At 57.2% G+C, this 122,085-nt stretch overlaps 5 protein-coding genes across 5 annotated transcripts; 3 read left to right on the top strand and 2 right to left on the bottom strand.

Annotated features, from left to right (window-relative positions):
- Nucleotides 1–51,784: 51,784 nt before the first annotated feature.
- LOC311202526 (olfactory receptor 14C36-like) lies at nucleotides 51,785–52,711 on the top strand (the record flags this gene model as incomplete). The annotated part of the gene is made up of 1 exon (XM_084277107.1): nucleotides 51,785–52,711. The coding sequence occupies one exon, from the start codon at nucleotides 51,785–51,787 to the stop codon at nucleotides 52,709–52,711; it is 927 nt and encodes a 308-aa protein (XP_084133233.1).
- A 22,268-nt stretch (nucleotides 52,712–74,979) lies between these two features.
- THAP8 (THAP domain containing 8) lies at nucleotides 74,980–79,526 on the bottom strand. The gene is made up of 3 exons (XM_084277103.1): nucleotides 79,434–79,526; nucleotides 78,018–78,192; nucleotides 74,980–75,819 (listed from the first exon to the last, which is right to left on the bottom strand). The coding sequence occupies exons 1-3, from the start codon at nucleotides 79,514–79,516 to the stop codon at nucleotides 75,232–75,234; spliced, it is 846 nt and encodes a 281-aa protein (XP_084133229.1). The 5' UTR covers nucleotides 79,517–79,526; the 3' UTR covers nucleotides 74,980–75,231.
- A 649-nt stretch (nucleotides 79,527–80,175) lies between these two features.
- Nucleotides 80,176–106,593, top strand: WDR62 (WD repeat domain 62; the record flags this gene model as incomplete). The annotated part of the gene is made up of 29 exons (XM_084277104.1): nucleotides 80,176–80,319; nucleotides 80,455–80,546; nucleotides 80,639–80,701; nucleotides 85,423–85,480; nucleotides 85,669–85,839; nucleotides 86,006–86,140; nucleotides 87,389–87,571; nucleotides 87,665–87,825; nucleotides 88,633–88,807; nucleotides 88,906–89,034; nucleotides 89,513–89,688; nucleotides 89,883–89,974; nucleotides 91,600–91,725; nucleotides 94,326–94,393; nucleotides 94,497–94,618; nucleotides 95,478–95,553; nucleotides 95,842–95,953; nucleotides 96,069–96,132; nucleotides 97,329–97,448; nucleotides 97,562–97,686; nucleotides 97,789–97,841; nucleotides 99,489–99,695; nucleotides 99,832–99,877; nucleotides 104,058–104,192; nucleotides 104,282–104,408; nucleotides 104,499–104,610; nucleotides 104,762–104,828; nucleotides 104,945–105,030; nucleotides 106,342–106,593. 29 exons carry the CDS (start codon nucleotides 80,176–80,178, stop codon nucleotides 106,591–106,593), a joined length of 3,477 nt encoding a protein of 1,158 aa, XP_084133230.1.
- Nucleotides 106,594–109,619: 3,026 nt separating this feature from the next.
- Nucleotides 109,620–117,132, bottom strand: POLR2I (RNA polymerase II subunit I; the record flags this gene model as incomplete). Its single annotated transcript, XM_084277100.1, has 6 exons — nucleotides 109,620–109,694; nucleotides 109,812–109,863; nucleotides 114,980–115,054; nucleotides 115,498–115,571; nucleotides 115,682–115,736; nucleotides 117,059–117,132. The coding sequence occupies 6 exons, from the start codon at nucleotides 117,130–117,132 to the stop codon at nucleotides 109,632–109,634; spliced, it is 393 nt and encodes a 130-aa protein (XP_084133226.1). The 3' UTR covers nucleotides 109,620–109,631.
- Nucleotides 117,133–117,796: 664 nt separating this feature from the next.
- Nucleotides 117,797–121,562, top strand: TBCB (tubulin folding cofactor B; the record flags this gene model as incomplete). Its single annotated transcript, XM_084277105.1, has 4 exons — nucleotides 117,797–117,997; nucleotides 118,364–118,507; nucleotides 120,508–120,604; nucleotides 121,371–121,562. Coding segments are annotated over exons 1-4 (604 nt in total), but the record flags the coding sequence as incomplete, so codon positions are not given.
- Nucleotides 121,563–122,085: the final 523 nt, after the last annotated feature.

Genomic DNA, 122,085 nt, shown 5'->3' on the forward strand with positions numbered 1-122,085 from the left:
ATAGATCTCTGAGCCTCTGCCCCACAGGTGCCACGGGAGGTGCTGGAGCCCAGCCTGGCCGGGCTGCCCTCCTCGGGTGAGCTGTGGGGCAGCTCTGGGGCAGCTCTGGGGGGGTTATGGGTCACTTATGGGTCGCTGTGGGTCACTGTGGGGCAGTTATGGGTCACTTGTGGGTCGCTGTGGGTCCCTATGGGTCACTTGGGGATCATTTGTGGGTCGCTGTGGGTCCCTGTGGGTGACTTGGGGATCATTTGTGGGTCGCTGTGGGTCACTTGTGGGTCTCTATGAGTCACTGTGGGTCGCTGTGGGGCAGTTATGGGTCCCTATGGGTCACTTGGGGGCCACTTGTGGGTCTCTGTGGGGCAGTTATGGGTCCTTATGGGTCACTTGGGGGCCACTTGTGGGTCGCTGTGGGGCAGTTATGGGTCCTTATGGGTCACTTGGGGGCCACTTGTGGGTCACTGTGCGGCAGTTATGGGTCCCTATGGGTCGCTGTGGGTCACTTGTGGGTCACTTGTGGGTTACTTGTGGGTCGCTATGGGTCACTTGGGGGTTGCTGTGGAGCAGAGGTGTTCCTATGGGTCACTTGTGGGTCGCTATGGGTCACTGTGGGTCACTTGTGGGTCACTGTGGGGCAGCTATGGGGCAGTTATGGGTCGCTGTGGGTCACTGGGGGGTCACTTGTGGGTCGCCGTGGGGCAGAGGTGTCCCTGGAGCTGCTGGAGGAGGAGCCGCGGCCCCGGCTGCCGCCCCCCGAGGAGCGTCGGTCAGTGACCCCCCCCCCCAGCCCCCCAACTTATCGGGCAGAGACCCCCCACTTATGGGGTGGGCCTGACCCCCCCTGTGCCCCACAGGCCCCTCCCCCCCCCGCCCCCCTCCCCGCCGCTGCCCCAGCTCCCCGAGGGCCCCGAACCGGAGCTGCCCCCCAGCGCCGCCGCCCTGCACAGGTCAGGGATCCCCTGCCCCACACTTGGGGTCTGCCCCACAGATGGGGGGTGGGGGGGCACTTGGGGGGCTGAGGGCACTTGGGGGGCAGGGGGGGCACTTGGGGGGTGACCCACGCTTGGGGGTTGCGAGATATTTGGGGGGCTGCCCCACACTTGGGGGGTGGGGGGGGCACTTGGGGGACTGGAGGGCACTTACGGGTCTGCCCCACACTTGGGGGGCTGGGAGGTATTTGGGGGGCTGCCCCACACTTGGGGGTCACTTGTGGGGCAGCCCCATGACCCCCCGTCCGCAGGCTGGTGGCGGCGGCGGCGCGGGCGCCAGGAGGGGCGGAGCTGGGGGCGCTGCTGCCCCCCGGGACCCCCCGCGGCCTCGCGGGGCGACTCTTCTCCCTCTGCCTGGGTGAGGGGGGCTGCCCCACACTTGGGGGGCTGGGGGCACTTGGGGGCCTGCCCCACACTTGGGGAGTGACCCATAAGTTGGGGGGCTGGGGGCACTTGGGGGCTGGGGGGCACTTGTGGGGTGGGGGGCACTTGTGGGGCAGCTCCACACTTGGGGGGCTGGGGGCACTTGGGGGGCTGCCTGACACCAGATAGATCTATGGGGCTGCCCCCCAAGTGTGAGGCAGCCCCCCAAGTGCCCCAAGCCCCCCAAGTGTGGGTCCCACCCCCCCCAGCCCCCCATCTATGGGGCAGCCCCCCAAGTGTGGGTCCCGTGTGTCCCCAGCGCTCTGCGCCGCTGGTTGGCTGCGGCTGGAGCAGCCCCAGCCCTACGGACCAATCAGGATGCGGCCCGGACCCCGCGGGGCTCCCCCGGCCTCACCCCACGTGGGGTAGGGGATGGGGGGGAAGCCCTGGCCACGCCCCCCGACCCCGCCCCACGTGGGGCAGGAGGGGCGGCCCCGCCCCCCGAATAAACAGCCTCGTTCTCACCCCACCCCCGCTCCCGGTGTCGGTGTTGCTGATTGGCTGAGGGGGGATGAGGTCATCAGGGACTGCCCAGTGTCTCCCAGTCCCCTCCCAGTCCTTCCCAGTTACCTCTCAGTCCCTCCCAGTTGCCTCCCACTCCCCTCCCAGTCCCCTCCCAGTCCCCTTAATCCCCTCCCAGTCCATCCCAGTTACCTCCCAGTCCTTCCCAGTTACCTCTCAGTCCCTCCCAGTTGCCTCCCAGTCTCCTTAATCCCCTCCCAGTCCATCCCAGTTACCTCCCAGTCCCTCCCAGTTGCCTCCCAGTTACCTCCCAGTCCCCCTACTCCCCTCGCAGTCCCCTTAATCCCCTCCCAGTCCTTTCCCAGTCCCCCTAATCCCCTCCCAGTTCCCCCCAGTCCCTCCCAGTTGCCTCATCGCGGCCGTTGCGCCATCGCGGGGGGGGGGGGGGGGGGAAATTAGGTGGAGGGGAGGGGTCGGTGTGGGGCTGGGTGGGGGATGGGAACCGCCCCTCCCCCCCATGGCGGGTGCGTCAGCGGCGATGACCTCACGCGGCCCTGCCAAATAGTGATCCATCGCCCTGCCCTGCCCCGGGGCCGCGGCCCCGCCCTGCTCCACGCCCTGCTAAATAGTGAGCCGCCCTATGGCTCATCCCACGCGGGGTGTGGGGGGGGATGCGCCCCACAGCCCTGCCCCATAGAGACCCCCCTGCTAAATCGTGAGCCATTGACTGCCCCATAGAGACCTCCTGCTAAATAATGAGCCATTGACTGCCCCTTAGAGACCCACTGCTAAATAGTGAGCCTTTGTCCCATAGAGACCCACTGCTAAATCGTGAGCTATTGACTGCCCCATAGATCCCCCTGCCACATACTGAGCCTTTGCCTGCCCCATAGACACCCCTGCCCCATAGATCCCCTGCCAGATAGTGAGCTATTGCCTGCCCTATAGAACCCCCCCTGCCCCATAGTGACCCGTAGCCCACCCTACAGACTCCTCTGCCACATAGTGAGCCATCGCCTGCCCCATAGCCGCACCCCTGCCACATAGTGATCCTAGACGGGGCCGCGGGTGCGCTGGGTCCCCCCCCCCTTCCCTCCCCCAAGTGTGGGACAGTTGAGGGGCGTGGCCTCCCCTGGCCCCGCCCCTTCCTCCCCAGGCCCCGCCCCCACCCCCTTGATCTACCAGCCCCAGTGAGCACCGGGCACTGGGAGCTACTGGGAGGTACTGGGGGGGGGGGGGGTGGTGTGGGGTATGGGGTATGGGGGGTGTGAGGGGGTAACTGGTTATACTGGGAGGGTGGGAGAGGGGAACTGGGCTTACTGGGAGCGCTGGGAAGGGGTTTACTGGGTGAACTGGGAGGTGCTGGGAGGGTTAATGGGAAGACTGGGAGGACCCGGGGTGGGGGGAGTGGGGAGGGGAGATGTGGGGGGAACTGCGAAGACTTGGGAGGGGTCACTGGGAGGACTGGGAGGGTGTAAGTGGGGGATACTGGGAGGACACGGAGGGGGGTAACTGGGAGGAGGGAACTGGGAGAACTGGGGGAACTGGTCGGGCTGGGAGCGCTGGAGGACGCGGGAAGGGGGGGGCTCGGGCGGGGCACTGGGAGGAACTGGGAGGGGACTGGGGCTGACTGGGCGGGTGGGGAGGGGGATACTGAGCCACAGTGGGCTTGTGCTGGGCTTGTACTGGTCTATACTGGGCCATACTGGTCTTTGGTGAGCTGTACTGGGTCATACTGGGGAGGGAATGGGAGGTTTAATGGGCTAGGATTGGGAGGTTTCAGCTCTCACTGGTCTATACTGGACTTGTACTGGGCTTGTACTAGGCCATACTGGGGTTGTACTGGGCTGTACTGGTCTATACTGGGACATACTGGGAAGGGACTGGGGGGTTTAATGGGCCAGACTGGGAGGTTTTGGCTCTTACAGGTCTATACTGGGAAATACTGGGCTTGTACTGGGCTATACTGATCTTCACTGGGCCACACTGGTCCTTGATGAGCCATACTGGGCCATACTGGTCATACTGGGAAGGGACTGGGAGGTTTAATGGGCCAGGCTGGGAGGTCTCACCGCTTCCTGGAGGCTCTTACTGGTCTATACCACACATCCTGCCCCACACATCCTGCCCCATAGATCCTGCCCCACACATGCTGGCTCATAGAGGCGCTTTGAGGTGAAAATGCTGATTTTTGGCAATAAAAGGCCATTTTTTGAGCAAAAAATGACATAATTGGTAAAAAATGGGAAGATTTGTGAGGGAAAGGGGCAAAAGTGAGAAAAGAGTCAAAATATTTTGGTCAAAAATGGGTTTAAAGTAAAAATTCCCCAATTTTTGGTCAAATATCGATATTTTGGGCTGAAAATGACCATATTTGAGGCAAAAGAGAGAAAAAGGGCAACTTGGGGGCAAAAAGTTACAATTCTAGGCACACAAATTCCAAATTAGGGGGAAATGGGGCATAAATGGTGACAGAATGAGAAGATTCGGAGCAAAAAGGGTCAAAAGTTGGAGAAGAGTTGAAATATTTGGGTTAAAAATGAGTATAAAAATGGAAGTTCCCCAATTTTTAGTCAAAAATGGTTATTTTTGGTTGAAAATGGTAATTTTTTGTGAGAAAAGTCCTTTTTTGGGGTAGAAAATGACAGAAATTGTAAGAGAATATGAAGTTTTGGGCTGAATTTGTCAAAATTTGGTGAAGAGTTGGAATATTTGGGTGAAAAATGAGTATAAAAATGGAAAAATGGTTAAAAATGGTAATTTCTTGTGAGAACAGTCCATTTTCAGGGGTAGAAAATCACAGAAATGGTAAAAGAATATGAAGTTTTAGGCTGAATTTGTCAAAATTGGGAGAAGAGTTGAAATATTTGGGTGAAAAATGAGTATGAAAACAAAAATTCCCCAATTTCAGGTCAAAAATGGTAATTTTTGGTCCAAAATGGTAATTTTTGGTGAGAAAAGTCCATTTTTGGGGTAGAAAATCACAAATGCTAAGAGGATATGAAGTTTTGGGCTGAATTTGTCAAAATTGGGTGAAGAGTTGGAATATTTGGGTTAAAATGAGTATAAAAATAGAAAAAATGGTCAAAAATGGTAATTTTTGGTGAGAACAGTCAATTTTTGGGGTAGAAAATTACAGAAATGGTAAGAGAATATGAAGTTTTAGGCTGAATTTGTCAAAACTGGGAGAAGAGTTGGAATATTTGGGTGAGAAATGGGTCTAAAGTGGCAAAGTGGCTCCAGGAGCCTCCTGCAGTCTGCAGGTGACAACTGGCGGGTTCCAATAGTGGGCAGAGCGACCAGAGGTGACGCGTCGCTGGGCCTGGTGCTCCCCAGCCTGGGGGAGACCAGGAAAGGTGTTAAGGCTGGAGACAGCCTGGGCTGACCATGCCCTGGGGGAGTTTGTGGTCTCCAGGAATGTGGGGCTGGCACAGAGTGGGATCAGGACCCTGAACCTCAGGAGAGCAAACTTGAGGCTGTTTCTGGACTTGTTGGCCAAGATCTCCTGGGAGGTGGTCCTGAGAGACAAACGTTGAGGGAAGTTGGCTGCTCTTTCAGGAGCCTTTCTGAGAGCTCCAGAGCTCTCTGTCCCTCTGAATAAGACAGTGGGCAGGAGGGGCAGGAGACCAGCATGGCTGGGCAAGGACCTGCTGGCCAAACTGAGGGAAAAGAAAGGCAAGTCCAAGCTCTGGATACAAGGGTGTGTTGCCTGGAAAGAATCCAGGGATGCTGTTGGGAATTGCAGAGATGGGATGAGGAAAGCCAAGGCGCAGATGGACCTGAACTTGGTGAGGGATGTTAAAACCAACAAGAAGGGATTTGACAGGTCCAGTGGCCAGAAGAGACAGGCCTAAGAGAGCGTACCCCCTTTGGTAAAGGAGAATGGAGAATTGGCTGCAAGTGACGTGGAGAAGGCTGAGGGACTGAATGAGTTCTTTGCCTCGGTCTTGTCTGGCAGCCAGGATTCTCATCATTCTCAAGTCCCAGAACCTTGCATCCCTGCACCTCTAGGTGGGAATGGGGGAGTAAATCCCCCTCCCCCACTGTGAGGGCAGAGCAAGTCCGTGACCGCCTCATGAGACTGAATGCCTACAAGTCTCTGGGGCGGATGACATGCATCCCAGGCTCCTGAAGGAGCTGCTGATGTGGTTGCTGAGCTGCTCTCCATCATCTTTGAAAAGTCGTGGCTGTCGGGAGAGGTCCCTGGGGACTGGAGAAAGGGTCCTGTCACTCCCATTTATAAGAAAGGGAGCAAGGAAACCCAGGGAATTACAGGCCGGTGAGCCTCACCTCTGTGCCTGGGAAGATCATGGAACAGATCCTCCTGGATGACATGTTGGAGCACATGAGGGATGAGCGTGTGATCCGGGACAGCCAGCACGGCTTCACCAAGGGAAGGTCGTGCCTTACTAGTCTGGGGACCTTCTCGGATGGAGTGACAGCATCGGCAGATAAAGGGAAGGCAACCCATGCCATCCACCTGGACTTGTGCAAGGCCTCTGACACAGTCCCCCACCACATCCTTATCCCTAAATTGGAGAGATGTGGATTTGATGGGTGGAGCATCCAGTGGATAAGAAACTGGTTAACAGAGTGTAGCCAAAGGGTGGTGGTCAATGGGTCTGTGTCCAGGTGGAGGCTGGTGACAAGCGGTGTCCCCCAGGGGTCTGTCTTGGGACCGGTGCTCTTTAACATCTTTATCAGTGACACTGATGATGGAATTGAGTGCACGCCCAGCATGTTTGTGAATGACACCAAGCTGAGTGGTGTGGTTGACACAAGAGAAGGAAAGGAAGCCATCCAGAGGGATCTTGACAGGCTGGAAAGGTGGGCCCGGGTGAACCTAATGAGGTTCAACACTGCCAAGTGTCAGGTCTTGCACTTGGGCAGGAAGAATCCCAGACATAGATACAGGCTGGGAGAAGAGCTCCTTGAGAGTAGCCCTGCTGAGAAGGACTTTTCAGAAAAGTGGCATGTAAAGGACATTATCTTTAAAAAAGGAGTTAGAAGGTTTAGTAGCATTTGGAAAGGCAGAAGTTGGGGAGGAAAGGCGAGGCGGTAGTGAAACTCCTTTACGATACGCTCTCTAAGAGAGGGATTAAAAACAATTATGAAAAGTCTTTAAAACCCCTCCTTTTTGGGGAGTGAAGACAGAACACTGATAGCAAGCCTTGACAGTGCTTTTGATTTGCCTACTTGGGAAGCTATTGGAGCTCAAACCTAAGTCATTAATAACTCTCTGGAAATTAAGGAAAAGGACTTTAGCGGAACGTGTTGCTGCTACTTCAGCCTTTGCAGCTTTAGCACCAGTTCTGGGTTCTACAGAACCGATTTAAAAAGGGAAAAAATCTACTATGGAGAATGTGTTTTTGTTTCTGGGTGCTCTTTCACCTCCCCCAGTGACTATGCTCAGTAATAATGCCGTGTTATCAGAGCAAAGTGATAAATCTGTGGGAACTGACCGGGAAGGGGAGCGAGTGGTGAGCGTAAATCTGCCACCACGGCCTGCGCCCCTCCCCACTACTATATCTCTGGAAGGAAAAATGTGGAAACAAACGTACAACCAACTGCTGAACTTTGACTGAGCCAAAACCACCCCATGACGCAGTGGAGAATGTGAACTGGCATCAACAACTTCAGCCTGTCCTTGAAAAGCTGGAAAAAGCGAAGTGGGCGACGGCATGCCCTGCTGTGAAAGGGTGTGCGGAACTGCCCAGCCACCCACCCGAGACCTACTGAGAGAGAAACTACCTATATGAAGAATCACCAACTGAGGCACAGAGCAATGTTGCCCCCATGGACAAGGAACCTCAGCAGTGGGACAAGAATCCTACGGAGATGGACACGTATCGACGTCGACAGCCATCAGATCAGGGACACATTTCATATCAATACCCCCTGCTCCCACCCACACCTCCCAGCCGACTCATCAACACATCACTGTCTCCTGATGCCCGAGACACTCTGCAGAGACTGCTCATCCCAGCCTGGGCATGTCAGATGGTGTCAGAACGGGAAAAAGGGTTACATCAGGGTATTTTGATTCACTTGTGGGACTTACTGGGGAAAAGTTTGTGTGGGAATGAGTGGGTGGTGGAGAGAGTTAATAGTGGGCTGGTGGGAGGTGGAGGGAACACGGAGACTGTGCGGCGGGTCCTTGCGCTCCAGCAGGTCCAAGTGCTCACTCAGGGCTCGGCCCCGGTGACCGTCGGGGTCGCGCTGTGGTTCATGGCACGGGGAGAAGGGCGCTGCTTGGGGCAGCAGCCGACACCACTGACACCATGCTGCGCAGCCCAGTGCTTTGGCAGAATTGCCATAGAAGTGGGAGAACTGCCCCCCCAACCTCCCCCCATGCGGACTGGATGTGACAACTCATGTCTTGCAATGTCTTTTGTTTGATGACTTGCTTTGCAGCATTTGTTTGTATGTGCTGCGGGTTCAGAGATGCGTTTATCCACTGAGAGCACGGCTGCCTACTTAGCAAATGGATTTTTGATAGCAATCATTGAAACTGGACAGCTTACTTTAGAAATTGATCCTGGAAAACAGAAAATCCCCATTTGGGCTGATTGCTAGCTACTTACTTAGAAAAAAATTGCCCATTTGCAACGTTTAATACAGGAGGAGCTGACTAAGGGGCATATAAAGCCTCCGCAAGTTTGTGGACCATGCAAAAATTTTAAGAAATTGGGTTTGGTTTTTTCTTTCAAAACGTATTATTGGGTCTTGCTTCCACAAGGCATAAAAATTCACCAACTATGTGCCAGACTTATGTAGCCTGGACACTTGCTCCAGTATGAAAAATGCATCCTGATCTGATCTTTTATCATTACATGGATGAGAATTTGATTACAGAAAAAACTTGGACATTGAAAGTTTGATTCATGAGTTACCAGTGCAAGGGATTAGAGATTACTGTGTTTTCTGGCAGTGTGAGCTACTGCGCAAACGGGAGAATCCAGTAAGTGTGCTCTGCTATAGCAGCACTTGACTCCCCTGTGAAATCAAACTGGACAACAGCTCAGAATATATGGCACGAACATTGCCTGTGTTACAGGGACACCACATTTGCCTACAGGCAAAATCATGGTAAAACCTATGAATCAAACTCTCCCAAAGCTCTTTATGTTTTGAACTAGTTCTGTCTCTCACAGAACAGTTTGGTACCTCCAATGGTGAACCATGCAGGAGGTTTAAAAGAAGGTTTGAGAAGAAAAACAAACAAAGAGGGGGGAAAAGGGAGAGAAAAGTCGATGTCAAGTGTTATTAAGAATGAAGTTCCAGGTACTAACTTGGGCAGGAGATCTGCCTGTGTCATTACAGATACGGGAGCCAAGCGGATAAAGCCGTGGATCCAGAAGAAGTCAAGCTTGCCTGAACCAGGACGAGATCCTGATCCCAGGAACTGAAGTCAAGTGTTCCAAGTGCAGCCACAGTGGACTATGAACTTTGCTGCGGGATATTTTGAATGGTCTGACAGTCTTTGAAAAATGCCTGTGTTTGTGCTAAATGAAAATTGGGGAAATAGTGGTTTCTGCACAGCCGAAGGTCACAGATTGCAATCGGTGCCTGTAGGAAAACGTGAGGCTGGTGTTATCTGCACTCCTGACACTCCTGATTGGCCAAACAAACAAATGCAACAGCAAAGGTATCAAGGCACTTACAATTGGTTTCATGACTGGGGAATTTCAGGATGGATATTGTCGATGGTCAAATTTGGATTATTGGATTTGGTAATTATGGTACTTGTCTTACATTTACTGTCATGTTTCTTGAGCTTTCTGCAAAGGGCCCTTGCAGAGACCTCAAAAAGCAGTTTTTGTAACACAGATACTAAAAGGGGGAAATTGGCAAGGAGGACAGTGGGCCTGCCGGCGGCCTGGCTCTCCTCACAGAAGACAATATCCTTGAATTCCCATAAGACAGGAAAATTACTCATGCTGAGAGGTATTTGGTAATTCCATTCTCAAATCTAGTGACCTTGAAGACAGAGGTACACACTGCCTCAACCCAAGAAGGACTTGTAGGAAAGTATTGGGAAGTAAGTGAATATGTCGTTAAGCAGCCATAATAAGATGGCCAAACCACAGCAGGTGTGCAGATAACTTTTAGACATCAAAGGGAAACTAACAATGATTAGCTATAAGATATGCTTCTCAAAACTCGTTCTAAGTACTAATTAATCACTTTGGTGTGAGCAGTATGTGTAGCCAATTAGCAGTTTTTAGCTTGCCACTCTTTACAGTATGGTTTTCTGTTGATGGGATGGTTTTTAGATTTAGTTAAACAAGGGCTTATGTTTTTGTCAGTTATTTTTGCCTTAGTGTTATTTTTGCCGTGTATGTCACAGTATTTCCCTGGCAGGATGGATAATGCTCTTTGCAAAAATCTGGCTGGTCCCTAAACTAAAAGGGGGAATTGTAGTAATGCAGTTTGAGAGGAATGGTGGTTTTGGCCCGTCCAGATTTATTTCTCACCCGCATGTAATCAGACCTGGGGAAGCCAACAGAGACATGTCAACAGGAGAGCAGATGTCTGAGAACAGGAGTTTGTCAGAAACTCCATGAGATAACAAACTGCAAGAACGTTAGCAACTGCCTTAGAGGAACAAAGTGACTGTGTAGCCTCAACCAATCATTAGCAATACTGAGAGGCATGAACAGAGCATCTAACCAATAGCAATGGAATGTAACTCGTATACTGATAGAGAAACTTAGATAAGCTCGGTGTGTGTTTCAGTGAAGGAGCTCACTTGACCGTATTGAACAGAGTTGAGTCCACAAAACTTCGACTCTGGCAAATCAGCACTGGCCTCATGGGGTAGCAGCTGCTGCTGCCTTAAAGAAACTAACAAACTGAGGCTGTTGGCTGAGTGAACAAACCAATGCTACATCTCTTGCTCTTAGTGCCCTACTTGCTGATGTAGATAGTGTGAGACATGCCACTTTGCAAAACAGAGCTGCTGTTGATGGCTGCAAGTGCTGGTAGAGGCTCGTTCCAACGCAGGGTCACAGCATCTTCTCTGTGTGTGCACCTGCTCCATCCAGGGTGGAACCCTCCATGGGCTGCAGGTGGGGTCTCAGCCTTTTCCATGGGGACACCCGCTCCACCATGGCTTTCTGCAGGGGCTGCAGGGGCATCTTTCTCTCCAGCATGTGGGGTGCCTCCTCCCCCTCTTCCCTGCCCTTGGAGCCTGCACAGCTCATTACTTCTTCTCACTCCCTTCTCTGGTGGCGAAATGCAGCTGCTTGTGGGTTTTCTCTCCTATATGTGATTGTGGCTGGGGTGGCAGCAGGGACAGAGGGGATTGTCCCTCTCTGCTCTGCCCTCGTGAGGCCCCAGCTGGAGTCCTGTGTCCAGAGCTGGGGCCCCAATACAAGAAAGATGTGGAACTGTTGGAGAGGGGTCAGAGGAGCCACAGTAATGATCAGAGGGCTGGAGCAGCTCCCCTACGAAGAGAGGTTGAGGGAGCTGGGCAGGTTCAGCCTGGAGAAGAGAAGGCTGTGGGGGGACCTCATTGCAGCCTTCCAGTCCCTGAAGGGAGCAGAGGAACAGGAAGGGAATGAGCTTGTTAAAAATGTAGACAATGGCAGGACAAGGGGGATGGATTAAAACTAAAGGAAGGAAGGTTTAGATTAGATATTGGGGGGAGGTTCTGTACAGAGAGAGTGGTGAGGTGCTGGAACAGGCTGCCCAGAGAAGGGGTGGATGCCTTGTCCCTGGGGGTGTTCAAGGCCAGGTTGGATGGAGCCCTGGGCAACCTTGTGTAGCTCCAGGCCTGGAGGTTGGTGGCCCTGCCTGTGGTAGGGGGTTGGAGCTCTGTGACCCTTGGGGACCCTTCCAACCCATGCCATTCTATGATTCTGTGATTCTCAGAGGTGCTATGATTATCTCGAGCCATGACTTTGGCCTTGAATTGCCTGAAGTATACCCTGAGGCTGGCAGAAAACTGTCACAGCTGCTTACAAAACCCATCTCAGCAGCGCAGCCCCACAAAACTGCAACACAAGGTTTAACAGATGGGGCTCTGAAACAAGATTTTTAATGGAAATACAGAAAGGGGAGACGTGGGAAATGAAGAGTGGCCCTGGAAAGGAGCCGCAGTTGTGCTTGTTGGGGGGGGGAGGGAAGGAAGATCCCAGTCGCTGTCCTGGGGAGGGCTGCACCCCCGCCTGGCTTAGCAGCACCAGCAGCACAGAGCTCCCAGGGTGTGTCGGGATGCGCCCTGTGCCCTTGGGCAGCTCAGGATGAGGATGGTCTGAGCTGCCAGGGAGCCGGCGGGTTCACTGTCCGTTTCCAAGGACCGAAGGGCTACGACAGAGACAAACAGAACTGGGATGAAGCCCAGTGCCTGCAGAGAGCCCCAGGCATCCCCTCCCGACCATGGCAGCCACCTCTTTCCCAGGCCAGGACACAGCTGCTGCACAGCAAAGCCCCAGATGCCCCGGAGATGTTCCCCTGACCCCGAGGCGCTTCCCTGGAGCACCCAGGCCAGGCTCTGTGCCCTACCCCAGCAGCTCCAGCCAGCACAGCACTCCCCCTACTCACCGCTGATGACCTCAGACAGCTTCTCTTGGCTCAGTGGCCTCGCAGCAAGCCCTAGGCACAGAGAGCTTTGTCAGAGCCCTGCTCCCAGCACGCTCCCAGCAGCACGGCCCCCAGCCCCGCGCGCTCGGCTGCGCGGCCTCGTCGGGGCTGACCCCAGAGAGCACAAATAACCGAGGGGGGTGGGACAGAGCGCGGCAGCCACCAAGCCCCCTTGCCCGAGCAGGGGTAGGGGAGGGAGCCCACGCTCTGCCCAGGGCAGCTGGGGGTCTGGCAGCGACCAGGCTGCCCAAATTGGGACCCGGGGGGGGGCTGTGGCTCACCGATGAACCTCACGGCTGCCTCTTGCAAGGTGGCCTGAGCATCTTTCAGGTATGGAATGCTCTGATGACAGTATTCTTCAGCCCTGCTCCTGTCCTTCAGCAGCTGGAGAGAGCACAAGGGTAGGGAAGGACTTGTGGTTTGGGTTTGCTGTGCAAGGTTTTAGCAGTGGGGGTGCTTCCCAGGCGGCTCCTGTTTCCTGTGAGAAGCCGCTATAGAAACTTCCCAGCCAGGGTCAACCCACCACAACATGTCACAGTCCCCCCTCTGCTGGGCCAGACCAGTCCCTCCTCCCAGCACCCCCCAGTCCCCTTCCCCCACAGGCTATTCCACCTCCCCACCAGGAGCCCTGTGGGATTGATGCTGAGAGCCAGCCACCAGCCGAGGAGTGCCGGGGGTGCTGAGACTCCTCCACCCCACCGCATGGCCCAGGTGGGTCAGGGTCTCCAGGCCCTGGGGCTTGTCCTCACCAAGCACTCTCCGATCCTCCAGGTCTGCTGCGTCTGCACCAGGTACTGGAGCTTTTTCCACTTGAGGAGCTGAGCTAAAGCAAGGAGGGCTTCCCCGGCAGCCTGCAGAACAGCACAAGCTGGGAGATGGCACCGCAGCCTGGGGAAGGGGGCCTGGCATCCCCCTCCTCTTGCCTTTCTTCCTGGAGCGATCCCACCCCTAGGAAGCTGGGACATGCCCTGGCCCAAATGTCTGGGGCTCTCTTGGGAGCAGCCCTGGGGGAAGGGGATGGATGCTCAAAGCCCCAGCCTTTGAGCCCTGCAGGGGCAGCTGAGAAGCCTGCAGGGACGCCACTTTGCAGGCCTCGCTGGCCACGGGCTGCTGCTCGACCAGCTAGGGCAGGTGTTGGAAATGCCCATGCCAGCTTCTCTGCCCCTGCTCATGCTGCTTCTGCAGGGACCCTTCTTGCTATGGGCTGCGCTGGAGGCAGGCTGAATGGAGGGAGCGTGGCTGGGAGGGGACCCTGCCCGCCCTTCCACCTCTGCAGAAGAGCCACTGGGCAACGAGGAAGGCAGGGATGGCATCAGCACAAGGATGGAGGGGAGCTCTGCTCTGTCCTCAGTGACTCAGGCAGATGGAGCCCGGAGTCTTGAGTGCCAGCAGCTTTTGCCCCTGATGCCCAGGGCGTCAGCACGCCCTTGCCCGTGTCACTAACCAGCCTGGGAATCTCTACCTTGGCCACGCTGTCGGCCTGGTCGTGCATGCGGAAGAAGAGGGGGAGCAGGCCCCTCTGAAGCCTTTTCTGCACGCTCTTCTGGTCCTTCTCCAGCACAGTCTCCAGAGCGTCTCTGAAGAGGCTGATGGAGAGCTCTCTCATCTGACTGCACTCCTAGTAGGGAGAAGGTGAGCGGGACATCAGGCAGAGCCACTCCCCGTTCCCTGTGAGCATTAGTCCAGAAGTGTGGGCACGGCAGATGGGAGGGGAGATGCTGCAGGGTGGGGCTCTGCTCCACAAGAGCTGTGGGAACCTCTGGTCCTGCCTGGCAGTGCAGCTGGGGAACCCTGTGGGGCTCTGGGAGCAGCTCTGGGCCTGCGGGTGCTTTGCACAGGGGCAGAGCTGGGCCCCAGCACAGGGCAGGATCCTCAACCCGTGGCGGGCAGCAGGGCTGAGCTGCAAAGCCCAGAAGCCATCCCATGAGAGCCCCAGGCAGTGAGGAGGGCAGAAGGCCCTGCCCACAGGGCTGCCTGTCAGCTCTCATTGCCAGGTGCCCATCCTCAGGGCTCAGTCTCCCACGTCAGCCTTACAGCGTCAAAGAGGGGCAGGAGCTCCTCCGCCAGCTGCAGCAAGATGGGGCTGGCCTCCTCCCTCTTCAGGTGACCTGTCACATTCTTCAAGACCACCAGGACCATCGTCTTGCTATCCCCAGTCCTGCTGAGCCAGAGCACTTGCAGCATGTTTGGCAGGAGGACCTGCATTTTTCTGGCCTGTAGGAAAGATGGTTTCCTTGCTGTGAACTGGTCAAAGAGCGCTCCGGCAAAAAAGGCTCCAGCCTCCTATCCAGCTTCCTGGCAGATGGAGGCCCAGGAATCTCTGTGCCAGCATCCTGCTGGGTGCTGGCCATGGGCACACGGATGGGGATGTGAGAGAGCAGGGGTAGGGGTGTGGGGGGTGCAGGAAAGCCTGTCCCGTACTCAGCCACCCCCTTCTCCCTCAGGCTGGGAGGGGCAGATGGCTTGGCACCCCTCCATGCCTGGAAAGCTCCCCAGGCAGCCACCAGAACCCCACCATGGAACGTTCAGAGCAGGCACCCCACCTCCTGACCCTCAGCCAAGGCCAAGCCACCGCCTTAGCCACGGCCTGGGCCCCCTGGCTGCCAACAGGGGGGTCACTGCTCACCGTGTCAGCTCGCTCTGACAGCACAACGAGGCCTCTGAGCAACAGGGAGAGCTTCAGCAGGCTGGCATGTAGTAAAGCGCTCTCGTCCTGGAACTCGGCACCCAACTCCTGCCACTTCATCAGCTGAAGCAAACACAGCAGTGAGACAGTGGCAGAGCCTGCAGAGCTCCTGGAGCTGAGCAAGGGCTTTTGCTGGCAACTCACAGGCTCCCAAAGCTGGCGGTCTTCCTCCCTAGCCAAGATGGCCCGCCTGTGCAAGCTCACATCCTGGACTTCGCTGAGGAGCTGCTTGAAGATCTTCTCCAAGGTCTGGGGCACAGAGAGCATCTCCTCCCACAGGGCCATGGCAGAGCTGCAAGCCAGAGCGCTCTGTCAGCAGGGCTGCCTCGGCCACAGCAGCACAGCCTGGGCCAGCGCTGCAGGACACAGGCCCTGCCCCTCGGTTGGCATGCCCTGGGCAGCAGGAGAGGGCTGTGGGGGTGTTCTCTGTGGGGCAGAGAGGAGCATGGGGGCTCTGGGCTGGCTTGGCCAGCTGCGGGATGGAAAGCGCGGTGGGAAGGAGCGGCCTGCTCTCAGGGAAGTCCTGCAGTATTCCTTGGCTCTGGGACCCACCCAGAGTCCCCAGTCCCCCTTCCCAAAAGAAAGAAGCCCTCGTGGCTTTGGGGGCCAGTACCTGTCTCCTTGTGGAGGGAACTTCAAGAGGCTGATGAGCACGTTGGTGGGGAACTCCTCGGTCATCAGGAGGAGGAGCAAGTCCACGCTCTGCCGGCATGACTCTGTGGTGATGCTTTTCAAGTGCTTGGAGATGCAGCTCATGATCTCGGGTACCTGGAGGGGCCACAGGTGAGGATGTTGCTGCTCCTGGAACACAGCCCTTTCCTCGGCCGCTCTTCCCATCCCTCTGTGCTACCTTGAGGTGGCTGCAGGTGCCTGAGACCACTGTTGGGGAAGGAGGGAGGGAGGGACAGGGCCTGACGGGCAGGGACATCCGGCCACAGAGGCCACTTACATCCTCCAGCCAGAAGTCAGGGTCTATCGTGATCACATCCACAACTTTTCTTGCTGCTTCCTCTTGAAAGACGCTGAAGGGTCTCATCGCCTCGATGGCGGAGAGGACGATGCTTGTCTTCTCATCAGGTCGGAGGTACGGCGCCAGGTGCTGTGGGAGGAAGGAAGAGAGCGAAGCCATGGCACACCGAGTGCCCTGAGGGTGCTGCTCAGCTGGGCAGCGTCAGCAGCCCTGGTGAGAGATGCCCGGTGCGTTGGCAGCGGTGCCTGAAGGAAGCTGGCAGTGGGGGCTGTGGTCAGTGCACAGGGGAGGATGGGGAGAGAAGGCCCCCAGGGTGAGGGACGAGGGGTGGCCTCCTGGGCACAGTGTGCCCATGCTATGGCAAACCAGGGCTCGCTGTGGCCAGCAGGGCTGGAGCTGCTGCTGGTGGCACACCGGAGCACAGCCCTGGCATCGTCCCTGCTCAGGGGCGGTAGGAACCCTCTCGCCAGGGACGCTGAGGCCACGCCAGCCCCACCGGTTCTGGACACCTTTGCTCCCACCAGTCTCCTGGGCATGTCACAGACAAGAGTCCCAGCGAGGGGGGGAGCTCGTTACCCTCATAAGGTCTCTGGTGGTGGGTCCGTGCAGAAGGGAGGTGACCTCAGGTTGGCAACGGAGCTGTCGCACTCCATACTCTGCCACTGCCCTGCCTGAAGGGAGGAGAAAACACACAGGCTTCAGTCAGACACGGCAGCTTCCCCAGACAGCTTCCCAAACCCCCCTGAGTTGTGCTGGCAAAATGACAGGATACAAGAAGCCAAGGAAGAGTCCTGCAGGCTGTCAGGAAGAGCTTCTGGCTACGAGCACCAGAGGCACCAGCCAGGGTGAGGCACAGGTGGCCCTGCTCTTCACTAACAGGGAAGAATATGGCTTTGGGACATGGTAATCAATGGTAGATTGGGCTGTGGGGACCACAAAGCAGTGGGCTTCCAGATCCAGAACAGAGGGAGGAAGGAATGCAGGAGAGAGCAGATCCTGGACTCCAGGAGAGCACTCAGCTTCAGCAGCAAAAGGAGAGGCCTATCAGGAGATGTCTGTGTGCAGAAGGATGAAGCCCCACACAAAACTCTTACTTTCTTGGAGGTGGAAGAAGTCTAAGATGTAAAGAAGAGCAGTCATGGCTTCGCTGCCTATGAATTCCTTGTAAGAGCGGAACAGGAGGAGAGGTCCCAGCAGCTCTTTCAGGATTGGGATCTGGAGCTCTCCATAGCAGACGGGGCCACACGTGACTCTTTTAAAGTGGTGCCAGCACTGGGTGAGGGAAGCAGAAGAGCACAAGGAAAGGTTGAGGGCAGGAAGCTGGTGCCAAAGCCCCAAGCCCAGGAGTGTGTCCAGGGTTGGATCCCTGCCGTGCCGCACGCGGCTCCCAAAGCAGCGAGCTGGGCAGCAGCTGGAGATGCAGGGAGAGCTGCAGGCTGCTCTGGTGTGCAGGGAGGGGGAGATGGTGCCGGGTCCTTACATCCACTGTGGGGTTCCTGCACAAAAGACAGCACAGCTTCTGAATCCTTTTCACAGCCCTCTCCTGCACATGCAGATTCTCAAAGTCGATGAAGTTCAGCAGCATCTGGGGAAAGAGAAGCTGCTGGTGTGCCAGGGAGCAGGCAGCCACTCCAGGAGCAGCAGCAGCATTGCTCAGCTCCTGGGCTGGACTCACATCAAGGCTTCCTCTGATCTCAAACAAAGCCTGTTCTTTCCCCTTGGGCCCCTCACAGGCGTGGGACAAGGGCCCCAGGCCAACCTGGTGGCCAGGCAGGGAGGCAGATGCCTCACTCTGCAGCCACTGTGCTCTGGAAGGGCACCCTCCCTGCTCGGGGCTCTTTCTGCAGGGCGCTGGGGTCGGGACCACCCACTCAAGAGTGGACACCCCTTTCCCCCCAGGGCGAGGAACAGCCCCTGTCAAGACCACTCTTGTGTGTGCCAGACCTGGAAGATACTCTGCAGCAACCCAGTGATCCTGGAGGGAGAACACTTGAGCACCAAGACGGTCATCATCTTGTCCATGGCTGACACGGTCTGCAAGGAAGACAAAGAGCAGTGGCAGCGTTTCCTGTTGTCCCTCCCACTCCAGACGACTGATCCCAACTCCCAGAGCCCAGGGAGGACTCTTGTGTTGCCCCAGGGCGGACCCAGGGGCAGACAACCCACGGTGGCCAGGCTCAGAGGAAGGGGGTGAAGGGATGAGGGTGGGAAAGCAGAGCTGAGCCCGTGTCCTGCCTTGGATCTCTGGCTGGGGGTGGCCAGGGAGCAGCCCCAAGGGACTGGGGGGGCTCCTGTAGCTCCCCCTGCACTTACCCAAGTGTAGGTCCAACAGTCCTGGCGGTTCATTTCTTCTTCTGGAGGAAGGAAGAAGACACTGTTGAAGGCGGCTTGGAGGAGGCTCTTCTCTTTGCCCTCCAGCACTGTCTCTACTGAGCTGCAGGGAATGAGAGGGGCCGGTCAGACAGCAGTGCTGGGAGCCGTGCCTCGAGGCCCCGTGCAGGCGGACAGGGACCTCTGGGGCAGGGGTCCCCAGGAGGGATGGGCAGGTACCTCAATTCAGCAATGACACTCATGGCTTTTTCTCGCAAAAGCGTGCTCAGTTGGTGTCTGGGCTCCTCTTCCAGCAGCCCCTGCAGAGTACAATGGGGATGGGACTGCGCGGGTGCCAGCACCCAGTGCCACCGGACCCTCGCCCTGCCCAAACACTGTCCTCACCAGGTGCTGGGGAGCCTTGCCCCCTTCCCTAGAGCCACCGGCTGTCTCCTCACCTTGATCTTCTCCACCAGCTCATATCTGTGGCAGAGCGCAGCCAGGTCCTGTGAACATGTGTCCACGGGTGTCAGTTTGCACAGGGAGCTGATGCTTTCAAGAAACAGCATCTTCTGTCTCTCGTTCTGGCAACCAAAGGAACCAGGAGACAAAGAGGGAGCATGAAGTGGGGGACGCAGCCAGCAGGACCGGAGCAGGGAGGGGGCAGTTCCACGTGGGAGGCAGTGCTGTGCCCAGCCAGCACACCTCCAGCAGCCCGGCAGCAGAGCCCCTGCCCAGCGGACAGCGGCACAGCCACGCTTGACATGGTTACCGGTTCTGGGCTGCTGAGAAAGCATGCGATGAGGGATGTGTATTCCTCTAGCTCTGAGCGTACCATTGACCACTCTTCACTGCCTAAAGGAGGAGAGCAGGGAGGGCTGTAGACAGGTCTGGTGGCAAGAGAGAGCAGAGGAAGGAGCTCTGCCCTCCAGCCAGCCCCGCGCCCGCTCCCCTGGCGCAGTCGTTCCGTGCCTGCCAGGGCTGGAGGATGCCAGGCACACAGTCTGCAATGCTGGAGCCAGTGTGGCAGGGAAAGCCCCCAGTGCTGCAGGGTGAGGAACCCACAGCATCTCTGCCTCCCGCCAGCCCAGCTGCCTCTCGCTGCCAGGGCTCTGGAGCAGCATCTGGGTCCCCTCTGCTCCCTCCTCCTCTGCTCGGGCCAGCTCCCAGCCCCGAGCAGCCCTGGCATTTGGGCAGCACTCTGCCTGCTACCCACGGGACCCCTGTTGCCAGCCCCTTGGGCACACGCAATGGTGGTGTCGAGCAGGGTGCGCTCGCAGGCCCCAGCCCTGCCCACACCAACCAGGCCCCTCACTCACTAAGCAGCAGTGACAGTAACATGTGCAGCTTATTGGGCTCCGGTGGAGAGCTGCTCTCCTGGGGATCCTCATTCTCTTCCTCCTTGACGCTGCTGAGGGCTCTTTTCTCCATCCTGAGGAACAGAAGAAAGGGCTGGAGGCGGGAAATTGGAAGCTTTGGCCAAGCTCCTCAGCACTGCGAGTCTGCTGGGCACAGTGGAGAAAGATGTAGGCTGAGCCCAGGGCTTCCTCTGGGGAGGACCCTTGCTTTCTCCAGCTCTGAGGACGTCCTGGTCCCTGGCAGAAGCAATCACCAGCGCCCTGTGGCACACAAGGTACCTCAGGAGAGGTGCACAGCCGCGACCAGGAGGATGCCCTCACCTCACAGCGCGAGGCTGCACACTGAGGCCTCTGTGCTGGGTGACAGGTGCCCACCCTCACAGCCGGGTCGCAACCGCCTGGCAGTGACATCAAGCAGGTGGTTCCACAACCAGTTAACACACAGCCAGACTGGGGGGGTGAGGTGCTGAGCGGGCTCCCTTCCATGGGGTGCTGACCTTCGGGCCCAGACTGCTCCGGCCTGGGGCTGTGACCAGCGCTGATGGGCCCGGCCCTGCTCAGCAGCAGCTCTGGCCTTGAATTGCATGAGGTTTACTCCCTGGGGCCTGAAGAGAGCTTGTACCTACTTCTTGGAGAAGCCAGCTCAGCAGCACACCCCTTCTCTATTAAAACCTATGCAAAACTGCAACACTTCTCCGGGGAACTCTCCTGGCATTCCTAAGGCTTCCCTATGGACTGTAATAGGCTCTACCTGCATTCAGTTAACAACATGCTAAACATCCAGCAGTAGCTCCCAAACCAAAGGAGTGAGGACTCATAGACATACCTGGCTTGAAACCTCCCCTAGGAGCCCCCAAGCAGCCCCTCTGAGCCTGGGGCTCAGGGCTTGCTTTGGTCATGGAATGGCCCTAGTAATTCCCTAGGTACTTCAATAGGCTCTCCCAGCATTCCCATTCAAACCTGCTCAGCATCCAGCACTAGGTCCCAAACCCAAGGAGCCAGGACTGACACACATCCCTGTCCAGGACTGGCAGACATCCCTGCCCTGATGATGTGTATTTCAAGCCAGGGGCTCTGACTGCTCTGGATCTGAGACAACTCTAACAACACCTGAGGAAACTTTTATCCCCCAGTCAGGTTCCCGCCCTTCCGCTAAGGCCAGAACCACAACTTCCTGACCCAAAACGTTGTCCCACCCTGGGGAAGTCCCACTGAGCAGGTGTCTGTCTGTCTGTCTGCACCTTCCTTACCACGGCACAGAGCAACCAGGCACCTCCCTGCTGAAGGACACGGGGCTTCAGCTCGCAATGGCTGCTCAGCCTCCAGTCCCCTGTATTGGGTGCTTGGACCCCCTCAAAAATGGGTGATCAGCCCCCTGCAATGGGTGCTCAGACCCCAGATCCCCCCGTACTGGGAGCTTGGACCCCAGACCCCCCTCATATCGGGTGCTTGGATGCCCCCGTAATGGGTGCTCAGACCCCATCAGTGGGTGCTTAGGCTCCCGCAATGGGTGCTCAGCCCCCAGCACCCCCCATATTGGGTGCTCAGACCCCCACAATGTGTGCTGGGACCCCATATCCCCCCATAGTGGGTCCTTAGACCCCCACAATGGGTCCTCATACCCCAGATCCCTGTTGAACCCCCTGTATTGGGTGCTAGGACCCCCCCATAGTGGGGGATCAGATTCCCCCTGTAATGGGTGCTCAGACAACCTCACTGGGTTCTTGGACCCCAGATCCTCCCCCTGAACCCCCTTTATTAGGTGCTCAGACCCTGCCATAGTGGATGATCAGCCCTCAGAGGCCCCCATACTGGCATTCAGACATCCACAATAGGTGCTCAGCCCCCAGAAACCCCCACTAATGGGCACTCAGACCCCTGCAATGGCTGCTCAGTAACCAGATCTCCCCAGACCCTCCCGTAGTGAGTGCTCAGACCCCATCAGTGGGTGCTAGGACCCCTGCAATAAGTGCTCAGGCCCCAGACCCCCATCTTGGGTGCTCAGACCCCAGACACCCCCTGTAATGGGCACTCAGACCCCCACAATGTGTGCTCAGACTGCATATCCTCCCAGTACCCCCCGTAGTGGGTCCTTAGACACCCTCAATGGGTCCACAAACCCTAGATCCATGTTCAACCCCCCTTAATGGGTGCTCAGACCCCCTCAATGGGTGCTCGGAACCCAGATTCCCACCCCCGAGACCCCCTTTATTAGGTGCTCAGACCCCTCCCATAGTGGACAATAAGCACTCAGAGGCCCCCATACTGGCATTCAGACACCCACAACGGGTGCTCAGCCCCCACAAACCCCCACTAATGGGCGCTCAGACCCCTGCAATGGGTGCTCAGACCCCAGATCCCCAAAAAACCCCTGTAAGTGAGTGCTCAGACCCCATCAGTGGGTGCTTGGACACCACGGGGTGGGCAGGAGAAGGAAACGCCACACAAGCTCTGACTGTTTACCACTTTCTTTCAGAAGAGGGATCAAATACTCTCGAATGAGCAGAAGCTGCCAGAACAGAAGCAGGTGCATTAGTCCACGAGGAAGCAGAAGAACCCAAACTAAGTTTATCCTAAAGCCCAAGGCAGAATGTCTGGAGCTTCAACACACTGTCCCAATGAAAGGTCATGTCTGCACTCTCCGCCCTGCACACAGTGTCACAGCTCTCTCTTGGAAAGGTCACAGGGAAGATGGAAGTTCAGTGACAGGAGTATTGTTCCTTGAGCTACAGCAAGCAGTGCTGCACAAGTGTCTATCACTAACTCTGCAGGCAAGGACGCTGCACAGTCCTTGTGCCTGCGCTGGTGGGAAAGCATGGGGGGGCAGGAGAAGGAAGCGCCACACAAGCTGTGACTATTTACCACTTTCTGTTAGAAGAGGGATCAAATACTCTCCAATGAGCAGAAGCTGCCAGAACAGAAGCAAGGCTTCTCAGCGCAGCAGCCAAAGGGACATTTTGCTACCTAAATGCTTCTACCTTCATCTTTAGGGCCACTTCTACCTGACACAATCTGAAACAGCAACAAAAGAAAATAAAAAAGAGGAAGAAATGTGTATGTGGTGTCAGACAGCAAAACACCTCTGCATGGCATCGATACAAACGTCAAGAATGAACACCTGGGATAATATGCTATTCTTGTCTTTGTAAGAAATGCTTTGGCACGGATTTCAGTTTATTTCCTAAAAATTCCAGCTGCCACATGCACTTGCCAGAACCCCTGACCTGATCAATTCCGCAAATCATCACTTCAATTCCTGATGGAAACCCAACCGGGCTGGCCCCATGTGATTTGGAACAGTGCTTGTCTTTACTTCCAGCCACTCAGATGTCTACACCCCTCTCTGCTCTTCTAAAGAGATGCTATTGCACACAACACCCAGACCCACACACACCATCTACCTCAGCTGACTTTTGGCTGAGTTCAACACGTAGGACTAAAAACTAATTCAGGATCAACACATGAAATTCAAACCAAGCATTTCAGTACCCCATAAGCAGGGTAAAAAGAAAGACCATTCGCATGACAACTGACTCTAAGAAAGTGTTGCTGACACTCATTTTAGTCTTCCTTCTCTTGAACAAGTAAGATTTCATTCACCACTCACAAGGGAACTGTGGACACCTGACTGTCTCTGAGGAGATGACACCAGAGACAGGCAGGTTTGATGAGCAGTTCTCTACTGCAACAGAACCGGTTGCAAAGGATCCTTCATTCTCAACATTCAGATCTATTTTAGCTGCACAGGCAACTGTTTTACAGCTTTGCTTGAAGATGTTTTGTAAAGAAGAGCTGTACTTCTGTGGGGTTGGGTGTTAGTTAAGTATTTTGACTAACAACTACAGTACTTGTTTTAAACACTATCTAATCATTCCCCAAAGCTGGGTAAGCAGACCAAAAGCAGCAAACAAAATGCAAAACCTCAAATGCAGCGTGCCAGGCAGGCTCTGAAACATAAGGAACCTAAGGGCAAATAAAATGTTGTCAATTAGCAAGAAAGAAATCTAAAAACATGATCTCCCTGTGGAGTTCTGGGCACTGGCTGCCATGTCAGTCTAGTCTAGAGCTCCTTTTATTCCCCCCTTTGTTCCTCACTTCCTATTTGGTAGGCTGCAGCTTTACTGTTCAAGGCTTCAAACTACCTTCATCAATTTCCCTCTTAGCCTAGTGCCAACATGAAAGAATACAACAACTTTAAGTACATTTGTAGTCATTTTGGGATCTTGACCAGTACCCTAAATTACTACCCTGCAGCTGAACTTCAACCTCCTTCACTTGTTGATAAAAGTACAAAGGGAAAATGTGCTCAATTGACAGGATTGTAACAAGTGTCCCTGCCCCTCGCCCATTCCAGGACAGACACTTTCAAAGCTGCTGCAGCACTACTGAGGTTTCAGAACAGACATTTATTAACTAACCATCAGTGGTAGAAAACGGGGAGGAACTAAGGAGAACTTTTCCACAAATGGGTAGACCTGTTTTTGCTCTGCAGGTTGCATTAACCCAATTTGGAGGTGACCTTGAAAATCCTTATTAGCCAGAAAGTTGCAAAGCCCTTCCTTGTCTCTCAGACACTGGTAACACAGGAAACAGCAGGAAGACCATCTAAACCTCTATCTGCACAGCCCTAGGAGTTGTTTAGTAATCTTAATCACAAATACTGGTTAAGGGACCTGCAAGGCTGCCAAGAGACAAAGGTTGGAACCCTCTGAGCTTTCAGCTGCCCAAAGAAAGCTTTCTGCAGAACCTTCAAGAAAACCATTCCCTGCATTTTTTCTTTCCCTGACATCACAGGTTATCAGCTCCAGAAGTTTTCCCTCTTCACTTCAGTCAGGTCACATTCTGTGTGCACTTCAAGACAGAAGAACATGACAGGAATCACATTTCTTTAAAATTAAAGAAACCCCCAATCACACCCACACCACACCCGCACCCCCCCAATGAAATTACACACAATTTATGCTTTTAGCAGAAGAATGTAACACCTTGTTTTTGCCAAGAGGGGGAAGGACATGGAAGTGGAAGCAGGATTCATTCAAACCAAAGGGCACGTGCAGATCAGAAACAAGGGCACAGCAAAGCCCCAGCTCCCTTGCATCCCTCCTGGCTAACAAACTTTCCCCCCCCCATGCTTAACAGCAATAGTATCTTCATATCCTCAAAATGTGGGAGTGGGTTCAAATGAGTCCCCACGCCTGGATCAGCATCTCTCTATTCAAACTGTATGCTTTGCAGGACCAGTGAAAAAAGAGGCAACAGTGGGTAAAGCAAAACTGCATCACAATAAAAGGACTGTCTGTTAGCAGGTGCAAAGTACCTGCTGCAACTCCAAAAGTCAACCCCACCATTCAAGCAAACTGCTTTTCACACCGCAGAAGCTGCATCTGAATCAAGTTCCCAGAGCTGCAGTGACACATGTGCTGGACTAACAGCATCCTTTAACGGTGCTGTGAATCCCTGAGGCAGAAGGTCACAGCACAAACATCCCATTCTCAAGGGACTATTTTTCCCCAACACAAACACAAAAATGTAACATCAGCCAGCAACCAAAACACTACAAGCAAGAACAGATAAAGACTGAAAATCAATGGGGAAGCGAGAATATTTGGTGATGTAGCATGCAACAAGCAATTCAAGTGGTGTTTCTGGAATGCCTCTTCTCCTTTACAACCCACTGAGAGATGAGGCTGGGAGCTACATTAGTAAATGCTGAAGGTAAAACTAAATGAATGAAAAACACACAAGTTGGAAGGAATCAATGCTGACAATGGGAGATTACTTCTTTTTAAATCAAGAAATAGTAAGAGGAACAAGCATCTACACAGTTTCTCTGCAGTTTGACTTCCTACAACAAACTAGCCTTTTCTCAATAACATCACCTTGAAATGTCTTACACCTTTTCTTGTGTTAAGAGAAACTGAGAAATAGCATGGAGCAATGGTTTCTGTTGTTGGCGTCTAAAAGTGGAAGTGTGAGTTTCACCACTGAATTGAAAGGTATGGGGCAGTAGCTCCCATGTATCCATAGATTATGGGAACTTTCTATATAACTAAACTAAGACTGGCTATTTTCTCTTTTCATTTAAAAATGGACTGTTTCATTATAAACATATTCATGATAAATTATAAACCCGTTAATTATTAATTATAAATCCCTCTTTCACTTTAATTAATTCCATTCATTAAAAATATTACCCTACCAAAAGAAAAGGGTACACAGCTGCCCTTGCCTGCATTTTCTCCTCTTCCTCTCACACAGAATCCCAGGGGAGATGGACGGTGTTTACTGGTAGGACAAAACATCAAGTTCCAATCACATCTGGCTGCCAACTGATCAGCTGGGATAAGGCAGGATTGCCAAGAGAGGCTGTGTCTGTGCTACTGGACAGGAGACAATTGCTACTACAACCAGCACTAATAAATGTTGTATCGTTGCATCCAAAAGCACCACCAAGTGAAGTGGAAGTGAAAAAGGCATTTCCTAGGCTTTTTCTCCAAACCAGAGGGCATCACTGTAACACTCCCACTCCTGCCATCCTTATTACAACAAAGGATTCCAATCTGACTCGAGGGACAAACAGGCTGTAAGGAAAGCGCCTGCTGCTCTGTCAGAGCTCAGCTCAGAGCTGCACTGGGGGAAACAAACTCAACAGCGGGGGGAAGCAGGGAAATGCTTTGCTCAGACCCTCCAGACAGGTGGCACACTGCCAAATTGGCACCAGAATTGACCAGCACAAAGAAAAGGGGGTGGAAAAGAGGGGTGAACTTACCGGGGACTGAGGGCCTGAAGCTCTGGGGGTGCCAACTCCACACGAGGCCAAGATGGCTCCGGCAGGGACTTGCTGCCCAGGCTGTGGCAGATACCATAGGCCCTGGCTGGGCGGGGGAGCGGGGCTGCAGGGAGAAGGGGTGTCAGGGGTGGGGAGAGGCTGGTGGGGGGGAAACGCCCCCCTCCTGTGGGGAATGGAACAGCCGCCCGGGAAAGGAGACACCTTGTGCTGGTGGGACAGGAGCTGTGAGAGCCCGAGGAGCAGCAGCAAAGCCCGAGACAGGGGGTCTGGCAGCCATGTCAGTGTGGGTGCTGCCTGGCAGCCATGTCAGTGTGGGTGCTGCCTGGCAGCCATGTCAGTGTGGGTGCTGTCTGGCAGCAGGTTTCAGCCACGCAGGCACTGCTACAAGCTCTGCATCTCTTCAAGGCTGTCACTTGCCACTGATGACTAGTTCCAGCCTTGAAGAGGTGCACAGCTCTCCCCATGTCCTGGTGTAGATCACACTGTACTTCAAGTCACTGGAAACACAGACTGTGGTGGCAAGGTTCAAGCATCACTTTTCTGACGGGGAGATGTGGAAAATGCTGGGGAATGTTACCTTTGCAAATTGAAAAGGGTTATTGTATTTTCTGTAGAAGAATTTAGGATATATAGAAACTCTTGATCAACTGAACAAAACTAAACTTTATTAGTGTACACAGCTGTAACAACAATAGTAACCAGCCACAATCAAAACCAAAACCAAAATAACATTTCCTGCTGATCCAGTGCTTGTTCACCTCGCTGTCTGTTTGTGGAAATGCACATGTGCAGTTTCCCCCCCCCCACCTCCCCACAGAAAGTTCTAGAAAAGGAAGTTCACGCCTGCGTGAATCCAGTGAACCCAGTAATTCTGCCATCTTGATGGCGCAGGACAAAAAAAAATTGATTTAAAGGCCATAATTGGCAGAGAAGACTCCAGCCGGTTTTGACCAGGCCTGGAGACCCACCTAAAGCTGAATTTGCTAAGTAATGGGTGATGGGGTGGGAAAACGGTGGACTTATGTCTCAACATTGCTAAAATATTACATTAAGACACTTGTAATGGGTTAAGGAAGACTTGCTCAAAGGATGGTTTGAAGTGCCACAGTGGTGGCCTCCCATAAATAATGCCTGGCTTGAATGACTCAGCCTCACCGATAAAGAAGAAACATCAATTGGGACATAAGTTTCAGTCTAACACTATATTTTGAGTAAATTGTGCACTCAGGGACGATGTGCTCTGTGAAAATTAAATGATTTCTTTGATGAGGTGCAGTTCCCCCCCCCCCCCATCAGTCTAACAAACTCCTTATCTGTCTTGTAATTGGTCATAAAATCAGGCAAAGCATTTCATTGTAACTAGTTAAGCTCCCCCTTCTCCTTGAAGATACACAAAACCTGCCGAAACCAAACTTGTAGTTTGGATCAGAGTCAAGGGGTAACTGAGTCTGCGCAAAACAGAAGGTTACTTGTGGTGACGAAGAGGAGCCATCTGACTTCATCCTCACAACCCTCAACGACCACCACCAATCAGCAGTGCGCAGGCACAGCTGGGAGGAGTTGATGGAAATCACTTCTTGGAACTCATTTTAATACGAAGTGGGACAGGTTACGAATATGTACAGGTGTATGAGGTAACCTAATGATTGTTGGATGAGGGTATGGTATAAAAGTGCTACAAACTGACCAAAGGTGTGCCTGCTTTGTTAGGTCATCTGCTCTTGCAAGAACATATAATAAAGGCAACCGATGCCATCTACCTGGAGTTGTGGGTTCGGTGAGAACCTGCATTGTCAATCAACAGTTTCCTATATTTTTTGCTCTAAAGTCCTGTTAGCATTGTTATATTTGATCTTTCTGCTATTTTAGTAAACTATCCTTATCCCAACCCACGGGCTTTCGGTTTCTTGGTTTTGGGGTTGTTATTTGCCCCTTCCTTTTCCCTTCCCTTGCCTCACACTCCACACCCTCTCCCTCTTCTCCCCTTCCTCTTTTCCTTTCAAGAGCAGGCAGCTGCGTGGATCTCATCTCACAGCCGGGGTAAACCCACGACAACGTGTCTACCTCGAGTCCTTTCTTTAGGACCATTGGCATTTCTAACATGGGGGACCAGGCTGCAGCACTCTGGGCCCGAAGGTCAACATCCATGGAAGGGAGACACACTGAGCAAGTGGTGAGGAGATGACCCCCCGACAGAAAGGAACGCTGTGCGGAAAGTACACCCGGAACCTTCCCCTGCGTCCTCGGCGAGGTGGGAGACGCAGCCAGAGATGGAAGAACCCCCCTCGGAACCCCAGGTGTTCTTGGATGACATCACACCGTTACCCCTGGTGATACCGGTCTGTGTACCGGTAACAGACTCGCAGGAGGGAAGGAGGTGAGCAGCACCTCCAGCTCTCCAGCCGTTTGGGAGAAACGCTTCCCTTAGCGACTTGGCCGTGGCTGATTCTCACCGCCTTTGCCAGCAGCGGAGAGCTCGGGCTCCTGAAACCCCCAAACTGTGCTCAGGTAAGGCCGCTGCAAGGCTCCGCTGCAGTAACGGGTTTGGTAACGGATCCAGGGTCCGGTAACGGATCTATCTGTGCGGGATAGATCGTGGTGTTACAGCCAGAGAGAACACCTCCCATTTCACCGGGCAGCTTAAGGAATTTCATGATCACCTCGCGCTTTTCTGGGTGACTCTTATTCTATTCGGTTCTCCCTGGCTACAAAAACCCCACGGAGCCCCTAACTGCACCCCAGGCCTCCCTCCCCGCACGGGTTTCGGGAGGCGGCTAATGACCCAACGCCGCTGGGGGTTCTCAGGTGCCTCGAACTCCCCTCAAACCTGGGATGTGAGGGGTTATTTTTTGGAATCCTTTCTTCAGGCGATCCCAGACCAGGAGAACCAAACTCATCTGGAATCGGTTCTTCTCCCACCTCTGCCAGCGGTGATCCCAGCCGGCTCTTCGGTGCCGTTTTAGGTAACGAAAATCACTATTTCAGGCAGCGGCCGGATAGAAACGGGGCGGGGGGTGGCAGTGTGTAGTTTCTTTGCTCCCCACTTCCTCCCACTTGCTTGTCAGCTGTAAGATTTGGGAGGGGGGGAGACAAAGACCCAGCGATGTCCCTGAAATTCTGGGGATTCCCAGAGAAGGTCGGGGGTTTGGGGCGGCGAGGGTGAAGTTAAGGCGGGAGGACAGTCTCTGCAAGCATTTTTTATCTTTTTAGAAGCAGAATGGAGGGGGAACTTGGACTGTCTCCAGAGGAAGCCGTCAGCGTTGAGCCGTGAGTCTCTGCTGTAGTGATTGGAATTAAGATTGGGGTGATGAGGGGACCGCGGTTTTGGGCTTCAGCGATACCCCGCACCGGCCAGAAGGGAATTGCTGCTCTTTGTGCCGTTGCCGTGCCCAGCTCACCTTCCTCACCTTCTCTTTTCCTCCTCGACTTCAGGCGTGTGAACATCGGGAGCCAGTTCCAAGCAGAGTTGCCGGAACTCCGGGACAGGTCCCAGGCCGACGCTGACAACCACGGGGCCACGCTGGTGTGGAAGCCGTGGGGGGACATCGAGACCAACCCCGAAACGCAGGACACAGGTTTTTCTTTCAACACTTTTCTTCCTCATCTGGCTCCCATCGGTCCGCGCTCCCACCGCAGCTTCCCCGCTTTCCCTTCGCCTCCTCCGCACGCATTCAGAGGGAAGGGGATCTCACTCGGCTCTGCTGGGACGCCCAATGACTGACAACTTGGGTTTCTTCCCTGTTCCCTCGAGCGGAAACTTGACCTTCCCTTGGTCTCCTTGCCTTTGCAGTGACCCAACTGCTCAACGTGGCCTGCTCCAGCGTCATGCCGGGGGGCGGGACAAGCCAGGAGCGAGCCTTGCACTGCCTGCACCAAGCGCAGGGCAACGTCATGGTAAGGAACGAGAAGTTCACCTGGGCCAGGTGAATGGGCCAGCTCAGGCTTCCCAGAGGAGTCTTCTGCTGGGGCATGGTGGTGAAAGGGGATCGTGTGGCTCCCAGATCTCCCCAGATTCTGAAGCAGAGGGAGGAAATTCCTTGTGGGGTGAGGAAATTCCTTGTGGGGTGAGGAAAGAAATGCTTCCCCTATGCCCAGGTGATCCCAAAGCACCAGAGCCGAAGCTGCCCTACCATGGGTCGAGTCAAAGGTGCTGAAAGGAAAAGTTTCACCTGTGTTCCCCCTCCTGCGGGGGGAATCTAACCTCTCCTCTCCTTGGGTGTTCTTCTCCAATATCAAACCCCGCAGGACGCTCTGGCCATGCTGCTTTTCGGGATGCCTCAGGAGTCCGAATCCCATCCGCTGGCGGATTATCATTACACAGGTAACCGGGGAACCCCTTCATTGGCCGGCATGGCCGGCGCCTCCCCTTTCTACCTCGGGCTGGTGAGGATTTGGTTCTACAAAGCCGTTCCCCTTTCCCGGGTGCGGGGGAGGAAACGCTTCGCTTCCCACCCCGTGACATGATGTGACGCCCAGTTTGGCTCTGTGGGGCTTTTCTTTTAACACGGGAACGACAACAGGTGGATAATAAACCCCGGCGCTTTCTCCTCGCTCGATTCCCAGGGTCGGATTCTTGGAGCCCTCTGGAGGAGCAGCTCTTCCGGGAGGCTTTCTGCCAGCACAAGAAAGATTTTAATCTCATTCAGAAGAAGGTAAAGCCGCCGGGGTGGGGTGGCCCAGGCTTTTAACCCAGCACATCGTACCTTTCACTGTCTGTCACCCCCCAGCTCTTTGAAACCAAAGGATTTGCCCCAATGTGTAACCACACGGGGATATTTAACGCCCCTGTTAACCAACCCCCAGAGATACCAACAGAATTAACCATCCTTCCTCTGACAGCCAGTTACAAACGCACGATTGCGCCCTGCGGCAGAGGAAGGTCTGTTTACGGGACTGGCCTCCTCCGTTTTGTGCTGTGCTCAGGGGGAAAAGATAATCCTCTGCCCATGGTTTCGTTGCACGCCTGTGCCCAGACTCTTTCACCTACCGAACTGCCGGTACAGACTGCTGATGCTTCTCTCCCAACAGGTTCAGACCAAGACCGTGGCGCAGTGCGTCGAGTATTATTACATCTGGAAGAAAAAAGTCAAATTCGGCCGCAGACAGCCTCAGGGTTCCAGAACAACCATCAAAAGGACCAGGGATGAGGCGGAAAACCCTGGAGAAGAGGTACAAAAACCCTGTGAGATGCCTCTCTTGAAGGAATCCGCCCCGAGATGGGCGGCAGGAGTTTCTGGGAGAGTTTCTGGTCCCTGCTAAAACCCGTTGGCATTGCTGACGAATTTCAGGGGTGCCCGAAAACTTCCCAGCGCTCTGTAAAAGGAGCTGCCTATTCCCCTGCTGCTGCGCGGGGATGGACGGAACCTCCCTTTGCCGGCACACGGGAGGTTGGGTTCGCAAAGGTTCCTCCTTTGCGCTCAGAACCGGGTTGATTTCATGACTCACCCATCCTGCTGAGGAGGAAAACGCCTTTCTGTGCACGGGAACGCCGACAGCGTGGTCTGTGTTTGTACCCTGTCCTTGGGGTGGGGTAACTGAGGCGGCGTTTTTCAGCTGTTTGGTGTTTGGAGGAGCAGATTTGGGCTGAGATTGAGACTTTTGTGCTTTCTCACCACCTCCAAGGTGTTATTTTATCATTTTTTCAGAGGGATTTGGGGTGATTTTAAGCTCTTTTGGGGCTTGTTTTGGTTTTTTACTCTCTGCCTTTCTGCAGAGCAGGCAACGTTTACTAAAGCCTCTCGGACTTTACAGGCTGGCTGCAACCGGGAGACGCGCCGCCGCCTTCCCTCGAAGGGAAAGAAGGGGAGAAAGGGGAAGAGTGTCCCAAAAGTTCCCTGCAGCGCAGACATTCCTTCCATCAGCCCAAGTGCCGCTCCGGTCCCCGCTGAAATTCCACCACAGCAGGACATCATTCCGTGGGAGGAGCGTGAAAGGTAGCTGTTCTCCTTGGAGAAACCCACCGGTTTTGGGCTAGAAAAGATTTAGACTTGAAAAGCTGCCCCAAGGGTGGAGGAGGGAGTGGAATTAAGGTTACCCCAAGGTTTTTTTGGTTGATTTCCACCCAAAATTCTAGCTGGTCGAACTACCAACACCCCCACAGCCTGGGATACCGGCTGAGTTACTGCCAAAACGGCATAGTGCCAGCGAGGAGGCCCCAGGAGTAGCAGTACCGAAGCTCCCTTTAACGGGGTTTGTGGGGAAAAAAGGGATTTAAAAGGACTCCAACAGAAATCCCCATCGCTGTTCTGCCTGGCAGGGTGTCTGACAACATCAAAGATGAGGAGGCCGACATGGCAAAACACTGTCATCTGCCAGAGGAGTTGCAGCCTCTCTTGAAGATCAAAATACCCCCAGAGGCGGCTGAAATTAGCAAGTTTTATGAATAAAAACTCTAGAGTTTCTGGTTTTATTGTTTAAAGGAGCGCTCTGCCTCTGCTTGGAAGGGAAATCAGATGCCCTCAGCCTTCCCTTGTTGCCAGCGCGTTCGAAATGAATTTGAGCTTTTGTGACCTTTGGTGCTTTGGTACAGGTGGCTTTTCAGCCTAAAAATTGAATGGATTACTGGGGAAGTCTGATAAAAATTAGAAAGAAAAGAACGGGCTTGGTGCGTCCTCCTGGGCGAGCTCTGCTGCCTGGGGTCTCCACGGAGGAGGGCTCCCAGGCCCCCACGGGTGGCTGCTCCCGACACATGAAGGCTGCCAAGCTTATCCAGTCCCTGAGGGCATTCCCGGGGGCGGTCCCAGTGGCTGGGAAGCACCAGGCCCTTCCTCTCCTCAGCTGCCCCAGGGATGTGGGGGGCCAGGAGAAGTGCGGGACTGGCTCAGGCTTCAGGCCGCCTGCCTGGCAGCAGCCTGGCCTGGTCTGACCCAGCCCAGCTGGAGCCTGTCTCAGGCTTCAGGCCATACAAATTGGGCTTTGTACCCTCCGAATAAGGGGCCCCACAATGCAAAGGATGCTTTAGGTGCCCAAAGGGAGCTTCAGCAGGTGGGCCAGCTCCTGGGACATAGGGAGCCAAAGCTTGTAACCCACTGAGCCCCAGGGGTGCCCTGCACGCCGTGACGGGGTGGAGGGGAGCAGGGCGGATGGGAGGACGGCAGGGTGAGGAGGAGCTCACCTCCTCAGGACATCCTGCACAGCCAGGTACTGGGTGGTCACCTTCTGTGCGGCACAGACCTTCACCAGCATCTTCTCAATGTTGTTCTCCAGATGATGAATCATCTGGGGCAGAGATGGGATGCGAGCAGGGGGTTACCCTGCAAACCAAGCCTGGCACTCCCCCCGGGCACCAGGCTCGGACTAAAGCTTCCTGTGGGTGCTGCCCCCAAGAGAAGGGGTCCTGGGTACCCGCATCTGCTCCTGGTGCTGCCTGTCACGGCTCACCTGGCACCCTAGGGAGAAGTGGGCAGCTTCCAAAACTCCCCCCCTCCCAGGGTAGAGCCAGGGAAGCTGGGATGTTGCTCTGCGCATTCTCACTCCCTTAGCAGTGTGGGGGGTGGGAGAGCTTTGCTCTGGGGGGCTGGTTGGGGTGAGGCAGAGCTGGGCATCTGCTGGTGACAGCAACGGGATGTGCTCAGGGACTCTGCATAAGGCAGACCCCGGGCTGGGCCTCCATCAATCCATCAGTGGCCCAGAGGTGGCTGCTGGTGGAGAGCGGTGGCACCGTTCCCTCCCTGCCAGAGAGCCCTGTCGAAAGGCAGCTGTAAGTGGCCAGCGCCTCTGTCTCCAGGGGCTTTATAGCCAGACCAGAAAATTGGGACAGGCAGTAGAGGGCAGAGCCAGCACCTCTCCAGGGATGTGGCTGGACCCCGCAGGAAGCCAGGCAGCCCTGGGGACCTGCCAGGTGGGACGGCCAGCAGCTCTGCTGGGGCCAAGGAAGCTCAGGGTGCCAGAGGAGGACCTGCACAGATGGGGCTGCGCTGGAAGGGGACCCATGGGACCACAAGTGTACACCCCAGGTCTTGCTGCACCAGCCCTGCCGTGCTGCCCTTGCGCAAGCACCACGTCCCTGTGCCGTGCACCCTGTTCTTCTGAGTACCCCTGGGGCCCCAGTCCCTGCAAGCAGCTCCTGCCTGCCCGCCCCTCCTGCTACCTTGATCACCTTCCTGGCCATAAGGACTCCCATGGGCCTCTCTGCTCTACAGGCCTCCGAGAAGGTGACCTGTGGGCAGCAGAGGGAAAGCAAGACCATCACTGCCAGCCCGGGCACAGTCACATCCTGCTACTGGAGAGGAGCTGGCTCTGCAGGGACAGCACCAGGGGGGTCCAGCACCTACCAGGGACGCCCGGATGGTGTCTGGTATAAACAACAGTGACAAATTGTTCACTCTAGTTTAGAGTATCCAAATAGAATTGATTTGAGCAAGTAAGAAGCCGGCAAAAGCAGCGCTGGGGGGCCGTGGAATCTCCGCTCCACCAACGGCGTGCACCCAAGCAGCAGACCGACCACACATTTATGCAGTAAAACAATGAATATTCTATTAATGCCTATACATAATTATTACCAAAACCCACCTACTCTGGCTTCACATGTTAATTAGCTTATCAGTCCTTTGCGCTTGCGCAGATCTTTCCAAGAATTGTGAGCGAGGGTCTCTGGTGGTCCTTGGAAGAAGGCCATGAGTCGTCCTCAGGATGTACTTTCCAACTTTCACCTGGAATGTGAGTGTCTTGCAAGCTTGCAGTGTTCTTATCAGTCTGAGCTAGTTTATGTCCTTGTTACTAAGTTTTTCTGTAGCCATGGGATAAACTATGTATCGGTGGTGGATGCCAGGTGTGTTGCCTGGAAAGAGTACAGAGATGCTGTTGGGAATTGCAGAGACGAGATCAGGAAAGCCAAGGCACAGATGGACCTGAACTTGGTGATGGATGTTAAAACCAACAAGAAGGGATTTGACAGGTCCATTGGCCAGAAGAGACAGGCCTAAGAGAGCGTACCCCCTTTGGTAAAGGAGAATGGAGAATTGGCTGCAAGTGACGTGGAGAAGGCTGAGGGACTGAATGAGTTCTTTGCCTCGGTCTTGTCTGGCAGCCAGGATTCTCATCATTCTCAAGTCCCAGAACCTTGCATCCCTGCACCTCTAGGTGGGAATGGGGGAGTAAATCCCCCTCCCCCACTGTGAGGGCAGAGCAAGTCCGTGACCGCCTCATGAGACTGAATGCCTACAAGTCTCTGGGGCCGGATGACATGCATCCCAGGCTCCTGAAGGAGCTGCTGATGTGGTTGCTGAGCTGCTCTCCATCATCTTTGAAAAGTCGTGGCTGTCGGGAGAGGTCCCTGGGGACTGGAGAAAGGGTCACGTCACTCCCATTTATAAGAAAGGGAGCAAGGAAACCCAGGGAATTACAGGCCGGTGAGCCTCACCTCTGTGCCTGGGAAGATCATGGAACAGATCCTCCTGGATGACATGTTGGAGCACATGAGGGATGAGCGTGTGATCCGCGACAGCCAGCACGGCTTCACCAAGGGAAGGTCGTGCCTTACTAGTTTGGTGACCTTCTCTGATGGAGTGACAGCATCGGCAGATAAAGGGAAGGCAACCCATGCCATCCACCTGGACTTGTGCAAGGCCTCTGACACAGTCCCCCACCACATCCTTATCCCTAAATTGGAGAGATGTGGATTTGATGGGTGGAGCATCCAGTGGATAAGAAACTGGTTAACAGAGTGTAGACAAAGGGTGGTGGTCAATGGGTCTGTGTCCAGGTGGAGGCTGGTGACAAGCGGTGTCCCCCAGGGGTCTGTCTTGGGACCGGTGCTCTTTAACATCTTTATCAGTGACACTGATGATGGAATTGAGTGCACGCCCAGCATGTTTGCGAATGACACCAAGCTGAGTGGTGTGTTTGACACAAGAGAAGGAAAGGAAGCCATCCAGAGGGATCTTGACAGGCTGGAAAGGTGGGCCCGGGTGAACCTAATGAGGTTCAACACTGCCAAGTGTCAGGTCTTGCACTTGGGCAGGAAGAATCCCAGACATAGATACAGGCTGGGAGAAGAGCTCCTTGAGAGTAGCCCTGCTGAGAAGGACTTTTTAGAAAAGTGGCAAGTAAAGGACATTATCTTTAAAAAAGGAGTAAGAAGGTTTAGTAGCGTTTGGAAAGGCAGAAGTTGGGGAGGAAAGGCGAGGCGGTAGTGAAACTCCTTTACGATACGCTCTCTAAGAGAGGGATTAAAAACAATTATGACAAGTCTTTAAAACTCCTCCTTTTTGGGGAGTGAAGACAGAACACTGATAACAAAACTTGACAGTGCTTTTGATTTGCCTACTTGGGAAGCTATTGGAGCTCAAACCTAAGTCCTTAATAACTCTCTGGAAATTAAGGAAAAGGACTTTAGCGGAACGTGTTGCTGCTACTTCAGCCTTTGCAGCTTTAGCACCAGTTCTGGGTTCTACAGAACCGATTTAAAAAGGGAAAAAATCTACTATGGAGAATGTGTTTTTGTTTCTGGGTGCTCTTTCACCTCCCCCAGTGACTATGCTCAGTAATAATGCCGTGTTATCAGAGCAAAGTGATAAATCTGTGGGAACTGACTGGGAAGGGGAGCGAGTGGTGAGCGTAAATCTGCCACCACGGCCTGCGCCCCTCCCCACTACTATATCTCTGGAAGGAAAAATGTGGAAACAAACGTACAACCAACTGCTTAACTTTGACTGAGCCTAAAACACCCCATGACGCAGTGGAGAATGTGAACTGGCATCAACAACTTCAGCCTGTTCTTGAAAAGCTGGAAAAAGCGAAGTGGGCGACGGCATGCCCTGCTGTGAAAGGGTGTGCGGAACTGCCACCCACCCACCCGAAACCTACTGAGAGAGAAACTACCTATATGAAGAATCACCAACTGAGGCACAGAGCAATGTTGCCCCCGTGGACAAGGAACCTCAGCAGTGGGACAAGAATCCTACGGAGATGGACACGTATCAACGTCGACAGCCATCAGATCAGGGACACATTTCATATCAATACCCACCGCTCCCACCCACACCTCCCAGCCGACTCATCAACACATCACTGTCTCCTGATGCCCGAGACACTCTGCAGAGACTGCTCATCCCAGCCTGGGCATGTCAGATGGTGTCAGAACACGAAAAAGGGTTACATCAGGGTATTTTGATTCACTTGTGGGACTTACTGGGGAGAAGTTTATGTGGGAATGAGTGTGTGGTGGAGAGAGTTAATAGTGGGCTGGTGGGAGGTGGAGGGAACACGGAGACTGTGCGGCGGGTCCTTGCGCTCCAGCAGGTCCAAGTGCTCACTCAGGGCTCGGCCCCGGTGACCGTTGGGGTCGCGCTGTGGTTCACGTCACGGGGAGAAGGGCGCTGCTTGGGGCAGCAGCCGACACCACTGACACCATGCTGCGCAGCCCAGTGCTTTGGCAGAATTGCCATAGAAGTGGGAGAACTGCCCCCCCCCCCCCCCCATACGGACTGGATGTGACAACTCGTGTCTTGCAATGTCTTTTGTTTGATGACTTGCTTTGCAGCATTTGTTTGTATGTGCTGCGGGTTCAGAGATGCGTTTATCCACTGAGAGCACGGCTGCCTACTTAGCAAAGGGATTTTTGATAGCAATCATTGGAACTGGACAGCTTACTTTAGAAATTTATCCTGGAAAACAGAAAATCCCCTTTTGGGCTGATTACTAGCTACTTACTTAGAAAAAAATTGCCCATTTGCAACGTTTAATACAGGAGGAGCTGACTAAGGGGCATATAAAGCCTCCGCAAGTTTGTGGACCATGCAAAAATTTTAAGAAATTGGGTTTGTTTTTTCTTTCAAAAGGTATTATTGGGTCTTGCTTCCACAAGGCATAAAAATTCACCAACTATGTGCCAGACTTATGTAGCCTGGACACTTGCTCCAGTATGAAAAATGCATCCTGATCTGATCTTTTATCATCACATGGATGAGAATTTGATTACAGAAAAAACTTGGACATTGAAAGTTTGATTCATGAGTTACCAGTGCAAGGGATTAGAGATTACTGTGTTTTCTGGCAGTGTGAGCTACTGCACAACTGGGAGAATCCAGTAAGTGTGCTCTGCTATAGCAGCACTTGACTCCCCTGTGAAATCAAACTGGACAACAGCTCAGAATATATGGCAGGAACATTGCCTGTGTTACAGGGACACCACATTTGCCTACAGGCAAAATCATGGTAAAACCTATGAATCAAACTCTCCCAAAGCTCTTTATGTTTTGAACTAGTTCTGTCTCTCACAGAACAGTTTGGTACCTCCAATGGTGAACCATGCAGGAGGTTTAAAAGAAGGTTTGAGAAGAAAAACAAACAAAGAGGGGGGAAAAGGGAGAGAAAAGTCGATGTCAAGTGTTATTAAGAATGAAGTTCCAGGTACTAACTTGGGCAGGAGATCTGCCTGTGTCATTACAGAGACGGGAGCCAAGCGGATAAAGCCGTGGATCCAGAAGAAGTCAAGCTTGCCTGAACCAGGACGAGATCCTGATCCCAGGAACTGAAGTCAAGTGTTCCAAGTGCAGCCACAGTGGACTATGAACTTTGCTGCGGGATATTTTGAATGGTCTGACAGTCTTTGAAAAATGCCTGTGTTTGTGCTAAATGAAAATTGGGGAAATAGTGATTTCTGCACAGCCAAAGGTCACAGATTGCAATCGGTGCCTGTAGGAAAACGTGAGGCTGGTGTTATCTGCACTCCTGACACTCCTGATCGGCCAAACAAACAAATGCAACAGCAAAGGTATCAAGGCACTTACAATTGGTTTCATGACTGGGGAATTTCAGGATGGATATTGTCGATGGTCAAATTTGGATTATTGGATTTGGTAATTATGGTACTTGTCTTCCATTTACTGTCATGTTTATTGAGCTTTCTGCAAAGGGCCCTTGCAGAGACCTCGAAAAGCAGTTTTTGTAACACAGATACTAAAAGGGGAAAATTGGCAAGGAGGACAGTGGGCCTGCCGGCGGCCTGGCTCTCCTCACAGAAGACAATATCCTTGAATTCCCATAAGACAGGAAAATTACTCATGCTGAGAGGTATTTGGTAATTCCATTCTCAAATCTAGTGACCTTGAAGACAGAGGTACACACTGCCTCAACCCAAGAAGGACTTGTAGGAAAGTATTGGGAAGTAAGTGAATATGTCGTTAAGCAGCCATAATAAGATGGCCAAACCACAGCAGGTGTGCAGATAACTTTTAGACATCAAAGGGAAACTAACAATGATTAGCTATAAGATATGCTTCTCAAAACTCGTTCTAAGTACTAATTAATCACTTTGGTGTGAGCAGTATGTGTAGCCAATTAGCAGTTTTAGCTTGCCACTCTTTACAGTATGGTTTTCTGTTGATGGGATGGTTTTTAGATTTAGTTAAACAAGGGCTTATGTTTTTGTCAGTTATTTTTGCCTTAGTGTTATTTTTGCCGTGTATGTCACAGTATTTCCCTGGCAGGATGGATAATGCTCTTTGCAAAAATCTGGCTGGTCCCTAAACTAAAAGGGGGAATTGTAGTAATGCAGTTTGAGAGGAATGGTGGTTTTGGCCCGTCCAGATTTATTTCTCACCCGCATGTAATCAGACCTGGGGAAGCCAACAGAGACATGTCAACAGGAGAGCAGATGTCTGAGAACAGGAGTTTGTCAGAAACTCCATGAGATAACAAACTGCAAGAACGTTAGCAACTGCCTTAGAGGAACAAAGTGACTGTGTAGCCTCAACCAATCATTAGCAATACTGAGAGGCATGAACAGAGCATCTAACCAATAGCAATGGAATGTAACTCGTATACTGATAGAGAAACTTAGATAAGCTCGGTGTGTGTTTCAGTGAAGGAGCTCACTTGACCGTATTGAACAGAGTTGAGTCCACAAAACTTCGACTCTGGCAAATCAGCACTGGCCTCATGGGGTAGCAGCTGCTGCTGCCTTAAAGAAACTAACAAACTGAGGCTGTTGGCTGAGTGAACAAACCAATGCTACATCTCTTGCTCTTAGTGCCCTACTTGCTGATGTAGATAGTGTGAGACATGCTACTTTGCAAAACAGAGCTGCTGTTGATGGCTGCAAGTGCTGGTAGAGGCTCGTTCCAACGCAGGGTCACAGCATCTTCTCTGTGTGTGCACCTGCTCCATCCAGGGTGGAACCCTCCATGGGCTGCAGGTGGGGTCTCAGCCTTTTCCATGGGGACACCCGCTCCACCATGGCTTTCTGCAGGGGCTGCAGGGGCATCTTTCTCTCCAGCATGTGGGGTGCCTCCTCCCCCTCTTCCCTGCCCTTGGAGCCTGCACAGCTCATTACTTCTTCTCACTCCCTTCTCTGGTGGCGAAATGCAGCTGCTTGTGGGTTTTCTCTCCTATATGTGATTGTGGCTGGGGTGGCAGCAGGGACAGAGGGGATTGTCCCTCTCTGCTCTGCCCTCGTGAGGCCCCATCTGGAGTCCTGTGTCCAGAGCTGGGACCCCAATACAAGAAAGATGTGGAACTGTTGGAGAGGGGTCAGAGGAGCCACAGTAATGATCAGAGGGCTGGAGCAGCTCCCCTACGAAGAGAGGTTGAGGGAGCTGGGCAGGTTCAGCCTGGAGAAGAGAAGGCTGTGGGGGGACCTCATTGCAGCCTTCCAGTCCCTGAAGGGAGCAGAGGAACAGGAAGGGAATGAGCTTGTTAAAAGTGTAGACAATGGCAGGACAAGGGGGATGGATTAAAACTAAAGGAAGGAAGGTTTAGATTAGATATTGGGGGGAAGTTCTGTACAGAGAGAGTGGTGAGGTGCTGGAACAGGTTGCCCAGAGAAGGGGTGGATGCCTTGTCCCTGGGGGTGTTCAAGGCCAGGTTGGATGGAGCCCTGGGCAACCTTGTGTAGCTCCAGGCCTGGAGGTTGGTGGCCCTGCCTGTGGTAGGGGGTTGGAGCTCTGTGACCCTTGGGGACCCTTCCAACCCATGCCATTCTATGATTCTGTGATTCTCAGAGGTGCTATGATTATCTCGAGCCATGACTTTGGCCTTGAATTGCCTGAAGTATACCCTGAGGCTGGCAGAAAACTGTCACAGCTGCTTACAAAACCCATCTCAGCAGCGCAGCCCCACAAAACTGCAACACAAGGTTTAACAGATGGGGCTCTGAAACAAGATTTTTAATGGAAATACAGAAGGGGGAGACGTGGGAAATGAAGAGTGGCCCTGGAAAGGAGCCGCAGTTGTGCTTGTTGGGGGGGGGAGGGAAGGAAGATCCCAGTCGCTGTCCTGGGGAGGGCTGCACCCCCGCCTGGCTTAGCAGCACCAGCAGCACAGAGCTCCCAGGGTGTGTCGGGATGCGCCCTGTGCCCTTGGGCAGCTCAGGATGAGGATGGTCTGAGCTGCCAGGGAGCCGGCGGGTTCACTGTCCGTTTCCAAGGACCGAAGGGCTACGACAGAGAGAAACAGAACTGGGATGAAGCCCAGTGCCTGCAGAGAGCCCCAGGCATCCCCTCCCGACCATGGCAGCCACCTCTTTCCCAGGCCAGGACACAGCTGCTGCACAGCAAAGCCCCAGATGCCCCGGAGATGTTCCCCTGACCCCGAGGCGCTTCCCTGGAGCACCCAGGCCAGGCTCTGTGCCCTACCCCAGCAGCTCCAGCCAGCACAGCACTCCCCCTACTCACCGCTGATGACCTCAGACAGCTTCTCTTGGCTCAGTGGCCTCGCAGCAAGCCCTAGGCACAGAGAGCTTTGTCAGAGCCCTGCTCCCAGCACGCTCCCAGCAGCACGGCCCCCAGCCCCGCGCGCTCGGCTGCGCGGCCTCGTCGGGGCTGACCCCAGAGAGCACAAATAACCGAGGGGGGTGGGACAGAGCGCGGCAGCCACCAAGCCCCCTTGCCCGAGCAGGGGTAGGGGAGGGAGCCCACGCTCTGCCCAGGGCAGCTGGGGGTCTGGCAGCGACCAGGCTGCCCAAATTGGGACCCGGGGGGGGGCTGTGGCTCACCGATGAACCTCACGGCTGCCTCTTGCAAGGTGGCCTGAGCATCTTTCAGGTATGGAATGCTCTGATGACAGTATTCTTCAGCCCTGCTCCTGTCCTTCAGCAGCTGGAGAGAGCACAAGGGTAGGGAAGGACTTGTGGTTTGGGTTTGCTGTGCAAGGTTTTAGCAGTGGGGGTGCTTCCCAGGCGGCTCCTGTTTCCTGTGAGAAGCCGCTATAGAAACTTCCCAGCCAGGGTCAACCCACCACAACATGTCACAGTCCCCCCTCTGCTGGGCCAGACCAGTCCCTCCTCCCAGCACCCCCCAGTCCCCTTCCCCCACAGGCTATTCCACCTCCCCACCAGGAGCCCTGTGGGATTGATGCTGAGAGCCAGCCACCAGCCGAGGAGTGCCGGGGGTGCTGAGACTCCTCCACCCCACCGCATGGCCCAGGTGGGTCAGGGTCTCCAGGCCCTGGGGCTTGTCCTCACCAAGCACTCTCCGATCCTCCAGGTCTGCTGCGTCTGCACCAGGTACTGGAGCTTTTTCCACTTGAGGAGCTGAGCTAAAGCAAGGAGGGCTTCCCCGGCAGCCTGCAGAACAGCACAAGCTGGGAGATGGCACCGCAGCCTGGGGAAGGGGGCCTGGCATCCCCCTCCTCTTGCCTTTCTTCCTGGAGCGATCCCACCCCTAGGAAGCTGGGACATGCCCTGGCCCAAATGTCTGGGGCTCTCTTGGGAGCAGCCCTGGGGGAAGGGGATGGATGCTCAAAGCCCCAGCCTTTGAGCCCTGCAGGGGCAGCTGAGAAGCCTGCAGGGACGCCACTTTGCAGGCCTCGCTGGCCACGGGCTGCTGCTCGACCAGCTAGGGCAGGTGTTGGAAATGCCCATGCCAGCTTCTCTGCCCCTGCTCATGCTGCTTCTGCAGGGACCCTTCTTGCTATGGGCTGCGCTGGAGGCAGGCTGAATGGAGGGAGCGTGGCTGGGAGGGGACCCTGCCCGCCCTTCCACCTCTGCAGAAGAGCCACTGGGCAACGAGGAAGGCAGGGATGGCATCAGCACAAGGATGGAGGGGAGCTCTGCTCTGTCCTCAGTGACTCAGGCAGATGGAGCCCGGAGTCTTGAGTGCCAGCAGCTTTTGCCCCTGATGCCCAGGGCGTCAGCACGCCCTTGCCCGTGTCACTAACCAGCCTGGGAATCTCTACCTTGGCCACGCTGTCGGCCTGGTCGTGCATGCGGAAGAAGAGGGGGAGCAGGCCCCTCTGAAGCCTTTTCTGCACGCTCTTCTGGTCCTTCTCCAGCACAGTCTCCAGAGCGTCTCTGAAGAGGCTGATGGAGAGCTCTCTCATCTGACTGCACTCCTAGTAGGGAGAAGGTGAGCGGGACATCAGGCAGAGCCACTCCCCGTTCCCTGTGAGCATTAGTCCAGAAGTGTGGGCACGGCAGATGGGAGGGGAGATGCTGCAGGGTGGGGCTCTGCTCCACAAGAGCTGTGGGAACCTCTGGTCCTGCCTGGCAGTGCAGCTGGGGAACCCTGTGGGGCTCTGGGAGCAGCTCTGGGCCTGCGGGTGCTTTGCACAGGGGCAGAGCTGGGCCCCAGCACAGGGCAGGATCCTCAACCCGTGGCGGGCAGCAGGGCTGAGCTGCAAAGCCCAGAAGCCATCCCATGAGAGCCCCAGGCAGTGAGGAGGGCAGAAGGCCCTGCCCACAGGGCTGCCTGTCAGCTCTCATTGCCAGGTGCCCATCCTCAGGGCTCAGTCTCCCACGTCAGCCTTACAGCGTCAAAGAGGGGCAGGAGCTCCTCCGCCAGCTGCAGCAAGATGGGGCTGGCCTCCTCCCTCTTCAGGTGACCTGTCACATTCTTCAAGACCACCAGGACCATCGTCTTGCTATCCCCAGTCCTGCTGAGCCAGAGCACTTCCAGCATGTTTGGCAGGAGGACCTGCATTTTTCTGGCCTGTAGGAAAGATGGTTTCCTTGCTGTGAACTGGTCAAAGAGCGCTCCGGCAAAAAAGGCTCCAGCCTCCTATCCAGCTTCCTGGCAGATGGAGGCCCAGGAATCTCTGTGCCAGCATCCTGCTGGGTGCTGGCCATGGGCACACGGATGGGGATGTGAGAGAGCAGGGGTAGGGGTGTGGGGGGTGCAGGAAAGCCTGTCCCGTACTCAGCCACCCCCTTCTCCCTCAGGCTGGGAGGGGCAGATGGCTTGGCACCCCTCCATGCCTGGAAAGCTCCCCAGGCAGCCACCAGAACCCCACCATGGAACGTTCAGAGCAGGCACCCCACCTCCTGACCCTCAGCCAAGGCCAAGCCACCGCCTTAGCCACGGCCTGGGCCCCCTGGCTGCCAACAGGGGGGTCACTGCTCACCGTGTCAGCTCGCTCTGACAGCACAACGAGGCCTCTGAGCAACAGGGAGAGCTTCAGCAGGCTGGCATGTAGTAAAGCGCTCTCGTCCTGGAACTCGGCACCCAACTCCTGCCACTTCATCAGCTGAAGCAAACACAGCAGTGAGACAGTGGCAGAGCCTGCAGAGCTCCTGGAGCTGAGCAAGGGCTTTTGCTGGCAACTCACAGGCTCCCAAAGCTGGCGGTCTTCCTCCCTAGCCAAGATGGCCCGCCTGTGCAAGCTCACATCCTGGACTTCGCTGAGGAGCTGCTTGAAGATCTGACCAGCTGAATCATGGAATCATAGAATCCCAGACCGCTCTGCGTTGGGAGGGACCCCAAGGATCATAGAGCTCCAAGCCCCCTGCCACAGGCAGGGACACCAACCTCCAGGCCTGGAGCTACACAAGGCTGCCCAGGGCGCCATCCAACCTGGCCTTGAACAGCTCCAGGGATGGGGCATCCACCAGATCTCTGGGCAGCCTGTTCCAGGACCTCACCAATCTCTCTGTAAAAACTTCCCCCCAATATCTAATCTAAACCTTCCTTCCTTTAGTTTTAATCCATCCCCCTTGTCCAGCCATTGTCTACATTTTTAACAAGCTGATTCCCCTCCTGTTTGTATTTTCCCTTCAGGGACTTGAAAGCTGCAATGAGGTTTCCTCCGCAGCCTTTTCTTCTCCAGGCTGAACCTGCCCAGCTCCCTCAACCTCTCTTCGTAGGGGAGCTGCTCCAGCCCTCTGATCCTTATTGTGGCTCCTCTGAACCCTCTGCAACAGTTCCACATCTTTCTTGTGTCCAGACTTGGACACAGGACTCCAGATGGGGCCTCACGAGGGCAGAGTAGAGAGGGACAATCACCTCCCTGTCCCTGCTGCCACCCCTCTGCTGATGGAAAGTCCTTCTCAGCAGGGCTACTCTCAAGGAGCTCTTCTCCCAGCCTGTATCTATGTCTGGGATTCTTCCTGCCCAAGTGCAAGACCTGACACTTGGCAGTGTTGAACCTCATTAGGTTCACCCGGGCCCACCTTTCCAGCCTGTCAAGATCCCTCTGGATGGCTTCCTTTCCTTCTCTTGTGTCAACCACACCACTCACACCTTAACACCTTTAATGATCTGCCCCATGCTGGTGAGCACCAGGTCCAGCAATGCATCACCTCTGGTTGCTCTGTCCAAAACCTGAAGCAGAAAGTTGTCATCCATGGACTCCAGGAGTCTCCTGGGTCTCTTGCAGCTCGCTGTGTGGTTTTCCCAGCACATATCCGGGTGGTTGAAGTCCCCCATCAGGATGAGTGCCTGGGACTGCGATGCCTCTGGCAGCTGAAGGAGGAAAGCCTCATCAGTAGTCCCTCCTTGATCAGGTGGCCTGTAGTAGACCCCTATCACCAGCTGTCCTTCCTTAGTCCCATCCCTAATTCTGACCCACAGGCTCTCAACCTGCTCTTGACCACTTCTCAGAGGGAGCTCCTCACAGTCTATCCACTTTTGAACATAGAGGGGAACTCCCCCACCCTTCCTACCCAGCCTATCCCTTCTAAAAAGGTGAGACCCTTCTACAGGGGTGTTCCAGCTGGGGGAATCATCCCACCATGTTTCCCTGATTGCAACTAGATCATAATTTTCCAGTGACATCAGGGTTTCCAACTCCTCCTGCTCATTAACCAAGCTGTGTGCATTGGTGTGAAGACACTTCAGCTTGGCTTCCTGACTCACCACCTTTTTTGAGGAGCCCTCCCTCAACCCTCTGGGAGGAATCTGATGTTTTCCCCCACTGCCTCCCAGAGGGACATTAGAAGGTTCCAGAAGGGGGGTCAGCAATACCACCTCCTCTGAGGAGTCCCCAGAAGTTCCTATGGGACACTTCAGAGGTATTTCCCAACAGTCTTGTAGAATTTCAGCATCCCCAACCCCTTCTCTACCTCACTGAATTTTACCCTCTTCCCCCTTTGCATCTAGTATAAAGCTAGAGGCTACTTGCTGTACCCTAGCAAGGCTCACTATATCCCCTCCCCTCTCCCTACCTAGTTTAAAGCCCTGTCAATCAGGCCTGCCAGCTCTTGAGCAAGGATTCTTTTCCCACTTGGAGACAGGTGACACCCATCTGCTGCCATCAGGTCAGGTGCTGAGTAAACTGCCCCATGATTGGAAAACCCAAAGTTCCTGAGGTGGCACCAGCCCCTCAGCCACCTATTCAACACCTCTGCTTTCCTAGCTCCCTTTGTGTTCTTCACTGCCCCAAACTGGATAGAGGAAAACAACACTTGCCCTCCCACCCCCTCAGTCAGCCTCCCTGAACCCCTGAAGTCTCTTTTGATACTTCTCAGGCTTCTCTGAGAGATTTCATCGCTGCCTGAAGAATGAGTAATGGGCACCTTCAGGCACTCAGCCTTTTCTTCAGCCTCCATCACAGTGGTTCTCCCCAGATCCAATAAAGATGGGAGATCCTCCTTAATTCTAGGAATACATTAATAACAAAAGGAGGGCCAAGAAGAATCTCCCACCTTCATTGTAGGTGGAAACAGAAGGTGCGAGGGCTGAAAAAGGTTCCTGGCCAGAAACCGCCCCAGGTAGCCCACTAGCAGCCCCAGTAACCTTGGGGCTCAGGGCTTTCCTAGCCAGGGAACGATCCTAAGAGTGCTTGACATCATTTTGTGGCTCTACTAGTGTCAGTCTTCAATAATGTTAAAAGTAGAGCAATAATTCCCAAATAAATCTGTGACGGCTGAATGATGTTCCCGGCCTGAAACCTCCCCAGGTAGCCCCCACACAGCCCTGGTATCCTTGGGGCAAAGGGCATTCCTAGCCAAGGGAACAGTCCTAATAATACAGATGTCTTTTTCAAGCTCTCCCAGCACTTCAGGCTCTACCAGTGTCCAACTTAGAAACTGCAAAACATCCAGCAGCAGCTCCCAAACAAATGGTGTGAGGGCCCAAAAACATTTCTGGCCTGAAAACGTCCCAGGTTGCCCACAAGCAGCACCATTAACCAGGGTTTTCACAGTAAAGGGAACAGTCTTAAATGTGCCTGACGTCATTTTTGGTCTCTCCCAGCGTCCACGTTGGAAACTGCTAAACATCCAGCAACAGCTCCCAAACAAAAGGGGTGAGAGCTTAAAGAGGTTCCTGGCCTGAAACACCCCAAGGTGACCCACTGGCAGCATGAGTAGCATTAAGGCTCAGCACGTTTCTAGCCAGGAGAATGAACCTAATAGTGCCTGATGTCATTGCACAGCTCTACAGTCCTCCACCTTTGAAACTGCCAAACTGCACCAACAGCTCCCAAACAAAAGGTGCCAGGAGTGAAAGAAGTTCCTGGCCTGAAAGCTCCCCATGTTGACTGCAAACAGGACCACTACCCCTGGGGCTCAGGGCTTTCATTGCTAAGGGTACATTCCTAAAAGTGCCTGACTTCATTTTCAGAGTCCACAACCTTCCACTTCGACAAACTGTTACATGTAGAGCAATAGGTCCCAAGTAAAAGGTGCGTGGGCTGAAAAAGGTTCGTGGCATTAAACCTCCCCAGGATGCACACTAGAAGCCCCAGTAACCTTGGGGCTCAGGACTGTCCTTGCCAAGGGAACGGTCACAACAGTGCCTGATGTAATTTTCCAGCTCTACTAGTGTCCACCTTTGAACATGCTAATCGTCCAGCAATATCTCCCAAACTAAAGATGCAAGAGCTAAAAGATGTGCCTAACCTGAAATTCAAGCAGAGAGCCCACTACCAGCCCCAGTAACCGTGGGGATCAAGGATTTTAATGTGAAGGGAATGGTCCTGACATTGTCTGACATAATTTTTGACTCTACCAGTGTCCATTTTCTAAACTGCTAAATGTCCCTCAATAACTCCCTAAAGAAAGGTGCAAGAGCTGAAAGATAATCCTGGACAGAAACACCCCTCGGTATCCCAGTAGAAGCCCTTAAAACCTTGGGATGAGGGCATTCCTAGGACATGGGAATGGTCCTAAAAGTGCCTGGCAGCATTTTCATGCTCTACCAGTGTCCAACTTAGAAACTCCTAAATGTACAGAAATGTTTCCCAAACAAAAGGTGTGAGGCATGAAAGAGGTTCCTGACCTAAAACCTCCTCAGGTATCCCATAAAACATCCAGACACTAAACAGGTCCTCAGTACAAGAAGACCAATCTCCCTGGGGTCGGCATCTGAGCATGTGAGGCTGAGGATCTGGGGGATTTCACAGCAGAACTGGTCACCAGCATTGCCCTTGCAGAGGTGTGGGGGGGAAATGTCTTGGTTGTGAGCAGCACAGCGTGGAGAAACCCGCTGCAGCTCCCCTGTGTCTGTCTGCCAAGGGCAGGAGGAGGATGTGGGGAATGAAGCTGCCATGGGACATTCTCTGCCTCTTTGCAGGAAGCCCTGAGCAAGGAGAACAAGGCAGTGAGAACTTGGGGCACTCTTCAGTCAGCAAAACATTCTCATTGCCAGCCCAAGGACTGCCTCTCCCTGTTCTATTAGACATTGGAAAGGTCCTTTTTGGGAGGTGCATTTCCTGCTGGCTGAGGGTGCCACTGGCTGTACTGGGCTCTGATGGGAGCTCTCCAGGTGTCAGTTTGTCCTGGCAGCAGCAGAGCTTTGTAGATTTGTTTTTCCTGATTTTGTTCTTGGGAAACCCTGAGAAATGCCCAAATGCTCACCTAAACCTCTTCCTTTCCCAGGGGGAAAGAGTCCACTCCCTGTCCATGCATGGTGGTCCTGTCTCATGTGGAGACAAGGGACGGTGATTCTCCTGCCCAGCTCTGGTTTGATCAGGAGAAATGACTCCGATGGACAGAAGGGAGGGAACATCAGAGATGAGATCAGAAATGATCCCCATGAGGTCTGAGGCACCAGAGGGAGCCTAGAAGAACTGGTCTTCACTTGCTGAGCTTGGCCAGGCTCCTGGGATGGAGGGAGCTCATGGCAACCTGGCAGTGCTGCAGAGAGACAGCTCTGCCCAGGAGCAGCTCCTCTGCCAAGCACACAGGGCTGGGGACACTGCCTGTAGGCACCAAGGGGAGACCTGTAAGTCTCAGAGAGCTGACGGGTGCTGAGAGCTCACTGGAGGAGAAATCTGCACAGCCTGTCCCTGGTATGTCTGTGGGTGCAGGGCAATGCAGGTTCTGTTCCTGGAGGGATCTCCTAAAGCTGGGACATGGGGCAGTGTGTGGGGTCTGTCAGGAGGACAGGTTCTCTATAGGACTAGAAGTTGCTGCCTGGAAGGGATGCCCTTCTGCCCCATCAGAGGGACAGGGCAGGACAGCTGTCTTCTCCTGGGCCCAGGGCTGTCCTTGTGAGCAGGGTCCCTGCACCCCGGGGTCTGTGTGCTGGGGCAGGGGCTCTGCTGCTGCCAGGGTCAGCACTCAGCCTGCCTGCTGGGCTTCCATCAGCATTGCCACACACAGAAGCTGTGGGTGGCAAGTGTGACCCATGGAAGGACAGTGTAGGGTCCTTCTGCTGTTCAAGTGTGCTGTGTAGGATAGGTTTGCTCCCAGATCCTGCTGATCCCAGGGAACTTCCCAGGGACTTTTCAAGAACACCAAGGATGCATTTTCCACTCCAGGTAAAGCAACTCTTCCTCCTGAATTTTCTCCTCTTGTGGGCTGGGTGGGAAGTGGGGGCTGAGCTTTTCCTGATAACTTTGCAGCAGGCAGTGCAAACTCATTGCTCATTAGGACTTGTCAGAGCTTCTCCTGAGCCCTGCACACACAGAGGTTCCCCAGGGCAGTGCCCTGATGCCAGGAGGGGTCTGCAGAGCAGATTTGAGTGCAGGGCAAGTTGGATGAGGTCTGTGAGCATAGAGAATGAGGTGACATGGGCAGAGAGAAGCAGCTGCAGGGACAGCTTCAGGCAACAGAGACATTTTCAGGGAGACAGAAGGAGCTGCTCCCAGAAATGCCCTGGCAGTGGGGATTTGGGACCTCCCTGACATCCTCTGCAGTGCAGACACTTTCACGCAGCAAACCGCTGGTTTCTCCCAGCCAGCACAGACGCTGCAACAAGAGATCCAGGGTTTCAGGCTCAGTCTTCTTGTTAGCCTGATCCCAAGGAAGAAGAAACTCCTGAGTGCCAGCCTATCCATCCCTTTCCTTCCAGCCTCGGATGGAGCATTCCACACTGTTTCCCTTCCTGTATTTGCTGCCTTTGTCCCACAATTACCTGGGACTATGGGCAAGTCCATTGGTGGGTCTGGCACTGAGATGACCCTCACTTCAGGACCCCCATCTGCAGGACTGGGGATCACCTGTGTGTGGGCAGCTGCACTGAGCCCTGTGTGTCCCTGGCTGGGAGCGGGGAGCTGAGATCCTCCTTGGGTAGGATGAGACCCCAGGAGGGCTTTGGAGCTCTGCCCTGTGAGACTGGATTCCTCAGCTCTCTGTGGGGTCCAGTTTCCTCTGCAGGGAACAGCAGGGTGTGATCACAGAGCATCCAGCACAGGGCAGCTGAGAGCAGGGCTGATGGACAGAGCAGCTCTCCCCACTCTGCACTCAGGGGAAGGTTTCACTGGCACTGCAGCAGCAATGTCAGGGAGTTCTGACAGGAGAAACACTCTTCAGGTACAGGCAGGAGAAAACCAAAGCTCCAAAGCTCTGCTCTGCCCTCAGGTGAAACTGGAGTGACCGTGCTGAAAAGCTCATTGCTACCCACAGGGGATTTACTGTGAGATCACACCATCCTCATATTGACTCACTGCTGCCAGGCAGGACTGAGTTCTCCAGAGCCCACAGCCAACCCTCTTCCCAGCAGTGGCACACTCAAGCCAGCACAAAGCACACCTCCCAAAGGGGACCTGACAAAAGTCTTCCTGAATGCAGAGAGTCAATGTGAATTGCAATCTGTTTTCCTCAAAGAAGAGTTCCCTAACTTCTCACTACCTTTTCCTCCTTGGACAGGTCTCCACACTTGACAGCAGCAGATGTCCAACAGCAGCAGCTCCATCAGCCAGTTCCTCCTCCTGCCCTTTGCAGACACACGGGAGCTGCAGCTCCTGCACTTCTGCCTCTTCCTGGGCATCTACCTGGCTGCTCTCCTGGGCAATGGCCTCATCATCATCACCATAGCCTGTGACCACCACCTCCACACCCCCATGTACTTCTTCCTCCTCAATCTCTCTGTTGTTGACCTTGCCTACATCTCCACCACTGTTCCCAAAGCCATGGCCAATTCCTTGTGGGACACCAGGGCCATTTCCTACACAGGATGTGTGGCTCAACTCTTTTTCTTCCTATTTTTGATCTCCACAGAGCACTTTCTGCTCACTGTCATGGCCTATGACCGCTACGTTGCCATCTGCCACCCCCTGCACTACGGGACCCTCCTGGGCAGCAGAGCTTGTGTCCACATGGCAGCAGCTGCCTGGGGCAGTGGGTTTCTCCATGCTGTGCTGCACACAGCCAACACATTTTCACTGCCCTTATGCAAGGGCAATGCCCTTGACCAGTTCTTCTGCGAAATCCCCCAGATCCTCAAGCTCTGCTGCTCAGATGCCTACCTCAGGGAGATTGCAGTCATTGTGGTCACTGCCTCTTTTGCTTTTGGCTGTTTTGTGTTCATTGTGGTGTCCTATGTGCAGATCTTCAGGGCTGTGCTGAGGATGCCCTCGCAGCAGGGACGGCACAAAGCCTTTTCCACCTGCCTCCCTCACCTGGCTGTAGTCTCTCTCTTTATCAGCACTGTTGTGTTTTCCTACCTGAAGCCCCCCTCCATCTCCTCCCTATTTCTGGATCTGGTACTGGCATTTCTTTACTCGGTGTTTCCACCAGCAGTGAACCCCCTCATCTACAGCATGAGGAACCAGGAGCTCAAGGATGCTGTGTGGAAACTGATGATTGGATGTTTCTAAGCAGCCACAAACTCCTCATCTGTTTCTGCTATGGCTGGCCATGTAACTCACTTTAGGACCAGTCTCTATTTAGGAGGGTTTGTTTCCTTGCATTTTATCTAAGCTGTAATCACTGGGTGCATGTACATCCCATTCCTAATGAAGTATCTCCTGGTCTTGTGTGACCCAGACAATGCATAATGATGAGCTGTGCTCTCTTTGCATCACGTTTCCCTGGAAAGGTGCACAAATTTTTCTTTATCTATTTTTCTCCTGGTATTTATAAAAAAAGCACATTTTTTATCAGCCAAAACACTTGTCTACTTGTCTGAAATGGCAATGCTTTCCCTCCATGACAGAACGGGATTTCCTGTTTTCTCTGTACCACAGAATCATTGAATCACATCGGAAGAGACCGTTAGGGACATCGAGTCCAACCACAGCCTAACCCTGTCTAATCCACCTCCAGACCATGTCCTCAAGCAGAACATTTACACACCTTTTAAATACCTCCACAATTTCCATGGGCAGCCTGTTCCAACACTTGACTACCCTTTAGTAAAGAAATCCCTCTAGATATCAAACCTAAGTCTCCCCTGGTGGAATTTGAAACCATTTCCTCTTATCCTATCCCTGTCTATCTGAGATAAGAAACTGAACCCCAACACCCTACACCCTCCTTGCAGGTACTTGTAGAGAGCACTAAGGTCTCCCCTCAGCCTCCTTTACTCAAGACTAAAAAGCCCCAGTTCCCTCAGCCACTCCTCACTGGACTTGTGTTCCAAACCTTATCTAGGTTGACTGTTCTGGACACGCTCCAGCATCTCGACATCCTTCTTGTAGTGAGGGGCAAGAAACTGGACATGGTACTCATGGTGTGGCCTCTCCAGAGCAGAGTACAACAGAACAATCACTTCCCTACTCCTGATGGTCACACTGTTCCGTCCACAGGCCAGGATGCTGTTGGCCTTCTTGGCCACCTGGGCACAGCGCTGGTGGGTGTTCATCTGATTGTCCACTAACACCCCCAGATCTTTGGCCTCCAGGGAGCTGTCCAGCCACTCTGCCCCAGGCCTGTAGCATTGCCTGGGCTTGTTGTGACCAAAGTGCACGACTCGGCTCTTGGCCTTGTTGAACCCCACAAAACTGGCCTCTGCCCATCGATCCAGCCTGTCCAGGCCCCTCTGCAGAGCCTTCCTGCCTGCCAGCAGATCAACACTCCCACACAATTTGGTGTCATCTGCCAACTTACTGAGGGTGCAAATGATCCCCTCACCCAGCACATTAATAAAGATGTTAAAGAGGATGGGCCCCAGCACTGAGCCCTGGGGAACACCACTTGTGACCTGCTGCCAGCTGGATTTAACTCCCTTCACCAAAACTCTTTGGGCCCAGCCTTCAGCCAGTTTCTAACCCAGCACAGAGTATACCCATCTAATCCATGAGCAGATAGTTTCTCCAGCAGGATGCTGTGGGAGACAGTGATGAAGGTTTGACTGAAGTCCAGGTAGATCACATCCAGAGCCTTCCCCTCATCCACTAAGCAGGTCACCATGCAATAGAAGGAGATCAGCTTCTTCAAGCACGACATGACTTTGCTGAACCCATGCTGACTGGGCCTGATGGCCAGAGTGTCCTGCCTGTGTTGCATGATGGTTCTCAAGATGATCACCTTCTCCAGCACTGAGGTCAGGCTGACAGACCTGTAGTTCCCTGGGTCCTCCCTCTGTCCCTTCTTGCAGATGGGTGTCACATGTGCCAGTTTCCAGTCAGGTGGAACCACCCCAGTCAGCCAGGACTGCTTGTAAATAAGGGAAAGTGGCTTGGGGAGCACTTCTGCCAGCTCCCTCAGTGCTTTTGGGCATCCAGACCTATAGACCTGTGCACGTCTAAGCAGCTGAGCAGGTCAGTAACCAATTCCCCTTGGATGATGGGTGCTTCGGTCTACTTCCCATCCCCATCTTTCCACTCAGGGGTCTGACTATCAGGAGACAATTGTCATGCTGCTAGGGACTGAAACAAAAATGGCATTAAGTACCTCAGCCTTTTCTTCATCCTCTATCACAGTGGTTCCCCCCAGATCCAGTAAAGCTGGGAGATTCTATTGTTAATACTTTAAAATATTTAATAGATTCAATTTTTTTAATTCTTTAAGTACAATGACAAATGGAGGGACAGAGAGAATCTCCCACCCTAATTGTAGGTTGCAAACAAAAGTTGCAAGGGCTGTAAAACCTTCCTGGCCTGAAATCTCCCCAGGTAGCCCACTAGCAGCCCCAGTAATCATGGGGGTCAGGGCGTTCCTAGACAAGAGAATGGTCCTAAGAATGTCTCAGGTCATTTTTGGACTTTACTGGGTTCCCCCTTTGATATTCTAAACATACAGCAATAGCTCCCTAATAAATCTATGGAGGCTGAATGGTGTTCCTGGGCTGAAACCTCCCCAGGTAGCCCACATGCAGTCCCATGAACCTTGGAGCGAAGGGCATTCCCAGCCAAAGGAATGGTCCGTAACCCCAGACATCATTTTCTGGTTCCACCAGTGTCCACGTTCAAGAAGTGCAAAACGTCCAGCAATCTCTTCCAAACAAAAGGTTTGAGAGCTACAGTATCTTGTGAGCCTGAAAACCTTCCCTGCTAGGTAGAGCAATAGCAGCACCAGTAAATTTGGGACTCAGAGCTTTCGTAGCTGAGGGAACGGTCCTAAGAGTGTGTGGTGTCATTTCTGGGCTCTGCCAGCGTCCAACTTCGAAAACACCAAACGTCCAGTAAGAGCCCCAAACAAAAGGTGTGAGGGAGGAAAGAATTCTCTGGCAGGAAATCTCCCCAGGGAGCCTGCAGGCAGCACCAGTATCATAGAATCATAGAATCATAGAATGGCCTGGGTTGGAAGGGACCCCAAGGGTCACAGAGCTCCAACCCCCTACCACAGGCAGGGACACCAACCTCCAGGCCTGGAGCTACACAAGGCTGCCCAGGGCCCCATCCAACCTGGCCTTGAACACCTCCAGGGACGGGGAATCCACCCCTTCTCTGGGCAGCCTGTTCCAGCACCTCACCACTCTTTCTGTAAAAAACTTCCCCCTAATATCTAATCTAAACCTTCCCTCCTTTAGCTTTAGTCCATTCCCCCTTGTCCTGCCATTATCTGCTCTTTTAAAAAGTCGAATCCCCTCCTGCCTATAAGCTCCCTTCAGGGGCTGGGAGGCTGCAATGAGGTCCCCCTGCAGCCTTCTCTTCTCCAGGCTGAACAAGCCCAGTTCCCTCAGCCTCTCCTTGTAGGGCAGGTGCTCCAGCCCTCTAATCATCCTTGTGGCTCCTCTGAACCCTCTCCAACAGTTCCACATCCTTCTTGTATTGGGGGCCCCAGATCTGGACACAGGACTCCAGATGGGGCCTCACGAGGGCAGAGCAGAGAGGGACAATCCCCTCCCTGTCCCTGCTGGCCACTCCTCTGCTGATGGAGCCCAGGATACCATTGGCCCTACGAGCTGCAAGAGCCACTGCTGGCTCATGTCAAGCTTCTCGTCCACCACAATCCCCAAGTCCTTCTCAGCAGGGCTACTCTCAAGGAGCTCTTCTCCCAGCCTGTATCCATGTCTGGGATTCTTCCTGCCCAAGTGCAAGACCTGACACTTGGCAGTGTTGAACCTCATTAGGTTCCCCCGGGCCCACCTTTCCAGCCTGTCAAGATCCCTCTGGATGGCTTCCTTTCCTTCTGGGGTGTCGACCACACCACTCAGCTTGGTGTCATCCGCAAACTTGCTGAGGGTGCAATTAACCTTGGGGCTCAGGCCCCCCTTCATAGGTGAAGGAACAGTCCTAAGATTGCCTGACTTCCTTGTCAGGCTCTACAAGCATCCACCTGTGAAACTGATAAATGTCCAGTAACAGCTCCCAAACAAATTGATGTGAGGTCTGGAAAAGGTTTTGTGGCCTGAAACCTCCCCAGGTGGTAAAGTAGCAGTACAAGAAACCTTGAGGCTCAGGGCATTCCCAGCTAAGGCAACGGTCCTAAGAGTGCCTGACGTCACTTTTCAATCTACCAGCAACAACCTCTAAAACTGCTAAACCTCCAGCAACAGGTGTCAAAGAGAAGGAGCGAGGCCTTGAAGATATTCCTGGCCTGAAACCTCCCCAGCTCTCCCACTAACTGTGCTTGAGGTAGTTTTCCAGCTCTACCAGAAAAAGCTTCCAACATTCTAACTCTCCAGCAAGAGCACCCGAGCACAAGTTGCAAGAGATGAAGCATCTCCCTGGCCTGAAACCTCCCCAGGTTGTGCACTGGGAGCACCAGTAAAGCTGACCCCCTTCACACGCTGCTTGGCCGTAGCAGGCAGCTGAGGAGAGAGATTTCATGTCAATTAAACTGGATCACGTTGAACTGCTGTTTGTTGTCAGAGAAATCTGTGCCTGTGAGCACAGATGATGCCAGGAAAAGTGTTGGGACTCCCAGGAGGCCAGTGAGGGAACTGCTGGGCTTGGGGAAGAGCAAGGTTCTCCATGCAGGGTTGGATCTCCAGAGACTGCTTTTCCTGCCTGTCCAGAACTATTTAGGAGACCTCTGTACAAACATCCAATGCAGAATGCTGCTAAAACATCTTCCATGGACTGAAAAGTGACAGAAACAATTTTTTTCTGTATGAAAAAAACCCTCCATTGTGAAATTCCTTCAAAATTTTCATCACCCAATTAAAACCTCTCCAATTACTTATACAAGTCTTAACTTTTTAGAGGAAATTACCTGAGGAGATATACTTGTAAGGGCTTTCTGGATGTTAATGAGCCTCATGGTGTCTCTGGTGAGTCCAGAGACTTCAGCTACAAAGAGGAGAGTGAAGAAACCTCTCAAGAAGTTCAAGTCAGGAGTAATGCTCAAAGTACCTTGAAGCACTAAGAGGCCCCACTGGGAGCCATTCCTGACCAAGCCTCCCCATGGGCTCGTTAGAGCAGACAACTGGAGGCCATGAGGACAAACCCAGGCAAAGCACAGGCAGCTCTGATGCTGAGGACACCCTGGCTTGGTCTGATGAAGCAGAAATGCCAAGTGCTGACCCCCAGCCCCTGGGCAGGGAGATCCTGACCCTCACCTGTGTCTCAGGGCTCTTCCTTGGGATGTGGGGAGTGTGACACCAAGGGTAGGACAGGGTGTTATTTGTCCCATAATATAAGTTATCACAGTTCAGTTTAGGAAAAAATACTTGTAAATTGTGTGGGAAATAGACACTCATGTAATGGAGTTCCATATAACAAATCTACTGTTTTACTTTATTCAGCCTAATGATTTCCCTTATCTCCTTAGTTGATAGAATCCATTTCAAAAACCAATAATCTCTTGAAATCCACTGAGCCACAAATTAGTCATTAGAGTAAATTTTCAGAGATCATTACCTTTCCCATAGATTTTAGCTTTTCATTTCCTGAATACCCACATCTAATGTTGTTCATAATAAGGGATGGGTAGATTATTCAGTTACAAAAGAATGATTCTAATATAATTCAAACTATTCACTTGTTTACTATTAGAAATACTGCATATTTTTTTAAAGGTCAACTCTGTATTGCTTTTAACCTTGAATTTATGACCTCATATACTATTAGGTTGTAATGAAAAGACAAATGCCATGGACACTCATTGTGTGCCACACTCATGAGGCATACAGCTAACACTTTCTATGGGATGAATTTATTGTTTTTCTCAACTACCAAAGCACTCTCTCTGCCACACAAACAGACGTATAATTTCCAACACACAACAGAAAGTAAGGAGTGCACTTCCCTTCTTTCATTCTTTTGCTTTGTATAGTTTAGTTTTGCTTTTTTGTTTTTGTTTGGTTTTTGTTTGTTTGGTTTTTCCTTAAGTTATATCTTAACAGTTCAGGCTTTTAATGTGGAAGTTTGGGCTGAGAGCAATTACTTCTGATTTTGTTCAGAGATTTTTCACTGCAGAATAGGAAATTGGGAGAGGAAAACAATCTGAAATATTTCAGGAAAACCCTCATCAAAGGAATTTTAAAACAGCCTTAACTACAAGAGAAGTTAAAAAGACTTTAGGTATTGCTATATGTATTAGCATTAGGTGTAAGCATTAGGCAAAACTGTTCTGCATACACATGGTGGCCTCCCCTGGGGTAGATGCAAGAAGGCAACCATGCTCCATGGCCATGAGGACAATGTGTCTTCCCTGTGGCCTCTGTGGCAGGGACATCAGCCACAGCCAGGGCAGCAAAGATCTCATTTCTATCTGGCCCTTTCAGCCTGGCTGGCACCCTTGGCCATCTGCACCACAGCACATCCCACACTGCCTCACCCCTCTACCTGGTTCTGTGTAGGCTGCAGGGATGCAACACACTTGCCCACCTCATTGTCACCTAACAATGTCCCTGCCTGTTCTGCTGTCTCTCCATCCTCACCAGCTGTTCCCACAAGCACAAAGCCACCAGCCCATCCACACTTCCTCCCAGTGACTGCTTGCACCACAGCACTGCCCTCAGAATGACATTTCTTTATCCTCACATCCACCCTGACCTTCAAAGCTGAAGTTTTACGTGGACTTTCTTATGTTCTTTCCCTGTAGCACAATGAGGGCTTCCCTCAGCCTCCCCTTCCCCAGGCTAAAGAAGCCTGGGTTGCTCAGCCTCTCCACACAAGACCCCTAACTGTATCTTGGCAGACTTTCTGTGCCCATGTGAGTGTTCCTCCTCATTCCTCCAGACTGGGAAGCCCCACACTGGGACTGACTGCTCCAGAGGTGGCCTCAATCTCTGAGTTGGCCTCAACCTCTGAGTCCAGATGGGCCCTTGTCTGTGCAGTCACCCTCCTCCCAGTGCAGCCCAGTGTGCTCATGGCAGGATTCCGGTTCAGCAAGGGCTGGGATAAGGACAGTTTACTGGGACAGCAGAGAGAGAGAAACAACAACAACAACAACAGGACTTTGTAGCAAAACACACACAACTGGTGATGCACAGTGCAGTTTGTCACTGAACCCCACAGCTCTGGCCACACAGCTCACAGCCGCCCCGAAAACACGTGTGTCCTGGAGCTGAGTTCTCCTGCCCCCACCAGACTCCCTTGATGCTGATCATTGTGTAATTTGAATGGAATATGCTTTTTTGGGCAGTTTGGGTCACCTGTCCTGGCTGTGTCCCCTCCCAGCTCCCTGGGTCCCCCCCCCACCCTCTCATTAGTACTGATTGCTTGGACACAACTAAAGCCTCCCTGTCATCAGCACTGCTCCCATCCTAACACCCACATGTGACACCACACTGGCTGCTAGAAAGATAGTCAACTGTATTCCTCCCAAATTTAGGCCACCTTTGTGGCCATAAGTGCACCACAACGGTGGGCTCACTCCTATAGTCATACAGTGTGGATAATCCCCTTGGTCAGTTATGGTCATCTGGGTCCCTGTTCTGTCCCCTTCCAGGCACTTGTGCACTCCCAGTTGACTCATTTCTGGAGCAGAACTAGAAAAAAGGCCTTAATGCTGTGCAAACACTGCTCAGCAAGAAATAAACATATTTATTTATACTTTATGGCTTACAAATCCAAACACCAGAACTATGGGAGCCACCAACATGAGAATTAATTCCAGCCACAGAGAAAATATGGGCAGGAGGAGGAGATCTCTTCTGCTTGGAAATCTTCCTGATGTTCCTGTTCATCAAGGTCCATTTGAAGGGAAGGTCCATTTTACTAATGGTTCACATGTGCTTGCTGATGGATCTCCAGTTTACAGGTTTTTTTAGCAAAATGACAGCAATAAGTGCTAAAGAACCAGGGACTCTATTCCTGATTATTCAGCATGTTTGGAAGTGAATGGTGATATAGCCTGAAAATTACATTGTTAGGACTGTTCTCATGGCTGGGAATGCCCTGAGCCCCAAGGTTAATGGGGCTGTTAGTGGGCTACCTGGGGAGGTTTCAGGTCAGAAACCTTTTTCCCCCCTCACACCTTTTGCCATGGAGCTGGTGCTGCACATTGAGCAGTTTCAAAGGTGGACACTGTTGAAGCTGGAAAATTAAGTTGGGCAGAGTTACATCCACTCCCATGGCTACAAAAGCCCTGACCCCCATGTTCCTGGAGCTGTTAGTGGGATACCTGGGGATATGTAAGGCCATGAACATCTTTCATCCCTCACACCTTTAGTTTGGGATGTATTGCTGGGCATTTAGCAGGTTCAAAGGTGGACGCTGGTGTAGCCAGAAATGACATCAAGCAATGTTAGGACCCTTCTTTTGTCTCTGAACGCTCTGAGCCCTAAGGTACTGGGGCTGCCAGTGAGCTACCTAGGCAGGTTTCAGGACAGGAGAATCTTTCATCCCTCACACTTTAGTTAGGGATCTCTTGCTGTTCGTTTAGCAGTTTGAAGTTGTAGGCTGGTAGAACCCCAAAATGACATCAGGTAGTTTTAAGACTGTTCCATTTCTAAGGAAAGCCTTGAGCCCTGAGGTTACTGGGGCTGCTAGTGGGATACCCAGGCAGGTTGAAGGTCAGAAACATCTTTCACACCTCAAACTTTTTCTTTGGGAGTTATAGCTGGACATTTAATGTTTTTGAAGGTGGACGCAGTTAGAGCTGGAAAAAGACAACAGGTAAATTTCATACCATTGCATTGTCTATGAAAACCCTGTGCCCCACTGTTAATGGGGTTCTAGTGGGCTACATGGTGAGTTTTCAGGCCAATAAGATTTATATACCCTCACACCTTATGTTTGAGGTGACTGCTTTAGATTTAGTGTGTCAATGTTGGATGCTGGGAGAGCCCGTAAATGTCCACAGGCATGTTAGGACTGTTCCCTGGGAAAGGAAAGCCCTGAGCCCTAAGCCTACTTGGGCTGCTAGTCAGCTACCTAGATGGGTTTCAGGCCAGGAACATCTTTCAGCACTCAAATCTGCTTGGCAGCCCTACCTGCACATTTAGCACTTCCTAAGGTGGACGCTGGTTGAGCCTGAAAATGATAACAGGAGCTTTTAGGATGATTCCACTGCGTAGGAATCACAGAATCATAGAGCCACAGCATGGCCTGTGCTGGACTCTTTCAAGGAGTTCCCTGTCATTCTTGAACTGAGAAGCCCAGAACTGGACACAACATTCCAGGTGCGGTCCCACCTGGGCAAGGGGGAGAAAGGCCTCTCTTCACCTACAGAACACACCCCTTCCAATACACCCCAGGATGCCATTGGCCTGGGGAGGTTTAATGCCACGAACCTTTTTCAGCCCACGCACCTTTTACTTGGGACCTATTGCTCTACATGTAACAGTTTGTCAAAGTGGAAGGTTGTGGACTCTGAAAATGAAGTCAGGCACTTTTAGGAATGTACCCTTAGCAATGAAAGCCCTGAGCCCCAGGGGTAGTGGTCCTGTTTGCAGTCAACATGGGGAGCTTTCAGGCCAGGAACTTCTTTCACTCCTGGCACCTTTTGTTTGGGAGCTGTTGGTGCAGTTTGGCAGTTTCAAAGGTGGAGGACTGTAGAGCTGTGCAATGACATCAGGCACTATTAGGTTCATTCTCCTGGCTAGAAACGTGCTGAGCCTTAATGCTACTCATGCTGCCAGTGGGTCACCTTGGGGTGATTCAGGCCAGGAACCTCTTTAAGCTCTCACCCCTTTTGTTTGGGAGCTGTTGCTGGATGTTTAGCAGTTTCCAAGGTGGACGCTGGGAGAGACCAAAAATTATATCAGGCACATTTAAGACTGTTCCCTTTACTGTGAAAACCCTGGTTAATGGTGCTGCTTGTGGGCAACCTGCCTTCACTGTCTGTGGATTAACAGGCTCAATCCCAGGAGCAAAACGAGTCAGTGGAATCAGAAGGAGGCAAAGCAAGGTGGCCAATACAAGATGGAACATTCCTGATCTCAGCACTGGCATGAAAGAGACCTTTCTCCTGCCAAGCACTTACTTACAGACCCCCCTCAGCACCATATTAACCCCCCACTAGAGTGGGATCTGGGGGATAATATGGTGCTGGGAGGGTATAAAATGTTCAAGGGGTTTAAGAAGGGGTTGGAGAGGGAGGGGAGGCACTTACTGTAGTAAGAGGGTGTGAGAGGTGTAGTGGGGGTGCCTGAGGGGAAATATGGTGGGATTTGGAGGGGAAAAGTCGGGGCTTTGGGGAAGTTATATGGGAATGGAGGTTTAGGGGAGTAATATGGTGCTAAACATTCCAGCTCTACCAGCGTCCACCTTTCAACCTGTTAAATGTACAGCAGGACCTCCTGATACCTCATAAAGCCAGAAGCCAAACTCCCCAGCCTTGGTGACTGTTCAGCAGGGATTCTTTCTGGCAGCTCTGGGCACACAGGGGATCGATCCTCCGAGCGTGTGTGCCATTCAAAGCCAAATTTCTCATCTTGGTACAGATTAATTACACATACTCATTATCATTTCTACGACAAGGCAGGGTTATGCAGATTTACATTCACTCCTCCCAGATAGAGCACGCTCAGGGACACTGAGGGGGTCTTCTGGTGGTCTTCAGGGATGAAGGCTGGAAGTCTTCCTCGCTCTCAGCACATGCTCTTTCAGTTTCTTCTCCATGGTTCCCCGAGCTCAAAAACACATTCCTGCACCAACTAGTTAGGAACCCCTTTTTGCTGAAAACAAGATATACTCTGTCTCTGAATTGGTCGTTGTTCTCATTATTTATGACTCCCCTATCTCCACTTTCTCTAGTTTCAAGGCTGTTGCACTGTTCTGGCTCAGTTTTGCAGCCCCTTTCACCAAACAGCTCACACAGTTACAGCCAAATTCTACTGAAATCCAAACCAAATATATTCTTCAAATACACAAATTAAAGTTATATTCATTATCTCAAGGTACATCTGCATCAATCTATTCAGCATTATTACATTTCACTGAATCACTGGGCAACCTTCTCTGGGCAACCACCTTCTCTGGGCAACAACCTTCTCTGGGCAACCTTCTCTTGGCAACAACCTTCTCTGGGCAACCTTCTCTGGGCAACAACCTCCTCTGGGCAACAACTTTCTCTGGGCTACCTTCTCTGGGCAACAACCTCCTCTGGGCAACCTTCTCTGGGCTACCTTCTCTGTGCAGCAACCTCCTCTGGGCTACCTTCTCTTGGCAACAACCTCCTCTGGGCAACCTTCTCTGGGCTACCTTCTCTTGGCAACAACCTCCGCTGGGCAACCTTCTCTGGGCTACCTCCTCTTGGCAACAACTTTCTCTGGGCTACCTTCTCTGGGCAACAACCTTCTCTGGGCAACCTTCTCTGGGCAACAACCTTCTCTGGGCTACCTTCTCTGGGCAACAACCTCCTCTGGGCTACCTTCTGTGGACAACAACCTACTCTGGGCAACCCTCTCTGGGCAACCTTCTCTGGGCAACCACCTCCTCTGGGCAACCTACTCTGGGCAACCTTCTCTGGGCAGCAACCTTCTCTGGGCAACAACCTTCTCTGGGCAAGGCCTCTGGGCAACCATCTCTGGGCAACCACATTCTCTGGACAACCTTCTCTTGGTAACCTTCTCTGGGCAACAACCTTCTCTGGGCAACAAGCTTCTTCCAGGTCCTGGAAGCTGCAATAGGTTTCCCCAGAGCCTTTTCTCTGCAGGCTGAACAAGCCCTAGTCTCTCAGCCTTTCCTCATAGGAGAGGTTTTCCAGCCCTCAGATCAGCTTTGTGGACCTACTCAGGACTCATTCCCACAGCTCCATGTCCTACCTGTGTTGTGGCTCCAGATGTCAATCCATCAGATGTCAATTCAACCCAGTTAATTTCCATTTACACCCCTGGAATTCAGCTGGATGGGGGCTGAAGAAGTGGCCTTGACCTGCTTGCTCCTTCTTCTTCCCATCACTTGGTCAGGTTTGAGAGGAGACCAAAGGCAAGAGGATGTTGTTTTTTGGATCCTCTCTCTGAAGGCTTGAATCTGGCACTGAGAACCTGCCTTTCAGCAGGGAAATGGAGATTCCCCCAAGTCCCAAGGCTTTGCTTTGATTCTCTTGGCACACAAAACTCCTGGGTGGCTCAGGAGAACATGCCAGGACAGGGGAAGAAGAGCCATGCTTCTCTGAACCTTGGGTGAACCTTGGTGAGATGCTCAGGCCTGTTCCAGGGCAGTTCACTTTCTCCTTCTTTCTCCTTCTTTCCCATCTTTTTGATGAGCATGATGTTGTGTGGTGTGGGATATCCCTTGAGTCGGCTGGGGTCAGCTGTCTTGGCTGTGTCCCCCTCCCTACTTCTTGCTCACCCTTAGGTCTCACTGGTGGGGCAGAGTGAGAACCAGCAAGAACTGTCCCAGTGGAAACCAGTGCTGGACCAAATGGTGATGTCTTCCCAACGCTTGTCTTCAGGGAGCTGGTCACATGCCTTGTCTCTGTTACAGTGGTGTAGGTGCCAGGCTCCTGCTTGGGGTGAGTACTGTCCTTTATTGGCCAACTTGGTCTGGCCTCAGATATGACCTTGCTTTGAGGTGCATGATGGACTAGAGCTCTCTGGAGCTGCTTTCCTCTCTGACTTTTCCCATAAGCCTACAATCCAAATACCTTCTCCTTCAGCTGGATCCCTTCTTCTAGGGCACATTTCAGGGCACAGGCTGCTGGAGGTGTGGGGAGCAAGGGGACTGCTGGGGATTTGCAGCCTGACCTCCTGCCCAAAATGGAGCTACCACCTAAACTGTGCCCAGGGGTGTGACACTTTCTGGAGCTGAGACCTGGAAACCAGAAGTTTCCTCTTGGTCCGAGAGAGCCATTCCCTGGTCCCTGTGTTGCTCAGGGGGAGAAGGGAGAGAATTAGAGAGTGAAGTCGACACTGGGAAAAAAGGGAGAGGTGGGGGTAGGTCTTTAAAAATCTGGTTTTATTTCTCATATTTCTAATTTCTCAGTTAGATTTTACTATTAAATTTTTGTTGAGTCTGTTTTGCCCGTGAGAGTCTCCTTGTCCTTATCTCTCCCTGCCCTTATCTTGACCCACAAACCTGTTACTGCACCTTCTGAATATTACATATCAGAAGTGTTCTATCAGTTGGCTACTTGTCTGGCATGGCAACGCTTTCTAACCATGACAGAAGGGGAATTTTCTGGAACTGCACCCATGGCAGCAGAAGAAATACTCACCTTCCCCTGTAACTGCCATACCACCAGGCTGTCTCTTTCATCTCCCTCATCATTCAGGTGTTTCCACCTCTCCTGACGATATGGCCATGCCTAAGGACACCTTTTCCCCATTACTAGCTGGATTTATGCACTTCACTCGGCTCACAGGTTTCCACCTCTGCTTCCTCTTTGGTAATCCAGCTGCTGCTCAACTCCCTGGTTTCTTCTTTGAGCTTCTGGGAGTTGGAAAACGTCCCATCTATCAGAAGTCTGTCGGGAGATAGGGCTTTGCGGTCGGAAGATGTCGCGCTGTACGGAAAGGTAGGACCCCTCCCCTCCACAGGTACCCGGTAAGGTGAGAGGATGGGAGTGGCATCACAGCCCTGGGGTATAAAGCCCTGTGCCTCTCACTAATAAATACCATTTGCCATCCACCACATTGGTGTCTGGGAGCTGATGGTCCGTGCTGCCAGAGTGTGGCGCCGGTGCCGCTCCTGAACCAGGTCGCTGCGCCTAACAAAGGCAACAAGTGGTGCCGAAACCCGGGAAACTCGCCTGGATTCGGGTGAATGGTGGCTGGAGCAGCAGGACCAGCCTGATGGGGAGGATGCTCCTGGACCAACAAGGAGGATGGAAGCCCTTGTGAAGGTCGTATTGGGATTGCATAAGCAGTGGGGTATTGAGTGTAAGGCTAAAGATTTTATTCTCACCGTTGCAAGACTTACAAATCGGGGTCATTGAGCAGCTGGTTGATATTCTCCATCCTAAGGTGTGGGGGAAGTGTCCTAATGCTTTGGCTGAGGAAACTATGTCCTCAGGTAGTGGGAAAAATCTGAAATCATGGGGTAGAGTCATGCAGGCACTCCAGAAGGCCATACAAGAGCAGGACACTTGGAGGGCGGCGAAAGAATGCTTGTTGGTCACCCCAAAATTGGGAATCGGGGCGGCCACACAAACTTTGCAGCCCCCAGACAGTGATAAGCCTGCTGAGCCCAAAGATCGAGAGGGCGATAAGTCTCCTCCATCCCCGAACCCCGATCCGCTCACGGAGGGGCAGGAGTGAGCAGAATCGCTCACGGAGGGGCAGGAGTGAGCTAAATCTCTTACAGAGGGGCAGGAGTGAGCTAAATCTCTTACAGAGGGGCAGGAGTGAGCAGAATCTCTTAAGGAGGGGCAGGAGTGAGCTAAATCTCTTACAGAGGGGCAGGAGTGAGCGAAATCTCTTACAGAGGGGAAAGAGTGAGCTAAATCTCTTACAGAGGGGCAGGAGTGAGCTAAATCTCTTACAGAGGGGCAGGAGTGAGCAGAATCTCTTACAGAGGGGCAGGAGTGAGCTAAATCTCTTACAGAGGGGCAGGAGTGAGCAGAATCTCTTAAGGAGGGGCAGGAGTGAGCTAAATCTCTTACAGAGGGGCAGGAGTGAGCTAAATCTCTTACAGAGGGGAAAGAGTGAGCTAAGTCTCTTACAGAGGGGCAGGAGTGAGCTAAATCTCTTACAGAGGGGCAGGAGTGAGCAGAATCTCTTAAGGAGGGGCAGGAGTGAGCTAAATCTCTTACAGAGGGGCAGGAGTGAGCGAAATCTCTTACAGAGGGCAGGAGTGAGCTAAATCTCTTACAGAGGGGCAGGAGTGAGCAGAATCTCTTACGGAGGGGCAGGAGTGAGCTAAATCTGTTACAGAGGGGCAGGAGTGAGCTAAATCTCTTACAGAGGGGCAGGAGTGAGCTAAATCTCTTACAGAGGGGCAGGAGTGAGCAGAATCTCTTACAGAGGGGCAGGAGTGAGCAGAATCTCTTATGGAGGGGCAGGAGTGAGTGAAATCTTTCTGGGTTGGGCTAGCTGAGGAGGCCACGGCTGCCGCTAAGAAATCAGAATCTCAGGAAGCCTGGTCAGAACCGCCTCTCTATGGGCCCAAAGATGGCACCGAGAGCGGAGAAAAGGGCGGGGCAAAGATACTTTTGGCAGGAACAGGGAGGAAATTCCAGAGCTGGCGAGCTCACCTGGAAAGGAAGGGGAGGAGAAGGGTGGTAGAGATAGAGAGGAAGGGACAAGAGCGTGAGAGACAGGAGGAGAGCCAATCAGAACCCGCCGAGGAGGAGGGGCGGGTCGAGGGGGAGGGAACAAGGACCCACCCCCAAAGCTGGTGGGTGGGGTCAGAGCCCCACAAAAAGGAGGGGAAAACCAGAAGTGGCTGGTCAGTCGAGTTCTGGCTCCGAGTCGGATACTAGTCAGGGCGAGCGGCTCGTAACCGATTCCAGCTCAGAAGAGGAGGAGGAAATCAGAATGGGGAAAATCAAAAGCAAAAATCATGGAATCATGGAATTGTAGGGGTTGGGAGGGACCTCGAGAGATCATCGGGTCCAACCCCCCTGCCCAAGCAGCTCCCTAGGACAGATCACTCAGATAGGTGTCCAGACGGGTCTGGAATCTCTCCAGAGAAGGAGACTCCACACCCCCTGGGCAGCCTGTCCCAGGGCTCCCTCACCCTCACTGGGGAAAAGTTCTTCCCCAGATTGGTGGGGAACTCCCTGTGCTCCAACTTGAGCCCATCACCCCTTGTCCTGTCCCCACAGACACTGAGAAGGGGCTGGCTGATTCCCCCTGCATCCCCTGCTTCAGATAATTATAGACTTTAATTAGATTCCCCCTTAGTCTTCTCTTCTCAAGGCTGAAGAGTCCCAATTTACTCAGCCTTTCCTCCCAGGGGAGATGCTCCAGGCCCTTCAGCATCTCCATGGCCCTTCAGCATCTCCATGTCCCTCCTCTGGACTCTCTCCAGGAGATCCCTGTCCCTTTCATCCCAGGGAGCCCAGACCTGGCCACAACACTCCAGGTGGGGCCTGAGCAGGGCAGAGCAGAGGGGGAGGATCCCCTCCTGTGACCTGCTGGCTACACTCCTCCGGATGCCCCCCAGGATCCCATCGGCTCTCTCAGCCCCCAGGGCACACTGCTGGCTCATGGCCAACCTGTCATCTACCAGGACCCCCAGGTCCTTCTCCACTGAGCTCTTCTCCAGCAGGTCACTCCCAGCCTGTCCTGATACAAATGGTTGCTCCTTCCCAGGTGCCAGACTCTCCACTTGCTTTTGTTGAACTTCATCTGGATCTCCCCAAAACCACCCCATAGTCAGTGCTCAGACCGCATCAGTGGGTGCTTGGACCCCTGAAATAAGTGCTCAGACCCCCATCTTGGGTGCTCAGACCCCAGACACCCCCTTGTAATGGGCATTCAGACCCCTATAATGGGTGCTCAGACCACAGCACCCCCCATATTGGGTGCTCAGACCCCTACAATGTGTGCTGGGACGCCATATCCCCCCAGAACCCCCTGTAGTGGGTCCTTAGACCCCCACAATGGGTCCTCAGACCCCAGATCCCTGTTGAACCCCCTGTATTGGGTGCTCAGACCCCCCCATAGTGGGGGATCAGATCCCCCCCACTAATGAGCACTCAGCCCCCTGCAATGGGTGGTCAGACCCCATATCCCCCCAGAACCCCCCCATTGTGGGTCCTTAAGACCCCCTCAATGGGTCCTCATACCCCAGATCCCAGTTGAACCCCCTGTATTGGGTGCTCAGACCCCCCCATAGTGGGGGATCAGATCCCCCCTGTAATGGGTGCTCAGACCCCCTCAGTGGGTGCCTGGACCCCAGATCCTCCCCCTGAACCCCCTTTATTAGGTGCTCAGACTCCTCCCATAGTGAATAATCAGCACTCAGAGGCCCCCATATTGGCACTCAGACACCCACAATGGGTGCTCAGCCCCCAGAAACCCCAACTAATGGGCGCTCAGACCCCTGCAATGGGTGCTCAGACCCCAGATCCCCCCAAAACTCCCCCATAGTGAGTGCTCAGACCCCATCAGTGGGTGCTTGGACCCCTGCAATAAGTGCTCAGGCCCCAGACCCCCATCTTGGGTGCTCAGACCCCAGACACCCCCTTGTAATGGGCATTCAGACCCCTATAATGGGTGCTCAGACCACAGCACCCCCCATATTTGGTGCTCAGACCCCTACAATGTGTGCTCAGACCCCATATCCCCCCAGAACCCCCTGTAGTGGGTCCTTAGACCCCCACAATGGGTCCTCAGACCCCAGATCCCTGTTGAACCCCCTGTATTGGGTGCTCAGACCCCCCCCATAGTGGGGGATCAGATCCCCCCCACTAATGGGCACTCAGACCCCTGCAATGGGTGGTCAGACCCCATATCCCCCCAGAACCCCCCCATTGTGGGTCCTTAAGACCCCCTCAATGGGTCCTCATACCCCAGATCCCAGTTGAACCCCCTGTATTGGGTGCTCAGACCCCCCCATAGTGGGGGATCAGATCCCCCCTGTAATGGGTGCTCAGACCCCCTCAATGGGTCCTCATACCCCAGATCCCTGTTGAACCCCCTGTATTGGGTGCTCAGACCCCCCCATAGTGGGGGATCAGATCCCCCCTGTAAGGGGTGCTCAGACCCCCTCAGTGGGTGCTTGGACCCCTGCAATAAGTGCTCAGCCCCCAGACCCCCATCTTGGGTGCTCAGACCCCAGTCACCCCCTTGTAATAGGCACTCAGACCCCCATAATGGGTGCTCAGACCACAGCACCCCCCATATTGGGTGCTCAGACCCCATATCCCCCCATAGAGGGTCCTTAGACCCTCTATATGGGTGCTCATACCCCAGATCCCTGTTGAACCCCCTGTATTGGGTGCTCAGACCCCCCCATAGTGGGGGATCAGATCCCCCCCACTAATGGGCACTCAGACCCCTGCAATGGGTGCTCAGACCCCAGATCCCCCCAAAACCCCCCCATAGTCAGTGCTCAGACCCCATCAGTGGGTGCTTGGACCCCTGCAATAAGTGCTCAGGCCCCAGACCCCCATCTTCGGTGCTCAGACCCCAGACACCCCCCTGTAATGGGCACTCAGAGCCCCACAATGTGTGCTGGGACCCCATATCCCCCCATAGTGGGTCCTTACACCCCCACAATGGGTCCTCATACCCCAGATCCCTGTTGAACCCCCTGTATTGGGTGCTCAGAACCCCCATAGTGGGGGATCAGATCCCCCCCGTAATGGGTGCTCAGACCCCCTCAATGGGTGCCTGGACCCCAGATCCTCCCCCTGAACCCCCTTTATTAGGTGCTCAGACCCCTCCCATAGTGGATGATCAGCCCTCAGAGGCCCCCATATTGGCATTCAGACACCCACAATGGGTGCTCAGCCCCCAGAAACCCCCTCTAATGGGCACTCAGACCCCTGCAATGGGTGCTCAGACCCCAGATCCCCCCAAAACCACCCCATAGGGAGTGCTCAGACCCCCTCAGTGGGTGTTTGGACCCCTGCAATAAGTGCTCAGTCCCCAGACCCCTGTAATGGGCACTCAGACCCCTATAATGGGTGCTCAGCCCCCAGCACCCCCCATATTGGGTGCTCAGACCCCCACAATGTGTGCTGGGACCCCATATCCCCCCATAGTGTGTCCTTAGACCCCCACAATGGGTCCTCATACCCCAGATCCCAGTTGAACCCCCTGTATTGGGTGCTCAGACCCCCCCATAGTGGGGGATCAGATTCCCCCTGTAATGGGTGCTCAGCCCCCCTCAATGGGTGCTCAGAACCCAGATCCTCCCCCTGAACCCCCTTTATTAGGTGCTCAGACCCTCCCATAGTGGATGATCAGCCCTCAGAGGCCCCCATATTGGCACTCAGACACTCACAATGGGTGCTCAGCCCCCAGAAACCCCCACTAATGGGCACTCAGACCCCATCAATGGGTGCCCAGACCCCAGATCCCCCCCAAACCCCTCCCATAGTCAGTGCTCAGACCCCATCAGTGGGTGTTTGGACCCCTGCAATGGATGCCCAGACCCCAGCACCCCCCATATTGAGTGCTCAGACCCCAGATTCCCCCATAGCCTCCCCATATTGGGTGCTCAGACCCCATCAGTGGGTGCTTGGACCCCTGCAATGGGTGTTCAGACCCCATAACCCCCCTCTATTGGGTGCTCAGACCCCATCAGTGGGTGCCTGGACCCCTGCAAGGGGTGCTTGGGGTCCCTTCCAACCCAGACCAGTCTGGGGTTCTATGAACAGCTATAGGGGTCAGAGAGACCAGTGAAAGGGCCATGGAGGGGTCTATAGGGTGCTACAGGGGAGGGGAGCAGCTCTAGGGGCTGGAGATGGTCTATAGGGGCTGGGTGGGTGCCATGTGGGAGACAGACAGCTGGGGAGCACCTATAGGAACCTATAGGCTCCAGGGAGGGTGGCTGCTGAGGCATGAGAGGGGCTATAGGGGGTGGGGAAGGTGCTGGAAAAGGGTTCCAGGAGCTGGAGATGGGCCAGGGAGGTGTGGGGGAGGGTATGGAGGCTATAGGGGCTGTGGGAGGGGCTATAGGGACAGGGGTAGGGGCTACAGGGACCAGTAGGGCTGAGTTAGGGGCTATAGGGACCCAGGGGGCTGGGGGGAGTGGCTATAGGGACCCAGGGGGCTGGGGGGAGGGGGGGCTATAGGGACCCAGGGGGGTTGGGGGGGGGGGCTATAGGGACCCAGGGGGCTGGGGGGAGTGGGGGCTACAGGAACCCAGGGGGCTGGGGGAGGGGCTATAGGGACCCAGGGGGATTGGGGGGAGGGGGGGGGGCTATAGGGACCCAGGGGGCTGGGGGGAGTGGGGGCTACAGGGACCCAGGGGGCTGGGGGAGGGGCTATAGGGACCCAGGGGGCTGGGGGAGGGGGGGCTATAGGGACCCAGGGGGCTGGGGGGCTATAGGGACCAGGGGGCTGAGTGGAGGGGGGCCACAGGGACCCAGAGGGCTGAGGGGAGGGGGGCTATAGGGACCACACTGTCCTGATTCAGGGGGACAATAGGGGCAGAGGCTCTGGGGGGCTGTAGAAAGCCCATCCCCATCCCTAAGGCATGGGCACCCTCCTTTCGTTAACTCTGGAACCTACTGAGGGCAGGAGAGGTTCAAGGGGGTGGGGGGTGGGGGAGACACACAGGAAGGGACCCCCTGCCAAGTTCCATGTCCCCAAGTCCCCCAGCAAGGGTCCCCCCCTCCCCAGGTGTCACACAGGCCACTCACCTCCCCTGTCCTTTATTCAAGCTGGGGGGGGGAGGGGGGGAGGGGACAGCCCCCCCTCTCCCCATGGCATGTGCCACACCCCTCATACCCCAAAACAAACCTTAAGTGCCCCCCACCCCCACCCAGGATGTGCCCAGGGGGTGGGGTGACACCCCCAGGCACAGCGTGGTGTCCCCAGGAAGGGCTGACCCCCCCCTCCCCCCCCACAGCCCTGGTGGGTTCCCAGTGACGTCACGGCGGAGGCGCAGGCCAGGTGGTGACGTCAGAGCGGCCTCTTCCTCGCAGTGAGGCTGGTGATGGCTGATGGGGGGTCCAGTGCCATGGGGGGGTCACCGGCGCCATGGTGGGGGGGGTCACTGGTGCCAATTGGGGGGGTGTAGTGTGTGTCACTGGTGCCATGGGGGGGGTCACTGGCACCATGGGGTGAATGGGGGGGTGTCACCAGTGCCATGGGGTAAAGGGGGGGGGGGGGTCACCAGTGCCAACTGGAGGGGGGGTCACCAGTGCCATGGAGGTTGGGGAGGGGGTCACAGGTGCCATGGGGGGGGTGGTCACCGGCACCATGGGGTGAAGGCGGGGGGGTCAGCAGTGCCATGGAGGAGGGGGGGTCACAGGTGCCATGGAGGGGGGGGGGTCACCGGCGCCATGGGGGGGGCAGGTCACCGGCGCCATTGGGTGAAGGGGGGGGGGGGGTCACCGGCGCCATGGGGTGAAGGGGGGGGGGGGTCAGCAGTGCCATGGAGGAAGGGGGGTCACTGGCACCATTGGGGGGGGGTAACCAGTGCCAGTGGGTGAAGCAGGAGAGTCACCAGTGCCAGTGGGTGAAGGGGGGGGGGTCACCAGGGCCAATTGGAGGAGGGGGCCACCGGCGCCAATTGGGGGGGAGGGGTCACTGGCACCATAGCGGGGGGGGGCGGCACCAACACCATCGGGTGAAGGGGGTGTCACCAGGGCCAGTTGGGGGGAGGGGGCACCAGCACCATGGGGTGAAGGGGGGGTCACCAGAGCCAATTGGTGGGGGGGTGTCACTGGCACCATGGGGTAAAGGGGGGGTTACTGGCACCAATTGGGGACGGGGTCACGGGCACCAATTGGGGGGGGGGGGCACCAGCACTATGGGGTGAAGGGGGGGTCACCAGGGCCAATTGGGTGGGGTGGTGCTCACCAGCACCAATTGGGGGGGGGGGTCACTGGCGCCATGGGGTAAAGGTGTGGGGGGGTCACTGGCACCAATTGGGGGGGGGGTCACCAGTGCCATGGGGGAGGGGGATGGCACCAGCACCATGGGGTGAAGGGGGGGTCACCAGGGCCAATTGTGGGGGGGTAGGGGGGGTCACTGGCACCATGGTGTAAAGGGGGGGGTCATTGGCACCAATTTCGGGGGGGGGAGGGGTCACTGGCACCAATTGGGGGGAGGGGTCACCGGCACCATGTGGTGGGGGGGGGGTCACCAGTGCCGTGGGGTGAAGGGGGGGAGTCACCAGCGCCAATTTTAGGGGGGTCACCGGCGCCATGGGGGGGGGGCGGCACCAGCACCAATTGGGGGGTGGGGTGGTCACCGGCACCAACTGGGGGGAGGGTCACCTGCGCCATGGGGTGAAGGGGGGGGGCACCACTGCCAATTGGGGTGGGGGTCACTAGTGCCATGGAGGGGGAGGATGGGGGTCACTGGCGCCATGGGGGGGTGGGGGGGTGTCACTGGCACCATGGAGGGAGGGGTCACCAGCACCATGGGGTGAAGGGGAGGTCACCAGAGCCAACTGGAGGGGGGGGGTCACCGGCGCCTATTTTGGGGGTGGTCACCAGTGCCATGGGTGGGGGGGGGTCACCAGTGCCAACTGGAGGAGGGGGCCACTGGCGCCAATTGGGCGGGGGGGGGGGGGGTGTCACTGGTGCCATGGGGGGGGTGGGGTCACTGGCACCATGGGGTGAAGGGGGGGGTCACTGGCACCAATTGGGGGGGGGTCACTGGCACCAATTGGGGGGGGTCACTGGCACCATGGGTAAAGGTGGGGGGGGCGGTCACTGGCCCCAATTGGGGGGTGTCACCAGTGCCATGGGAGGGGGGGTGTGTGGCATCAGCACCATGGGGTGAAGGGGGGGTCACCAGAGCCAATTGGGGGGGAGGGGGGGTCACTGGCACCAATTCGGGGGGGGGGGGGGGTCAATGGCACCATGGGTAAAGGTGGGGGGGGTCATTGGCACCAATTGGGGGGGTGTCACTGGAGCCATGGTGGAGGGGGGGGGTGTCACTGGCGCCATGGGGGGAGGGGTCACCAGTGCCGTGGGATGAAGGGGGGGGGTCACCACTGCCAACTGGGGGGGGGGGGTGTCACCGGCGCCAATTGGGGGAGGGGGTCACCAGTGCCAGGGATGAGGAGGGGTCCCCAGAGCATCCCTGTGCCCCGCGGTGCCGTCACCCGCTGGAAACCACGCATCCCCCCTCTCCGAACGACATCACCCCGCCGGGGTGCGACGTCCCCCTCGCCGCCGCCGCGCTGCCGTCACCCGCCAGTCCCAACCTCCTGCGCCGCAGCTGCTCCGCCAGCCCCTCCATGGCCTCCAGGCGGGCGCGGTGCCGCCGCTGGCGCTGCTGAAGCGCCTTCACCTTCCTCTGCAGCACCAGCATCACGGCGACGAGTTCCTCGGTGCTCAGCTCCACCGGCGGCGACGGCGGCGGCGGCCGCGACACCACGGGGATGGTCATGGAGACGACGGGAGACGGCGGTTGGCGGCTCGGCGCGGTGACGGCGGCGTCGCTCGGCTGCGGGGCGGGCTGTGAGGAGGAGGTGGTGACACCCTGACAGCTGTCACCTGGCTCCACCTGGCTCCACTGAGTCGGTGAGGTGGCGGCGGAACCGGCTGCCGGGGCGATGGCCGCAGCTCCCAGCGCGGCGCTTTGGGGGGTGGGTGGTTGTTGCGGTGTCAGCGGCTCCGCGGCGCTCGCCGGGAGGGGTTGGTCAGGGTGGGTGGCGCCTGATGACGTGTCGGGACTCTCCCCTCTCTAGAGGAAACACAACAAACCCCCCCAACCCCCCCCCAAAATCCCTGTTTCAGCAGGTTCACAGCACTGCACCCATTCCCGCCCCCCCCCAAATGCCACCCCCCCATGTCACACCCCCCTTCCTGGGGACCTTCCAACCAGCTCCTGAACCCCACAATACACCTGTACCCCCCCCCAAGAGCTTCCAAACCCAGGGAGAGAACCCATCACCCCCTAAAAAAATGCTCCAAGCCCCTTTTAGGGCGGTTCTAGTGTGTTCTAGATGCTCTTAGGGAGGTTCTAGAGTGCTCTATAGGCTTTAGAGGGGTTCTAGACCATTCAATAGGGCTTTAGGGAGCTTCTAGACTGTTCTAGATGGCCTCACTGAGGTTCTAGGCTTTTCTAGATTCTTTTAGGCATGTTCCAGACTGTTCCAGCCTCTTTTAGGGGAGGTTCTAGACTTTTAAGGGAGGTTCTAGAGTGTTCTGGATGGCTTATGGGGGGCTTATAGACTGTTCTAGATGCTTTAATGGGGTTCTAGACAGCTTGGGGTGTGTCTAGACCATTCTAGACTCTTTTAAGGGAGTTTCTATGCTTTTAGGGCACTTTCTAGACCATTCTAGATGACTTTAGGGAGGTTCTAGACTGTTCTAGTTGGCTTTAGGGAGCTTCTAGACTTCTAGAGGCTTTTATGGAGGTTCTATGCCATTCTAGATGGTTTTAGGGGTGTTCTAGAGTGTTCTAGAAGCTTTTTGGGGCACTTCTGTACTGCTTTAGACTTTCTAAGGGAGGTTCTATGCTGTTCTAGATGGCTTTAGGACTGTTCTAGCCAGCTTTTATGTGTGTTCTAGACTGTTCTATAGGGCTTTTAGGGAGGTCCTAGACTGTTCTAGACGGCTTTAGGGAAGTCCTAGACTGTTCTAGGCAGCTTTAGGGAGGTTCTAGACTGCTTTAGGGAGGTTCTAGACTATTCTAGATGGCTTTAGGGAGGTCCTAGGCGGCTTTAGGGAGGTCCGAGACTGATCTAGACGACTTTAGGGAGGTTCTAGATGGCTTTAGGGATGTCCTAGACTGTTCTAGGCAGCTTTAGGGAGGTCCTAGATGGCTGTAGGGAGGTCCTAGACTGTTCTAGATGGCTTTAGGGAGGTCCTAGATGGCTTTTAGGGAGGTCCTAGACTGTTCTAGATGGCTTTAGGGAGGTCCTAGATGGCTTTTAGGGAGGTTCTAGACTGTTCTAGGCGGCTTTAGGGAGGTCCTAGATGGCTGTAGGGAGGTTCTATCTGTTATAGATGGCTGTAGGGAGGTCCTAGACTGTTCTAGACAGCTGTAGGGAGGTCCTAGACTGTTCTAGGCGGCTTCAGGGAGTTTCTAGACTGTTCTAGACGGCTTTAGGGAGGTCCTAGATTGTTCTAGGTGGCTTTAGGGAGTTTCTAGACTGTTCTAGATGGCTTTAAGGAGGTCCTAGACTGTTCTAGACAGCTTTAGGGAAGTCCTATACTGTTCTAGACGGCTTTAGGGAGGTTCTAGGCTGTTCTAGATGGCTTTAGGGAGGCCCTAGACTGCTTTAGGGAGGTTCTAAGCAGCTTTACGGAGGTTCTAGACTGTTCTAGGCGGCTTTAGGGGGGGTCCTAGACTGTTCTAGGCGGCTTTAAGGGGGTCCTAGACTGTTCTAGATGGCTTTAGGGATGTTCTAGACAGCTTTAGGGGGGTCCTAGACGGCTTTAGGGAGGACCTAGACTGTTCTAGATGGCTTTAGGGATGTTCTAGACAGCTTTAGGGGGGTCCTAGACTGTTCTAGATGGCTTTAGGGAGGTCCTAGACTATTCTAGATGGCTTTTAGGGAGGTCCTAGACTGTTCTAGATGGCTTTAGGGAGGTCCTAGACTGCTTTAGGGAGGTTCTAGGGTGTTCTAGATGGCTTTAGGGAGGCCCTAGACTGCTTTAGGGAAGTTCTAGGGTGTTCTAGATGGCTTTAGGGAGGCCCTAGACTGCTTTAGGTAGGTTCTAAGCAGCTTTAGGGAGGTTCTAGACTATTCTAGACAGCTTTAGGGAGGTCCTAGACTGCTCTAGATGGCTTTAGGGAGGTGCTAGATGGCTTTAGGGAGGTGCTAGAGTGTTCTAGACAGCCTTAGGGGTGTTCTAGACTGTTCTAGACAGCCTTAGGGAGGTCCTAGACTGTTCTAGATGCTTTAGGGAGGGGGCCAGGGACGTTCGGCTCACCGGGAAGATGGTGGGGACGGCGTCGGGCCGCAGGTAGCGCACGCCCCAGCGGTACTGGAAGCAGGAGGGCTCGAAGTGGTCGCTGCAGAGGTGCTGGTGGCGGGTGGGCACCCAGTTCTCCCGTCGCATCTGCCTCAGCCACTGCCGCAGCCGCGGCGCGTCGTGCAGCGGGAACCTGGGGGGGGTGATATTGAGGGGGGTGTGTGTGATATTGGGCGGGGGGGGGTGATATTGAAGGGGGGTGGGTGTTCTGCTACTGGCTCATCTCCCACCTTTGGGTGCTCCCACCCCCGGGTCCAGCCCCATCTTACCCCCCACTCATGGTGTCCACTCAGGCTTCACTGCACCGGGCTCGTGGGCAGGCCCAGGCCCCACCACAACCCACTCAGGCTCAGGGTTAGGCTCAGGCCCCACTCAGGCTCAGGCCCTGATCAGGTTTAGGCACTGCTCAGGCTCAGCCCAGACCCTACTAAGATCCAGGCTGAGGACTTGCTCAGGCTCAGGCCCTGCTCAGGTTTAGGCCCCACTCAGGCTCATCTTTGGGCTCAGCCCAGACCCCACTAAGACCCAGGCCGAAGTCCCGCTCAGGCTCAGACCCCGCTGAGGCTAAGCCCAGGCCCCACTCAGGCTCATCTTTGGGCTCAGGCTCAGCCCAGACCCCACTAAGACCCAGGCCGAAGTCCCGCTCAGGCTCAGACCCCGCTGAGGCTAAGCCCAGGCCCCACTCAGGCTCATCTTTGGGCTCAGGCTCAGCCCAGACCCCACTAAGACCCAGGCCAAGGCCCTGCTCAGGCTCAGACCCCACTCAGCCTAAGCCCAGGCCCCACTCAGGTTTAGGCTCAGGCTCCACTCAGGCTCATCTTTGGGCTCAGGCTCAGCCCAGACCCCACTAAGACCCAGGCTGAGGCCCTGCTCAGGCTCAGGCCGCACTCAGGCTCATCTTTGGGCTCAGGCTCAGCCCAGACCCCACTAAGACCCAGGCCAAGGCCCTGCTCAGGCTCAGACCCCACTCAGCCTAAGCCCAGGCCCCGCTCAGGTTTAGGCTCAGGCCCCACTCAGGCTCATCCTTGGGCTCAGGCTCAGCCCAGACGCCACTAAGACCAAGGCCACGGTCCTGCTCAGGCTCAGACCCCACTCAGCCTAAGCCCAGGCCCCACTCAGGCTCATCATTGGGCTCAGGCTCAGCCCAGACCCCACTGAGGCCAAGCCCAGGCCCCGGCCCCGCTCAACCTCAGGCCCTGGCCGGGCCCCACTCGGGATCAGGCCCCAGCCCAGGCCCCGGCCCCGGCCCCACACGGGTTCGGGCCCCGACTCAGGCCCAGGCCCAGGCCCAGGCCCCGTCCCTTCCCCTCGCCGGGCGGCGCAGAGGCCAAAGGCCGCTCCCTCTTTTCCCCGCCCGGGCTCCCCGGTACCGACTTGTAGAAGCCGAGGCGGCGGCCGGGGGGCCGGGCCCGTCCCGCCGCGTTGGGGCAGCGCGGGGCCCGGCAGTACTTGGGCATCGCCGAGGCCTCTACGGGAGCCGCCGGCCGAGTGTCAGCAGCCCGCGGGGGCGGAGCCAATCCCCTCGTCCCGGCGCTGCCATTGGTCAGCCCGCTCAGGAGGGGCGTGAGCGACGCGGGCAGCAGCCAATGGGAAGTGAGCGCGGGCGTTCCCCGCGCGGTTCGGAGCGGCAGCGGCGCCTCAGAGCGATGGTGGGCGGGGCCATCAGCTGAGTGTCAGCAGCCCGCGGGGGCGGAGCCCATCCCCTCGTCCCCGCGCTGCCATTGGTCAGCCGGCTCAGGATGGGCGTGAGCGACGCGGGCAGCAGCCAATGGGGAGTGAGCGCGGGCGTTCCCCGCGCGGTTCGGAGCGGCAGCGGGTGGGCGGGGCCATCAGCTGAGTGTCGGCAGCCCGCGGGGGCGGAGCCATCCCCTCGTCCCCGCGCTGCCATTGGTCAGCCGGCTCAGGAGGGGCGTGATGGACGCGGGCAGCAGCCAATGGGAATTGAGCGCGGGCGTTCCCCGCGCGGTTCGGAGCGGCAGCAGCGCCTCAGAGCGATGGTGGGCGGGGCCATCAGCTGAGTGTCAGCAGCCCGCGGGGGCGGAGCCTATCCCCGCGCTCCCGCGCTGCCATTGGTCAGCCGGCTCAGGATGGGCGTGATCGACGCGGGCAGCAGCCAATGGGGAGTGAGCGCGGGCGTTCCCCGCGCGATTCGGAGCGGCAGCGGCGCCTCAGAGCGATGGCGGCGGCCGGCGGGGCCCGGCCCGGCCCCGATTCGCTTCCCCCCTTCCCCGTCCAGCGGCGGCCGCGACACGAGGGCCCGGTGAGGGGCGGGCAGGGCCTGCGGGGGGGTGGGAGGGGGCGGGAGGTGAGGCCTCTGCAGCCCGGGGACCCCCGGACGCCGCTCCTGGGGCCTCCCCGACCAACACCCCCCCCTCCCGCCTCTCCCCCGCCTCAGGTGACGCTGGAGAAGGTGCTGGGAGTCACGGCCCGGGGCAGCGGCGCCTTGGCCTGCGACCCGGCCAGGGGGTTGTTGGCCTATCCCGCCGGGTGAGCGCCCATCTGCGCCCCACCCCCACCCCCTGAACCCCCCCCCTCCGAACCCTCAGGCGGGTAAAGAACCTCCCCCCTTCCTCACCCAGGTGCGTCGTCGTCCTCCTGAACCCCCTGGAGAACACGCAGAGACACATCCTGAACACCTCCAGGTACCCCCAAGCCAACAGCCCCAGGCACTCTGCAGCACCCCCATTCCTCCAGACACCCCCTGAACACCCTCAGGAACCCCCTGAACACCTCCAGGAACCCCCCCAGTACTTCCCCATACCCCCCCAAGCACCCCTAGGCACCTCCTGATTCCTCCAGACACCTCCTGAACACCCTCAGGGCCCCCCCCAGTACTTCCCCATACCCCCCAAGCACCCCTAGGCACCCCCTGATTCCTCCAGACGCCCCCTGAACACCCTCAGCGCCCCCCCCCAGTACTTCCACATACCCCCCAGACACCCTCAGGCATCCCCCAGACACCCCCAGGCACTCCCTAAATACCCCAGGAACCCCCTGAACACCTCCAGGAACCCTCCCAGTACTTCCCCATACCCCCCAAGCACCCCTAAGCACTCCCTGATTCCTCCAGACACCCCCTGAACACCCTCAGGGCCCCCCCCCAGTACTTCCACATACCCTGCAGACACCCTCAGGCATCCCCCAAACACCCCCAGGCACTCCCTGAACACCTCCAGGACTCCCCCCCACTTCCCCATACCCCCCAGACACCCTCAGGCATCTTCCAGACACCCCCAGGAACCCCCTGAACACCTCCAGGAACCCCCCCTGTACTTCCCCATACCCCCCAGACACCCTCAGGCATCCCCCAGACACCCCCAGGCACTCCCTAAATACCCCAGGAACCCCCTGAACACCCTCAGCGCCCCCCCCCAGTACTTCCCCATACCCCCCAAGCACCCCTAGGCACCCCCTGATTTCTCCAGACACCCCCTGAACACCCTCAGGGCCCCCCCAGTACTTCTACATACCCCCCAGACACCCCCAGGCATCCTCCAGACACCCCCAGGAACCCCCTGAACACCTCCAGGACTCCCCCCCCAGTACTTCCCCATACCCGCCAAGCACCCCCAGGCACCCCCTAAACACCCCCAGGCACCCCCTGAACACCCCCAGGAGACCCCCTAATATTTCCACTTACCCCCCAAGCACCCCCAGGCATGTCCCACACACCCCCAGGAACCCCCCCAGCACTTCCTCATACCCACAGGCACCTCCTAAACACCCCCAGGAACCCCCTGAACACCTCCAGGAACCCCCCCCCAGTACTTCCCCATACCCCCCAAGCACTCCCAGGCACTCCCTGATTCCTCCAGACACCCCCTGAACACCCTCAGGGCCCCCCCCCAGTACTTCCACATACCCCCCAGACACCCTCAGGCATCCCCCAGACACCCCCAGGCACTCCCTAAATACCCCAGGAACCCTCTGAACACCCTCAGGAACGCCCCCAGTACTTCTACATACCCCCCAGGCATCCCCTAAACACTCCCAGGCTCTCCTTGATTCCTCCAGACACCCCCTGAACACCCTCAGGGCCCCCCCAGTACTTCCCCATACCCCCCAGACACCCTCATGCATCCCCCAGACACCCCCAGGCACTCCCTAAATACCCCAGGAACCCCCTGAACACCCCCAGGACCCCCCCAGTACTTCGCCATACCCCCCAAGTACCCCCAGGCACCCACTAAACACCCTCAGGAACTCCCTGAACACCTCCAGGAACCCCCCCAGTACTTCCCCATACCCCCCAAGCACCCCTAGGCACCCCCTGATTCCTCCAGACACCCCCTGAACACCCTTAGGGCCCCCCCCAATACTTCCCCATACCCCCCAGACACCCCCAGGCATCCTCCAGACACCCCCAGGAACCCCCTGAACACCTCCAGGACTCCCCCCCCAGTACTTCCCCATACCTCCCAAGCACCCCCAGGCACCCCCTGAACACCCCCAGGCATAACCCTCCTCCCCCCAGTACTTCCACTTACCCCCCAAGCACCCCCAGACACCCCCTGATTCCTCCAGACACCCCCGGAACACCCTCAGGGCCCCCCCAGTACTTCCCCATACCCACCAGACACCCTCAGGCACCCCCTCAACACCCCCAGGAACCCCCTGAACACCTCCAGGCCTCCCCCGCCAGTACTTCGCCATACCCCCCAAGTACCCCCAGGCACCCACTAAACACCCTCAGGAACCCCCTGAACACCTCCAGGAACCCCCCCAGTACTTCCCCATACCCCCCAAGCACCCCTAGGCACCCCCTAAACACCCCCAGGAACCCCCTGAACACCTCCAGGAACCCCCCCAGTACTTCCCCATACCCCCCAAGCATCCCCAGGCACCCCCTGAACACCCCAGGCACCCCCTGAACACCTCCAGGCATTCCCCCCCTCCCCCCAGTACTTCCACTTACCCCCCCCAAGCACTCTTCAGCACCCCCAGGCACCCCCCAATTCCTCCAGACACCCCCTGAACACCCCCAGGAGACCCCCTAATATTTCCACATACCCCCCAGACACCCCCAGGCATGTCCCACACACCCCCAGACACCCCCTGAACACCTCCAGGAGCCCCCCCAGTACTTCCCCATACCCCCCAAGCAATCCCCAGGCACCCCCTAAATACCCTCAGGAACCCCCTGAACACCTCCAGGAACCCTCCCAGTACTTCCCCATACCCCCCAAGCACCCCTAGGCACCCCCTGATTCCTCCAGACACCCCCTGAACACCCTCAGGGCCCTCCCAGTACTTCCTCATACCCCCCCAAGCACCACCAGCCATCCTCCAAACACTCCCAGGCACGCCTTGATTCCTCCAGACACCCCCTGAACTCCCCCAGGGGCCCCCTAATACTTCCACATACCCCCCAAGCACCCCCAGCCATCCAAACACTCCCAGCCACCCCCTGATTCCTGCAGACACCCCAGAAACCTCCTGAACACCTCCAGGAACCCCCCCAGCACTTCCACATACCCCCCAGACACCCCCAGACATCTCTCAGGCACCCCTTGATTCCTCCAGACACCCCCTGAACACCTCCAGGAGCCCCCCCAGTACTTCCACATACCCCCCAGACACCCCCAGGCATCCCCCAAATACCCCCAGGAACCCCCTGAACACCCCCAGGAACCCCCTGAGCACCCCCAGGAACGCCCTGAACACTTCCAGGAGCCCCCCCAATACTTCTACATACTCCTCAAGCACCCCCAGGCATCCCTCAAACACCCACAGGCACCCCCTGATTCCTCCAGACACCCCCTGAACACCTCCAGGAGCCCCCCCAGTACTTCCACATCCCCCCCCAAACATCCCAAGGCATCCCCCAAACACCCCCAGGCACCCCCAAACACCCTCAGGCATCTCCCACACACCCCCAGGCACCCCCTAAACACCCCCAGGCACCCCCTGAACACCTCCAGGCATTCCTCCCCCCCGCCCAGTACTTCCACTTACCCCCCAAGCACCCCCAAACACTCTTCAGCACCCCCAGGCACCCCCCAATTCCTCCAGACACCCCCAGAACACCTCCAGGAGCCCCCCCAGTACTTTCACATACCCCCCAAACACCCCCAGGCACCCCCTGAACACCCCCAGGCACCCCCTAACAACTCCAGGCATTCCCCCCCCCTCCCCCCAGTTCTTCCACTTACCCCCCAGGCACCCCCAAGCCCTCTTCAGCACCCCCAGGCACCCCCCAATTCCTCCAGACACCCCCTGAACACCTCCAGGAACCCCCCCAGCACTTCCACATACCCCCCAGACACCCCCAGACATCTCTCAGGCACCCCTTGATTCCTCCAGACACCCCCTGAACACCTCCAGGAGCCCCCCCAGTACTTCCACATACCCCCCAGACACCCCCAGGCATCCCCCAAATACCCCCAGGAACCCCCTGAACACCCCCAGGAACCCCCTGAGCACCCCCAGGAACGCCCTGAACACTTCCAGGAGCCCCCCCCAATACTTCTACATACTCCTCAAGCACCCCCAGGCATCCCTCAAACACCCACAGGCACCCCCTGATTCCTCCAGACACCCCCTGAACACCTCCAGGAGCCCCCCCAGTACTTCCACATCCCCCCCCAAACATCCCAAGGCATCCCCCAAACACCCCCAGGCACCCCCAAACACCCTCAGGCATCTCCCACACACCCCCAGGCACCCCCTAAACACCCCCAGGCACCCCCTGAACACCTCCAGGCATTCCTCCCCCCCGCCCAGTACTTCCACTTACCCCCCAAGCACCCCCAAACACTCTTCAGCACCCCCAGGCACCCCCCAATTCCTCCAGACACCCCCAGAACACCTCCAGGAGCCCCCCCAGTACTTTCACATACCCCCCAAACACCCCCAGGCACCCCCTGAACACCCCCAGGCACCCCCTAACAACTCCAGGCATTCCCCCCCCTCCCCCCAGTTCTTCCACTTACCCCCCAGGCACCCCCAAGCCCTCTTCAGCACCCCCAGGCACCCCCCAATTCCTCCAGACACCCCCTGAACACCTCCAGGAGCCCCCCCAGTACTTCCACATCCCCTCCAAACACCCCCAGGCATCCCCCAAACACCCTCCAGGCACCCCCCAATTCCTCCAGGAGCCCCCTGAAATACTTCCACACCCCCCCAAGCACCCCCAGACAGCTCCAGGTATCCCCAAGTACCCCTCCAACCCCCTCCTTGTACCCCCAAACCCCTCCTTGTACCCCCAACTTCCCCCCTCCCAGGCACCAGCCGTGCCCCTCCCCCAGGTTTCCAGCGTGCCGCTTACTGGTTCCACTCTGTTTTCCTCCCTTCCCCTCCCAGTAAACCTTCAGTTTTCCCTCAGGAGCAGCCCAGTTCTCCCAGAAATCCTCCTGTTTTCCAGGAAACCCCTGACTGCATTGGTGTTCTCACCTGATGGGAAACTCATCGTCACCGGAGAGGTGGGGAGGGGGGGGACCACTCATTTCTAGTCACCTACACCCCGATTTTGGCACTGATGGGGTGGGGGGGGGGGATCCAATTTGGGATCACAATTTGGGATGAGGATCAAAGGGTGACTGTAGGAAGGGGAGGAGGGGGGATAAGGTGTCACATCAACTGTTTCCAACCCCTTTCTCCTTCCACATAGAACGGGCACCAACCCGCCGTCCGCGTGTGGGACGTGGAGGAGCGAGCGCAGGTCTCAGCTCTGCATGGTCACAAGCACGGGGTGTCTGGTGTTGCCTTCTCCCCAAGCTCCAAATATCTGGTCTCTGTGGGGTACCCCCATGACATGGTGGTCAATGTTTGGGACTGGAAGGTGAGTTCCTGCCTAAACCACCTTGAAATACCCCCCTCCCCCAAATCAGTGAGGGGGAAAAGGGTGTTTTCAGCACCTTTTCTACCCAGCTTGGGGATTTTTTTTTTTGGGGGGGGGGGGTTAATGCTTATTATTTGGGATCTTGGTGGGGTTTTTTTCTGAGCAGAAAGCATCCCTGGTTGCCTCAAAGAAGGTGTCCTGTGAAGTGCTGGCTGTGTCCTTTGCTGAAGACAGCTACTTTGTCACTGTGGGGCATCACCACGTCAAGTTTTGGTGCCTGGACTCCTCAAAGGAGCTGAAGGTGAGGGGTTGCTCTTTGCCAATGTCATTTTACAGCTGGTGAAGCTAAACCAGGGCTGGACTCAGCTTCTATCCTCATCACCCAGGCAGTTTGTGTAGGAAACACTGGGAAAAAAAAGCCTGATTTCCCCCCAGAATTCACACTGCATCCTAATGGATCTCTTTTGCTCCAGACCTGGAAGCTGGGGGTGTGGGTGCAGAGCTGTCACCCCAACAGCTCTTGCTCCACATGGCTGAGAACCTTTTACCTTCGTTAATGCTCATTAATGGCTACTCTGGCCTTGGAGTCCTGTGGCCAGAGCTGGGGCTCCCAGGACAAGGAAGATGTGGGACTGGTGGGGAGGGGTCAGAGGAGGGACAGGGTGATGCTCAGAGAGGCTGAGGGAGCTGGGCTGGGGCAGCCTGGAGAAGAGAAGGATGTGGGGGGACCTCACTGCAGCCCCCCAGGCCCTGAGGGGAGCAGAGGAAGAGGAGGGGAATCAGCTTGTTAAAGGGCAGAGACTGGCAGGACAAGGGGAATGGAGTGAAGCTGGAGGAGGGAAGGGGGAGAGGAGAGACTGGGGGGAAGTTCTGCCCAGAGAGAGTGGGGAGGGGCTGGAAGGGGCTGCCCAGAGAGGGGGTGGGTGCCCCGTCCCTGGGGCTGTCCAAGGCCAGGTTGGCTGGGGCCCTGGGCAACCTTGTGGAGCTCCAGGCTGGAGGTTGGTGGCCCTGCCTGTGGCAGGGGGATGGAGCTCTGTGATCCATGGGGTCCCTCCCAGCCCAGCCCAGTCTGTGAGGATGGGATTCTGTGATTGGGATGGGATGGGATGGGAATGGGGATTGGGATGGGGATGAGGATGAGGATAGGGATGAGGATGGGGATGAGGATGGGATGGGGATGGGGATGAGGATGGGGATGGGAATGGGGATGGGAATGGGGATTGGGATGGGGATGGGGATGGGGATGGGGATGGGGATGGGGATGGGGGTGGGGATGGGGATGGGGATGAGGATGGGGATGGGGATGGGGATGAGGATAGGGATGGAACAGGCTGCCCAGAGAGGGGGTGGGTGCCCCATCCCTGGGGGTGTCCAAGGCCAGGTTGGCTGGGGCCCTGGGCAACCTTGTGTAGCTCCAGGCCTGGAGGTTGGTGTCCCTGCCTGTGGCAGGGGAGGGGTTGGAGCTCTGGGACCCTTTGGGGTCCCTCCCACCCCAACCCATCCTATTCCTCTGTGATTCTGTGGCTCTTGGCACCTCCCTGCTCTGCAGCTCAGCGAGACGGTGCCGCTGGTGGGGCGCTCAGCCCTGCTGGGAGAACTCCAGGGCAACGTGTTCTGCGGCGTCGCCGGCGGCCGGGGGCCAACATCAGGCAGCACCTTCTGCGTCTCCTCCTCAGGTTGGCTCTGCCACTTCAACCAAAACAGGGTGCTGGAGAAGAGGATCCCTTTAAAGGTAGGTGGGTGATGGAGGAGGAACCCCCCCCCCAGCCTCTTTATTCAAGGTGTGGAGCCCAGCACCAAAGGCTTTCTCCCTCTCCAACCGCAGGTGCCGCTTGCACACTGCCTGTGCCTGGGGGAGGAGCTGGTGTTTTGTGGTTGTGCCAATGGCACAGTGAGGATATTTGGGGCTCGTGACCTGTGTTACCTCTGTGACCTCCCCAAACCTCATCCCCTGGGAGTGGACGTCACCCAGGTTCCCCCACTGAGGTATTTACAACATAGAGGTTGGAAAGGATCTCCAACAGGGGTTGGAAGGGATCTCCAGAGCTCATCAGGTCCAACCACCCCCTGCCCAAGCAGCTCCCTAGGACAGGGCACACTGGGAGGTGTCCAGATGGGGCTGGAATCTCTCCAGAGAAGGAGACTCCACACCCCCTGGGCAGCCTGTCCCAGGGCTCCCTCACCCTCACTGGGGAAAAGTTCTTCCCCAGATTGGTGGGGAACTCCCTGTGCTCCAACTTGAGCCCATCACCCCTTCTCCTGTCCCCACAGACACTGAGAAGAGGCTGCCCATGTCCCCCTGTGTCCCACCCTTCAGCTATTGATCCCCATTGATCAGATCCCCTCTCAGGCTTCTTCTCTCCAGGCTGAACAGCCCCAGCTACCTCAGCCTTGGGAGATGCTCCAGGCCCTTCAGCATCTCCATGTCCCTTCAGCATCTCCCTGTCCCTCCTCTGGACTCTCTCCAGGAGATCCCTGTCCCTTTCATCCCAGGGAGCCCAGAACTGGCCACAACACTCCAGGTGGGGCCTGAGCAGGACAGAGCAGAGGGGGAGGATCCCCTCCTGTCACCTGCTGCCCACACTCCTCCTGATGCCCCCCAGGATCCCATTGTCTCTCTCAGCCCCCAGGGCACACTGCTGGCTCATGGCCACCCTGCCACCCACCAGCACCCTCAGTTGGGATGAGAAGGGATGACATGAACCCCTCTCATCCCTGGTGCTCAGCAGCTTCACCTCCCCCTGGAAATGCTGCATCTTCATGATCCAACCCCTGTTTCCCTCTCCCCTGAAGGCGGATGGACGCGGCTTATCCCGACGCCGTCGCCTTGGCCTACGACCCCTGTCACCATTGGCTCTGCTGTGTCTACAAGGACCACAGCATCTACATCTGGGATGTTGGAGACCTGCAGAACATCAGGAAGGTGTGGTCAGACCTTTTCCACAGCTCCTTCATCTGGAGCATTGAGGTGAGGACAAGTTGGGGGGGGTTGATTCAAGGTACCAGCAGCCCCAATTTCTTTAAATCCCCCCCTCCCCATCCTGATGTGTTACTCCCTGGGTGCAGGTGTACCCTGAATTTGAGGAGTGGAGATCCTGTCTGCCTCCTGGTTCCTTCCTGACCTGTTCCTCAGACAACACCATCCGTGCCTGGACCCTGGAAAGCGGCTCCAGCGAGGGCAACGCCTACAGCACAGTATGATGGGGGGTGTAGGGGTGTCACCACGTCTCACCTCCCTGCTCAAGCCCCAAAACAGTTGGGAGGCAGCTCAACCAGCTTGGTGTGGTCTCATTTTAAGGGATTTACCTCTAGGAAATGAGACCAGCTTGATGTGGTCTCATTTTAAGGGATTTACCTCTAGGAAATGAGGTCGCTGGAGGTTTCTGGGTGGTTCCTGACAGCTTCTTGTCACTCTCCAGCCTGAGTGGGTGATTTTTAGTGGCTTTTGGTGATTATACCAAGCCTGGAAAATGCTTTCCCTTCTCCAATGTGTTGAGATTTCTGTCCAGACAATCAAAAGATGTGGTTCTGCTGCTCAAATCCTGAGCAGGAAGCGTGGAGAAATGAAACAGGGATGTTGGAAGCAGTTGGGTGACACGGGAGGGCTTTTCTGGCAAGAACCACTTGCACTCTGCCAGGGATGTGATTGTCCCTTCTCCTCTCCCTGGCCAAGACCCTGCTGAAAATCATCTACGTGGACAACAACACTCAGCACCTCCAGGATTCTTCCAGCATGTCCAACCAGAACAAGAACCTGGGTCACCTGGACGTCAAATCCGGGGTGCGGGTGATGCAAGTCAGCCCCGACGGGAAACATCTGGCATCAGGAGACAGAGGAGGAACCCTCAGGTGAGTCACACCACACTCCACCAACAGCTGAAAGAGGATGCTGAGGGGTTGGGTGGGTTCCCTGATGCTTGTTTTTTGCTGTTCTATCTCTTTCTGGGAGCTCCTCCAAGCTCCCATCGCTGCACCCAAGGGTTGTTCCTGCCCGGCTTCCCCGCCTGTTGGTGGTTGAGGTGACAGTTGAATTTTGCTCACAGGATACACGAGTTGCAGTTGATGCAGGAGGTGGCTAAAGTGGAGGCTCATGATTCTGAAGTTCTTTGCTTGGAATATTCAAAACCAGAGACTGGTAAGTGAAGGATCCCTCCTCCAAAACAAGCCATGGAGTCAAGCGCTGGGGTGGTGCAGATCCAAGCAGCAAAGGATCTGGGTGACCTTTGCTCTCCCTTGAAGGAGTTTAAATCTCAATCTTTGGAGGGAAAAACATCAAAGAAACCCAATTTGTTAAGAAAAACCCTTGTAACCTTCTGTTTTCCCATGGCCCCAGGAGCAACAGCCATGGAATCAAGCACTGGGGTGGTGCAGATCCAAGCAGGGGTGGTGCAGATCCAAGCAGCAAAGGATCTGGGTGACCTTTGCTCTCCCTAGAAGGGGTTGAAATCCCAATCTTTGGAGGGAAAAACATCAAAGAAACCAAATTTGTTATGAAAAACCCTTGTAACCTTCTCTTGTCCCATGGCCCCAGGAGCAACAGCCATGGAGTCAAGCGCTAGGGTTGAGCAGATCCAAGCAGCAAAGGATCTGGATGACCTTTGCTCTCCCTAGAAGGGGTTGAAATCTCAATCTTTGGAGGGAAAAACATCAAAGACACCCAATTTGTTAAGAAAAACCCTTTTAACCATCTCTTTTCCCATGGCCCCAGGAGCAACAGCCATGGAATCAAACACTGGGGTGGTGCAGATCCAAGCAGGGGTGACACAGATCCAAGCAGCAAAGGATCTGGGTGACCTTTGCTCTCCCTAGAAGGGTTTGAAATCCCAATCTTTGGAAGGAAAAACATCAAAGAAACCAAATTTGTTATGAAAAAGCCTTGTAACCTTCTCTTGTCCCATGGCCCCAGGAGCAACAGCCATGGAGACAAGCGCTGGGGTGGTGCAGATCCAGGCAGGGATGGTGCAGATCCAGGCAGGGGTGGTGCAGATCCAGGCAGGGATGGTGCAGATCCAGGCAGGGGTGGTGCAGATCCAAGCAGGGGTGGCACAGATCCAAGCAGCAAAGGATCTGGGTGACCTTTGCTCTCCCTAGAAGGGGTTGAAATCCCAATTTTTGGAGGGAAAAACATCAAAGACACCCAATTTGTTGAGAAAAACCCTTTTAACCTTCTCTTTTCCCATGGCCTCAGGAGCAACAGCCATGGAATCAAGCACTGGGGTGGTGCAGATCCAAGCAGGGGTGGTGCAGATCCAAGCAGCAAAGGATCTGGGTGACCTTTGCTCTCCATTGAAGGAGTTTAAATCTCAATATTTGGAGGGAAAAACATCAAAGAAACCCAATTTGTTAAGAAAAACCCTTTTAACCATCTCTTTTCCCATGGCCCCAGGAGCAACAGCCATGGAATCAAGCACTGGGGTGGTGCAGATCCAAGCAGGGGTGGTGCAGATCCAAGCAGCAAAGGATCTGGGTGACCTTTGCTCTCCCTTGAAGGAGTTTAAATCCCAATATTTGGAGGGAAAAATATCAAAGAAACCCAATTTGTTAAGAAAAAACCCTTTTAACCTGTTTTCCCATGGCCCCAAGAGCAACAGCCATGGAGTCAAGCGCTGGGGTGACACAGATCCAAGCAGCAAAGGATCTGGGTGACCTTTGCTCTCCCTAGAAGGGGTTGAAATCCCAATTTTTGGAGGGAAAAACATCAAAGACACCCAATTTGTTGAGAAAAAACCCTTGTAACCTTCTCTTTTCCTCTGGCCCCAGGAGCAACGCTGCTGGCTACAGCGAGCAGAGACAGGCTGATCCATGTGTTGAATGTGGAGAAGAACTACAGGCTGGAGCAGACCCTGGATGACCACTGCTCTGCCATCACTGCTGTCAAGTTTGCTGGTAGGTGGTCAGATTCCCCCTGTTGGGGTTGCCCTGGGCCTCATTCTGCCTTGAACACAGCAGGATGAGGGGTTCTTCTGGATCAACACCTGTGTTCAGAGGAGGATCCTCAATGGAATGGAGAGGAAAACCACTGAGGTGTCATAGGAAGAGGTTTGGTTTGTGGTATGAGGGGAGAGGGGGATGTGTGTGTGTGTGTGTGTCCCCAAGCTTGAATAAAGGACAGTGGAGGTGAGTGGCCTGTGTGACACCTGGGGAGGGGGGGACCCTTGCTGGGGGCCTTGGAGACATGGAACTTGGCAGGGGGTCCCTTCCTGTGTGTCTCCCCCCACCCCTTGAACCTCTCCTGCCCTCAGTAGGTTCCAGAGTTAACAAAAAGGAGGGTGCCCATGCCTTAGGGATGGGGGTGGGCTTTCTACAGCCCCCCAGAGCCTCTGCCCCTATTGTCCCCCTGAATCAGGACAATGTGGTCCCTATAGCCCCTCCCCCAGCCCCCTGGGTCCCTATAGCCCCTCCCCCCAGCCCTCTGGGTCCCTATAGCCCTTCCCCCAGACCCCTGGTCCCTATAGCTCTTCCTCCAGCCCCCTGGGTCCCTATAGACCCCTGTCCCCCCAGCCCCCTGGGTCCTTATAGCCCTCCCCAGCCCCCTGGGTCCTTATAGCCCCTCCCCCAGCCACCTGGGTCCCTATAGCCCCTGCCCCAGCCCCCTGGGTCTCTATAGCCCCCCTCCCCCAGCCCCCTGGTCCCTATAGCCCCTGCCCCAGCCCCCTAGGTCCCTATAGCCCCCCCTCCCCCAGCCCCCTGGTCCCTATAGCCCCTCCCCCAGCCCCCTGGATCCCTATAGCAGCTCCCCCAGCCCCCTGGGTCCCTATAGCCCTTCCCCCAGCCCCCTGGGTCCCTATAGCTCCTCCCCCAGCCCCCTGGATCCCTATAGCACCTCCCCCAGCCCCCTGGGTCCCTATAGCCCTTCCCCCAGCCACCTGGGTCCCTATAGCCCTCCCCCAGCCCCCTGGGTCCCTATAGCTCCTCCCCCAGCCACCTGGGTCCCTATAGCCCCTCCCCCAGCCACCTGGGTCCCTATAGCTCCTCCCCCAGCCCCCTGGGTCCCTATAGCTCCTCCCCCAGCCCCCTGGGTCCCTATAGCTCCTCCCCCAGCCCCCTGGGTCCCTATAGCCCCCCTCCCCCCAGACCCTTGGGTCACTATAGCCCTTCTGGGTTCTTATATCCCCTCCCCTGACCCCTTTGTGTCCCTATAGCCCCTCTGGGTCCCTGTAGCCCCTAACTCAGCCCTATTGGTCCCTGTAGCCCCTGCCCCAGTCCCTACAGCCCCTCCCACCCCCAGAGGTGGGGGATGGTCTCTGCAGCCAGGGGACAGGAGATGGGACAAGGGGCAATGGGCTCAAGCTGCCCCAGGGCAGGGGCAGAGCAGGGGGGAGGGGAAAGTTCTTCCCTGGGAGAGTTGTGGGGCTGGGGAACAGGGGCCTGGAGCAGGGTCAGGGGGGCTGGAGCAGGGTCAGGGCTGGGGCAGGGTCAGGGCCTGGGGCAGGGTCAGGGGGCTGGAGCAGGGTCAGGGCTGGAGCAGGGTCAGGGGGCTGGAGCAGGGTCAGGGCTGGAGCAGGGTCAGGGGGGATGGAGCAGGGTCAGGGCCTGGAGCAGGGTCAGGGGGGATGGAGCAGGGTCAGGGCCTGGAGCAGGGTCAGGGGGGATGGAGCAGGGTCAGGGCTGGAGCAGGGTCAGGGCCTGGAGCAAGGTCAGGGGGGCCTGGAGCAGGGTCAGGGGGGCCTGGAGCAGGGTCAGGGGGCTGGAGCAGGGTCAGGGGGGCTGGAGCAGGGTCAGGGGGCTGGAGCAGGTTCAGAGGGGCCTGGAGCAGGGTCAGGGGCTGGAGCAGGGTCAGGGGCCTGGAGCAGGGTCAGGGGGCTGGAGCAGGGTCAGGGGCTGGAGCAGGGTCAGGGGCCTGGAGCAGGGTCAGGGGGCTGGAGCAGGGTCAGGTCTGGAGCAGTGTCAGGGCGGCTGGAGCAGGGTCAGGAGCTGGAGCAGGGTCAGGGCTGGGGCAGGGTCAGGGGGCTGGAGCAGGGTCAGGGGGCTGGAGCAGGGTCAGGGCCTGGAGTAGGGTCAGGGGGGATGGAGCAGGGTCAGGGCCTGGAGCAGGGTCAGGGGCCTGGAGCAGGGTCAGGGCCTGGAGCAGGGTCAGGGGGCTGGAGCAGGGTCAGGGGGCTGGAGCAGGGTCAGGGCCTGGAGCAGGGTCAGGGCTGGAGCAGGGTCAGGGCCTGGAGCAGGGTCAGGGGGCTGGAGCAGGGTCAGGGGGGCTGGAGCAGGGTCAGGGGGCTGGAGCAGGGTCAGGGGGGCTGGAGCAGGGTCAGGGGGCTGGAGCAGGGTCAGGACCTGGCCCAGGCTGCCCAGGGAGGGGGTTGTGTCCCCTTCCCTGGCTGTGTTTAACCCCAGGGGAGATGAGGTGCTGAGGGATCTGGTTGAGCTCAGGATGGGATGGGTTGGACTTGATGCTCCTCCAAGGCCTTTCCCACCCTTGTGACTCTGTGGATTCCCTTTCCTTGGTGTGGATTCCTTCATTTCTGGGGGTTCTCCCCTCTCTTCCCCCCCAGGCTCTCAGGACATCCAGCTCATCAGCTGCGGCGCCGACAAGAGCATTTACTTCCGCAACGCTCAGAAGGTGAGGGAAGCAGAATCTCAGCAGGGAACTGCTTTTTCTCTCCCCAAAAATGGGACAGTTGAGAAGACAACTCTTCCCCCTGCCCCTTCCCATCTCCCTCCAGCTCCCAGACAGCTTCAATTTCATCAGGACTCATCATGTTGCTGAGAAAACCACCCTGTATGACATGGACATCGACATCACCCAGAAATACGTCGCTGTCGCCTGCCAGGACAGGAATGTCAGGTGAAGGAGTTTCTCCAGGGCCACTGGAGAAGTGGAGAGTCTGGCACCTGGGAAGGAATCAGGGCTGAAATCAGGACAGGCTGGGGTGGAGCTGCTGGAGTGGAGCTCTGTGGGGGTGCTGGTGGGTGACAGGGTGGCCACGAGCCAGCAGTGTGCCCTGGGGGCTGAGAGAGACAAGGGGATCCTGGGGGGCATCAGGAGGAGTGTGGGCAGCAGGTGACAGGAGGGGATCCTCCCCCTCTGCTCTGCCCTGCTCAGGCCCCACCTGGAGTGTTGTGGCCAGTTCTGGGCTCCCTGGGATGAAAGGGACAGGGATCTCCTGGAGAGAGTCCAGAGGAGGGACATGGAGATGCTGAAGGGACATGGAGATGCTGAGGGGACATGGAGATGCTGAAGGGCCTGGAGCATCTCCCCTGTGAGGAAAGGCTGAGGGACCTGGGGCTGTTCAGCCTGGAGAGAAGAAGCCTGAGAGGAGATCTGATCAATGGGGATCAATAGCTGAAGGGTGGGACACAGAGGGATGTGTCCAGCCTCTTCTCAGTGTCTGTGGGGACAGGACAAGGGGCAATGACCTCAAGTTGGAGCACAGGGAGTTCCCCCCCAATCTGGGGAAGAACTTTTCCCCAGTGAGGGTGAGGGAGCCCTGGGACAGGCTGCCCAGGGGGTGTGGAGTCTCCATCTCTGGAGAGATTCCAGCCCCATCTGGACACCTCCCAGTGTGCCCTGTCCTAGGGAGCTGCTTTGGCAGGGGGGGTTGGACCTGATGAGCTCTGGAGATCCCTTCCAACCCCTGTGCTTCTCTGATTGTGTCTCCAGTAGGATCTTCTTGTCAGCTAATCACCTCCTGTTGCCCCCACAGGGTGTACAGCACGACCAGTGGGAAGCTGAAGTGTTGCTACAAGGGTTCACAAGCCGACAGTGGCTCTTTGCTGAAGGTAAGAGAGGGATTTGCACCCTGTGGCACCTGGTGGGGTGTCCTTAAAGGCTCCCTCAGCACAGTTTGAGGGGGGCAGGAATGTCAGTGGTATCCACAAATGGATGCTCCATCCCTGGAAAACTTCAAAGTCAAGTTGGAGGAAGCTTGGAGCAAACTGGTTTAGCAGAAGTCCCCTGTTCAAGGGACTTGGGGTGGTTTTCAAGGTGACTTTTTAAGCCAAATCACTCCTGGCTCCATTTTTCCCCACACACCACTGAGCTCTCAACAAGTTGCTCCTTTTCCTCAGGTGCAGTTGGATCCCTCAGGCACTTTCCTGGCAACAAGCTGCTCTGATAAAAGCATCACCCTCATCAATTTCCACTCTGGGGAATGCATGGCAAAAATGTTTGGTCATTCAGGTTTGGGTGTTTTTTTGGGAATTCTCCATAAAAGAGGGAAAATAAGGGAGGAAAACCCCTGCCAGGGGTGACATTCCCACCCAAACCAACCTCTCCCTGTTTCTTTTTGGCACAGAGATAGTCATGGGAATGCGATTCACCTACGACTGTAGACACCTCATCACTGTCTCAGGAGACAGGTAGGAGCCAGGAGAAAAAGACACCTGATTGACACACAGAAGGTTGTTGAAATATCTGCTTGACAAGGTTGGAAAAGGCCTTTAAGATCATCAAGTCCAACCCATCCCATCCTGAGCTCAACAAGATCCCTCAGCACCTCATCTCCCCTGGGGTTAAACACAGCCAGGGAAGGGGACTCAACCCCCTCCCTGGGCAGCCTGTTCCAGGCCCTGACCCTGCTCCAGGCCCCTCTGACCCTGCTCCAGCCCTGACCCTGCTCCAGCCCCCTGACCCTGCTCCAGGCCCCCCTGACCCTGCTCCAGGCCCCTGTTCCCCAGCCCCACAACTCTCCCAGGGAAGAACTTTCCCCTCCCCCCTGCTCTGCCCCTGCCCTGGGGCAGCTTGAGCCCATTGCCCCTTGGCCCATCTCCTGTCCCCTGGCTGCAGAGACCATCCCCCACCTCTCTGCACCCTCCTGGCAGGGCAGGGGAGGTGGGGAGAAGGGCTCCCCTCAGCCTCCTCTGCTCCAGGCTCAACCCCCCCAGCTCCCTCAGCTGCTCCTCAGAGGATTCACCCTCCAGCCCCTTCCCCAGCCTGGTTGCCCTTCTCTGCACTCACCCCAGGACCCCAATGTCCTTCTGATGCTGAGGAGCCCAGAACTGGTCCCAGCACTGGAGCTGCAGCCTCCCCAGTGCCCAGCCCAGGGGCACAATCCCCTCCCCAGCCCTACTGGCCACGCTGGGGCTGACACAAGCCAGGATGCCCTTGGCTTTCCTGGCCACACCGCTGGCTCGTGGTCAGTCCCCCAACACCCCCAGGGCCTTCTCTGCCTGACAGCTCTCCAGACAGTCTCCCCCCAGCCTGGAGCTGCTGGGGGTTGTTGTGTCCCATGGGCAGCCTCTGCCCTTGGCCTTGTTAAACCTCATCCCACTGGGCTCATCCCATGGATCCAGCCTGTCCAGATCCCCCTGAAGATCCTCCCAACCCTCAGGGACACCAACACTTCCTCCCACTCCAGTGTCACCTCCAAACCCATTGAGGGAACGTCCCATCCCTTCATCCAGCTCCTAATCCATCCCTTGCTCTGTCCATCCTGCCCTTCCCACTCTGCAGAGGGAGCAAAATAGGCTTTGGAGAGAGCTGGAGGCAGCACCAGGGGGCTCCAGTGGGTTAAATTGAGGGGAAAACACTGAAACAGCATCTTTTTACCCCACAGCTGCATCTTCATCTGGCGCCTGGGGCCTGAAATCACCAGCAGCATGAAGCAGCATCTGATGGAGCTCGAGCTGCCGCAGCCCAGGCGGGCGCAGGAGCGCGGTGCCGCAGCGCAGCTCAGGTAGCCCAGCAAACCCACCACAATCCCCTTTCTGTGCTTTCATCCCAGCCTGGGTTTGGTTTTTAGGGGCAAAGAAGGAGCTTTCTGAGCCCTGTTTGTTCTTCTCCTTCCAGCCAGGAGACTTATGGCACCGTCCCCAGTGAGGTGCTGAGCCTTGATGATGCCAGAGCTCCAGAGGAAGAGTGTGGAGATGAAGCCTCATCCTTGCAGACACCATCCAGAGAGGATTTGGATCTGCGTGGGTTGTGGGATGGGGTCCCTCTGCCATCATCCTCCCCTTTTTTCCAGCTGCTTTATCCTCTGAACACTGCAGCAACGTGCTCTCCCTTCCTTCCCCCAGCCCTGGCGTGCGTCCTCACCAACGGCAGGCTGCCCATGTGGGCCAAGAGGCTGGTGAGTTGACAGGGAAACACATCTCATCACTGGCTGGGTGGATGGAGGGAGAGGAGGGGAGGGCATCTACCTTGACTTCAACAAGGTTTTTGATGCTGTCTCCCATGATATCCTGATGACAAAGCTGAGAGAGCAGGGGATAGAGGAGTGGGAAGTGAGGTGGGGGGAGAACTGGCTGTGAGACCGAGCTCAGAGAGCTGTGATCACTGGAGCAGAGTCTGACTGGAGACCTCTGACTAGTGGTGTCACCCAGGGCTCAGTGTTGGGTCCAGTCCTGTTTAATATCTTCATTGATGAGGGAGCAGCATCCACCCTCAGCCAGTACCTGATGATCCAGAGCTGGGAGGGGTTACTGACACACAGGAACACTGTGTCCTGAGTGAGACCTGGCCAGGCTGGAGAGCTGGGCAGGGAGAAACCAGATGAGGTTCAACAAAAGCAAGTGGAGAGTCTGGCACCTGGGAAGGAATAAGGGCTGGAATCAGGACAGGCTGGGGATGAGGAGCTTTGTGGAGAAGGACCTGGGGGTGCTGGTGGGTGACAGGGTGGCCACGAGCCAGCAGTGTGCCCTGGGGGCTGAGAGAGACAATGGGATCCTGGGGGGCATCAGGAGGAGTGTGGGCAGCAGGTGACAGGAGGGGATCCTCCCCCTCTGCTCTGCCCTGCTCAGGCCCCACCTGGAGTGTTGTGTCCAGTTCTGGGCTCCCTGGGATGAAAGGGACAGGGATCTCCTGGAGAGAGTCCAGAGGAGGGACATGGAGATGCTGAAGGGACATGGAGATGCTGAAGGGCCTGGAGCATCTCCCCTGGGAGGAAAGGCTGAGGGAGCTGGGGCTGTTCAGCCTGGAGAGAAGAAGCCTGAGAGGGGATCTGATCAATGGGGATCAAGAGCTGAAGGGTGGGACACAGGGGGACATGGGCAGCCTCTTCTCAGTGTCTGTGGGGACAGGACAAGGGGTGATGGGCTCAAGTTGGAGCACAGGGAGTTCCCCCCCAATCTGGGGAAGAACTTTTCCCCAGTGAGGGTGAGGGAGCCCTGGGACAGGCTGCCCAGGGGGTCTGGAGTCTCCTTCTCTGGAGAGATTCCAGCCCCATCTGGACACCTCCCTGTGTGCCCTGTCCTAGGGAGCTGCTTTGGCAGGGGGGGTTGGACCTGATGGGCTCTGGAGGTCCCTTCCAACCCCTGTGGTTCTCTGAATCACTGATTCTGTGACCAAATAATCTCTTGAGAAGCACTGAAACCAGCAGAAGGCTGATGATGTCCCCTTTACAGCATCACAGGGCTGACACTGTGAGATCCCAAGGGGCAAGGAAAAGCTAAGCTGCAGTCAGGCACCCGTGTTGCTCTGTGAAAAGCAAAGCAAGCTTGCTGCCTGGCTGTGTGCAGCAGTCCTGTGGCTGTAGAGAATGAGCTTTCCTGCTCAAAGAGAAGATCTTTGCATTAGAAAACGTTTCAAAACCCACCTCCCACTTCCAAGGAGAAGAGGCAACAAGATGCTCTGGTTACTGAGCCCTGTGAGAGTACTGGAGTCGTGCAGCCCCCACCTCAAGAGTTCATTTTCCTTTACCTGAGGCCTTGATTGAAGATCCCTTCACCCCATCTCCACCTAACCCCTCTTTCTTCTATCCCTCTGCTCCCCATCCCAGCTGGGAGAGGTGGGAGAGGAAGCCAGGACCTTCCCTAAGCCCCATGGGAGTTACCGGCCTCAGGGACGATGGGCAGAGACCACCCAGAGAAGCCCCATCAAGATCCTGCCAGAGATGGATCCTTCCAGCTTCACTCCCATCAAATCCCAGCTGGAGGAGGAGGAGGTGGAGCTCAAACCCAGCAGCCTGGAGCATTTGCTTTCAGAGGTCAGTCACCCAGGAAACCTGAGGAAACCCTCATGGGATTCCAGTGGTAAAAACTAAACCTTCTGCCAACCTCTGTTGGTTCCTCTTGGGGTGGAAAACAAGTCCTGTTATGGACCCAGCTCCTTGGTTTTGGCAGGTGGAAAGCTCCTTCAGCGACATCACTGAGGATTTCCAGGTGGCCTGTGGAAGACAGGAACTCCAGCAGGTACAAGCATGGAATCAGCTTGATAACACACAGGGAACAAGGGTGGGAAAAGACCTTGGGAGCTCATCGAGTCCAAACAATCCCATCCTGAGCTCAACCAGATCCCTCAGCACCTCATCTCCCCTGGGGTTAAACACAGCCAGGGAAGGGGACACAACCCCCTCCCTGGGCAGCCTGGGCCAGGTCCTGACCCTGCTCCAGCCCTGACCCTGCTCCAGGCCCCTGACCCTGCTCCAGGCCCCTGTTCCCCATCCCCACAACTCTTCCAGGGAAGAACTTTCCCCTCCCCCCTGCTCTGCCCCTGCCCTGGAGCAGCTTGAGCCCATTGCCCCTTGGCCCATCTCCTGTCCCCGGGCTGCAGAGACCATCCCCCCACCTCTCTGCACCCTCCTGGCAGGGCAGGGGAGGTGGGGAGAAGGGCTCCCCTCAGCCTCCTCTGCTCCAGGCTCAACCCCCCCAGCTCCCTCAGCTGCTCCTCAGAGGATTCACCCTCCAGCCCCTTCCCCAGCCTGGTTGCCCTTCTCTGCACTCACCCCAGGACCCCAATGTCCTTCTGATGCTGAGGAGCCCAGAACTGGTCCCAGCACTGGAGCTGCAGCCTCCCCAGTGCCCAGCCCAGGGGCACAATCCCCTCCCCAGCCCTACTGGCCACGCTGGGGCTGACACAAGCCAGGATGCCCTTGGCCTTCCTGGCTGCCTGGGCACACTGCTGGTTCATATTCAGCCTGGAGTCAACACATTAAATACTTCCTTCTAAAGGGAGGCTTGTGCTTGTTCAGCCTGGAGAAGAGAAGCTGTGGGGGGACCTCACTGCAGCCCCCCAGTCCCTGAGGGGAGCAGAGGAACAGGAGGGGAATCAGCTTGTTAAAGGGCAGAGACTGGCAGGACAAGGGGATGGGGTGAAGCTGGAGGAGGGAAGGGGGAGAGGAGAGACTGGGGGGAAGTTCTGTCCAGAGAGAGTGGGGAGGGGCTGGAAGGGGCTGCCCAGAGAGGGGGTGGGTGCCCCATCCCTGGGGGTGTCCAAGGCCAGGTTGGCTGGGGTCCTGGGCAACCTTGTGTAGCTCCAGGCTGGAGGTTGGTGGCCCTGCCTGTGGCAGGGGGTTGGAGCTCTGGGACCCTTGGGATCCCTTCCAACCCAGACCAGTCTGAGTCTGTGATACTATGATTGGGATGGGATGGGGATGGGGATGGGGATGGGGATGAGATGGGGATTGGGATGGGATGGGATGGGGATGGGGATTGGGATGGGATGGGGATTGGATTGAGAATGGTATTAAGATGGGATGGGACTGTGATGGGGATGGGATGAGGATGGGAATGGGATTGGGATAGGGATGGGGATTGGACTGGGATGGGACTGGCTGCCCAGAGAGAGGGTGGGTGCCCCATCCCTGGGGGTGTCCAAGGCCAGGTTGGCTGGGGCCCTGGGCAACCTTGTGGAGCTCCAGGCTGGGGGTTGGTGTCCCTGCCTGTTGCAGGGGGGTTGGAGCTCTGGGACCCTTGGGGTCCCTCCCAGCCCTGCCCAGTCTGGGATTCTCTGAGGCTCTGCTCCTTCCACAGGCTTCTCCTGCTCTCTCCCAGACTCCTGTTCTAGATTCTTCCTCTCCACACACTCCCATGGCCTGTTTATCTCTGGCTTCTTGGAGCCCTGGACCACTCATCAACTCTATTTCCATCCTCTCCATTTCCAGGTCTCTGAGCTCTTCCTGGACAAGGAAACCAGCGGGAAATTGGGAACACCAGATCCAACTGGGATCAGCCTGGGGGAGCTGCACGTGTCAGAGGGGAGCAGGTGGGTGTAGGGGGAGGAAGGGCTGTGTTTGGCTGTCAGCACTGAGCCCCCATCACCCTCCTGGCTGGGGTTGTGTGTAGTGTCACCCTGCTGTGGCACTGACACCCAACTCTCTGGCACCCTCATCACCACGGTGGTTGTTCCCTTCAAACCACCTGGGCAATGCCAGGAGGTGGCTGAGCTCCCCCAATCCAGCTCCTAAACCTCCATCAGGGTTGGAGGAGGGAAAATTTGGGGGATTTAACCTCATCCCAGCACATCTCTCAGCTCAGAGCTGGTGGTGGCATCCTGAGCTTGGCTCTCACCGCTCCTGTTCCCCTCCTCTGCCCAGGCAAAGCCTGATGGAGCTGCCCTTGTGCTCCACATCCCCAGAGGAGTTTGAGCTCAGTGGGGAAGATGCTTCATCCACTGTGTTGCACCACTCAGGAGAGCCAACACCTCACCACCAGCCAGAAGGTACCACCAGGAGCATCAGCTTTGCAACCTTGTCAAGGGTGGGGGAGGTTTGGAATAGTCCAGTTCTGTTCAGCATCTTTATCAGTGACCTCAATGAAGGGATGGGATGTCCCCCCAGTGAGTTTGGAGGTGACACTGAACTGGGAGGGAGTGTTGGTGTCCCTGAGGGTTGGGAGGATCTTCAGAGGGATCTGGACAGGCTGGACCCATGGGCTGAGCCCAGTGGGATGAGGTTTAACAAGGCCAAGGGCAGAGTGCTGCCCATGGGACACAACAACCCCCAGCAGCTCCAGGCTGGGGGGAGACTGTCTGGAGAGCTGTCAGGCAGAGAAGGCCCTGGGGGTGTTGGGGGACTGACCACGAGCCAGTGGTGTGGCCAGGAAAGCCAAGGGCATCCTGACTTGTGTCAGCCCCAGCGTGGCCAGTAGGGCTGGGGAGGGGATTGTGCCCCTGGGCTGGGCACTGGGGAGGCTGCAGCTCCAGTGCTGGGACCAGTTCTGGGCTCCTCAGCATCAGAAGGACATTGGGGTCCTGGGGTGAGTGCAGAGAAGGGCAACCAGGCTGGGGAAGGGGCTGGAGGGTGAATCCTCTGAGGAGCAGCTGAGGGAGCTGGGGGGGTTGAGCCTGGAGCAGAGGAGGCTGAGGGGAGCCCTTCTCCCCACCTCCCCTGCCCTGGCAGGAGGGTGCAGAGAGGTGGGGGATGGTCTCTGCAGCCAGGGGCCAGGAGATGGGCCAAGGGGCAATGGGCTCAAGCTGCCCCAGGGCAGGGGCAGAGCAGCGGGGAGGGGAAAGTTCTTCCCTGGGAGAGTTGTGGGGATGAGGAACAGGGGCCTGGAGCAGGGTCAGGGGGGCCTGGAGCAGGGTCAGGGGGCTGGGGCAGGGTCAGGGCTGGAGCAGGGTCAGGGGGCTGGAGCAGGGTCAGGGCCTGGAGCAGGGTCAGGGGGCTGGAGCAGGGTCAGGGCTGGAGCAGGGTCAGGGGGGCTGGAGCAGGGTCAGGGCCTGGAGCAGGGTCAGGGGGCTGGAGCAGGGTCAGGGCTGGAGCAGGGCCAGGGGGCTGGAGCAGGGCCAGGGGGCTGGAGCAGGGTCAGGGGGCTGGGGCAGGGTCAGGGGCTGGAGCAGGGTCAGGGGGCTGGAGCAGGGTCAGGGCCTGGAGCAGGGTCAGGGGGCTGGAGCAGGGTCAGGGCTGGAGCAGGGCCAGGGCTGGAGCAGGGTCAGGGGGCTGGAGCAGGGTCAGGGCCTGGAGCAGGGTCAGGGGGCTGGAGCAGGGTCAGGGCTGGAGCAGGGTCAGGGGGGCTGGAGCAGGGTCAGGGCCTGGAGCAGGGTCAGGGGGCTGGAGCAGGGTCAGGGCTGGAGCAGGGCCAGGGGGCTGGAGCAGGGTCAGGGGCCTGGAGCAGGGTCAGGGGGCTGGGGCAGGGTCAGGGGCTGGAGCAGGGTCAGGGGGCTGGAGCAGGGTCAGGGCCTGGAGCAGGGTCAGGGGGCTGGAGCAGGGTCAGGGCTGGAGCAGGGCCAGGGCTGGAGCAGGGTCAGGGGGCTGGGGCAGGGTCAGGGGGCTGGAGCAGGGTCAGGGGGCTGGAGCAGGGTCAGGGGCTGGAGCAGGGTCAGGGGGCTGGAGCAGGGTCAGGGGGCTGGAGCAGGGTCAGGGGGGCTGGAGCAGGGTCAGGGGGCTGGGGCAGGGTCAGGGGGCTGGAGCAGGGTCAGGGCCTGGCCCAGGCTGCCCAGGGAGGGGGTTGTGTCCCCTTCCCTGGCTGTGTTTAACCCCAGGGGAGATGAGGTGCTGAGGGATCTGGTTGAGCTCAGGATGGGATCAGTTGGACTTGATGCTCCTCAAGGTCTTTCCCACCCTTGTGACTCTCAACATCCATTTTGGGGGGGGGGATTGGGGGTTGTTTTTTCCTTCCTGTCTCAGCAGATGAGGACTTGGTGGATTTTGCTGGGGAGGTGGAAGAGGCAGAAGAGAACCCCCTGCAGAACAACTCCCAGCCCCAGACCCCTGAGCAGGAGAAATACCTCAGGCAGCACTTTGAAACGCTGACGGACGCCGAAGGTAACGGCCACGTCCGCGCGCGGCCGGTGCCTCCGCCAGCTCCTCCCAGTGCTGGCTGAGCCAACACCCTCCCTGATCCACAGCTCCAGAGAAATTCCATGGATCCTTAAAGGATCTGAAAACTCCTGAACTTGGAGAGGAGGAGAAAACCCTCTTCTTAAACCCACGGTTGAGTATCTCAGCCCGATTCCTCTCGCGCTGCCAGAAGAACAGCAGGTGGGTGTTGGATGCTGCTTCTCTCTTGTCTGTCTGTCTGTCTGTCCATTCAGGATATCCCTGCTCCCAATTTTTCCTATTATTCCATAGGCTGGCTGCTGCTTTCCCACTTCAGGCAAGGCCCCAGCTGCACAGACCCTTCCATGGCCTGGAGCTGCATGAGGACCAACCAAAACCACCCCAGGAACTCCAGCAAGCAGAGGCAAGAGGTTTTTCTGCCTAAAGAGGAAAACTTTGGGGAGAAATACCCCAAAAATGGGACAAATACACCTCCCCCAAGCCCCCAACACCCCCCCACAGAGGTATTTTTGTTCCTCATCTTGGGTTCAGTGGGGTTTTCATCAACTTTTTAGAACCTGTTGGGTGAAAAGACTCAGGAAACTGGAGAAGAAACAGGCTCTGACTCCAGCAAACCCAAAGGTGAGTGTTTGAGGCCTCCTGAACCCCAAACCTTGGCTGGGCATTGAGGTTTGGGGGCTCTGGGGGGGTGGGGGTGATGATGACAGGAGGGTTCAGGCTCAGCCCTCTGCCTACAGGATCCCAAAACGTCGCCCAAACCATCGCTGAGTCCTTGGGGCAGCTGAGAAGCCGCTTCCAGGAGACGCTGCAGCTCTATGACCAGGTTGGTGCCTCCTAAATTTGGGGTGGGGAGAGGAAGAAAACACCCCCCCCACACACACACCCCCCACACCCCCCCCCCCACACACACACATCCTTCCCCACCCCCAAACTCACAGCATTTCTCCCTCAAACAAGTGACCCATTTCAGGCACATTTCAGAGAACCCCAGAGTGGGATGGGAGGGACCCCAAGGGTCCCAGAGCTCCAACCCCCCTGCCAGGGTTGGGAGGGACCCCAAGGGTCCCAGAGCTCCAACCCCCTGCCACAGGCAGGGCCACCAACCTCCAGCCTGGAGCTACACAAGGTTGCCCAGGGCCCCATCCAACCTGGCCTTGGACACCCCCAGGGATGGGGCACCCACCCCCTCTCTGGGCAGCCAATCCCATCCCAATCCAATCCTGTCCCTATCTCATCCACATCCCAATCCACATCCCATCATCCCAATCCTATCCCCATCCCATCTCATCCCCATCCCGATCCTATCCCAATCCCCATCCCAATCCCCATCTCATCCCCATCCCAATCCACATCCCATCATCCCAATCCTATCCCCATCCCATCTCATCCCCATCCAAATCCCCATCTCAATCCCCATCCCAATCCCCATCCCAATCCCCATCCCAATCCAATCCCCATCCCAATCCACATCCCATCTCCATCCCAATCCTATCCACATCTCATCTCATCCCCATCCCAATCCCCATCCCATCCCAATCCCATCTCCATCCAAATCCCCATCTCATCCCCATCCCAATCCACATCCTATCTCCATCCCAATCCCCATCCCAATCCCCATCCCAATCCCATCTCCATCCTAATCCCCATCTCAATCCACATCCTATCTCCATCCCAATCCACATCCTATCTCCATCCCAATCCTAGCCCAATCCCCATCCCAATCCTATCCACATCCCAAATCCGTCCCAATCCTATCCCCATCCCATCCAGTCCCCATCCCATCCCAATCCCCATCTCACCCCCATCCCAATCCACATCCTATCCCCATCCCAATCCCCATCCCATCCCCATCCCAATCCCAGCCTCACAAACTGGTCAGGGCTTGGAGGGACCCCAAGGGTCCCAGAGCTCCAACCCCCTGCCACAGGCAGGGCCACCAACCTCCAGCCTGGAGCTCCACAAGGTTGCCCAGGGCTCCATCCAGGTTGCCCAGTGCCCCATCCAACCCATCCTTGACCATTCCCCAACACTGGATCCCCCCTCCAACCTTCCCCTCCCATCCCCCCTTCACCCCCCACCCCTCTGCCTCACTTCAAATCCCAAAGGTGCTGGAAATGGACCTGATTCCCAATAGGTGACCCTGGAAACCACCAAGGAAGATGCCACCCTCCTCCAAACCAGAACCCTCTTCATGGATTTCCTGGGCTGGCTCCAGGGGGAGCTGCGCTCCCGCGCCGTGACGCGCCGCGCCGACGCCGCCACCAGCACGGAGGACGCGGCGACGCCGACGGATCCCCAAATCCTGATGCTGCTCCGGACCTACTCCGAGTCCCTCCTGGGGATGATCCAGAGGAGGTTGGAAGGCACCAGTGCTGACACACTCTGAGGGGTTTAGGGGGGCACCAACCTCCCTCCCTGGGGAGTTTTTGGGGTTCTTGGGTGTCTTGTTTTTCTCTCTGTTGCCATTTCAACCCATTTCCACCCCAAAACCCTTCCCTGGGCACCCCCAAAACCCCACCCCAGGCAACCACCACCCCTCCCTCCTCCTGCTGCTGCCCTGGGCTCATTAATTAAATGTTGTTAAATGAAGAGGCAGCTCTGACCCTGCTGCAGGACACCCCCTGATCTGGGGTTCAGGGGGGATGTGGGGGGGTTTTGAGGCCCAGGGGGACGTTTTGGGGTACTGGGGGGGGATTTTGGAGGGGTAGCAGAGATGCAGTGTTGAGGGGTAAGGGGGGGGAGCTGCAATTTGAGACCTAGAGAGATATTTTGGGGTACTGAGGGTGAGCTTCAGGCCCAATGGAGCATTTTGGGGTACCAGGTGGATGATTTGGGACTCACTGGAACATTCTGGTTAGCAGGAATGGAATTTGGGGTGTTTTGGGGTATCAAGGGTTTGATTCCAGGCTCCATGTTTGCAATTTGGGGCCCAAAGGAGTGTTTAAGGGGTCTGTGGGTGCACTTTGGGGTCCAAGGGAGCATTTTGGGGGTACCAGGGGTGGTATCTGGGGTCCCACAACTGCAATTTGTGGCACCAGGGGTTAATATGGGGCCCAGGGGAGCATTTTGGGGGTACCAGGGGTGGTATCTGGGGTCCCACACCTGCAAATTGTGGCATCAAGGGTTGATATGGGGCCCAAGGGAGCATTTTGGGGTACCAGGGGTGCTATCTGGGGTCCCACAACTGCAAATTGTGGTACCAGGGGTTGATCTGGGGCCCAGAGGAGCATTTTGGGGTCCCAGAGGTGGTATCTGGGGTCCCACAACTGCAATTTGTGGTACCAGGGGTTGATATGGGGCCCAGGGGAGCATTTTGGGGGTACCAGGGGTGATATCTGGGGTCCCACAACTGCGATTTGTGGTACCAGGGGTTGATATGGGGCCATGGGGAGCATTTTGGGGGTACCAGTGGTGGTATCTGGGGTCCCACAACTGCAATTTGTGGTACCAGGGGTTGATATGGGGCCCAAGGGAGCATTTTGGGGGTACCAGGGGTGCAATCTGGGGTCCAGGGGTGGTATCTGGGGTCCCACACCTGCAAATTGTGGTACCAGGGGTTGATATGGGGCCCAGGGGAGCATTTTGGGGGTACCAGAGGTGGTATCTGGGGTCCCACAACTGCAATTTGTGGTACCAGGGGTTGATATGGGGCCCAGAGGAGCATTTTGGGGGTACCAGGGGTGGTATCTGGGGTCCAGGGGTGGTATTTGGGGTCCCACAACTGCAAATTGTGGCACCAGGGGTTGATCTGGGGCCCAGAGGAGCATTTTGGGGGTACCAGGGGTGGTATCTGGGGTCCCACAACTGCAATTTGTGGCACCAGGGGTTGATATGGGGCCCAGGGGAGCATTTTGGGGGTACCAGGGGTACAATCTGGGGTCCCACAACTGCAATTTGTGGTACCAGGGGTTGATATGGGGCCCAGGGCAGCATTTTGGGGGTACCAGGGGTGGTATCTGGGGTCCCACAACTGCAAATTGTGGTACCAGGTGTTGATATGGGGCCCAAGTGAGCATTTTGGGGGTACCAGGGGTGGTATCTGGGGTCCCACAACTGCAATTTGTGGTACCAGGGGTTGATATGGGGCCATGGGGAGCATTTTGGGGGTACCAGGGGTGGTATCTGGGGTCCCACAACTGCAAATTGTGGCACCAGGGGTTGATATGGGGCACAGGGGAGCATTTTGGGGGTACCAGGGGTGGTATCTGGGGTCCCACAACTGCAAATTGTGGTACCAGGGGTTGATATGGGGCCCAGGGGAGCATTTTGGGGATACCAGGGGTGCAATCTGGGGTCCCACAACTGCAAATTGTGGTACCAGGGGTTGTTATGGGGCCCAAGGGAGCATTTTGGGGGTACCAGAGGTGGTATCTGGGGTCCCACAACTGCAATTTGTGATACCAGGGGTTGATCTGGGGCCCAGAGGAGCATTTTGGGGATACCAGGGGTGCAATCTGGGGTCCAGGGGTGGTATCTGGGGTCCCACAACTGCAATTTGTGGTACCAGGGGTTGATATGGGGCCCAGGGGAGCATTTTGGGGGTACCAGAGGTGCTATCTGGGGTCCCACAATTACAAATTGTGGTACCAGGGGTTGATATGGGGCCCAGGGCAGCATTTTGGGGGTACCAGGGGTGGTATCTGGGGTCTCACAACTGCAAATTGTGGTACCAGGGGTTGATATGGGGCTCAGGGCAGCATTTTGGGGGTACCAGGGGTGGTATCTGGGGTCCCACAACTGCAATTTGTGGTACCAGGGGTTGATCTGGGGCCCAAGGGAGCATTTTGGGGGTACCAGGGGTGGTATCTGGGGTCCAGGGGTGGTATCTGGGGTCCCACAACTGCAAATTGTGGTACCAGGGGTTGATCTGGGGCCCAGGGGAGCATTTTGGGGATACCAGGGGTGCAATCTGGGGAGCTGTGGCTGCAATTAGAAGCATCAGGAACATTTGGAGGTACCAAGGGTTTTTATTTGGGGGTCCCACCTCTGCACTGTGGGGCCCAAGAGAGGATTTTAGGGTCCTGAGAATTCAATTTGGGGTCCAATGGAGCATTTTAGTCTATTTGGGGTGATATTTGGAGCTACTGCAGGTACAATTTGGGGTCCCAGGGTTTGATTTAGGGCCCAATGGTGCATTTTAGGGTACCAGAGGTGTGATTTGAGACTCAGGGCTGCAATTTACCCCCCCAAAACCACAACACCCCTACAACAAGACACCCCTAAACCACCCCCCCTCCCCTCCAGGGACTCACCAACACATCCAACTACTAAAAAAACCCATTATTATCACCAAAATCCAGGTACAGGGAGGGGGTTGTTCCTAGTTTTGAGGTTTTGGGGTACAAAAGGTGTTGGGCTGTGAGGTTTTGGGGTGTTGGGTTGGAATCCAGGGTGGGTTTTTGGGGGGGGGGGTCTCAGGTATCCTCACTCAGTCCAGCGGTGGCCGCAGTGGGGGGCGGTGCAGACGTAATAGAGTCTCATGGCATCCTGGGGAGGGGGTTTTGGGGGTCAAAGGAGGGGGGGAAAGGGGATGGTTGCAGTAAAAATGGGGTGTAGAGGGTATTTTGGGGGGGGTCTTGGAGGTTTTGGGGGGGTTCAGCTCACCTCAGCCCTGGCGCTGTGTGACTGGAAGAAGACGGCTTCCTTGTGGCCACACCTGGGGGGACAAGGGGGACATTGGGGATGGGGAGGGGGGGGTTGTGTCCTCACTGGGTCCCCAAATCTCTCAGGGGGGGGCCCATGACCCCCTAGAGGGGATCCCCATGTCGCTGGGGGGATCCCCCATGTCGCTGGGGGGATCCCCCACACGCCCATGGGGGGCCCAATGTACCCCAGGGTGTCCCTGATGGGGTCTTAATATCTCCTGGGGGGTCCCTGATGTCCCCAGGGTGTCCCCAGTGCTCCCATAAGGGGGTCCCTACATCCCCAGGGGGTCCCCATGACCCCCTACAGGGAACCCCCATGTCACTGGGGGGATCCCCCACACGCCCATGGGGGGCCCAATGTACCCCAGGGTGTCCCTGATGGGGTCTTAATATCTCCTGGGGGGTCCCTGATGTCCCCAGGGTGTCCCCAGTGCTCCCATAAGGGGGTCCCTACATCCCCAGGGGGTCCCCATGACCCCCTACAGGGAACCCCCATGTCACTGGGGGGATCCCACACACGCCCATGGGGGGCCCAATGTCCCTAGGGTGTCCCCATGGGGGTCCTCACATTCCCTGTGTGTCCCTGATGTCCCCAGGGTGTCCCCAGTACTCCCGTAAGGGGGTCCCTACATCCCCAGGGGGTTCCCATAACCCCCTAGAGGGAATCCCCATGTCACTGGGGGGATCCCCCACACGCCCATGGGGGGCCCAATGTCCCCAAGGTGTCCCCATGGGGGTCCTCACATTCCCAGGGTGTCCTTGATGTCCCCAGGGTGGGTCCTAATATCTCCTGGGGGGTCCCTGATGTCCCCAGGGTGTCCCCAGTGCTCCCATAAGGGGATCCCCACATCCCCAGGGGGTCCCCATGACCCCCTAGAGGGAATCCCCATGTCACTGGGGGGATCCCCCACACGCCCATGGGGGGCCCAATGTCCCCAAGGTGTCCCCATGGGGGTCCTCACATTCCCAGGGTGTCCCTGATGTCCCCAGGGTGGGTCCTAATATCTCCTGGGGGGTCCCTGATGTCCCCAGTGATCCCACAGGGGAGTCCCCACATCCCCAGGGGGTCCCCATGACCCCCTACAGGGAACCCCCATGTCACTGGGGGGATCCCCCACACGCCCATGGGGGGCCCAATGTCCCCAGGGTGTCCCCAAGGGGGTCCTCACATTCCCAGAGGGTCCCTGATGTCCCCACAGGGTCCCCAATGTCCCTGTTGGGGTCCTCACATCCCCAGGGGGTCCCCAATGTCCTCACAGGGTCCCCAATGTCCCTGTTGGGGTCCTCACATCCCCAGGGGGTCCCCAATGTCCCTTATGGGGTCCTCACATCCCCAGGGGGTCCCCAATGTCCCCACAGGGTCCCCAATGTCCCTGTTGGGGTCCTCACATCCCCAGGGGGTCCCCAATGTCCCCACAGGGTCCCCATGTCCCAGATACACCCCCCAGCAGTGTGCCCATGCCCCTGACACCCCCCTGGGGGGTCCCTGATGTCCCCAGGGTGTCCCCAGTGCTCCCATAAGGGGGTCCCCAAATCCCCAGGGGGTCCCCATGACCCCAGTCGCCCTACAGGGAATCCCCACACGCCCACAGGGGGCCCAGTGTCCCCAGGGGGTCCCCAATGTCCCCACAGGGTTCCCCATGTCCCTGTTGGGGTCCTCACATCCCCAGGGGGTCCCCAATGTCCCTTATGGGGTCCTCACATCCCCAGGGGGTCCCCAATGTCCCCACAGGGTCCCCAATGTCCCTGTTGGGGTCCTCACAACCCCAGGGGGTCCCTGATGTCCCCACAGGGTCCCCAATGTCCCTGTTGGGGTCCTTACATCCCCAGGGGGTCCCCAATGTCCCCAGAGGGTCCCCAATGTCCCTGTTGGGGTCCTCACATCCCCAGGGGGTCCCCAGTGTCCCTTATGGGGTCCTCACATCCCCAGGGGGTCCCCAGTGTCCCCAGAGGGTCCCCAATGTCCCTGTTGGGGTCCTCACATCCCCAGGGGGTCCCCAGTGTCCCTTATGGGGTCCTCACATCCCCTGGGGGTCCCCAATGTCCCCACAGGGTCCCCAATGTCCCTGTTGGGGTCCTCACATCCCCAGGGGGTCCCCAATGTCCCCACAGGGTCCCCAATGTCCCTGTTGGGGTCCTCACATCCCCAGGGGGTCCCCAATGTCCCCACAGGGTCCCCAATGTCCCTGTTGGGGTCCTCACATCCCCAGGGGGTCCCCAATGTCCCCACAGTGGAGGAGCAGGGGGTCCTCATGTCCCAGGTGGGTCTCCACATCCCCAGGGGGTCCCCAATGTCCCCGCAGGGTCCCCAATGTCCCCCTTGGGGTCCTCACATCCCCAGGGGGTCCCTGATGTCCCCACAGTGGGGGAGCAGGGCGTCCTCATGTCCCCAGGTGGGTCTCCACATCCCCAGGGGGTCCCCAATGTCCCCATGGGGGTCCCCATGTCCCAGATACACCCCCCAGCAGTGTGCCCATGCCCCTGACACCCCCCTGGGGGGTCCCTGATGTCCCCAGGGTGTCCCCAGTGCTCCCATAAGGGGGTCCCCACATCCCCAGGGGGTCCCCATGACCCCAGTCGCCCTACAGGGAATCCCCACACGCCCACGGGGGGGGCAGTGTCTTCAGGGGGTCCCCAATGTCCCCACAGGGTCCCCAATGTCCCCCTTGGGGTCCTCACATCCCCAGGGGGTCCCCAATGTACCTGTTGGGGTCCTCACATCCCCAGGGGGTCCCCTATGTCCCTGTTGGGGTCCTCACATCCCCAGGGGGTCCCTGATGTCCCCACAGCGGGGGAGCAAGGGGTCCTCATGGCCCAGGTGGGTCTCCACATCCCCAGGGGGTCCCCAATGTCCCCATGGGGGTCCCCATGTCCCAGATACACCCCCCAACAGTGTGCCCATGCCCCTGACACCCCCCTGGGGGGTCCCTGATGTCCCCAGGGTGTCCCCAGTGCTCCCATAAGGGGGTCCCCACATCCCCAGGGGGTCCCCATGACCCCAGTCGCCCTACAGGGAATCCCCACACGCCCACAGGGGGGGGCAGTGTCTTCAGGGGGTGCCCAATGTCCCCACAGGGTTCCCCATGTCCCTGTTGGGGTCCTCACATCCCCAGGGGGTCCCCAATGTCCCCACAGGGTCCCCAATGTCCCTGTTGGCATCCTCACATCCCCAGGGGGTCCCCAATGTCCCTGTTGGAGTCCTCACATCCCCAGGGGGTCCCCAGTGTCCCTACAGGGTCCCCAATGTCCCTTTTGGGGTCCTCACATCCCCAGGGGGTCCCCAATGTCCCTGTTGGGGTCCTCATATCCCCACAGGGTCCCCAATGTCCCCGTTGGGGTCCTCACATCCCCAGGGGGTCCCCAATGTCCCCGTTGGGGTCCTCACATCCCCAGGGGGTCCCTGATATCCCCACAGCAGGGGGAGCAGAGGGTCCTCATGTCCCAGGTGGGTCTCCACATCCCCAGGGGGTCCCCAATGTCCCCATGGGGGTCCCCATGTCCCAGATACACCCCCCAGCAGTGTGCCCATTGCCCCTGACACCCCCCTGGGGGGTCCCTGATGTCCCCAGGGTGTCCCCAGTGCTCCCATAAGGGGGTCCCCACATCCCCAGGGGGTCCCCATGACCCCAGTCGCCCTACAGGGAATCCCCACACGCCCACGGGGGGCCCAGTGTCCCCAGGGGGTCCCCAATGTCCCCACAGGGTCCCCATGTCCCTGTTGGGGTCCTCACATCCCCAGGGGGTCCCCAATGTCCCCACAGGGTCCCCAATGTCCCTGTTGGGGTCCTTACATCCCCAGGGGGTCCCCAATGTCCCCACAGGGTCCCTAATGTCCCTGTTGGGGTCCTCACATCCCATAGGGGTCCCCAATGTCCCTACAGGGTCCCCAATGTTTCCCTTGGGTCCTCACATCCCCAAGGGGTCCCCAATGTCCCCAGGGGGTCCCTAATGTCCCTGTTGGGGTCCTCACATCCCCAGGGGGTCCCCAATGTCCCCACAGGGTCCCCAATGTCCCCCTTGGGTCCTCACATCCCCAGGGGGTCCCCAATGTCCCCGTTGGGGTCCTCACAACCCCAGGGGGTCCCTGATATCCCCACAGCAGGGGGAGCAGAGGGTCCTCATGTCCCAGGTGGGTCTCCACATCCCCAGGGGGTCCCCAATGTCCCCACAGGGTCCCCAATGTCCCCCTTGGGTCCTCACATCCCCAGGGGGTCCCCAGGGGGTCCCCACAGGGTCCCCAATGTCCCCCTTGGGGTCCTCACATCCCCAGGGGATCCCCAATGTCCCCACAGGGTTCCCCATGTCCCTGTTGGGGTCCTCACATCCCCAGGGGGTCCCCAATGTCCCCAGAGGGTCCCCAATGTCCCTGTTGGGGTCCCCACATCCCCAGGGGGTCCCCATGACCCCAGTCGCCCTACAGGGAATCCCCACACGCCCACGGGGGGCCCAGTGTCCCCAGGGGGTCCCCAATGTCCCCACAGGGTTCCCCATGTCCCCGTTGGGGTCCTCACATCCCTAGGGGGTCCCCAATGTCCCCACAGGGTCCCCAATGTCCCTGTTGGGGTCCTCACATCCCCAGGGGGTCCCCAATGTCCCTGTTGGGGTCCTCACATCCCCTGGGGGTCCCCAATGTCCCCACAGGGTCCCCAATGTCCCCCTTGGGTCCTCACATCCCCAGGGGGTCCCCAATGTCCCCACAGGGTCCCCAATGTCCCTTATGGGGTCCTCACATCCCCAGGGGGTCCCCAATGTCCCTACAGGGTCCCCAATGTCCCTGTTGGGGTCCTCACAACCCCAGGGGGTCCCTGATGTCCCCATAGTGGGGGAGCAGAGGGTCCTCATGTCCCAGGTGGGTCTCCACATCCCCAGGGGGTCCCCAATGTCCCTGTTGGGGTCCTCACATCCCCAGGGGGTCCCCAATGTCCCTTTTGGGGTCCTCATATCCCCACAGGGTCCCCAATGTCCCCGTTGGGGTCCTCACATCCCCAGGGGGTCCCTGATATCCCCACAGCAGGGGGAGCAGAGGGTCCTCATGTCCCAGGTGGGTCTCCACATCCCCAGGGGGTCCCCAATGTCCCCATGGGGGTCCCCATGCCCCTGACACCCCCCTGGGGGGGTCCAGCTCACTTCTGGCAGGGGTGGTCCTCAGTGCGGGGCAGCGTGGGGTCCTGTGAGACATCAGCGATGATCTGGGTCAGCTCACTGCAAGGAGACAGCCCAGGAGGGTTAATTAGCCCTGTTAATTAGCCCCAGGTTATTAACAACCCCCTCCTTATCTACCCTTATTAATTACCCCACATTAATTGCCCTGCACTCACCTTTTCCTCCCACCTCCCCTCTTTCACCTCTCACCTGCCCCCCAACCTCTCACCTCCCCCCCCATTCCCCTCCCCCCAAACTATCCCTGTTAATTACCCTAATTGCCACCTTATTAATTAACTTATTAATGACTACCACTTCTTAATTACTTATCTTATTCATTCCCCTTTCCCTAAGGCAGGAGATGCTGGGATGGAGCTGCAGGAATCTGCTAAGGGATTCACTCTACCCACAAACTCATTTCCCTAATGAGCTTGTTTCCCTAATGAGCTCATTTCCCTAATGAGCTCATTTCCCTAATGAGCTCATTTCCCTAACGAACTTACTCCACTTCATGGGTGATCTTGTTGACATAGATGCAGCTGTTGTCAGCCTCTTGCTGGTAATCACAGTTACGACACTGAGAGGGGAAGAATGATGCTGACTGACTGGTCCCAGTATGGAACTGGGAAGGGTGGGACTGGTCCCAGTATGCTCCCAGCGCTGGTCCCAGTAGCAAAGGGCACTCACAGCGTAGAGAAGGATCCGGTTTTCCTTGTCTTCCTTGGGGTACAGCATGTTGTTGCTGGGGGTGGAGAGGGGGTGTTAAGAGTGGGGGGTGTTATGGGGGGGATGGGGGTGGGTTTGGGGGGGGGAAGGGGAACTGGGGGACCCCAGGGAAGACACAGGGAGGGGCCAGGAAGCCTCGGGGGCCTGGGATGGGCCTGGGGGGGTCCTGGGATGGGCCTGGGGGGAGCCCTGGGATGGGCCTGGGAGGGGGGGGCCCGGGATGGGCCTGGGGAGGGCCTGGGATGGGCCTGGAGGGGTCCCGGGATGGGCCTGGGGGGGCCCGGGATGGGCCTGGGGGGGTCCCGGGATGGGCCTCGGGGGTGTCCTGGGATGGGCCTGGATGGGGGGGGCCCAGGATGGGCCTGTGGGGGGTCCCGGGATGAGCCTGGGGAGAAGCCTGGGATGGGCCTGGGATGGGCCTGGGGGGGTCTTGGGATGGGCCTCGGGGGGGCCCAGGATGGGCCTTGGTAGGGGGCCGGGATGGGCCTGAGGGGGTCCCGGGATGGGCATGGGGGGGGGGGGCCCGGGATGGGCCTGGATGGGGGGTCCCGGGATGGGCCTGGGGGGGGGGGCCGGGATGGGCCTGGGGGGGGGCCCGGGATGGGCATGGGGAGGGGGGCCCGAGATGGGCCTGGGGGGGGCCCGGGATGGGCCTGGGGGGGGCCCGGGATGGGCCTGGGGAGATCCCGGGATGGGCCTGGGGGGGGGCCGGGATGGGCCTGCGGGGGGGCCCGGGATGGGCCTGGGGGGGGGGCCCGGGATGGGCCTGGGGGGGCCTGGGGGTCCCGGGATGGGCCTGGGGGGGGGGGCCCGGGATGGGCCTGGGGGGGGCCCGAGATGGGCCTGGGGGGGGCCCGGGATGATCCTGGGGAGATCCCGGGATAGGCCTGGGGGGGGGCCGGGATGGGCCTGGGGGGGGGGGGGGCCGGGATGGGCCTGGGGGGGGGCCGGGATGGGCCTGGGGGGGGCCTGGGATGGGCCTGGGGGGTCCCGGGATGGGCCTGGGGGGGGGGCCCGGGATGGGCCTGGGGGGGGGGCCCGGGATGGGCCTGGGGGGGGGGCCCGGGATGGGCCTGGATGGGGGGGCACGGGATGTTGCCTGGGGGGGGGGGGCCTGGGATGGGCCTGGGGGGGCCCGGAACGGGACTGGGGGGGTCCCGGGACGGGCCTGGGGGGTCCCGGGATGGGCCTGGGGGGGGGCGGGGATGCCTGAGCGGGCCAGGGGAAGGCCCGGTAGCCCTGGGAGGGGCTGAGAGGCCCCGAAAAGCCGCTGAGGACCCCGGGGAAGGTGGAGGGGGGACCGGGGGGGAGGAACCGGGGGCCGCCCGCGCCTCTCACCACTCCTGGCAGAACCGGATCCCCACGAAGCCCGGCTCGTACGTCCCGTCCGCCTCCATGGCGGCCCCGCGCATGCGCAGAGCGCACACAGCGCGCAGCCTCCCCTCTGGGGGCGGCACCGCGCATGCGCAGAGCGCACGTACAGAGCAGACTCCCCTCAGGGACGGCACTGCGCATGCGCAGAGCACATATAGGGCCCCATCCCTCAAGGGGCGGCCCCGCGCATGCGCAGAGCGCATATAAGGGCTCATTCCCTCAGGCGGCGGCCCCGCGCATGCGCAGACCGTACACACGGCGCCGCGCTCCCTCAGAGGGCGGCCCCGCGCATGCGCAGAGCGCATATAGGGGGCCTGTCTCTCAGAGGGCGGCCCCGCGCATGCGCAGAGACCACACACGGCGCTCCCCTCCCCTCAGGGGGCTGCCCCGCGCATGCGCAGAGCCCACACACCGCGCTCCCCTCCCCTCACAGGGCGGCCCCGCGCATGCGCAGAGCGCACACACGGCGCTCCCTCCCCTCAGGGGGCTGCCCCGCGCATGCGCAGAGCGCACACACCGCACTCCCCGCCCCTCAGGGGACGACCCCGCGCATGCGCAGAGCAAACCCCGCTTCCCTATCGCCACCCCCTTCCTCCCTCCCCATTGGCCAATCCCCCCTCGCAGGGTGGGCGCGTCCTCCTTCCCCATTGGTCCATTCCCAAGGCGGGAAGGGGCGGAGCTCGTCAGACTGGGCGGGCCGAAGGTTCCAGAAGCGGCGGCAGCGGCCGCACCATGAAGGCGGCGGCAGCGGCGGGGCCGGGCCCAGGCCCTGGAGAGGGGGGATTGGCCCCTCTGGGGCCGGTTCTTGGGGCTGGGACGGTGTCTTTGACCGTCAGCAGCAGCCTGAACGCCTTCCGGGCCTTCAAACGCTACAGCACCGCCCTGACCATCGCTGAGCTGAAGGTAGAGGCGCCTGAGAAGGCCCCGCCTGGGCCCTGGGCCTGGGCCTGGGCCTGGGTCTGGGCCTGGGCCTGGGCCTGGGTCTGGGCCTGGGTCTGGGCCTGGGCCTGGGTCTGGGCCTGGGTCTGGGCCTGGGTCTGGGTCTGGGTCTGGGTCTGGGTCTGAGCCTGGGCCTGGGCTTGGGCCTGGGTCTGAGCCTGGGCCTGGGCTTGGGCCCGGGTGGGGCCTTCCCAGACACCGGCCTGGGCCTGATCCGAGGCCCAGGCCGGTGTCTGGGAAAGCCCCACCCGGGCTGGTGTTTGTGTCTCCTCTGGGGATTCCTAATTTGGGGGGTGGGGTGTGGGGGGTGTTTCTCTCTCTCTTTTCCAGTGTAAATTGGAGCTGGTGGTCGGTAGCCCCGCCTCCTGTATGGAGCTGGAGCTCTACGGCCCGCAGGATGAGCTGTTGGGGCCGTTGGGGTGTGATGAGGCTTTGTTGGGGTCCTACCCGGTGGCTGATGGCTGCCGTGTGCATGTGGGTATCGTGTGTCCCTTCCCCTCCCTTCCCACCCCCCACCTCCCCTCCCCATCATAATGTCACCCCGGTTCTCCCCCCCTTTTTCCTGGGCTTTGCTGCCCTGACCACCCCCACCTTGTCATTTGGGAGGGGGTGAATGTGGCACCCCCATTCTGGGGTGTCCTGGTGTCCTGTGTCCTCTCCCCACACCCCCAGGGAGTCCCCTCCCCATCCCTGGGGTGTGTGGGTCCCGTGTCCCCCCCTCCCCACCCCTGTGTGTCCCCTGCCCCAATGTGTGTGTCCCCCCAACCCTCACCCCACCCCTGGTGTGTCCATGTCATCCCCCTCCCCACCCCCTGGTGTGTGTCCCGTGTCCCCCCCCCCCCACCCCCAGTGTGTGTCCCCTGTCGTCCCTGGTGTGTCCCCCCCTCTCCCCACCCCCCGGTGTGTCCATGTCATCCCCTGTCCTCACCCCCAGTGTGTATCCTGTGTCCCCCTCCCCCCCAGCTGTGTGTCTGTGTCCCCCTCCCCCCCAGCTGTGTGTCTGTGTCCCCCTCCCCCCCAGCTGTGTGTCTGTGTCCCCCTCCCCCCCCGCTGTGTGTCCCTGTGTCCCTCCCCACCCCCAGTGTGTCTGTGTCGTCCCCCTCCCCACCCCCAGTGTGTGTGTCCCATGTCCCCCTCCCCACCCCCAGTGTGTGTCATCTCATCCCCCCCCCCCCCGCCCCCCCAGTGTCCATCCACCTCCTCCACCCCCCAGTGTGTGTGTCCCTGTCCCCCACCCCCAGTGTGTCTGTGTCATCCCCCTCCCCACCCCCCGGTGTGTGTCCCTGTCCCCCCTCCCCAGCCCTGGTCTGTCCGTGTCATCCCCCCTCCTCGCCCCCAGTGTGTCCCGTGTCCCCCTCCCCACCCCCCGGTGCGTGTCCCGTGTCCCCCTCCCCACCCCCGGTGTGTGTGTCCCCTGCTCCCCTCCCCACCCCCGGTGTGTGTGTCCCCTGCTCCCCTCCCCACCCCTGGTGTGTGTCCCCTGTCCCCCATCCCCCTTGGTGTGTCCCCCCCTCTCCTCACCCCCTGGCGTGTCCCCCCACCACCCCCGGTGTCCACCCCCCTTCTCCACCCCCCAGTGTGTGTGTCCCGTGTCCCCCTCCCCACCCCCAGTGTGTGTCCCCATCCTGACCCACTCCCCACCCCCCTGGTGTGTGTCCCATGTCCCCCCCTCCCCAGCCCCAGTGTGTGTGTCCTGTGTCCCCCCCCCAGTGTGCGTCCCCCGCTGTGTCCCCATCCCCTCCCCATCCCTTGATATGTGTCGTGACCCCCCCTCCCCACCCCCCAGGTGTGTGTGTGTGTCCCTCCTCCCCCCCTGTGTGTGACCCCCACCCCCAGTGTGTGCTGTGTCCCCCCCTCCTCCCCCCCGTGTGTGTGTCCCCCTGGTGTGTCACCCCACCCCCGGTGTGTGTCACCCCCTCCCCACTCCTGGTGTGTGTCCCCAGTGTCCCCCCCAGTCCGTGTCCCCCCCCCCCAGTCCGTGTCCCCCCCCCCCAGTCCGTGTGTGTCCCCCCCCCCCAGTCCGTGTGTGTCCCCCCCCCCCAGTCCGTGTGTGTCCCCCCCCCCCAGTCCGTGTGTGTCCCCCCCCCCCAGTCCGTGTGTGTCCCCCCCCCCCAGTCCGTGTGTGTCCCCCCCCCCAGTCCGTGTCCCCCCCCCCCCCCCCCCAGTCCGTGTCGTCCCCCCCCCCCCACCAGTCCGTGTGTCGTCCTCCCACCAGTCCGTGTGTCGTCCCCCCACCCCGTCTGTGTGTGTCCCCCCAGTGTCCCCAGTCTGTGTGTGTCCCCCCCCAGTCTGTGTGTCCCCAGTGTCCCCTCCACCCTGGTGTCCCCCCAGTGTGTGTCCCTCCAGTGTGTGTGTCCCCGGTGTCCCCCCCAGCCCGGTGTCCCCCCAGTGTCCCCTCCACCCCTGTGTCCCCCCAGTCTGTGTCCCCCCAGTGTCCCCCCAGCCCAGTGCCCCCCAGTAACCGGGTGCCGCAGGTGATCGACCGGAGCGGCGCGCGGATCGGGGAGTACGAGGACGTCACCCGGGTGGAGAAATACGAGATGAGCGACAGCGACTACGAGAGGAGACCAGGTGACAGGGGGGACAGCCCCTCCCCCCCCCCACAGCCCCCTCCCCTCCCCTGGGTCACAGCCCCTCCCCCACCACCACAGCCCCCTCCCCTCCCCCTGGGTCACACCCCCCCTGGGTCTCAGCCCTCCCTCTCCCCCTGGGTCACACCCCTCTCCCCTCCCCCTGGCTCACACCTCCCCTGGGTCTCAGCTCTCCCCCTGGGTCACAACCCTCTCCTCTCCCCCTGGGTCTCAGCCCTCCCCCTGGGTCACAACCCCCTCCTCTCCCCCTGGGTCTCAGCCCTCCCCCTGGGTCACAACCCCCTCCTCTCCCCCTGGGTCTCAGCCATCCCCCTGGGTTATACCCCCCTCCTCTGCCCCTGCGTCTCACCCCCCCTGGGTCACACCCTCTCCCCTCCCCCCTGGGTCACACCCTCTCCCCTCCCCCTGGGTCACACCCTCTCCCCTCCCCCTGGGTCACACCCCCTCCCCGTCCCTGGGTCTCACCCCTCCCCCTGGGTCTCCCCCCTCCCCTCTCCTTCCCCCTGGGTCTCCCCCCTCCCCTCTCCTTCCCCCTGGGTCTCACCCCCCTCCCCTCCCCCTCCCCCTGAGTCTCCCCTCTCCCCACCCCCTGGGTCTCACCCCTCCCCTCCCCCTCCCCCTGAGTCTCACCCCTCCCCTCCCCCTGGGTCTCATCCTCCTCCCCTCCCCCTGGGTCTCATCCTCCTCCCCTCCCCCCTGTCTCCCCACCTCCCCCTCCCCTAACCCCTCTCCCTCCCTCCCCTCAGAGTCGGTGCGCTCGTTCCTGCGCCAGCGGGGCTGGGGCCGCTACGACGCGGAGCTGCGGCGCGCGGCGGCGGAGGAGCAGCAGCAGCGCGGGGCGCGGGAGGCGGCGCTGGCGGCCGCCCTGCCCCTGGGCACCCGCTGCCGCGTGCGGGTGCCGGGGCAGCCCCACCGCTTGGGCACCGTCATGTACGTGGGTAGGTGGCCGGACACACAGGGTGGGGGGCAGGCACCTCACCCCCCAGGGACACGGCCCTCCCTCCCCAGCCCCCTTCTCCACACCCATCCCCTCCCTCTCCATCCCCCTTTTCCCCCCCATCCCTCCATCCCCCTTCTCCACCCCCTTCCCCTCCCCCTCCATCCCCCTTCTCCACCCCCTTCCCCTCCCTCCCCAGCCCCCTTCTCCACACCCATGCCCCTCCCACCCCTCCATCTCCCTTCTCCACCCCCTTCCCCTCCCTCCCCAGCCCCCTTCTCCACACCCATCCCCTCCCACCCCTCCATTTCCCTTCTCCACCCCCTTCCCCTCCCTCTCCATTTCCCTTCTCCACCCCCTTCCCCTCCCTCTCCATTTCCCTTCTCCACCCCATTCCCCTCACCCCCTACTCCTCCATCCCCCCACACCACTCTATACCCCTTCTCCACCCCTATCCCCTCCACCCTCCTTTCCCCCCACCCCTCCACCCTCCTTTCCCCCCACCCCTCCATCCCCCTTTCCCC

Source organism: Gallinula chloropus (assembly GCF_964237585.1).
Source record: "Gallinula chloropus genome assembly, chromosome: 30".
NCBI lineage: Eukaryota > Metazoa > Chordata > Aves > Gruiformes > Rallidae > Gallinula > Gallinula chloropus.

What these genes read in the sequence shown, in the direction of transcription:
- THAP8 (XM_084277103.1), bottom strand. Translation starts at nt 79,516, where the DNA reads ATGCCCAAGTACTGCCGGGCCCCGCGCTGCCCCAACGCGGCGGGACGG. An exon ending in CGCCGCCTCGGCTTCTACAA is followed by an intron (nt 78,193 to 79,433) that starts GTCGGTACCGGG and finishes CACCCCCCCCAG; the next exon opens with GTTCCCGCTGCACGACGCGC. An exon ending in CCGTCCCCACCATCTTCCCG is followed by an intron (nt 75,820 to 78,017) that starts GTGAGCCGAACG and finishes TGTTTCCTCTAG; the next exon opens with AGAGGGGAGAGTCCCGACAC.